Genomic DNA, 144,179 nt, shown 5'->3' with positions numbered 1-144,179 from the left:
CAGTCAGGATTCAAAGTCAGGTTGAATGACACCATATTCAACATTTCTGGCTGAATCATACTGCTTCTCAAGCATGAATTTTCTTATATCTTCTCCCCTCTTTCCCAACCCCACTTCACTGTACTTATGCCAACTACCTTCTAGAAAGCTCACATTTCACAATATTAAAGAAGGAATTTTTATTAGAAGATCAACAAGGGAGACTTGAATAAACAGAAATATACATAAAACATGAGTCACTAAAAGTCCAAGGTATGAGGGTTATTTCCAGACCCCCAATCCCTCCATCCCTCCCTCTTTCCTTTCCTCTGTCAGCCAATGGCACTGGTATTCAGTCCATCATTTTAGTAGACAAGATGAAAACCTGTCTTATCCTTCTTCCTTCTCTATTGTGCAAGATAGTGGAAAATCTTCTGAGAATGGCCTTTTCTTCCCTGGTTGTAACCATTGTCCTTTCTTCGCTGCTTCCCTCCCTCCCCCTTCAGCTTCTCCCAGGGACCATCCTCACCCATCCCTATACATACCTTGTGGTGGTTACATTTTATTTTCCTCACTCAATCAAGAGGGAAGAGAGATATTCCAATTTTCACTCCATTTTGTTTCATCATTCTTAGTTGCTTTGTTCAACCATGGACAAAAGACTGAGTGTTTTTATGAAACTTTGTCACCCATGCAATTAACTACCTATGCATTCTAATTTAGTATGAATTGTGACAAAACATTGTCCGCTAATCATTTCATTTTTAAGCATACATCAAGTTAATGAGTATGGGGCCCCACAGGACCTCATGGAAAATGTTAGGTTTAGAAAGGAGCTTAAAATTAATTTAATCTAGTGATCTCCAAATTAGAAACTGGCTCCTGGAAGGGTTATGGCATTGCCCCGTGGGCTTGTGGTCAATGAGGAAAGGGGGAAAGTGGGTCACAGACATCTTTCCCATGAGAGGTTAGGTTTGTCTCCAACTCAACTGTACCACCACGGGCAAGTACGTTAACCTTTCTGACCCTCGATTCCATATGTGCAAAATATGAATGATGATACCTATAATACTTATCTATAGAACATAAACTTATTGAGGGTAGGGACTTAAAAAATCATTGTATAAAATTCATGACACATAGTAGATGCTTAACAAATGCATGTTGGTGTTGGCACTTAGACAAGGCTGCTGTGAAGAAGGCTCTTTGTAATCCTTAAAATATTATGAAATGGATGATGGTGATGATTATGAATATGCCAACAAACTAGAAGGAAACCTCATTGCTTAGACCAGGCAGATAACTCAGATTAGAAGAGTGAATAAAATTTCAGAGGAAGAAAATTCCACAGCATAAATTTTATTATCCTTTATTCCTTTCTTTTCTATCAACAGTTGTACTTGAGTAACCTTGTTCTCAAGCCTGGAACATTTGCATAAGACTCGTCATTGGAAGAGAAGAATGAGAGGGTGGAATTGGCTTCTGATGGCATTCTAGTAAGAACCACTATTATTCATCTCCTTTCACTTGTGGAGAATATAGGACAGACTACAAGTCTACAAGCTTGAGTATTCTGCCCAGCTGACTCCAGAGAAAGGAAAAAGGCAGCATGCCTTTGTTTTGGCCTATAAGGTGAAAACTTTTAGTCTTTTCTCTAAATGTTGTATTTACCAGCCAGATGAAAAATAGAATCCAGTCCTTTACCTGGAATCAAGACACATAATTCAGCATTCATCTCTATTAGTAACTTTCTGTTTAAGCTTAGTCAAATCATTTAAGCTCACAGAGTCTCAGTTTCCTCATGTGTGACATGGAGATAGAGGGCAGAATGGGATAGTGGACAGAGATCTCATCTTGGAGTCCAGAAGACCTCAGCTGAAGTTCAGCCTCAAACACATAGGCACCGTATTCCTGGACAAGCCCCTTACCCTCTTACTGTCTCAGACAACTCTCTGAGGCTTGCAAAACACATGCTAATCTTCATTGGTAGAAAGAGTTTCCCCATGAAGAATTCTCCATGCAGATGGATGCTTTCCTATGCCCCCAAACAATGGACTGCTTATAATGTTGTTGCAAAGATCCATGGAATCATAGCACTTTTAAAGCCATAAATTACCATTTAAACATGATCTCTTTTTATTGTTAATACTTGTATTGAATTATTTTGTATCATAAAGTTTTATACAAATATGAGCTAGACTAGTTATAATACAGAAAACTATAAAGTATCATCAAACTATGACTATAATAATTATTATGAAACATTCTTTTATGTTTACTGATTGGTTATCTTATATTACAATATATTTATTGAACAATAATTATCTTTATTATGAAAATATATTTTATATATACATATACATATATATTTAAAGACAGTGATGGGCTAAGAATTCTTTCACCCATCCCATACTGGCAATCTATTTAGCCAATAAATTCAGTTTAACCTTAAATAAAATGTAACCATCTTTTCTTCCTCACATTGTTCTCATATGCAGTGGGAGCTAATCTATTGGGTTCTTCCTCCAAGCTTCCCTTCTGGTTATGCTTCTGAAAAAATAAGCTAGACTTCCCATTTTTCCTTCTATTTTCTCAAGGTCTTCTCTGTCCATTACTTTGCCCATGTTTCCTATGCTAGAGTGGCAAGTGTATTAAATTAGGAGTATGAAGACCTAGGCTCACATCTCCCCTCTACTGGTTGTGTAACTTTGGGTAAGTCACTTAATCTCTTGAACTTCTTGAGTTTGACATTTGTCAAATGGAAATGCTTATACTTGCACAGCCTGCCTTATGGCCGATTATAGGTGTTGAATGAAATGAGAGACCTAAAACCCTTTGGAGACTCTCTAAATGTAAGTTATTATGTCTTTTTTTTATTAATTTCTTCCTTACCAGAATACAAATATATGATTAGTTGTTTTTCAGTTTGTTTATCCAATTATCTTCTCCTTTTCTATAGTTATAGGACAACTCTAAATTTCTTTAGAGAGTTATCAAGAATTTGGATGAGACAGCAGTGGATGACTTTTCCTCCCAAGCTTCAGGTCTATTTATACCCTATCTTATCATCTCTAGTAGGTTTTCCCCTTTTATCATTTCCACTTTCTCACTTATCTTCAATCTCTCCCTTTAATCTAGTGGCTACTTCCCCACTACCTACATGTTCACATATCTTGTCATTAATTGAGATAGTAATTTTAAAGCACTTAGTGGAGTGCTGGCCATATAGCAGATACTTAATAAATAATCCTGTCAATCCTTCATTCCTTTCTCTTCCCTTCCCCTCCCCATCTTCAAAAACCCTGAATCTGTTCGTCCCCACTAACCATCATCCTGTACCTCTCCTCCCTTTTGTGGCCAAATGCCTTGACGAGGTTGTCCACAATAAATGCTCCCATTTCCTTTCCTCTCACTCTCTTCTTAATTCCCAACAATCTGGCTTCTGACCTCTTTCAAACTAGACTACTCTCTCCAAAGTTATTAATGATAACTTAATTGAAAAACATAATCGCCCTTTTCTGAATCCTTATCCTTCTTGACTTTTCTCCAGTCTTTAACACTATTGACCACTCTCTTCACCTTGGTACTGATTTGTCTCTAGGTTTTCATGACAATACGCTCTCCTGGTTCTTCTACTTTTCTGATCACTCCTTAGTCTCCTTTGAGATCTTCAACCAAGTCATACTTGGATGTGCCCCAGGGCTCTCTCCTGGGCCCTTTTCTCTTCTCCCTCTCTACTATCATCACATTAATTCCCCTGGATTCAGTTATCACCTCTATGTTGATGAGTCTCAAGTCTATTTATTCAGCCCTGACTTTTCTGCTGACCTCCAGTCTTGCATCTCCAACTGCCTTTCAAACATCTCAAACCAGAGGTCCAGTAGATACCTTAAACTGAACATGTCCAAAACCAGAATGCATTATTCTCCTTTAGCTCAAACTCTCCCTTCTTCCTAATTTCCCTGTTATTGTTGAGGGTACCATCATTCTCCCAGTTAACCAGGCTTGCACCCTAGATGTGACCTTCAATTTCTCACTCTCACCCCCCTATATCCAATCTGTTGCTAAGTCATGTCAATTTTACCTTTGTAACATGTCTTGAATATTCTCCCTTTTCTCCTCTGACATTGCCACCACCCTGATGCAATCCCTTATTACCTCACACCTGGAATAGTTCAGTAGCCTGCTGGTTAGCGTCTCTGCCACAAGTCTTCCCTCATTTCAATCTATCCTTTACCCAGCTGTCAAACTTACCTTCCTAAAGTACAGATCTGATTCCATCATCTCCTCTCCCTCACGCAATGCCATATTTCACTGCGTAAGCATTGCATCCTGTTATTTCAGCTGAAAAATTGGTTTATAACCTTTCATCACATAATCATCACATGGTATAATTCTATTCATCATGCTGCTTAAAAGGTAAACAGAGCACCAATGTATTCACCCGTGGTATATGGGTACCCATTTATCTCTCACGTGTTGCAAGTCATAAGCCTAGAATTCTCAGCACACCCGCATTGTCAGTATTCAATTTTAACATATATTCATGAGTATTCTATGCATCCTAGTCTTACACCAAAGATAGTTTAGTAAGAAATGATATTTAGAAACGTAAGAAATGAATTTTAAAAGCTTCACATAATGGTCATACCCCACTTCTTTGTAAAAAAAAAAATTACATAAAATCTGTGACAATTATGCAGTGAAATAGAGTAAACTCCAGTGATTCCCTATCACCTAAAACCCTCCTTTGATGTTCAAAGCCCTTCGAAACTTGCCCCCCTCTACCTTTCCAGTCTCTTCACACCCTGTCTCCCCTACCTAATCTGAGATCTAGTGACTGAACAAGAAACTCCATCTCTGCATTCTGTATTTTCAATGGCTGTCCCCCATACCTGGAATGTTTTTTCTTTTTACCTTGGCCTCTTGACTTTCCTAGATTCCTTCAAATCTTAGCTAAAATTAGACCTTCCATAAGAAGTCATCTCCATTAATGCAAGTGTCTGCTCTCTATTAAGTATTTCTAATTTATCCAACACATAACTTGCTTGCAATAGCTGTATGCACATTCTCTCCCATATTAGATTATCAATTCCTTAAATGAATGCAAGGGCTGTGTTTTGCCTTTCTTTGTTTTCTCACCTCTTAGTACAGTGCCTGGCAAACACTAGGCACTTGATAAATGTTTTCAAAGTGTCTGTATTTATCATAATTTCTTGAAATGGTAAAAGAATTTTATATTTTGATCCATGGAAGGAGGGATAGGATAAGAACTGGGGACATTGGATTGGTAATATCAGGACAATCTAACAAAAATAAAAGCATCAAGAAATACATGGTGGAGAGAGAGAAGGTAGGTTGGAGATAAAGATAGGGTCTGGGGGTGTCCCAACTAGAAAACACTTGGTTCATAACTCAATATTATTCATGGGAAGATAACATCCTGCCTGCTTTACTGCAGCATAATGGGACAGACAGTGATACATTTCAGGTAGAAACCAGTAGGAAAGTGAGGAGAGAGAAAAACAGAAGGGAAGATAGAAACACCCACGGGGATAAGGGTTGATTGAGTGAAAAAGCAGACTTTTTGTGCTGGGTAACAACACTTATTTACCCAAGGATGAACAAAACTAAAGAAAAACAAATAATTTTGGAAGAAGTTTGCAAAAAATCACACATCTGGAGTGCTCCGGAACACAGTCACGAAATCTATCGTGTGTTTTGTTTACCTGCCTCTTAGTGGAAAGAACCATGGAGCTGGAGTTGGAAAAATGCATGTCTGGAAAACGCCTGTGATGTTTATGAGCTGAATGATGCTGAAAGAGTCCCTTCACCTCTTGTGCATCATTTTTTCATCTGGTAGATGAGAGTAGTGATACTTGTATCTGTCTGTCAAGGTTGTTGTTAGGAAAGTGCTATGTTAATCTTAAGGTTTATCAAAATGAAAATTGGGCTATTTTTGCTCTCTCATGAGATATACTTTATAGCAAAAAGATCACAGAATCCTAGAGCAGTCATCTGCTCCAATCCCCTCATTTTACAGATAAGGAAACTGAGGCTCAGATAAGTTAAATATATTGCTCAAGGTTATACAGATAGTGAGTGAAATAGGAAGAATACATTCAGACTCTCAAAACCACAGGATTTGAAAGATGGAAGGTACCTCATAGTACAGTTGAAAGAATGCTGAACTTGGAAGTCTCAAGACCCAAGTTTGAATCTTTTCCTCTGTGACCTTGGGCAAATTGCTTAATTTCACTGGATCACTGTGATAGGTTCGGGCCTCTCTTGGAGCAGAGCTTCTACTCTTTTGCACTGGTCAAAAAAAAAAAAAAAAGCAACCTTGGAGAATTTTGCTCATTGAGCCAGGCTTTTTTTTTTGTTTATTTACAACAGCTAATTCCTGACTCGTATAAAGATGGAATTTCTTTACTCAGTTTTCTCAAAGGCCACATTGTATGTAACTTTGCTCATGATACAGACTACCAATGACTTTCCATTATCTCCTTTTCTTGTCATAACTCTGTAGCTGGAGTTTGATGTTTTTCAGTGGCTCCATCAAAAACAGCCCTTTTGCAAAGTAGGCAAAGTGCATCTGGCCACTCCTCCCATGCTTCCTACCTCTTTCTGTTCTTGTCCCTCTTTCCCCTTCCATTTCCCCTTTATACCTGATCCTGTATCTTATTCTAGCTTTCCGTTAGTTGCCAACTAATCTCAATAATCAAGGGCTTACTGATCACTAAGTAAATCTAGCTGCTGAAATGTGGGGTCTGAGTGACCTTGCCCAGGGATATTTATATTTCAGATGGGACTATTAAAGACAGAAAAAACTTGTGACTGAAACTAAAATAATCATAGGGTAGTCTAACTATAGATTTAGAATTAGAAGGAACCTCAGAGACTATTTAGTCACCCCCTTATTTTAAAGATAAAGAAACTGAGACCCAGGGGAATGAAGCTACTTGCCCACCATCACTCAGGTAATACGTATCAAATTCGTCCTTTCATTCGACATTTAGCACTCTTTCCACCTCAAAGAAAGGGACCTTGAGTGAGTAAACTGAATAAAGTGATGAATGAAGATTTGGTAACTTAGCTGTGAAAGGTGGTTAGTTTCTAACATGCTGTTCTTAAACTGGCTAACTTGTTTTTTGAATGTGTTGCTCGGTGCATTTCAGGATAGTTGGTTTCTTTTGTAATCCTACACATTTTATTTTATGCATTAAATACATTATTCTGAGAAGGGATCCATAGCTTAATCAGACTGCCAAAGGGGTCTAGAAAACAAAGAATCAAGAACACCTGAATCTGAATCTCTTTTGCCTCCTAGACCTCCTTTAAAATAACACCAGCAACAATGATGATGAGGATGATAATGTGGTGATGATGGATGATGATGATGGTGGTGGTATGATAAACCTGTCTTTCCTATACTTCCTGTCTTTCCTTCTCTTTAGCCTCCTTGTCCTGCCTTAGTAATAGGAAGTTATGAAAGCTAGGAAGTTATCATGACCCCTGACTTTCAGACTCTGGCAAAAGGGTCAGAAGATCATGAGATTGTAAAACTAAAGGACACTTGAACCTGGAGCTAATGCAATAACTTCCCATCTCTGAGACTCCCCGTTCCGACTTACAAGATGTCTAACCATTCTCCAAAGTATCTTCCAGCTCTAATTAATGAGTATTTCTCTACTGATTCAAATGACAACTTCTTGAAACCTGAGTAGATGTTCTATGAGCTTCTACCATCAGAATGATTCAACAGACAGTTGCTGGCCTTTTGATGATAAGCCTCCCCACACTTAGATTAGTTCTTAGAAGATAGGTTTACTGTCCATCACCAGGTCCATACTTGAAGCCTCTCCACTGGGAGGATTTGAAAGAATTTGTGCTCCATTGTCATAGTCTTTGAGAAGGCACTACTCTTATTCTATCATGAAGCATTGGGAGAAAGCATGAATGAATGAATGAAAAAAAGCATTTCTTAAGCCTCTCCTATGTGGGGAGCACTGTGCTAAGTTCTGATTATACAACAGGTTTAAGTTGGTTGTTTGTCCTTTGTTTAGGAAGAGAACCCAGTGACATCACAGGTGATGTCTTGACTTGAGGGTGAATTGGTTTTAAGTGAGGCAGAATTGCATGAAATCCTCAGCCTCACCCTCTCTTCCACACTCATCAAAGTCCAGTGGCAGGACAAAGGTCAAGATGACTGGCAATGGCCCAGGATACTTGACATCTTTGATGTCTGACCAAACTCTAAACACTCCACATACAGGTATCAGTATGATTCTTATAAAACGCTCTAAGAATATTTATATAGGCCTAGGAGTCCAGAGAACTAGAGAAATATTGATATATTTGTGCACATCCCCTGGTCATGACAGCAGTGGCCCAGTCCACCATAAAAAAGAATTTAAAAGGGTTTTATTTCAAAACCATCATTAAGATATAACAAAAAGTAATACCATAACACTTTCTACTTGCCCTCAGAAAACCCATGGTGCTCAAGAACAGAGAGAACAAAAACCAACCTTGTGGGTACCTATGTGGAGAATTTGGGGGCTGCTCAAATGGAAGGGATGAAAGTCACACCTGTTTGTTGACAGTAGGACAGTGGGGTTCATATGCTGCATCATACAAAGAATGTTGTTCTAGTTGAGATTTTCATTGGTTCCACAAAATTCTGTTAAAAATTATTTTAGCATGCAACTGGAAATTAATCTATAGAGGCAATGAAGTATAGAAATCTATTTTGCCCTAAAGGAAAATAGAGGAGAAGGGGGATAGAAAAAGGGTGGGTAATAGAAGGGAGGACAGACTGAAGGAAGGGATGGATGGGGTGCATGCTGTTTTGGGGGGTGGGGAGAGATGGGGAGAAAATTTTGAATTCAAATTCTTGTGGAAGTGATTAACATGGGTAACAATGCAAAGCACTTCCATAACAGTTATGTTGTAAAAGACTAACCACATTTCCCTCTGTCCTATCCTGCCCTTCATTTATTCCATTCTCTCCCTTGACCTGTCCTACAATAGTGTTTGTTTCTGATTATCTCTTTCCCCAATTTTCTGTCCCTTCTAGTATCTTCCCTCTCCTGTCCCCTTCCTCCTTGCCTTCCTGCAGGGTAATATACATTTCTACATCCAACTGAGTGTGTGTTATTTCCTTCTTAAGTCAAATCCCATGACAATAAGACTTGATTATTTCCATTCATCTCCCCCCTCTTTCCCTCTATCATAAAGGCTCTTTCTTCCCTCTTTTATGTGAGATGATTTGCTACATTCTCTCTTTCCCTTTCTCTTACTCCTAGTGCATTCCATTCAGCAGTAAATTTTATTTTTTTAGGTATTCTCCCTTCATATTCAGCTCACCCTGTGTCCTCTATGTCTACATATATGCATATATATACACACACACATATACACATACACCCATGTACATATACATAGCTACACATAAATAATGTACACATACATACATACCCATATACACCTATATATATGTATTCCCTCTAACTATCTTAATACTGAAAAAGGTCTCATGAGTTTCAAATAACATCTTTCCATGTAGGAATGTAAACAGTTCAACTTTAATGAGTTCCTTAAGGTTTCTCTTTCCTGTTTACCTTTTCATGTTTCTCTTGATTCTTGTATTTGAAAGTCAAATTTTCTATTTAGCTCTGGTCTTTTCAATAAGGATGCTTGGAAGTCCTTTATTTCATTGAAATTCCACTTTTTCCCCTGAAATGTTATATACTAAGTTTTGTTGGGTAAGTGATTCTTGGTTTTAATCCTATCTCCTTTGATCTCTGGAATATCATATTCCAAGCCCTTTGAGCTCTTAGTGTGGAAGCTGCTAAATTCGGTGTTATCCTGATTTTATTTCCACAATACTTGAATTGTTTCTTTCTGGTTGCTTGTAATATTTTCTCCTTGATCTGAAATTTGGCAATCTCTCAGGTAGATTGTGACTGGGTCAGAATATTGCTGTGACGTAGGAAATGATGAACTAGTTGATTGAGGAAAACATGGCAAGATTTGAACTTATGAAGGAAGATGCTATCCACCTTCAGAGAAACAGATGATAGGAGGAAATAAGCATAGGACAGTGTTACATATATGTGTATGTATGTGTATTTTTATAGATATATGTACATGTATACATACATACATGTACATGTATACATGTATACATGTACATACATACACACACATACATATATATATATATATAAAACCATACTTAATTGTAGTCTTCTTTGAGGTGGGGGGGAGGGAAAAAAATTAAAAGTATACGGCAAAGAACAAAAGAAAACCAAAGGAAGGAAAGGAAGCAAAGAAAAACTGGGTAGCTTTGAAAACAATGTGTAGTATTTATTATCTAGATTTTCCATTTATTATCTTATATTGAATCTACTCTTATGATCTGCTATGTACATGGAAATGTTTTTTCTTTCCTTTTTTTGTATATGTCTAAAAAATATTTTTAAAAAATCCATTTCACTTTCAAGTCAAAACATCTTCTTCCTGAGGTCATTGGTCCCCTTCAAGAATGAAAAATGAACAATACTATCCAAAATAGAGGAATAGAAAGTTGTGCAATGTACAGTGTAAATCAGGTACAGGTCAGATATTTAGTTTCTTCACAGAAAAGAAATCTTCAAACACTAGGACTGCATTTAGGGGATTGACTAAGAATAGTGCAGTTTACTTGAATGCTACATTGTCCCTGGCCAGCTAGGCTCCTCTTATCAATGATCATCTTCTCCAGTGTAGAAACTAGTCAGTCTCAACCAATGGACCCAGGACTTCTTAAGCTCGGAAGGTTACCTCCAAACCTGGACAGGTCCATCAAGAGGTTCACATTCAATCTCTTAGAACCAAGTGAAGGAAATATGAACCATCAGAGGCAGCCAGAGAAGCCCAGGCTCCAGCTTGCCTAGTTGAATCCCTTCCTACTAGTTGCCATGTGGGTGGGAGTAACATTCAAGTGTGAGGAAAGGGTGCTTGACAGCAAGTCCAGTGAAAAAGAACCACTGGGGAGAGTCAAAGAACTAGACTATCAAGGATAGAGCCATTCCCTTTTTAAATTTTTGAATTTTTAAAAATTTATTTTTAGTTTTCAACATTCACTTCCACAAGATTTTGAGTTCTAGATTTTCTCCCCATCTCTTCACTCCCCCCACCCCAAGACAATGTACATTCTGATTACCCCTTCCCCCATCTTCCCTCCCTTCTATTACCCTCACTTCCTTCTCTTATCTCCTTGTCACTCCTGTGTTTAAAAGATGGTCTGAGTCATCAGCTCTTTCTACCCAGTGGCCACAAAGTATATTGCTTGGTCATCCCAAAGGGTCTGAATCCTTTAATACTGAGTTATACATGGACAGCTCCAAGCAGCAGGGGTATTTGTTTTATCCTCAAGGCACCCAAGGGCTAAGCTAGTTTACATGATCTGTCAGGTTCCTAAAGGTCACACCCATTCAGCTCCCACTCATCCTTGTTGTATATAAAATAGGCAGATGCATATATGTAGAGCTGTTCAAATATCAAGACTCAGTTCATGATAGACACAGATAGATATGGTCTCAGATTCATCCTGTCTCCACAAGGACTCCTTTATGGAAGGACTAAGCTGGCCCTGCCAGCAGCCTAGTTGAGGGAAGGGCACATAGTGTCCAAGACCCCAGAAACTGACAATCTCTCTTCTAGTGATCAATAAGGGTTACAGGGCTAGAATTATATCTGTCTGCCACCCTCATTTCTAGTCTAGGAATACAAGCCTGGATTCACAAAGAAACCTAGCTGAAATCTACTTCAGACACTACAAAGCAAATAAAAAATAATTTTGAAAGGGCACATCAGTATAAGGGAATCAGAAAAGGTGTCTTGAAAAAGGTGGCCCTTGAGGCCCTACTTCAAGGGGAAGTAGGAGCTTGAAAATGTGGAGGTATAGAGGGAGAGCATCGCAGATATGAAGGAAAGCCTGTGTAAACACCATCAAGTCAACAAACATGTATTAAGCACCTACTGTGCTAAACACTGGGGATACAAAGAAAGACAGAAAGACAGAAAGACAGTCCCTGCTCTCAAGCTCACAGTCTAATTGGGGAGACAACAGGAGAAGAGGAGGAGAGAAATATTGTGTCTAGGGAATGGCAAGAAGATCTGTTTGGCTAAAATGAAAAGTATATGATGGGATACCATGACTGGGAGGAGGTAAGCCACTTGGGTCTCTACTTCCTGTGACTATGGGTCCTTATCTTCATCCCAGGCATTTTTTGCCCCACTGTCTTTATACTTTTTCCACACTACCCCTACTCAGACACTTCTGGAAAGATTGAGTCAATGGATTACCCTATAGTTTCACTCACCATCTCTGTGACTTCCCAGACTCTAACTCTCTTCCTAGGCTACCACTTTGTATATGTGTATATACATATATATATATATGTTATATATATATACACACACACACACACACACACACACATTATATATATATATATATATATATATATATATATATATACATATATACACATATATATTCCTCCCATCCAATTCAAATGTAAACTCCTTTTTCTAGTTTTTTAAATTGCATCTCCAAGGTGGGGAGGAGGGGTAAAAAGTTACATAATAATTTTATATTTAAAAAAAATAGCAAGTTGTACATACTAGATTTTCAGTTTTGTATACCATCATCTTTTTTTCTGTTCTACCATGTTATAGAAGTGCTTGTTTTATTTCTTAAGTAAAGAATAAAATAAATAATTTTTTAAAAAAAGAATATTAAAAAATAAATTGCAATTTTAAAAAATGTAAATTCCTAGAGGAAAAGAACTATTTCCCTTTGGTATTCATATCCATAGAATTTTGCATTGTGATTGGTATATAATTAGTGTTTAATAAATGCTTTTCATCTATTCATTCATCTAGTCCAACCTTATTTTTCAGGGGAGAATACTGAATGCCAGAGAGGTTGGGTGCCTTGTTCAGTATCAAATACTGGTAAATAACAGTCATGATCTGTGTTCAGGTTCTATGCTGTGAAGAGCTAAGTTTATCAAAAACAGTCCTTGCACACTGTGGCTGTTACTGTGTATAATGTTCTCCTGGTTCTGCTCCTTTCACTCAGCATCAGCAACAGTTCATATTGAGTCTTTCCAGGTTTTTCTGAAGTCCAACTTTTTGTCATTTCTTATAGTGCAATAGTATTCCATTACATATACAACTTCCTCAGTCATTCCCCCATTGATGGGCATTCCCTTGATTTCCAGTTCTTGGTTACCACAAAAAGAGATTTCATAAATATTTTTGTACATGTGGGACCTTTTCCTATTTTTATGATCGCTTTGGGATACAACCCTAGAAGCGGTATTGCTGAGTTAAGACACCAACTCTTTGTTACTCTATGATGGGTAAAGACATTATAGGCAGAAGGCTCTTGTGAGCATGCTGTGTTTTACTCTGGATAAGAGAAATTAATTTTATCTTTGGGACCATAACAGACACTTACTAAGTGCTAAATGTATCAAGTAATTTGAAATCATGATAGAAAGATAGGTTAAAGGCAGATTGAGACAAGATTTAAAAAGTCAAATGGAGATAATACCCTAAAGGCTGAAACTTCATGAGTAGAGTCAGATATAATGAGTTATATTATAGTTTTATTATATCTGACCATATTACAGGCAGAAATATCAGTAATAATAATAATAGCCAATATTAATATAGTGTTTTAAAGCAAAGTACTTGACATACAATAGCTCATTTGATCCTCACAACTGCAAGGTGAGTAGTACAGATATCATTCTCCCCACTTTAAACGCTCAGCAAGACTGAGGGGAGTATCCCTGGTCACAAAGCTAGTGAGTAGGATCCAAACCCAGGTGTTCCTACTAGGTCTGTATCTCAAACCAATAATAAAAAGGGAAGAGAACCCACATGTGTAATATTTATAGATGCTCTTTTTGTAGTGGCAAAGAATTGGAAATTGAGGGGATGCCATCAATTGGGGAATGGCTAAACAAGTTGTAGAATATGAATGTAATGGAATACTGTTGTGCTATAAGAAATGATGAGCAGGCAGATTTCAGAAAAATCTGGAAAGACTTGCATGAACTGATGCTGAGTGAAGTAAGCAGAATCAGGGAAACATTGTATACAGTTACAGCAACATTTGCAATGATCAACTATGATAGATTTGGCTCTTCTCAGCAATACAATGATCCAAGACAATTCCAAAAGACTCCTGATGGAAAATATCCACATCATGGGATTGTTTTCTTTTGGGAGTCCAGCTTCCCAGAAGCACTGAAAACATCTGAAGGGTGATTCACAATTGTGCTGCATCACATGGATTGTGATGCCTTCTAGCTCTGAGCCTATTAGTTGAAAACTATATATATACTGGGAGGTTGGTATTTTTCTTTAGGGGTTTGGTTATGAGAAGGACCTTTTGATTTGCTGGATGAGATTGTGAGGAGCGGTTTTCTTAAGAGCCCCCGACTACTCAGATGTTGTTTGTGCTCCCCCATCCAGTGGAATATGTAGGTAGTTGTAGTACTTTGTCAGATAGTTGGAGCCCTGTCTGTTGATCTTTATGCTAATTTCTCTGCTTGTATTTTCTCTGTTTGTATTTTCTCCAAGCTCAGGGTATTAACCTTTCCCCTGAACTAGCAAATGACATATATGTTTAATTAAAGAAGGATTGTTAACCCCTTTGAAGCTGTCTTTCTTTTATAAAGAAGATCAAAGAACTGTGCCAGCAGGCTGTCCTGGGTGTGCTAGGGTGCTTGCTAATACACAGCCAGAGAAAGAACTATGGAATCTATTAATGGCATACTTTTTTCACTTTTTTTGTTTTTTCTTTCTTGTGGTTTTTCCCTTTTATTTTGATTCTTCACATGACTAATATATTTAATATGACTGTACATGCATAATCTGTATCGGATCGTTTGCTGTCTTAGGGAAGAGGGTGGGGAGGGAGAGAGGGAGAAAAATCTGGAAATCAAAATCTTATAAAAGTGAATATAGAAAATTACCTTTACATGTAATTGGGAAAAAAATACTGTTAAGTGAAGGAAAAAGCCTTAGGTGTCCTTCCTGCTTCCCTCTATCCACTCTATCATGCTGCCTTCCATTCACCCCTACTTACCAGCTCAAGTCTCATTGGAGCATTGTTTGATTTTGATGGCTCAGAGTGAGCGTACATAGCAATTATTTCCATTTTGACCAGAAACCCTAAGGGTCTTCCCCTCCCAGAATGATTTTTTTTGACTAGGTAAAAGAAGCCATTTTTTGGCCTCATTTCTTACCTAGCCTTAATTACTGAATGGGTGCTGCCTCAGACAAATTGAGACCTGGGAAAGATATTAAAAAGGCCAAGTTCTCCCACTGCCTCTGGGGCCATCTCTAGTCATCCTGATCTATGTCTTGCCACTGGACCCAGATGTTTCTGGAGGACAGAGTGAGGCTGGTGATTTTGCGCAGCCCTGCCTCACTTAAGTCCAATTCACTTACAAGTCATCACCTTCCTTTTATGATTGGTCTTCAAGAATGAAGGGACAAACAAACACTTATCCATAGGAATATACATTCCTAGAGTTCATGTGTCTAAATATCCCCTATCCACATCTATCCAAATGATGAGACACATCACCATAAGCACAGATAATATTTGTATTCAGACACATGGGCATTTACTAGTGTGTGCACAGACCCAGGCAATGTCTCCACAAATACAGCTGCACATAGGAAAGACCTATAAACCTTTCCAAGGGAAAGGAGGATGGCAGGATCATCAGCCCAGTGCTTCTTTAATTTATTTTTATTTTTAATTTATGGAATAAAACAAGCATTTCTATAACATAGTGTGATAAAAAGATTATTGCACATAAAATTGCAAATCTCTTTGCTATTCCTTTAAAAATATAACAATGTTACCATATACATTTCTTCTTTTTTTTCCTCCAAACACAATTATCCATGGCTAACCTAACCTCATTTGGGATGAGAGATTTCCCTTCAGATCACCAAAAACCTTTGGGTTAATGTCCCTTGAGACTTTTGTAGCTCCCTTGATAGAAAGACAACAACCTTGACCTCCTCATTTTTAGTTTTCATTCCTAGAGTGAAGGAGACAGGAGGCGGCAGTAGAGATGGGGGAGAACCAGATTGTCTGTATTCCCTTTGTACAGTGGAAGGAGTTCTGGCTTTGGGGTCAGAGTACCTCGGGACAAATACTGGAGCTGTAGTGTCATCATCTTCCAGGTGAAGGGACCCCAGGCCCTTGTCTAGCCCATAGATGTATGATCCTATGAACTTAACCATAATTTGATAATAGATGTCTTTGTTTTCTCTCATCAGACAAAAGTTATTGTAGTTCACAATGTCCTTGGTCAGGTGTGTACCTGTGTCGGAGTATACACAGAAAGTTGGAATCAAAAAGAATTGCAGAGATCAATTCATCCTTGTTTAACAGAAGAGGAAACTGAGGCATAAATAGCTTAAGTGCCTCCCTTGGCAGGTAGTGAATTCTTCCTCCCTGAAGATCTTCCAGCAGAGGCTGGCTGAGCAGCTTTCAGGGATTCTATAGTGATGATACAGCTTCTTCATGATTCAAGGCCCAGCCCTCTATCCACTGCACCATCCAGCTGACTCTTATGAGGGTGACATAGGAAAGAGTTTTGAGAATGAAAATATATGACCAGGGGATGCTAAGGTAGATGCAACATACCTGAAGGGAGGGATAAAGATTTGAGCATTTGAAGGAACCATGGGTATATACATGAATGTGCATATTTTTAATTTTTAGTATACAAATGTACTGGAAAGAGACACACATAAAAAGCATAAGTCTTCCTTAATTGTTTGAAAGGTTTTGCTACTGTTTTTCTTTCCAATGGAAAAGATAGGGTCCAGTCTCAGATACTTACTAGCTGTGTGACTTTGGGCAACTCACTTAACCCTTGTGTGCCTCAGTTTCCTCATCTGTAAAATGGAGATGATAATAACACCTACTTCCCAGCATTGTTGTGAGGATCAAATGAGAAAATAGTTGTATAGGGTTTAGCACAATGCCTGGAACAAAATAAGTACTGTATAAATGCTAGATTTTATTAGGAGGTGGGAAAGGAGAAAAGATAAAAGCTTGCTAATTGAAAATAAAATAAAATTGTAGGTAACATATGCCTGGACTGTGCTTCAATGAACAAGCATTTCTTAATTGGCTGCTATCTCTCTGGATGAAAGGGCAAAAGAGAAACACCCAGGTGTGTTTGGAAGAGCTGTGATGAACGGTTGTATTTTGTACTGGCTCATTTTCCTCCTGATCATCCAATGACCATGAGACTGAGTTAGCCATCCTTCCCCACCTCCCCCAAGCAAAAGAGAATGCCCAGAAAACTTTGTCTTAGTATCACAGAAGGCACTTCAAAGACCATTCAGTTCAATCACTCATGGAAAAGATGAGGAAACAGAAGGTCAGGGAGATTGTCACTTGCCAAAGGTCCCCTATAGTAGAGCACGACTTTGGGACCCCAGATCTTTGACTCTAGAGCTTTGGCACTATTCTCCCAAATCAGCCCTGCAATGGAGGGTTCTAAGCATGGTGGGTCCAGAGAGTTGACTCCACCTTGGGAAAGCACTGAAGTCTATTTGATTTTTGATGGTTGGATTTTCAGGAAGCTAGTTCAGTTTTGAGATCTCACAAATTGTTTTGTGCTAAGAGAAGATTCCAGTTTTCTTCAAACTGCCTAAGAATATTCCTATGACCCTAGACACAGAATCCAGGAATATCAGGCTATTGCAACTCACTTCTCAGTTCCATCAAGACTTAAAAGAAGGTCACTCTTTACTGTGATAGTTTCATCTGGGAGACACCAGGATCTGGGAAGCCAGACAGTTTTCCAGGATACTGAACAATGTCAGGAACCACTCACAGAATGCTTCCTTTTTCTTTCCTTGATGTTTTCCTCTCTCTAGAAACCTTTACCCAGATCCCTTGGGATCATCTACCCCTCTGACTGCTGGACTTCAACTCTGTCAGCAGCTGCCACCTTCCAAAGCCTTCAGTGTCTTCCCTGATACCCACTGGCCCTGACCTAGAGTGGGGCCCCTACCAGCACGAGGGGCTCTATTTGTTCAATAACGCTTGGAAGCACAAGTGAGCTCTGTATTAAGGGGGCTGCCGGGTGCCACAGCCCTGGCGGCTGCAGGGGGGCTCCTTATCCCGGCAATGCTGAGCCAAGGGGACCGACCCCAAAGCACTAGCCACCAGCTTTGTTCCTCAAGCCTCTGGAGAGAACCTTTGATTTCATGGGGATGATTATTTTTATTCTTGCCCACTCAAGGATGAAGCCCAAGAAATGAGAGATTGCCCCTTTCAGAGTTGTCACAATGGGTCACCTCCAGCCAAGCCCACTGTTTTTGTTTTTTTGTAGTTTTTTTTTTTTTATTTCTGGGTTTGGTTGGGCCTCCCTTGGAAACCAATACTATACAACTTACTTAAAGAAAGGGTAAAGAGAGTGCATAAGAAAGTCAGACAGAGAGAAAAAGAAGGCGGGGATGGGGAGGGAGTTGGAAGGGGGTAAGCTGGAATTTATGTATTGTGGGGGGGTCAATGGGAAGGGGCACATTTAAGTCACAATCTTATTTGGATCAATTACATTCTGAGGTGACATTTTTAATCTTTTGGAAAGTCAAATTATCTCAAGTTCGACTTTTGGTGAAGCCTGAAGAATTGGGACTTTGGATGGAGGTTTGAGAGAAAGACACAACACACCCACACCCACACACAGACACACACACACACACACATGCTGAGAGAGGGGGAGAGAGGGGAGGGAGACTTTTATCCTAAAGTCATTGTAAATCCAAAGCAGGGTTTATCCTCCCCAGTTAAATGAGAAAGGGAAAAAAAATCAAGAATACCAACATTTGAGGTACAAAGACTGTCATGGACCAGTGGAAGTTTGCAAAATTATATGTAAATGACCGAAGTTTTTACTGAGGTGGCCTGTGCTTTTCCAAAGCTAATCCCAAAGAGAAAATCTACTTAGCAAAAGAGAGTTTTGTCTAATTTGGTTAACAGTTGAGAAGTGACAAAAATGCTGAATATATTAATAATTTATATTTCCAGGGTAACACTATATCTTTAATGCTTCGCTGCCGAGGGGAATTCAGATTGGCTTAGTACTCAACAGAAAAAAAAAACACCCTGAAAGGCCTTCTTCATATTCTGTATCCAGCACTGATGAAAATGAATGTTAGACATGTGTTTCCATAATAGGCACCATCCATTCTCCTGCTTCTGCATAATTTGTTTTGATCCCATATTGCTCAATGTATGTTTTCAGGGGAGGTTTCCTGCTTTATTCCTGCTTTAACTTTCTCCTTCCTCATTCTTTTCATAATTTGTTTACATCTTAGCTTCTATATAACAGCTACTACAAGGATGTCTGACATACAAGGCTTTTTCTGTTTGCAGATATGTGTGTGTATTTTAAAAGAAGATACACATTATACATTATACTTTTGACCCATTATAATGAAGATCTATTTTGCCTGTCTCTGCAGAATGGAGTTTGATGGTTTACAAATTGTGGGTCATCCCTTTCCATGACCTCAGTAAACAATCCAGGTCAACTTTCCCTTAAATCCTTCCCAGGGAAATGGAATAAGTTAATTTACTGTCCTTCAACTAAGCTGGGAGGGGCCCTTCAACTATTTGGTCTTCATGCCAAACAACATGCCCTGGAAAGTATACATTTATTATTTCATGGATATCAAGTGAAAGAAGTTTCTGATGACCTATAAAAAAATCTCAAAGAAAAGAATGGAAAAAAAAAATTAGTTTCTGCTCCACTTGTCAAAAAGACAAAAAGTCTCTGTCCCAGCACTGCAGAGTCAGTTTCCTCTTTCATTTTTGAAGATCTTGATTTTAACCTATTTTCTTTAATGGCTAAAACACGAGGTCAACGCTATTCGGAAGATCCCAATCTCTTAGAGATCCCTAGCAAACATCGAGACATCTAAAACTTTCCTAATCATAAGGCGGTATCTGGAGTGTGACTCAGGGATCAGATCCGAGAGATAAAGTCTTCCCTGGAGAGAAAAGCTGGCCCTGGAGCTCAGATTGTGGGCCTTGAGTTCCTGCTACCAACTCTACAGCTGGACTCATCCAAGGGCTTAGCCTTTCACGACCCTGCCCCGATTCCCCACAGCTGCCAGTCAGGATGAGAAAGATAAGGACTCTTGGTGCCCGCCCCTTTCGGTCCTGCTTATTGCTCATTTTCTCTGCATCTTTTTTCCTGCTACTCTATCTTCTCCCTTGGAGTAGAACTTTCTATCCCTATCGCAAAGAGCAAGACTGAGGCCTGAGAAGGTGAATACAGCTTGCTGACCAAGGACAGAGAAAAGGTGTGTGTGTGTGCCTTTGTTAGAGAAAAATCTACTCCGTTCTCTTGATGGACCCCTCATTTCATCAGCATAAAAACGCCCTAGTCATCACCAACAACAAAACAGTCCCTCCGCATCTTCTCATCCTGTGGGATTGTTGTCTAAATCTTTTCACAAATCTTCGAGTATCTAGCCAGCACCCCAGATTCCTTCCTTTGGTTATTTGAAATAGCTTGAAGCAGGGTGGTGGGACCTGCACCGTTGGGGAGGTGCCTGCGTCTCCTGTTCATGTGTGTGCACGTGTATGTATTTTGTATGTAAAAGACACCTGGGAAATAAGTCCCAGGGCGCTTGGGTATTTTGCAAACTTGAGTTTACCAGCACCTCTCCCCTTAATTTCCATTCCTCACCCCTCCCCCAAGGCATTGTGTATACATTGAGTTCAAGGTTGGGAAGCATCACAGGACTTTATTTTTGTTTCGGAGGATGTTACTTTGAAAAAGTATTTAGAGGGACTTGGGCGAGGCACGAAACATGGCGAAAACGGTGCTTCTTGGATCCAATGGACGCAGAAGGCGCGCACTGTTTTGGAGGTCTCGGTTCTGTGCGATTTTGTGAATGGCTAGAAGTGCTGAGGAAGCTGGGTGACTGCAGCTGGATTAGTTAATGATCGCTCCTCCCGGGGGCAGATTAGGAGGCTTGGGGCTCCTTGGATGCGATTCTATCCTGCTCAACTCTCCTTCCCTTCCTCTACCAAGGCCAATGCGCAGAGCGCTGGACATCGACTGAGGCGCAGCTGGCAGAGGGATTTCCCTGCCCAGACCCGCCTTCGGGAGGGGAGGAGCCCTGAGTGGGTGTCAGCCTGCACCCGCTGATGGAGCAATGAATGGCTTGTTCCCTCATCCTCCCTTCTAGCCCAAATAGCATCCTTTCCAATCTCCAAGCCCAAGCACTTCGACACCCCCTCATTGCATCCCAGGAGCAACCACAGCAGTCTACCCCTCACCCAACCCCCCAACAGCCTTCACCTTTATCCCGACCAAGTCCAGCTCACCACTACCTCCGAGAAGGCGCACGGCACGGGAGACGAAGGTAACAAATCGAAAAAACCTTCTCCCGGAACGTCTTTCTCAGAAATTATTTATTAGGGAGAGAAGGGAGGGAGGAAACCTTCAAAGGACAAACTATTCTTCTTCTCCCTCCCCTTCTGATTGTGTGCAATATATTTCCATCTGTACAATATACAGTGTTTCTCCTAACTGTGCCCAAGTCAGGGAATGAATCCGTAGGAGCACCGAGGTCTGGGCCTCGGGTGGGTTATAGCACTGGGGCGTGCTGAGGAGTGTGCAGGTGGTTTAAGGTGTTAGGGTGGGAGTGGCCGATCAAATTGAGATAATGACGATCCAGTCCCTGCACTGGGGCCAGGAATGGACTGTGCGGTTGAGTCGGGTTGGAGAGGGCCACCGGAGTGTTGGGCAGGTAGGGCAAGGTGGGACTGCGGGCAGGGCCGTGGGGCCAGGAGAAGGGGCCATGACTAGGCCCCTGGTGGAAGACCGAGGCTTCACTCGGGCTGTGTCCAGGGTACTCAGGGCCAGCTGGGTGAAGCTGGTAGGAGAAGTCTGTCTCGGGGAGGGAACCTAATGAAGGGAACACCGGCTCGGTGACCAGCCGCGCTTTGGACTGCAAGAAAGCCAGGATTCGCGCGTACTTTGTGTCCTTGGTCTCCATTCTCTCCACCGTAGTCAGATAGTGCACCAGGTTCTTCATGCACTCGTGGTAACCGTAATGGAAGTAGTTGGCGAATTCCGCTAAAAGTTCTGCTGGAGAGGCAAGAAAGAAGTGATAAAAAGCGAACGAGCAAAGATGAACTCCTCTCCCTCGACTTGTGGTTCTCTAGGCTCATAGGATCATAGACTTAGAGCTGGGAAGGGCCTTAGACGTCATGTTATCCAACCCCCTCATGACAGATGAGGAAACTGAGGCCCAGAGAGGTTAAGTGACTTACCCAAAGTCACAAAGGTGGCAGAGGCCACTCCCTCAGCTCTAGTGACTCTAAATCAGAGCTTTTGCCAAAACTTGATTTATCAAGCATTTATTTATTGTGCCCCCTGTGAGGAGGGCACAATCTTAGTATAGATAAGACCCTTTCTCAGCCCCCTTAGAGTTTATGGTCCATGAGTGATGATGGAGAGGGGAGGGGAAAATGATCTCCTGTGGTCATCACAAACAAATTTCACAAAGCCTCTCATTTTCTCGTCAAAGTTTCCATCCCAGTCATCCCAGCACCTAGTCTGAAATCCTCCCTACATCTAGGAAAGAGTAACAAACCGTCTACCTTTTCATTCACAAACGTAAACTACATGATTATCCATCACTCTGTCCCCCACTCTTTGATTGAGGGGAAAGAGAACTGAGGGACAAATTTGATGTCTGTGTGTGTGTGTGTGCGCGCGTGTGCGTGCGTGTGTTGTTTACCACAAGTATATAGGGGAGGATGTAGATTAAAAGAAGTATGCCCCACGCTCCACCAGGAATCAGACACTTAGGTCCTATCCTGAAAGTCACTGAGTGGTCTGCACCGTGTCCCACAAAGTTCTAGGTAACTCAGATGGGTGCCTACCTTTCTCTCTTCCCCGGGGGAAGTCAGCGGAGTGCAAGGCTCTCAGGTACTGTACCGTCATCTCCAAAATCTCTGCTTTCTCCAGCTTCCCCGAACTCTACAAAGAGAAGCAAATGGAGGGTCAGCCAAGGCCCGGGGTTGGGAAGGAGGCAGAAGAGAATAAAGGTCATGTAAGTCCAACCACCTGGTACTGGATGTGTATAGCTAGGAAAAAGTACCAGGTGGATCCTGCTCCCAAGAGCCTATGTGATACTTGGTGGGTCCTGACGGTCACCCCAGGACTGAAGGCTGGTGCTGCCGCACTTAGGACCACTTCCAGAGGGGCGAGATGACTCGGTCCTGGATTTGTGGCTCAGGGGCCCAGGCCCTTTAAAAGTCCCTTCTCTCACCTGGGTCTGGTTCGCTTGCTGTCCTTACCTGCTTCGCTAGAGCCATGGGCACCGTCTTGCCCAACTCATTTAAGCAGCGGTTGATCCGGTCCCTCCTCCGCTTTTCGATAACTTTATGGGAAACTGGGGTCCTCTGCAAAAAGAAAAAAAAAATTGGAGGGGCATGGTTTTGTATTTTCAGCCTCTGGCCCTCGGAAGTCAAGCAAGGAGAGGGCAGGGAAACAGAGAAATGAGAAGGCAGAGCCGGGTGTCATTTCTTCATTTCCCCCCAGTGTTCCAGATGTTCAATATATAAAAAGATGAAACTCTCCAAATGTTCAAAGAATTGTGAGCCTATGTGCCTTGGGACTGGAGAAGAGAGAGAACCACGATCACTTCCCATGAGTGAGTGGCTAGGGTTCCTGCCTCCTCTACCAAGTTCAGCCAAACTCCCATGCCTCCTGCTTGAGTTATCTCGAAATGAGGCCCAGTGTGCTGATGCTTGATTTCACTGCTGGGTCCCAGATTCTAGGTTTTTACCCCTCTAGTCGCACCCTCATACTCCAGGAGGGTTGCTCAAATACACTCTACGAGTCCAGACTGGGAGTAGCCTTTCACAAGAAGGCGAGGAACGTGCAAATCCAGACGCCTCCAACACCAGGGCGCAAGGACCGCTCTATGGAACTCCAACTCACTTTGCGTTCCTTCAGCTTGTCAGACATCCTTGGAAGAAACCTCCGGAAAGAAGTCACCCGCTCCTCCTTCCTCCTCGTGTGCTTTCTCAAGTGCTTCAGGTAGACTGCAGCCTCCCAACTTCGGAGGGGCTGCTTTATAAAGCGATCATTTAGGGGGAACTGAGTGCATTCATGGTTTGAATTATTCCATAGGATTAGAGGAGCTGCGTTTGGGGAATGTATGCATTAAAGATCAGTTTTAAAGAAGTAAAAAAAAAAAAAAAATTAGCAGCCAAGGGGGTGGGTTGGAAGGGGCAGATCAGCTTTGTTAATCCACGTGGCCCTTCAAAGGACACGTGATCTTGCCAAGGATAACATTTGCATGGCAACAGCCCGGGCGGGAAAAGGACGCATCAGACTGGAGCCTGTGTGCGTGTGCGTGTGCAAGCCGGGGCTCCAGCCGCCTCGGCTGCAGCCAGCGGAGCGCAGGGGCGCAGCAGCCGCCGGCACCGGGGGGCGGGTGCACTCACAAAACCCAGCTCCCTTCTTTAGTCCCACCGCCCTGGCTCACACGATCGCCTGTTTACAAATCCCAGCAAGCCGGCCAGCCAAGCGCCGAGTGCATTTTAAAGCCTGTCCAGAGTCATTAAAGTAATTAAGTAAGCCTTTAATAGGCTGTTCCGCCGAGTTCAAGGGAGAGCTCTTGGAGACGGAGTCGCCCCGTTTGTTCTCAGCCTTTTCTCACACGACTTGGTGACACGTCCATCGCTCTGCTTTTTGTTTACCCCGCTTTATTTGTCGGACACCCCGGCAGGTGTGGGGCTGGGGCTGGGGCTGGCACACGAGGCTCCCGGGCTGCCTCGCCCCTCCCGCTGCCCTTTGGCACGCGACGCTATCCCCCACCACCACCCCGCCACGTTTGTGGGTTTTTTTGTTTTGTTTTGTTCCTTCTCCCCCTTCGTCTCCCTCTTTGCAGTGGGAAGAAGCTCAATTTGTAGCCTATTATCCTGTACGAAAATGTCCATTGAAAAGTATGAATGGTTTCATTGGGCTAAATTTTAATAATGCCGGAGGGTGGGGGAGGAGAGAAAGGCTGGGGGGTGAAGGGGGGGCGACGCGAGGAAGAGCGGGGCCGAAAAGAAAAGGGGGAGTGCAGCTGGCCGGGGCAGGCATTATGCGTCGTCACCTGCGAGAGGGGGCGCCTACAGACCCCCTATTCATTTGCCTAATTTTGGTCAATTTAACAAACTTCAGGAGAAATGATTGTGGCTTTGTCAAGGAGGGTGAAGCCTTCTGATCGAATTAACAGCATGTTTTGATCCGGTAAATGTCATTAGAAAGGGAGAAACAATCGCGCTTAGAGTGCTCTGAGTAATGCGCCCAAGTGGAGACGCCAAAGCGCACAGCTCACAAAGGGAGCAAGTAACTGCCACAGGGAACTTTTGTACCCTCCCATCGCCCAAGTTTTGACACAAAAAGGCATTATTTCATACTTGAATACGTTTAATCCAACGATTGTCTATTTTCTGCAAACATATTTTCACAGCATTGTTAACTTTTTATGTTCCCCTTTCGCGGGCGCCTTTTCTCGACGTTTGGGGGCGGGAGAGCGCAGACACTTTGGGCATCAATATTTGTCACTGAAAAGGGCCCCGTGAAGTTAGGGAAGTTGATCTCTTTTTTATGGTTTTAGAGAGAGAAAATATCGGGGGAGGAGGAGGGAGGGGAGGAGAGGACAGAAATGAAGGAGGAAATTAACTGGACGGGCCGAAGTGAAGAGAGGGGGGCGGCTGTGGCAGCTGGGAAGCCGGCTCGACTGTGTCTTCTCTGCGCTTCTGCTGTCTGTGTAGCTCTGGGGTCTTGGGGTCTTGGGGTCCTTGCCCTCCCACCCCTCCCCCCACCCTTCTTCTGTACACTCCCCCAAAGTGCTCAGGCCGGGGGGGGGGGCAAGATTTCTCGCGGATGGAAACGATCAAATCGTGTTATAGTTTATGATTGCCGTCTCCAGTTTCTAATCCTTTCCATCTGGAAACTGCAGAGGCTTCCCTAGAAGTAGTTCTTTCCTCCCTTTCACACTCACGCTACCCCGCCCCTCATAAATAACTTTTACTTCGGGTTGCTCACAGAGGAGACCTAGTTCCTCTAAGACTCTAAGTCCTCTAAGTCCACCCTTTTGGAGGTTATTAGTTATCTTGGGTAGAGACAACGCTGTGCCACGTTTGGTAATGCAACTTCCCGGGCGCAGTGGCGGGTGCAAGGATGTGGGGACCTGCGTGGCCTTCAAGTATACGGTCAGATTGCCCAATGGTCCACCTGCTTCTGCCCCTCCCGGGTTGGGGGGGTGCTATTCAGTGTCCTGTACTGCATCCCCTCCCCCCTCCCGCCCACGCTGGGCTTATCTTCTTCCAATACATCTTCCAAAGATGTTTTCTTTTCTTTACGCCAGATTGGACACAAACTCACACCCTCCTGCAGGTTGTTCTGTCAGCAGGTTTGTTGATTTCACTATATTCACTCCCATACAATGGGATTAAAAACTAACCGTTATCATCCAAATTAACTAAACACTGAATGGCAAAGGGAGAACGCGCCCACGGCTCTCCCCCCTTTTTATTAGCTAGCGGAGATGGAGTTGATCCTCTTACTGTCGGTGTTAACCACCAGCTGCAGCGGCCAACTTTCCAAGCAAGCAAACAGTTTTATTTCCCAGGGTTTGTTCTCGGAACTTCAGCTGTGCGGCTGGGCCTTGGGTGCTGGGGCAAGTTGGATCAGTGTCCAAAAACTGGCCCAGGAGAGGAGGGGAAAGGAGCAGGTGAGCTGCCCCGAATTCCGGGACCGCGTAGAAATGGTTCCTCGTTTCCTCCTTACAGACGAGAAATGGGAGGGTTTCAGTCAGTCAACAAGCATTCTCCCATCTGATAACCTGCCTCGGTCCCTAGCCAGGAGGTGAAGGCCTTCCCAGCTCCCAGGGACACCTGCTCACCTCACTTAAGTCCTGTTAATGACATTCCTGAAGCACTTGACTTTTACTTGGGCGGAGGAAATGGCTCTTCTGTTTCAGGCACCATGTAGAATTTGAAATTTTCATGGGCCTGGAAAGGGGTGTGTTGGGGGTGGGGGGTAAGTGGAGGCAAGGGATGAATTTCAACATGTATTGTTATATCTTTGCTTTCCTCACGCTCCTCAATTGACCTCTTTTCCCTTGTAGGTTGCTGGAACAAAAAGAGTGGAAATGGATAATTTTTTTTTTTTTATAGAGAAACTCCTCTACCGATACAATTTTAATTTATAATCTTGGAGATAGAAGTGAGGTGGGGAATGTGGAGAGGGAGAAGGAGGGACAGAAAAGTTATAGGATCCTATAGATCAAGAAATGAATGAGATCTTAGAACTCATTGGATCAAATCTCTCATTTTTACGGTAATGAAACTGAGACCTAAAGATGTCTGTGACATGTCATGGACACAAAGATAATGTGCAAAGTGGAAGTTTGAACCCAGGGGTCCCTAGACTCTAAATTCAGATCTTTTTTTTTCTGTTGCATCAGGATGATTTAAGCTAAGTGGAACAGTGACCCTGGGCTTGAAGTCAGGAAGACCTGAGTTCAAATCTCACCCTGGCTCTTTCCGGTTGTGTGACCCTGGGCAAGTTACCTAATCCCTGTCTGCCTCAGTTTGCTTATCTGTAAAGTGGGGGATAATAACAGCACCTGAGGCAGCTAGGTGGCACAGTGGATAGAGAGCCAGACCTGAATCAGGAAGACTTATCTTCATGAGTTCAAATCTAGCCTCAGACACTTACTAGTTGTGTGACCCTGGGCAAGTCACTTAACCCAGTTTGCCTCAGTTTCTTCAACTGTAAAATGACTTGGAGAAGGAAATGGCAGGTCACTCCAGTATTTTTGCCAAGAAAATCCTTTAGTCACAAGAGTCAGAAATGACTGAAACAACTGAACATCAACCCAGCTTTTTTGTGAGGATCTGATGAGGTATTAATTATAAAGCACTTAGCACAGTGCCTGGCATGAAATAAGCATTATATAAATATTAGCAATTAGTTATTATTATTCCTCAAGGTCACACAGCAATTATGTGCCATAACTTAAATCAAGTCAACGTGCTTTTATTAAGCACCTACTAAGTGCCAGGTTCTATACTAAACCCTAAGGATAAAAAAAACCACCACAGCCTTTGGCCTCATTTAGCTTAGAATCTACTGGAATACCAGAGCTATGACTAGCAATTTTTTAGCCTGGGGCAAATGAGTTGGGGGAGAAGAGGGAACCCTGGATTTTGGAAAAAGATCATCTGCACTGTGCCCCCTGGGGGAATCTCACCATACAGTAACTTCACTTCTCAGCTCTTTATTCTTACTAATTAGTTACTAAGCTCAGTTCTTTAAATGGTATTGAAGTACTGCCATCAGGTTCTAAATTTTGGTTCCTGGGACAGACATCCTAGTTATGGATGGAGAATACACGGTATCATATCATTCAACAAATATACTGTAACTAGAGTCCACTATAGACTAGATCAATGGGATAGAAGTATGATATAGTAGAAGAAATATTGGATTTGGAGTCAGAAGACCTAAGGTAGAAGATCAGTTCTACTGCTCATAATCCCCACTGGACAGGTAACTTAATTTCACAGGACCTCAGGTTCTCAATCTGTATTCAGTCAACAAGCAAACATTAAACACCCACTATATGCATGGATACAAATACAAAAGTGTGACAGCTTCTCCCCGCAAAGTCTACTAAAGGAATATAATGTCTTCACTGATAAGTAATAATAATAATAGCTAGCATTTATATATTTTAAGACTTAAAAAGTGCTTTACAGTTCTCTCGTTTCATCCTCACAACAACTCTGTGAAGTAGGTGCTGGTTTTTATCCCCATTTTACAGATGAAGAAACTGAAGCAAAGTGTGGGTAAAGTGACCTGCCCAAGGTCACACAGCTAGAAAGTATCTGAGGCCAGATTTGAACTCCAGGTCCCGCACTTGATTTGCTAAGCCACCTTACACAGTGATTAAGGGTTGAGGGTGGGAAGGACCAGTAATTAGGAATAGTTTCTTGAAGAAAATGGCTCTTGAAGGGAACCTTGAGGGTTTTAGGAGTTCTGAGAGGTAGAATCAAGCAGGGAGAGTTTTCCAGGCAGAGGAAAAAGTCTGTAACAATGTGGAAGTGGAAGATGAAATGTTGTGGGGAGAGCGGTAGGAACAACTCACTTAGGCCAGGTTGTAGAATACAATGGCATATAGTATGAACCCCTTCTGGAAAGATGAACTGAAAGCTTCTTGTAAAAAAATTTGTATTTTATCCTAAAGTCAACAGGAAACCACTGATGTTTTAGAGGGGATGGAGGGAGAATGCCAGTCTTGTTAATATACAAGATCCCTTCCAGTTTTAAATCTCTTGTTTCTAAGTACATCTTCCTATGCTAAGTTGGAGGAAGGAAAGATTTTATGGAGTAGGAAGCATTTGAGCGGAGGTGTCAAACATATATTGCATGATGTAACACTCAGAGTTTAATCTGAACCAGATTAAAATGTAACTGGGAAATCTTTAACAAAATAAATTAAAATCCAATAGGACATAGATAATGTTAATATGTGGTTTTCTAAGTCAACATGCGGTTGGTAGGGGGCCTTATAAACAGTTTAGTGGTCCCTGTTTCTAAGTGAGTTGGACACTGTTGCCTTAGAGGATGAGTTGGATTTGAGAAGGTCCAGGGCAGTGGGGAGTGCAAGGAATTGTGAGGCATTCTAGACTTGGGGAAGGCAAAAGTAGGAAGGTGGGGCAGGGCTGGATGCATATAGGGCTGGCGAATAATTCAGTTTGGCAGGAGGGCAGCACACATGAGGCAGAGCTGTATGAGATAAGGCTGGATGGTGAGGAGGCTGCCAGGTTGGGGAAGGGGGAATGGCTTAAATGCCAGACTAGGGATTTTGTGCTTTATCTGAGAAGCAATAAGGAGCTGTGGAAGAGTTCTGAGCTGGAGAGGGCCTATATGATGCAGTGAAAGGAATCTTGTATTTGGAATCACACAAAACCTGGGTTCAAATACTGACTCTTATTATCTGTGCACCCTCAGGTGAGTTAATGTCTCTGGGCCTCAGTTTCCTTACCTGTAAAATGCTGTGGCTAGACTCACTAGAGGACCTTGAAAGTTTCTTTCAGCTCTAGGTCCATGGTCCTAAAAGAATGACACAAATAGATTTAGACATAAGGAAAAAAGTCAGTAAACCATGGTACAATGGGAAAAGTACTGATTTTGGAGACAGAGGGGCTAGGTTCAAACTTTACCTCTGAAATTTACTGCTGATTTGACCTTGGGCAAGTTGCAGTCTCCCAGGGCCCCAGTTTCCTCCTGTGTAAAATGGGGAGTTGTAATAAATGGCCTCTAAGATCTCTTTCCAGTGCTAGATTTGTGATTCTATAAATCAATCAATAAGCATTTATTTAGTGCCTACTGTGTGCTGGACACTGGGGACATAAATATGAAAATGAAACCAATTTCTGCCCTCAGGGAATTTACATTCTAACATGTCAGACAACAATATGACAATATTTAGAGAAGGAAAGACTTGAGATGGGGGAGAACAGATTAGAAGTTGTTAAAGTTCTGGAATACCAGGCATGAATGAATGAATGAATGAATGAATAGTCTTTATTAAGAGCTTATTATGTGCGAAGCACACAACAGAAAAGCAAAATAAAATAAATAACCCCTACTTTCAAGGAATTCACATATATAGGAGATTTCAGTTCCAGGTCCACAGCCAAGTAGATAGGATTGCATCTTCAACGTTGTTTCCATTGATAAAATCAATGTCTGCTCCTGATTTTGAACACTAGTCAGAGCCAAGGACTTTGGGGTCAAGAACGTTCTTTTCTGGGTTTTCGGTACCTGTGGCTGCTAAGATGCAGGGCCTTCAACACCTGCAGAAGGAGAGTTGGGGTTGAATCTCCCAGGAGTCTTTTCCTGGGATGATGGGTGCTGGGGATGGGTTGGTGACCTGGGGAGCAGGTTCACTGCCCTTCCCAGGACTTGGCCTTGAGGTCTTGGGCAGGCTCTATCAGGATCCGAGGGAACGTAGAGATTGAGATGACGGTAGTGACACAAGCCACCTCCCTTTTCTCCATGCTTCAGCTAGGCTGGCCTGCCTAGGGCATGATTGGTACTGTGCTCACCAATGAAGCATCAGTGCTTTGAATCTCTGAGTGAAGTAAATTGTGGTGGGCAGCTAGCTACCTCTCCCATTGGTCTCTGCTCCTCTTCTTGTCTTGATTCTCCCTCACTCTTGACCCCTGCCTTGTGAATCCCAAACTGCTTTCCTGATGAGCCCCTGGATTTGTTACCTTTTAGCATTTGGACATTCCAGCCTTGGATTTTGATATTTGCCATTTGGCTCTGTCCCCTTTCTGGCTCCCCTGGCTTTGAAATGGCCTGGGGTTGGTCAGGCTTTATTGCCAAGGCCTTGTTTACTCTCTCAAAGACAGCCCTGCTAATCTCCTGCTAATCCCCAAGCCTGGAGAATCCAACAGCCTCCCTTTTCAAACTCCTCTGAACCTGCGTTGGCCAAGCAAGCTACTGGAGTCGACTTGGGCATCTGGAGGTGGAGCTGGAGGTTTGGAATGTTACCAATGACACCAAGCCACAGAGAGGTGGGAATCATGACCTTGGCAAGATGAGAATGAAAAACATGAGAAGCTGTATAGCCAGTCTTCTGGTCTGCCAGCCATGCGTAACTTTACCACACTGGTTCACCAAGTGGCCAGAATTTCTTAGACAATCAAGAGTCTTCAGAAACTATGGGGACTTGCTATAAAACAAGACGCAATAAGGAAAGAAGATGTCTGTGATAAATCATTAGGCAATGAACTTGGTGGGCTCCCCCACCTCATGGGGAATGGTCCAATATCGGACAGTGTTGAACCATGCCTCCAACAGCTCTAGAAGAATTTTGCAGTATGACCTCAGCATCAAAGACTATGGATTTGTTAGCCACATTCTTGGCATGATTACAAACTGATTTCCATAATGATCTGGTCTATTCATAATTTTAGAAGATGTTTAAAAATGATTTATTGATGCTCCTTTTCTACATCACTGTCTCTTTCTCCATCCCAAATCCTGCCTCAAAACAATTAGTATAATCATGAAAAACAAGCCAACACATTGGGGATGTATGAAAATGCACTTAGGGGCCACCACATCATTGCATGCTTCCTTCTCCGTAAGTCCTCAACTTCAGTGCACTGATCTGAGTTCTGAAGGCTTTCCATCTTAATTTTTATGATTGGGCTCATTCTGTACATTGTTCCCCGGGTTCTGCTCCCATCATTCTGCATCAGTTCACATAGGTCTGTCTGGGAGACTCTGGATGAGCCATTTAGTCAAAAATAGCCCACTGCCAGATTTGATACAATACAAAAATTACAAATTGATTACAAACATAGTTACAAATACGGGAGAACAATGCATCTCTAAAGAAGAGCCAAGGAAACTTCTTCAGCTCTGTGGCATTCAGTTTCCTGCAAACTGGCTGTAACTATCAGGAGAAAGAAATAAACAATGCAGAGAATGCCAGGTGAATTGTAGGAATATAGCATAACATTAAGAGAGGTGATAAAACTGAGGGTGTGTGTGTGTGTGTGTGTGTGTGTGTGTGTGTGTGTGTGTGTGTGTGTGTGTGTGTGTGTGTGTGTGTGTTTGAATAGGCAGGGGCAGAGGAGGTTCAGACAGCAGGTGTAGCCAGTATACCTGAGTGCCGGGGTCTCCCTTCCATGACCAGGGTGTCTGAGGCCATCACATTTTAGCCAGAACAACCATGCAGCAGAGGTGGGGAACCTGCGGCCCTGAGGCCACATGTGGTTAGTCAAAGAGCCACTCTTAAGGACCTAGACGGCCACATGTGGCCTGGAGTTCCCCACCCCTGAACTAGGGTTTATACCATTGGTGTGTGTAAAACAAATTTCTTTAACAATACATTTGTAGAATTGTGCCGCCTGCCAATTGAGGGAAGAGGAAGAATTCCAGAGCAATTTGGAAACACTGAAAGCACTATTCAGCTCCCCAGTCTGATCCAGTCTGATCTCATCCTCCTGCTCACTCCTGCCGTTCAAATATTAGAAGGAAATAATTCAATTAGGTTGCTTTCGTCCAAACAGCAGACAAACTGTTGGGGTTAGGAGTGTTGGGCAGTCTCTCTTTGTTTCTGTGTATATGTTTTCCCCTGAATTCCCCTGGGGAATCTGGCATGGTGGGCTGCGTGACCATGTGGTGGAAGACCTTGGGCATGGAGAACAACTAGGAAATCTGACTGTGATGAATCTGTGTGACAAGATTATTGAAAAGCCAAATCCTTGACAACACTTTCTGAGTCATTCCCTCTGTCTTAGGGCATGCCTGGGTCAGAGGTCAGGAGACCCTGACGTTAATGACATAGGAAATTTAACAAGGCTGGACAAAGTGTGTAAGTGGGAGCGAAAGGCTGATGGCTATCATTTTAATTCTTACTAAGCAGGTAGTCCCAGATCTACACATGATCATTCATCTTCTGCCCCCAATGTCCGTAAACAGAATCCTAGCTCTACACAAGGCCCTTAGAGCTGCTTTTGCAGGGTCTTGGATTCAGAAGGAGATAAAAGGAAGAAATCATGAAAGTCAGCAACATTTGAAAGGAACTGATACCCACGCTGAACTGCAAGGAGGGCCAGTCTGCACCAGTGACTATCCTCTCCTCAAAAATTGCCTCCTTCCCCACCACTGCCTGAAATTTCTCATTTAATTTTGCCACAGTTCTCAACTCCACCAATTAATTATTTACTCAGGCTAAATAACATTATATCTTATGTCCACATTTAAATGAATCTAGGCTCAACAATTTAGAGCTAGAATGACCTTAGAGACCATAGAGTTTAACCCCTTCATTTAACAGATAAGGAAATTGAGGCATGTGGTGATTAAGTAACTTGCCCAAGGTCAAAGAGCTAGTGAGTCTGAGGCAGAATTTAAATCCATTTTTTCCTGACTCTAAATTCAGTGCCCAGGATAGTATTCTTTGTCCACTTGGAAAGTGACCACCATGAATATATCCCAGCTTATGTGCCAACCTCTGTCTACTATAAGCATTTGTGAAGCATTTGCCAGGCATCATGCCAAGTTCTTTCTACTATGCCAGATAAATCTGGGAAGGTCAGCTAGATAGTACAGTGGATAGAGTCCTGGGCCTGGAGTCAGGAAGACCTGAATTCAAATCCTGCCATAGACACTATCTGAGTGACCTTGGGCAAGTCACTTAATCTCTGCTTGCCTCAGTTTCCTCATCTGTAGATGGAGATAATAATAGCACTTCCCTCCCAAGGATTTTCTGAGGTACAAATGAGATGGCATTTGTAAGTGTTTGGCACGTAACACAAGTGCTATTATTGTTATTAATATTATTATCATTATCATTGTCAAGGAATATTTGCATGCTTCATCTCATAAGTGTAAGTAGTTTCTCTGCTAGTCTAAATTGTAATACCAACATGCCTCCTCATCCTGTGGGATTCTGGTCCATCCTAAATCAATCCAATGTACTGTAAGCCTTCCTTCGGTTCTTTTAATGCTTTTGGAAAAATCATTTATTTGACAAATGGCAACTTATGAAACCAAAAAGATCATGAAATGGCCCTTAGTCCAGGGTATGACCCTTTTTGACTTCTATAGGTCTTGCTGGCAGAGTGGCCAAAAATGGAGGCACAGAGGGTGCTAAACATCACGCAGATGTTTGGACTGGCTAGAAGTACCTTAAATAGCTTTTGGTATTTGACATGGGCAGGGTGGGGGGTGGCTAGGTGGAGCCATAGTGTATAAAGGGCCAGGCTTGAAGTCAGGAAGACTCATTTTCCTGAGTTCAAATCTGACTTTAGACACTTACTAGCTATGTAGCAAGTCACTTAACCCTGTTTGCCTCAGTTTCCTCATCTGCAAAATGAGCTCGAGAAGGAAATGGCAAACCATTCCAGTATCTTTGCCAAGAAAACCTCAAATGGGGTCATAAAGAGTCAGCCATGATGGATCAACAAAAACATTCTACATGTAAGCCTCTAATCTAGGGACCAACAAATCAGCATCCACCAGGAGAAGCAAAGCCATGTCAATATTCTTGTTCTTGATATCCATGCAAACAGAAAACAAAAGGAAGGTGTAGTTAGGTGGGGGAATGACTTAGAGGTTCTCCTTGGAGAAGCAAATACAGAAATTAGAATTGGTAGAGTTGGTTTGATCACGGATGCGAAGGTAACAAGAATCATCATGTCATGGGACACTTGGTCACTTCATATCACAGTGCCCATGATAGTACTCTTTGTCCATTTGGAAAGAGAACACCATGAAGATATTCCAACTTGTGTGCCAACCTCTGTCTACTATAAGCATTTGTGAAGTATTTGCCGGGCATGATGCCAAGCCCTAGGAATACAAGAATGAGGAGAAATTCAAAAAAGAAATTGTTAAAAGTCTCTAAATTAAATTAACATATACTTTAATAACCATACTTCAATGCAAAGGTTCATGGGAGAATGGGAAAAAATATACTGGCAAAAATGACTCAGAATAAAGAATGAAAGATACAGAAGGTCCAAGACTTATGGTCTATTCCAGAAGACTCATATCTATTTATCATGAAGGATTTCTTCCAGGAGAAAAAATGTAGATTCTGGGTATAACAAATACTGGATAATATCATGAAAATTAATTTGTCTGCATCAGGGGTGGGGACTCTGTGGCCTCAAGGCTTCATGTGGCCCTCTAGGTCCTCAAGTGTGGCCCTTTGACTGAATCCAAACTTCACGGAACAAATCCCCCTAATAAAAGGATTTATTTTGTAAAACTTGGACTCAGTCAAAAAGCTGCACCCAGGAATCTAGAAGGCCACATGAGGCCTGAGGCCACGGGCTCCCCACCCCTGGTCTACGTAATAATTATTGTTATAATTGCTTCCATGTACGGTACTTTAAGATTTACAATAAAGCTTTACCTGTATTATCTCATTAATCCATACAATAATCGTGTGAGGCAGGTATTGATATTATCGTGATATTACAGAGAAGAAGACAGGCTGAATGAGGTTGATTAACTTGTCCAGGGTCACACAGCCAGTAAATATGTGAAGTAGGATTAACTCAGGTCTTCCTGTCTCCAAGTCTGGATCCAGTGGATCCACTATGTCACCTACCTGCCTTCATCATGTATGTATGTGTATTTCACATACATATGTGAAACTGAACATTTCCATAGTGTTTTCCACAGACTATCAGCTTCAATTTGAAAAGGCTACAAGCCAAGACCAAAGTAGAGGGAGTGTTGGTGCATGATTTACTTTGCAGATGATTGTGCACTCAATGCACTCTCTGAAGCTGAGATGCAACAGAGCATGGATCAATTCTCTGCTGCCTGTGCTCATTTTGGCCTAATAATTGACAGCAAGAAAACACAGGTGCTCCATCAGCCACCACCACACCATCCATATATGAAACCATTGGTTACAACACATGGAGAAGTTTTGAATGCTGTGGATAAGTTCACTTACCTTGGTAGTGTACTTTTCCAGGGATGCACATTGACAATGAGGTTGATGCCTCCATTGTCAGAGCTAGCTCAGTGTTTGGGAGGCTCTGAAGAAAAGTTTGGGGGAGAAGAGGTATTAGACTGACTACCAAACTGAAGGTCTACAGAGCCATTCTGCTGACCTCATTGTTGTATGCCTGTGAAACATGGACAGTCTACCAGTGCCATGCCAGGCAACTGAACTGCTTTCATTTGAACTGTCTTAGGAAGATTCTGAGGATCACCTGGCAGGTACCAGACACTGAAGTCCTTGTTCAAGCTGAACTACCAAGCATTCAGACTATGCTCCAGAGAGCACAACTCTGATAGACTGGCCACATTGTTCGAATGCAAAATATACACTTGACAAAAAGACTATTTTATGGAGAACTCACATGGGGCAGGCCATCACAAGGTGGTCAGAAAAAACGATGCAAGGATACTCTCAAGGTCTTTCTCAAGAACTTTGGGTTTGACTGCGCAATATGGGACACACTGGGACAGGACTGCTCAGCATGGTGTGCCCACTCAGAAACGGTGTTGTGCTCTGTGAGCAAAGCAGAACTGAGACAGCACAAAGGAAACTTAGGATGCACAAATTTGGAGTATCCACCCCAAATATTCACACAGACTATCTGTGCCCAGTTTGTGGTAGAGCATTCTGAGCTTGTGTTGGTCTGATCAGCCATAGTCTGACACATTGAAACTTGACTCTAGAATAGGGATGTCATTTTGGTCCTCTTCGAGAATGAAGCACAACAACCAACCAACCAACCAACATATGTGAAATGAAATAATTGTCTACTGACCTGGAAATCATTCATGAATTAAGGTGTAGTCAAGTATATGGTGCAGCAGATAGAGCACTGGCCCTGGAGTCAGGAAGATGTAAGTTCAAATCCAGCCTCAGACATTTACTAGCTGTGTGACTCTGGACAATGAGTCCACTCTGTACCTCAGTTCCTCATCTGTAAAATGAGCTGGTGAAAGAAATGGTGAACCACTCCGGTGGTTGCCAAGAAAACACCTAAAATAGGGAGAGTTTGATTCGACTGAAGTGACTTAACAACATCATCAACAAAATATTGACTTGCAAAAACACAGATTGAAATCTGAACCCCAAATTATAAGGCTTAAAAAATGAAAAGATAGAGTATGCTATTAATATAGATCCAACCTATCGAGAGACACAACAGAAATAACTTTGTTTGATGACCTTGTTTTTCTTAATATTAAGTGACTGGGATATGTTTATCAAAGGTGCTTGCCACTGTTATAGAGGATATCCATTGCAGAGTTGAAAATGGAAAAGAGAATTCACTATCTTTGGATGTTCTGGTTTACCGGTGACATTTTACTGACCTCATGAAACCGAAGAAGTGTTCCAGTTTCTTAAATGAGGTCCATAATCTCTCTCTCTCTCTCTCTCTCACACACACACACACACACACACACACACACACACACATCACTCAATCAATCAGTTAATCAATCAGTCTAACTCTCCTCACTGGGAAAATCACTTTGAGAAATGCCTTCCATCTCTAGTGAGGGGGCAGATTCATCTGAACAAATATATCAGACAGCGAACACATGTAGATGATGAACTAGGCTCAGAATTACATTTCATTTGAGAAACTATATAATGCTTTTCATGATCCCAGCTTCTTGCTGAAACAAAAGGTGAACTTATTTAACATAGATATTCTTCCAGTGATGTTATATGATTCAAATTATGGCAGTTTCCAAGGTATCAAAATAGCAAGTTACTCAGAGGGTTGTGGAGATATATGGTGGGCATAAATTGCTATCACATATTATCCCAATGCATGAATGAAAAAAACCACTGTGCCCCAGTCGCTGTGCTAAATGCTTGGAAATACAAACACAAAAGTGACGGTTCCTGACTACAAAAAGCTAATATTCTAAGAAATAGAAATAAGGCATATTTTACAAGAGAAGCAAAATAAATGATGTCACTATAGAGATTTGTGACCAGAAAAAAAAAGGCATCTGACTTGTCGAGAAGCAAGAGTGAAAGACAGCAGATGGCCAACCCATGTGTTCCATTAGTAGCCACGTCGAATCAAGAAACATGGAGGAAGGTAGACCAAGTGGACCTCCATGGCTATGTTTTCAAGAGAATGTAGATAAGAATCATCCAGGATGAGAAAATGTGACTGGCTTATGATCCAAATTGTTGGAGAGAGCAACCCCATTGATATCACAGATCAATCATTTCACCCTTTGGGTCACCATTTCATTGCCTCTCTTTCTTGCTATTTGAATTACACTCACCTCTTTTTTCAGTCATATGTCTTTTTAATGATGCCTTTTATACCACTTTTCATACAGAATAATCATGGCTAATATGCTGCAGCTTATGTATATTTACCATGCATATTTCCCTTCCCATTTGTGTTACTGTCATTTTTATTCTTCTGAGGTGGTAGTTCAGTGTTTCTCAGCCTAATATCATTACTGGAAGAATAAAAAAAGGTTAGCTTTGGCAGCATTGAGCAGTTTGGAATAATACTGCATAGCTTCCCAAAGACAATCCATCTTGATAGGCTCATTTCTGTCAATTACCTATTACTATGAAGTGATTCAATCAGTTTGCATTCCTCCAAACAATTGACATCAGTGGTATTGAGAACACTGAAACATTTACTTGAGGAAATGTGTGGGGAAGGGACATTATTAGGGAGCATGGAATACTCTGGGAGGTCTAGGTTGGAGCACCCCAGTGGAGAGTCTATATTTGTTATTGATATTTGCCCTTCATTCTTGAAGAGGACCAGTCACATCAGAAGGGTGATGTCTTGACTTGAAAGTGAAATGGATTTAAGTGAGGCAGAGCTGTGCAAAGTCACCAGCCTCACTTTCTCCTCCAGCGCCATCTGTGTCGAGTGGCAAGTTATAGATCAGGATGACTAGAGATGACCCTTGATGCACTGGGATACCTTATCCTTGTTAAGCTAAGGTCTTTCCCAGGTCTTGGTTTATCTAAGGCAACACCCCTTCAGTGATTTAAGGTTAAGTAAGAAACAAGGCAAAAGATGGCCGAGTTTACCTATTTAAAAAAAAATCAAACTGGAAGGGGAAGACCCTCAGGGTTTCTGGCTGGAACAGAATTGCTATTTACTCTCACTCTGAGTCATCAAAACCCAACAATGAGAGCCTATAATAGCTAAAGCATGAAGGTCCTGGGAATGTAGGGAGAAGGTTATTAGGAATAATATTAAATTCAGTAAGCATTTACTGGTAAATGTCAGGTAGGGTACTAGATGCTGTGCATATAGACATAAACAAAATGATGTCTGCCTTCAAGGAGCTTATATTCTACATAGTGGTTCTCATGTAATGGTTCACAATGATGGTCCACAGGATTTGTGTTAAAAATCTTTAATGGAGTCCTAAGCAGTAAATAATTTTAAAGCATATTATGAGTAGTATATTAAATTACCTTGGAGATTCACAACACTTTTTTTGTCAGAAGGGGTTCAATGAGCAAAAAATGCTGGAAAGTGAAAGAGGGTTTTATGCATGGAGGTGGAAGACCACCAAAGACAAATTCTATGACTTTATCCTTCATAGGGATGAGAGGGGCTCTTTTCATCTTACTCTTATGCAGATCCTGAATCTTATTTAAGGACTTGAGATATTAGGGCTCTTAGGGTTTTAGAGAACATGTGCTTCAACTCCATCACTGGATAGACAGAGAATGGTAAGCATTGAAAGAAATATAGGACAAATAGTATGGCAAGCAGAGTGAGGAATTTACTTGAGCTGAAAGAATGGGAAGTCAGCAGCCATAGTTTATATCCCTGAGGAATGCTCAAGCCTCCCTTTTCTCTGGGGCTGCCGACAGTAAGGACATATAGGCAGAGTTTCTACTACTAATATTTTGAGACAAGTCCCAAAATGGTGTATTCATGGGGTCTAAATCTTAAGGTCTATGAACTGCGTGAGGTTACTTACTAAAGTCTGAAGACTGTTTCTTCACTGAATATTTTTAAGGATGTCCCTTTACAAATACACAATGTACAGTGATTCTATGGTTTATAGAGTATTTGTTAGCATAGAAAACTTGGGAAAAGAGGACTGGTGACTTGAATATTTAGACACTATTAGGTAAGGGTCATCTAAAGATACTGAAGCTATAATTTGCTTGAGCTTAAATGAGTGGTGTATTGAAGTCATACCAGCTCAAATAGGTGACCATAAAATTCAGCCTTATTAAACAAAGAAAACAGGAAAAAATAAATTCAATAACAATAATCCTCTGAAAACTGGAAGAGATCAGATAAATCACTGAGTCCATGAGATTGCAAGAAATGCCAGAGGAAAATAAAAAAACTGAAAAATTGTGAGATACATCAAAAATGACTGACCTGGAAAACATATCAAGGACACATAATTTGAGAATCATTGGATTTCATGAAAAATAAATAACATATTTAAAAAGTGCTTTAAGACTTGCCCCCACAACAACCCTTTGAGTACAAGGATCATTATTCCTATTTTATAGATGAAGAGACTGGGATTCAGAGAGGTTGGGACTTGTCCATGGACACCCAGCTTGTAATTTAGATTCAAACCCAGGTTTCCTAATGTCCAGTCTAGAGCTCTTTATTTCATTAGAGGTAATTTTTTTCCCCCAATCAATAAAGAAGCAAAGACTTGAGGTGTATAAACAGTTAACACTGAAAAAATACTTTTATGCTAGTTTATAAATTTTTTCTTCTGTTTTTTTCTTTCTAGAATTTGGAGAACTGCATTGGACTGACTTCATTTCAGCAATATTCAGGATTCCAGTGGACAAAGGACAAACACAATCCTGTGCATAGATGCAGCTGGCTGAATGCTAGCTGGGTAACTCACCTTCACCTCTCCTGTCTGCCTCCCCCTCCCCTTCCTTCTCCTCTCCAAGGGAAGGTAAACTTGGATGGTCAAAAGATGCCCAGTTGATTTGGGTTTTACTGACTCCTCTTCTCTTCTCTCCTCTCCTCTCCTCTCCCCTGTCCTGTCCTCTCCCCAAACCTTAAACCTACTGCACTCTGAAACTGGGACTCCTTTGGGCCCTGAGGGCTCCTCTGGAGCCTCCTAGCTTGAGAGTGATTATCAGTTGTGACTGTTGCTCTTTCCCACCCAGCCTGACGTCTTTCTTATTCTTGACCTCATTGAAGGGGCTGTGCCTTGGCTACTTCTTAAACAGGCTTATTCAATGAAGGGGTGTTGCCTCACCCTAAGTGAGTGCCTGCAAAGATGGTCTAAAGGGTCCAAGGTCTCCCAGTGCATCCTGGGTCATCTCCAGTCATCTTGAGGAATATTGGGTCTCTGGATTCAGATGGCTCTGGAGGAGAAGTGAAGCTGGTGACCTTCACAGCCTTCCCTCACTCAAAGTCAAGTGCAAGTCATGCCATCATTTCTCTAGGGTGGTTTGCCATTTGCCTCTCCGGTTCATTTTACAGATGAGGAAACTGAGGCAAACAGGGTGAAGTGACCTGCCCAGAGTCACACAACGAGTAAGTGTTTAAAGTTGGATTTGAACTCAGGAAAAGCAGTCTACCTAACTCCAGGTCTGGCAGTCTATTCACTATGCCACCTAACTGCCTAAATGATATTGGAATGGGAATAATGAGCCTAGCCATTTTGGATATGTTGTCCTAGCCAGCATTGGATACCAGCTTTGTCTCTTTTCTCTCTGGTATTTCAATTGTTGGAGGCTTCTCTTGATTTTGGAGTAATTTGAATGGCCTGTCTGGTCTTATGACAAGTCAGAAAAGATAAATGGAAAGAGGTATGGATGTTTTCCCTTTGCTTAAAAAAGACTAAATTGGAGGTGCTAACCATATGTGAGGTGGGGAAGAGGAAGACATATTGCCTGTATCCTGAGGATGGGAAGAGATAAATAGAATTCAGTTGCCCCATATCAACTTAGTGTGAGGTCTGGGACCTTATCCTTCAGAAAAGTCTGAAAAAAGTCTGCATAGCCACCCAAGGGGAAATTTCGTAGGCAGAAGAAAACTGTGGGCCTACCGAGAAAGCTGATGATCTTCTCATGGATATATTGACCCTGGTTATCTTACCAGTAGGAGCTGTAATACTTTCCTGAGGATGGGGAAAATGGATGAAATCAACACAAGTAGCACCAGACAATGCTGCTTCATTCACAAGAGCCAGAGACAGAGAAAGTGAGAGCATCATCACATGTATCACAGGCATTGTCAGAAGAGCATCAGTGGAGCTTCTGGACCGAGTGAAAGAGCTCCTGATTCAAATTTGGAACTTGGGAAGACTTGTATGAACCAATGCAGCCAAAGAATGAGGAATAATGAGGCAGAGTCAGATGTGGAGTATGGTACTGTGAGTCATGCGGATTATGTAGGTCCGGGGACTGCAGCTGGCTCTTTACAGAGCTGAGATTTTTCTCTCCTTGGTGTGACCTCAGCCTCAAGGTTGCACTAGACTTTTTTAAGTCTAGAAAAATGTCGTGGTCCTTGGGAAGATGGAGTTCACCACTGGGATGAATTTCCCAATCCCAGAGTAGTACTACATATTTGTAGGGGAGGTGGAACCTACCAGAAAAGAATATGTGTATATTTTTATTGTCAATGGGATTAAATACAAATTATTTCTCTGTTTTTCTCTTTGATATACTTATCTTATGTTTCATGCTTTAGTTACTTATAAGGGAACTGAGAACCCGAAGATAAGAACTGAAAACAACTCAGTCTCAGATGTTCCTGAGGTTACCTTGGGTTGAGGTATGGGCCAAAGAGATATACCTATTGAGAAGGACTTAAGATATGAACTTGATTCTATGTGATTCTAGAATTACTTTAGCAATATAAAAAAAATAAAGAAAATTTTTTTCAAAGCCCTTATATTTCATTATACAGGAAGAAAATCATGAAAAACAAGTCAACAGCTTGCTAAAGGAGACCCCAAAAAATGCTGAAGAAAATAACACTGAAAAAATAGACTAACCCAAATGGCAAGAGAGATCCAAAAAGCCAGTGAGGAGAAGAATGCCTTAAAAAGCAGAATTGGCCAGATGGAAAAAGAGATCCAAAAGTTCACTGAAGAAAATAATTCCTTAAAGATTAGAATGGAGAAGATGGAAGCAAATGACTTTATGAAAAATCAAGAAATTATAAAAGAAAACCAAAGGAGTGAAAAAATAGCAGACAATGTGAAATATCTCATTGGAAAAACAACTAACTTGAAAAATAGATCCAAGAGAGACAATTTAAAAATTACAGGACTACCTGATGGCCATGATAAAAAAAAAAGAGCCTAGACTGCATCTTGAAATTATCAAGGAAAACTGCCCTGATATTGTATAACCAGAGGGTAAAATAATTATTGAAAGAATCCACCAATCACCTCCTAAAGAGATCCAATAAGAAAAACTCCTAGGAATATTGTAGCCAAATTCCAGAGTTCCCAGGTCAAGGAGAAAATATTGCAAGCAGTCAGAAACAATTTGAGTATTGTGAAAATACAATCAGGATAACACAAGATCTAGCAGCTTTTACATTAAGGGATTGAAAGGTTTGGAATATGATATTCCAGAAGTCAAAGGAGCTAGGCTTAAAACCAAGAATCACCTACCCAGCAAAACTGAGTATAATACTTCAGGGGAAAAAAAATAATCATTCAATGAAATAGAGGAATTTCAGGCATTCTTGATGAAAAGACCAGAGCTGAATAGAAAATTTGACCTTCAGATACAGGAATCAAGAACAGCACAAAGAGGTAAACAGGAAAGAGAAATCATAGGGGACTTACTTAAGTTGAACTGTTTACATTCCCACATGGAAAGATATTTGTAACTCTTGAGACTTTTCTCAGTATTTGGGTAGTTGGAGGAATTATATACATATAAACAGAGGGCACAGGGTGAGTTAAATAGGAAGGGATGATATCTAAAAAATAAAATTAAAGGGTGATAGAGGAATATATTGGGAAGAGAAAGGGAGAAATGGAATGGGGCAAATGATCTCTCATAAAAGAGGCAAGAAAAAGCTTTTTCAATGGAGGGGAAAAGGGGGAGGTGGGAGGGAAAAAGTGAAGCTTACTCTCATCACATTTGGCTTAAAGAAGGAATAACATACACATTCAATTTGGTGTGAAAATCTATCTTACACTACAGGAAAGTAGGGGAGAAGGGGATAAGTGGGGTGTGGGGGAGATGATAGAAGGGAGGGCAAATGGGAGGAGGAGGTAATTAGAAGTAAGCACTTTTGGGGAGGGACAAGGTCAAAAGAGTATAGAATAAATGGGGGGAAGGATAGGATGGAGGGAAAATATAGTTAGTCTTTCATAACATGACTTTTATGGAAGTCTTTTGCATAACTACACATTTATAACCTATATTGAATTGCTTGCCTTCTCAGTGGGGATGGTGGGGAGGGAGGAAGAGAGAGAAGTTGGAACTCAAAGTTTTAAAAATGAATGTTAAAAATTGTTTTTACATGCAATTGGGAAATAAGAAGTACAGCTAATGGGGTATAGAAGTCTTTCTTGCCCTACAAGAAAATAGAGGAGATGAGGATAAGGAAAGGAAGCGGTATGATAGAAAGGAGGGCAGATTGGGAGAAGAGGTAATCAGAATGCACACTGTCTTGTGGTGGGGGGAGGGCAGAGAGGGGTAGAAAATTTGGAACTCAAAATCTTGTAGAAATGAATGTTGAAGACTAAAAATAAATAAATTTTAAAAATGAATTGATATTCATAATTTGTCATCTACTTTCATATTTTCTCAATCAATGAACAGTAATAATAGCATGATCCTTATTGTGCATGGGTCTGGGATCCTTTTGGATATTAAAATAAAGGAGTCCTCATATTCGAAAGAGTAGGGAATTACTGAACTAGAATATCAACCTTTTCTTCCTACTTTCTCTTTGACTTACTTGTTCATTCTTCTGTCTATTTCCTTACCTGAATTGGCCCTCCCGTATGAGATCTTAACTCCCTCACTAATATTCTGGCAGGGTTCACAGAATGTATAAGTTGCTGCTAATTTGAGTGCTGAGAATTTTGTTTTTGGAGTTGATGGGTGGAGGGACAGTCTTCATATTAGATCATAGCATTCATTTCACCTTGATGGTGAAGGTGATTAATTCATTCACCATTAGTTCCCAGACTTTCTTAAGTTAACTGGAATGCTTGAGAGGCTATGTTTGACTTATGGCTTCTACTTTAATTTCTAAGACAAGACATATTAGCAGTCAGAGACAATCTGCCTTTGAAATAGATGGCTAGTACGTCTGTGGGCATTTTACCTGGAAGGGCAGAAGTAGCTCCCTCGTTCAGTTCCTGGAATTTCCAGTTAGTTCTCAGACTGCAGTGTCTACTTCTGCAATTTTGTCAGAAATCTTCCTGAGATCATGGAGGATCATTCCTAAAAGAAGGAAAGAAGGATTTTCAGAAGTAATAATAATATAGGTAGCACTTTTATAGTGCTTTAAGGTTGGCAAAGTGATTTTATATGCCATCTCATTTCATTCTCATTTTATAAATGAGGAAACTGAGGTTGTAGATGGTGCACATTCAGGCACAGACCATCTCTACAATGCATGCAGGCCAGACTCCTATAATTATAGGATCCCTAAACAAGTATCAGAAGTATAGCTATTACATTCAACCTCAGTTAAGCCTCAGTTTCCTCATCTGTAAAATACAAGTGTTGAATGAGATGGCTTCTGAGTATCCTTCCAGCTCTAGTGTTATGATCCTACTCCCTTTAAAATATAATAGTTACAAATCATGCTATTTGTCTATGGAAATGGAAGGGTTTATGAAAACGATTCAGGATCAGATCACTGTCACCAGAAATAACAAAAAGTCTGTCCTTAACAAGTCTTTAGGCTGGCCTTTTCATCAGTGCAGATCATGAAACAAAATGGCAGAAATGACATCTCTTGGCAAGTTGTAAAAAAAAAAATTTATAATCAACTAGAAATCTAAGAAGACACTATCAGGTGGCTAGAATTGTATAACAGAAGTTTACTACCCCTTACAAATGAACAGACACAAACACCTTTTCTCCAATAGAAGCCTCTTATCTATCTTTTGGAATTCAATGAATAAAATATGCTGGATTTAGAGCATCACTATAGATAGAACTGTTGCATGTGAATATTCCTTGATCCATAAAATTTAAGAACCCCACTTTTAATAGATTTTGCCATACTGAATACTTATAATCTTCAAGGAATAGAGGATGAAAAGCCTTCAAAATTCTTTTCCTCATTAACTATTAACCAATCAGAGTTAATTGCAAGCTGTCAGGAACACCCACTCTTCCAAGGGCATATAAGCATCAATGGGCCTCTATGATCTGTCTTTCGTTCACAAGAGATAGCCAAATAACCATCTTTTTATTAATTATTATACTTAATATTATATAATTATTATAATTAATTGTTATAAGCCATAACTAATACAATGATTGATTACCCAGAAAAATACAGAGATCTAGCAGAGGAAGTCAAAATTTTTTTGGAATCTCATAAGATGTGTGTCATCCTCATCATCCTGTCTCCTATTGGAGTTGTCCTGGAGATCCCAATGCCTACATCCCAATGCTCTTATTAAGTTACAAAAAGCAATCATCTTACTGATCTGTACAACAGTCCAAAGAACATTAAATAGAAAAGTGTAATAGGGTAGTGTCTTGTTTCAGGATCATTACTATCTGAACCCCATAAAAACATAAGCAAATGAAATAATTAATAATAATGATAATAATGTCAAATATTCCTAATCCCCAAACCACTTGGAATAAAAAGCTTTCAAAATATAGAAAACCAGCAGGAGTAGTCAACACCTCATTATCCTCATTAGCCTTGTTATCTTATCTGCTACTGGAGATAACTTTAAAATGACTTTCAATGAGCTTGGAGAACGTTTCTACTCTAACATTTTCTTCAATTATAAAACAAATTGTTTTATCCACCTATGTAATAGTTCACAGAATAGTAAATATAATTATAGAAAGAACAGAGAGGCAGCCATGGTTTAATGGATGGAGTTTTGTTATAGTAGGTCAATGAAATGAATAAGATAGGTATTATTAACCCAATTTTACATGTGAGGAAGCTGATGTTCTGATGACAGACAGTCTTTTGCCTATTGAGTGGGAGAGAAGGGACTAGAGCTCATGGTTTTGGATGACATCTTTTCTACTCTTTGCATTATTTTGTGCTCTGGAAGGATCTCATTGGATCATACATTTTAGAGGGGAAAGGATCATGGAGGTCATCTAGCTCAACTCTCTTATTTTATAGAAGAGGAAATTGAGATCCAGGGAAAGTGTAAGTTATTTCTAGGCTACACAGGTACCCAGTAATTCTCTATGTTAAGCTGGCCTGGTATCATCCACCCATCTCACACAATTTCAGAGTTCCTTCTGTACAATACAAATACACGCACCACATGCGTTGTCTTTTTGCATTTCAGACACACAGGTTTGATAATAAGTTGATTTTTATGGTTAGATTTTTGAAAATATTTTGGGTAACATCAAAGATTGTTGAAAAGTTTTATTGATGTCTTTGGTTTTTACATTTCCTTCTCTCCTCACTCCAGTTGAACCCAACCTTGTGGCAAAGAAAAACAATTAAGCAAAATCATCCAGTACAGAAAACTTATCTGACAATGTACACAGTATTCTGCCTGAGTAGTCATCTACCTCTGTACCAGGAGAGAAGGTATGCTTCATTATTTCTTTTTCAGGACCTTTGTTGGTTTTACCATTAGCGAAAGATCCATTTAATGATTTTTTCCTGTTTCCATTGATGTAGTCATATATATTGTTCTCCTGGTTCCATTTATTTCACTTCAAATCAATTCATATAATTGTTCTCAAGTTTCTCTGGATCACTTATATTCCTCCTTTCTTTAATATCCTTCCTTTCTGTAATATTCCATTATGTTCACATAGCATTAATTTTTCCACTGCCATATATCATATGTGACATATTTGTCAGGGGGTGACTCAATGATACAGATGACATACTCTCCTATCTCTCACGTCACTGCCTCCAACTTATTTGCCAAAAATAAAACAAAAATCTCGCTCCATGTGCTGATAGAAAAGAGTCTACTTTGAAAAAAGGCAAATAAGAGATGAACTGTACTATAATTAAGCATTATTTAGTAACTGGAGGCCAAGAATAGTTAATAGCTGTGCTTGGAATAAAATATTTGATAGAACTGAATGGATTTGGGAATCGTCTGATGCCCTCTAATGGCTGACTGGAGATCAGTCCATTGGGGGAGCAGGCAGGGAAAAGATAAGATTACAGGATAGGTTCAGAGAAGGGTGAAATGAAATAGTATTGTGGGTCGTTGATCGAATGCTGACCCCTAGAGGACAACCTGTAATATACCAGATTCTCATCTACATTGGCCAGGCCCTTTACCGGATTTTTTTGTCTGGCAGGTGTCTGGTTCTTGGTGCCCTTGAGAAAGCCTTTGAGTCCAGGACATCATAGTTTCAGCTAATTTGTACCCATCAGCAACCATGTGGGACATATAATATATCCATATTCCCTTCCCCTGCCCCTGGCTTCTGTTTAGAGCTGGGCACAGTCTGTCCTTATTTATGTGTCAACACTGCCCTACTGAACAACTGTGTCCCCACCCAACTCCAGACAGTACAAGACTTGGAAGGGATCCGACAGCTGCCCAGTGCTCACATACTCCAATCTCTATGAGGCAAATGGCCAGTAGCAGCACCACACAAAATGTCCAGATAGGCCAACTCTGTATTTTTGTTCTTCCTGACATTTCCTTCTTTCGACTCCCCAAGAACTGGTTGCCCCAAACACTCCATTGCTGTATTCTGCCCGAGCCTGTTTATTCCACCTCTCTGCTCTAAAAGAGCAATTTTAATTAACTGATTAATTACATTAATTAATTAAATGAATAAAAATACCTTAGTTTAAGAACTTTTGACAAAATTTCCCATCCCTTTAGGTAGTTAAGCAGGCTTTTCATTAAACTGTATAATTATTTTGTAATAAAAATAATTGCTTTTATAGTTGTTCAGTCATGTCTGATTTTTTATGACCCCATTTGAGGTTTTCTTGGCAAAGATACTGGAGTGATTTGCCATTTCTTTCTCCAGCTCATTTTGTAGTTAAGGATTTGAGGCAGATAGGGTGAAGTGACTTGCCCAGAGTCACACAGCTAGGAAGTGTCTGAGGCCATATTTGAGCTAAGGCCTTCCTGACTCCAAGCCCAGCTCTTAATCCACTGACCACCTAGCTGCCTTTTATGCTCTTCTTTTTAGATTTGCTTCACACCCTCCCCACAGCTACCCTCCCCAGCCGCCTGATAAAAATTTTTTGGGTTGCCAGGCTTTTTCCCCCTGCTTATCAGAGACATCGCCTGTCACCTTAATCTTCCATTGAATCCTAGTATTAGCATCCTTGGGGCAAGGAGAAATTTCCTGTTCTTACCAGAGGACAGATGGCTGAACTCTACCTTAAGATCTTGGAGACCCAGTTATGAGATGCTAGAATAAAGGGGGGACAATAAACTATTGAGGCCAGATTCACTTAAAGGGCTTTCTACACTCTTCCCCAAAGTCGCATTTAGTTGGGGAAAGAAGGAAAGAATAAGACCTTTCCTTCTGGCAAAGGCCATGAACTCCCTCATTCTCTCCCACCTGGCTCCCCAAATACTTAGTTTGGCCATGTACAAAAATGGATTATTTTCATTTATATAGCACCATAGAATAACAGATATGGAACTTGAAGGGACCCCAAAAGACATCCTTTCCAATCTTCTCCCTTTTCCTCTTTTCTTTCCTTTCTTCCTTCTTTCTTTCCTTTCTTCCTTTCTCCTCCTTCTTGTCCTCCTCTTCATCCTTCTCCTCCTTCTCTTTCTTCTCCTCCTCCTCCTCCTTCTTCTTTCTTCTTCCTCTTCTTCAGATAAGGAAAGTGAAGCAAGTAAATGCTTGCCCAAAGTCACACAGATAATAGGCACCAGAAAGGAGATTTAAACTCCTATTTTACAAAAAGGACTGGTGAGATTGTGATTTGCTGGATACAATCTTTTTTTCTCAATGCATTGTCTTTTTATTTAGTTACTGAGATAACAGTTCTGTAATTTAGTTCTCTAAGAACTAATATACCCAATGACCAACAACTTCTTGTTACATCCCCAAATATATCTCAATCACTGTATGCTTTACATTTGTGATGATTTACATATTCTGTGATCTTTTAAACTTTATTTTACAAGGATTTCAAACTGCCCCAGGTTATGATATGTCTTCTATCAGGGTACTTAGGGGGAATAAAAAGGAATCAGATAGCTTGATTTTATATATTTATTCAGAAGGTAGTAAACCTTTGATAAAAATTAGAAGTGAATGTCCACAGGCAGTAATTTTTCATATCTAATTCTATCTTTTCAAAAGTTCAGTTTACATGGTAACTTTTATAATTGTGAGATTCCTTGTATATGCAGCTTTATGCATTCAGGTATTTTGCATGATATCTGATGTGATCATTAACAAAAGTTGTAATGAAATAGTAGTTATGATCATATCCCTCTTGCCATCAAAAAATAACTGGAATTTTCTGTTCCACACAGGGAGTTTTAAAATTGTCTGGAAGTAATTGTCCATCTTTAAGAAACTAGTCATCTTTGCCTTGATCATTAATATGTCCAACTGAGAATCTGGATAAGACTTCACAAAATGAGAAGCATCAAATGCCTTCTACTTACTGATTCTAAATATCCACTGAAGACCTCTCCTCCCCACCCCCACCGCCAACTTCAGAGAATTGGAAGAGAATGCTGACACAGGTTTGTATTTTCCAGGATTGTTCAGAGCACAAATCAGAGCTCCATGGCCTCCCCTAGAATGAACAAAAATAGATATCTTCTTTAGGTAAGCTGGAAAATTGGCATTTATCAGGTTGGGCAACTCATCTGTACATAAGAGTACATCTTATAGTTGGTTTTCCACGGTTCTTCAGTGGCATTCGTATAAAAACCAGCACCATTACCAGAGTCCCAGCTGTCATCTTCTCTTTTAATATTACAGCCATGTGGACTGATATCTGGTGCAATGACAATGAGGCCAGGTTCTTCTGCAGCATAGTGATAACCAGCTTTCGTGATAAAGTTTTGTTCTGTACAATTTAAACCAGACAGCCAGTCTGTCTGCTTTAACAAGACATTTTCCAGTTTCTGCCTTTGATGGTAAGTAGATTTCAAACTTCATTTTGCATTTTAGTTCTGCACTTTCATGTGTACAAACTTTCTAAAACCCCTCAAAGCACTTGTTGCTGGAAATCTGTTTCGAGGACATAGTTTCTTTGCTATTCAGGTACTACTCTTTTCCCACTCACCGACGCAAGGTGACTGACAGAAGGTTGATCCTAGGTTGGTATAGGCAGCGGTAGATGGCTGGGGATGGGGAGTGCTGGGGACCATCGTTAAGGCAGATTATTTATTACCACAGTTAAATGATACCAGCTCCACACAACTTTTCTTAGAGCATCTGTCTATGAGAAGAATATCTCTTAGAGTTCTAATAAGTAGTGATATCTAATATGGACAGAAATGGATCCCTGCACACTGCATATTCACATAGCAAATCATAAATTAACATTATCTATGTCATATTTATTTATGTTGTTAAACATTTCCCAATTATATTTTAATCTGGTTTGGGCTCACTCTGGAATCTTGCAGCCACAACAGTCTAGCTGAGGGCTGTGGTGTTTGGTATCTCTGTAGCAGAGAATGCCAGCATAGAATTAATGAAAAGAAAAGTCTTGCTGAAACTTCAATGAGCCATAGCAGATGCTACCATGCTGAGAAAACTTTGGCTCTGAAAGTAGCAATGGTTTCTATCTGTCATCCAGGGTCCAGCCTGGGTGAATTTAGAGCGACTCTGAACTAGGCAAAATTTCCCAAATATTTCAAGTAGACCAATATAACATATTGAAATTTTTGTTGGTAGCTACTCACAATTAGCTATACAACCCTGAACAAGTTACTCTCTCAGCATCACTTTCCTCATCTGTAAAATGGGGATAATAGTGCCTACTTTACAGGATTACTGCAAATGAGATTACTTGTGTAAAGTGCTTTTGGCACCTAAAAGTGCTATATATGCTAGCTATTGCTGTTAATATTATTATTATAATAATTATTTCCCATCCTACTCAGCTGACTTTCCCCAGGGAATTTTAGGTCATGAGATTTCTTCCTGTCCTTTTCCTTCAAATTCCATTCTGCCAGAATCTACGTGTGAGTGTGTGTGTGTTTGTGTACACTCAAGGACGCATGACATAAGGACACACTAGGATGCCTAGTTTCCTCTCCTTATTTAACATGAATCTTCTTCCTGACAAGATTTCCATCATTTCTATTTCAGTAACAAGTTCATTCTTCTCTGTCAAAATTTGGTCCAAAATAGCAGTTCCTGCTCACTACTCCCTCCACTTTTTGAAGAATGAAAATCTCATTAAAGCATATCAAGAATTAATCAGTCATTCTGCTTTTTTCTTGCACTGAGCTTCAAGCCAGGGTTGCTGTTTTTTGGGGGTTTTTGATATGAACTGTTATCTAGATACATACACCACCTACTTCCTGTACTTGTAGAGTTGAACTCAGTTCAAAGACAAGAGTGAAATGAAAACTTTCCTAAAAGGGAAAAAGTAAATATTTACAGAGGGATTTTGGAAAGGACAGTAGAATTGGTTCATGGCAAAACATCTTTTCATTTAGAGTCAGTTATTGCCTGAAATTTGCTCATGGGCTTGCCTTCCCCACTTTAACTGTCCATGGACTAGCTGACCTCACATAACCCAACAAGCCTTTCTAAAAGCTGTCATAATTCTGGTTCAAGGAGGATCATCCTTCAAATGAGAAACTATTTGTAAAGTGCTTAGGCTAATCCCTGGCCCATTGTTTCCAAAAAACATTCCTAGCCCTTTCCTCCCCCACCCCATCCACAAATTTCCTGTTTTCTCTGTCTCAAACTCAAACCCAGATATGTGCTCTAACATCAGAAAACTACCTCTCTTTCATTATCCAAGAATCTCATAACTTTGAACTTACCAATCAGTATGTCTGCTGCAACAACTAAGTTGAATTTTGTATTCCTTTGAACGCTCTGGCTTCCAGTCCACCATCTTCTGCAACTCCCATTTTACGTAGTATGCCACTTCTGTGAATTTTCCCAGTGATCATACTCTGTCCTTCCTTATTTCCCACTATATTATTTCATAAACTTTTCTTTATCTTCACCATCACCTCCCATCTCCCTATTTCTTCCTTTTCTTCCACTCTAGCACTCCTGTTCTAGCTTCGCTTTTCTCCCTCTACCATCTTGACCCTGTAGTTAAGCAGTTCAATGTCGTCCAGTGTCTTCCATGCTGGAATCCTTTGCTCCCTAAGGCTTCAGTCCTCCATACCCTTTTAGTCAAGGGTACATTTAGTCTGATGGGTATTTAACAACCGGTTCTCTTACAAAAATGTAATTGGGACATACTTTTAAGTTTAATCTGCATTGTTTAATCTTCCTTACGTTTGGACAATCAACAAAACAATAAACCAAGGTCTGTTTTATAGTGTTTGCTGATTTCTGAGGTATAAATGTTCACTCTGAAAATTTAACCATAGACTTGGCCCCTGCTTCAAGCAAGATCCAGCATACCCTGCTTCTAATCTTTAACCTTGGGTTCCCTAAACCAGGGGTGGGGAATCTGCTGCCTCGAGGCCACATGTTGCCCTCTAAATCCTCAAATACAGCCTCTGATTGAATCCAAACTTCACAGAACAAATCCCCTTAATAAAAGGATTTGTTCTGTAAAGCTTGGACTCAATCAAAAAGCCACACCCAAGGACCTAGGCGGCCCCATGTGGCCTCAAGGCTGCAGGTTCCCCACCCCTGCCGTAAATCATCTGCCTTCTCAGTTCATACTCCTGAAATGCTGAACACTCCTCTTACATGTCATTTCCAACAGAAAACCCTTTCTGATTCTCTGAATTATTCATGCTCTCTTCTCAAATGATCATGTATATACTTATCTATTCTTCTTAGGAAGTCATGTAACCAGGCAGAAGGGTTCCACTAAAAATTCATATCACCTCACTTGTCTACTGCACACACCATAGTAATCCTTTGCTCCATCTCTTACAGACTATATCACACTCCCCACAGTAGCTGTTCTAAACCTCAAGCCCCTATGCCACTCCCAAATGTCCCCTCTTAGGAAAAGACCTTTCTTCTTATTTTACTGAGAAAACTGAGTCTATCAGTTGTCCGTTCCTTTATCTGCTACCCCCCACCCCTCAAAATCTCCCTAGTCTTTACCCTTCCTCTCTTCTTCCACTCTTATCTCAGGGGATAATGTGGCCTTTCTCCATGTCAAAGCTAACCCCTAAACTTGTGTTGATTTTCAATTTTTGTTTTATTTTATTTTAATTAAACAGCATTTATTTTCTCTCTCTCCTGCCTACCCACTTTCCAATTGGGAAAAAAAAAATGCTTGTAAAGAATATGCATCATTGATCAAAACAAATTTCTGCATTGGCCTTGTTGAAACAGTATGTCTCATTCTGCATCATAAATCCCCCTTCCCTCTGTCAGAAAGTCAATAGTGTACTTCATCAATGTTCTGGAATCATGTGGTTGGTCATTAGGTTGATCGGAGTTTATGTTTTCAAAATGTGAAAAATAGTTTACTCTTGCATTTTAACTCAGTCTGTTCACAGACACATTATTTATTAACTGTACAATCATCTGCTTGGAGAGAGATTCTCACTGGCCAACTTCCTTCCGCTAAATCAAAAGGACACCCTATCCCCAAACCCCTCAAACAGTTCCCAATTCATATGTAGTATTTTTGACACAAAAGATGAAATTCCACAGCCATACTAAAATAAAGTACATAGTTTAGTTAGGGCTTTTAGGATTCTGAAACAAAAGTCCTATATTAATTTGGTCACACTCTTGGAAAAGATGATCTCTCCATTTATGTCTGGAATATCATTCCTTCTTGTCTTCAGGAACTTTTTCTGAGGATAAGTAGTTTTATGTCCAAGGCTTAATTCCTGGGCTGGTTCCTGGAAGAGGGAGGTTTGATGTCTAACCTCTTGTCCTGGAAGAGGTCAGGGAGGTGAAAGGCCTAGTGTCTGAAGCTCTGCTTCTGTTTGGGGTCCAGTCCTCAAATATAGCTTTACCTAGGACCTAGCTCAGTGGTAATAAAAAGCTGTAGGTTGTAGACAGAGTAGAAGGGGGCTTCTCAACCTAATTGTGGAGCAAGGGTGGAGTAAATATATCTGCTAATGCTGATCAACAGAGAGAGAAAACACCTTCACTCCTGCAAGGGAAGCTCTTATGAGCCTTATTCACTTCCTGCCCCTCACAGTTATTTTCTAGACCTGATTTCTTGGTGCTTCTTATAAACATGATCACATGTCTTAAAAAAACTTGACCCTGCCATCCTCTTAAGCTATTATGACATCAGGGGGCATTATTGCCAGTTCCTGGTCTCATTTATCAATTAGAAAGAAGCTGGTGTTACTCAAGCAAGCACTCCTTCTCATCTCTTATATGGACCACCCAACAAGAGTAGGTGATTTGGGACATTATCCCAGTTCTTTTTGCCTCTCTCACACTCTTATCTCATGGCTCTACCCTTTTGTGAGAGTTCTCACTTTTGTCTGGTTATGTGTTGGTGTAAATTATCCCATCAGATCATGGGGATTCCATCTGTCTTTAATATTCATTCTTTACTCCACTGTGTTTTCTGTAAAGGTCTTACAATGGCAGCTCTTTAATCAGATTACTAAAAATACGAGGAAAAGCAAGTAGAGGCAGGGTGATGGTGTAAATAGAAAGCTGAGTCAGGAAATCCTGGTTCAGGTTGTGCCTCTGACAAATTCTGGTGATCCTGGGAGAGTCACTTAAACTTTCAGTACCTTCAGGCAACTCTCTAAGACTGTAAATTGCAGAGATGGTGACCATATTCAGACAGGGAATTAGATATATTAATGAAACCACAGGTGCATTCCCTAACCCCAAAAGCAAATAATATCAAGGCACCCTGTGTGCATTCTTCAGTCCACAATTCCTTTCGATCTGCACCTTCTCTTAGCCCCTGGCAGCAGACAGACAAAAAGTTGTTCAAAGTTGAGAAGATCATAGTTTTCCCCAAGAATGACACAGTCAGACATTGATGCAAGTCTTTTCTCTCATTGAACCTACAGATAATATTGGATCAGTTTCTTATTGATGGAATATAAGAACTCATAGCTACCCACTGGTTTCTCCAAATGGTGGTGTCTGTGCACTGAATCACACTGCCTCTCAATGCATCTTGGCATGCAAAACTATGATGAAACTTTGATACACTGACAGGAGCCAAAGTATCTGCTTATTACACTAATATCCTATGTCTTTCTTCCCTTTCAGTGCTAAGCTCCTAGAGAGAGCCATCTACACTCAGCCTCTTTTTCCTCATCACCTATTCCCTCCACAAATAACTTTTTGCAGTCTGCCTTTCTATCCCACTGTTCTACTGAAGTCACTCTCAAAAGTTACAGATGATATCACAGAATCCCAGAATCTCTGAGTTGGAGGGGACATCACAGGTCATCTAACTCAACCTATGTTTGAAAAAGAATGTCTCATGGCAAGATTCCCGGAGTGGTCATTCATTTGAGGATGTTTTGTGAGAGAGAACCAATTATCCCCCAAATCAATCTGCTTCGCTTTCTTTTTGGATAACTTTAATTGTTAGGAAATTTCTTCTGACACCAAGCCAAAGTTTGCCTGTCTGCAACTTCCACGCATGACTTCTTGTTCTGTCTTTGAAGACCAAGCAAAATAAATCTAATCTGGATGAACCTCCTCTCTTCCTTTGCAGTATGATTAAAAATGAATTCAGTAGAAATTTTAGAATACATATATGTCCTAGTGGAACAAAAACCCCAGAGTTCATATTCTAGGGTCTTACCTCCTTTCTGTATTACAGGGAGTCATACATCAGCCATGGGTAATACATCATTATCAACAATCATTGTGAGCATCTAGAGATATGGTCCAACTGCACTGGGCCCCAGCAAATGTCTAGGGAAGACAAATACTTAGGACAAACAGCTCTGAGATTGAGTCTCATGCTCTATTAACAGAGCAAGTCAGATATCCAAAGTCCTTCTTAAATGATATAAAAGTGCTAAGGTGCTTAAAAATTATATTTGCCTTAGCCCTCTTCTTCTATATCTTCAAAGTCCTTGCTTTTCTCCAGATACTGAATTTCACTATCTAAGGGTAACTATTTAAATTTATATAGATAAGAACATGTTAAGACATTTCTTATTGCACCTGTGATGTTTCCTTTCTGGGCAACTCTGGACATGTCTCATAATCTCACCATGCTCTAGATATCTGTCTAAGACTATATGTTACATTGATAGAGGGAGTTTCCTCTCTCATGCTAGAGGAGAAAGGGATCCCCCAGTTGTGTGAGCATTGATCCCAGGAGAGTAGCAAAGCTTGGCATTCTGACTCTTTTGGCTTAGAACTTAAGACTGAAGAAAGCCCTGGACAGCTCTGCATGCAAAACCGAGCTTCCATAGATGATAACTTTGAAACCTCCAAATCATAACTCCTCCAGTTTGTAGGTCCTCCTGGATTGTTGTCCCACACCGGTATGGGAAGAAGGAAAAGGGAGAAGATATAACTTACTAACCCCAAATGGCTTCTTTCTTGTTTCCTCCCTTATTGTCTAACCTTTATCATTTGTTACTGCAGGTTATGTGGTCGATCATCAGTATTAGCTAGTGTCCAAGTATATACACAGAATTCAAGAGTTACAATGGACCTCAGAAGTCATTTAGTCCAATTTGCCCTCCAGAGGAATCTCCACTGTAACATACCTAAGAAGAGGTCATCCAGCCCTGCTTGAGGGCCTCCAAGGAGGGGGGGAGCTACCACTTCAAAGCAAACCATTACACTTTTGTACAACTCTAATTGTTAGGAAGATTTTTCCTGGCAACGAGCAAAGGTCAATACAGCACATTTCATTAAGGTTTGGAGAAAAAACCATAAGTCATGTGGAGTCATCGCTGAAAAGTAAGGTGGGTGATCAAGTTGGGTAGTGCTGCTTCTGGTGAAAAGCTGTCATGAGCCATGACTATGAAGTCAGTAATACTTAGCTGGTTTTCTCAGGGACTTAAGATATGAACAGGTTCTGAAAGCTCTTCATCTCCCTTCCTCCCATTCCCCTAGAGTCCCACACATTTGGCACAAGTAATGTTAAGTATGGAACTATGCCTTCATGAATGGGCCAGGATTCATACAGATGGTTGAATGGTGGGCATCAGCCTGAGGATCAGCCTCAGGCCTTTCCAGCATCAGATGTCTCAGCAGAGGAACAGAATAGCTACCAAAGACACAGTTCAGTATCTTCCAGCATTACTTGGAATTCCTCTTTATTAACTGAGGCATAAAAAATTGTGAAGCAATGAGCCAATATATATAACTTTGCAGTTTATTCTTATTTATAAACAATATACCCATTCTTAGTAGGCAATTTAAAATGCTACTATATCCCTAACCCTAAACAGTAACCCTCTAATTAACAAAGTTTATGAATCGACGTGTCGGTAAATGTGCTTTTTGAACACTTAAAAAAAAATGTGGGCAGCTAGGTGGTGCAGTGGATAGAGCACTAGCCCTAGAGTCAGGAGGACCTGAGTTCAAATTCATTCTCAGACTTACTAGCTGTGTGACCCTGGGCAAGTCACTTAATCCCAACTGCCTCCAAAAAACAAACAAAGTTCATAGGTTAGAGATTGATACCTTAAAATGACTTTGTCCAGACTAAGAGGAAACCTGGTCATTCAATGAGATTTCAACAGATTCTTAGAAAGGAATAGTAAAGTGATGGGGTGGGTGGAGTGCAAGGGAAAAATGGGAATTACCCAAAGGGTGAAACATTGTGAAAAGCAAGCAAGTCCGGTTCCCAGGCTAACTGAACTTGCCTGGCAAGGGTTTAACTCAATTACAAAACTGCCCGGCCCAGCCAAGGAAACAAGGCCAGAGAAGCTATGCAGGTAAGGTGAGGTGGTGTAAACCAATCCCCTCTTGATTCTCAAAGGAGTGAGTAGCAGTGCTCTCTGCGGAAGGCAAACCCAGTGCCAACCTTTTCTCTGACAGGGAAAGAAAGCCTGACCGCAGGCCTGGCACTTCTAAAGCAAATCTGTGTCACAAGACCTCACCCTAGCCCAATCAATACAAGGAGGAAGAGCTTTGGGTGACTCGGAACACCGTGAATTCATTGGTTCCATCCTGGTCATGCCACCTCAGTCCCTCCCCACTCCCAGCACCAGCTGCTGTGAGATCATGTCTCCAGGCTTAAACAGACTTCTCAAGGAGAAAAAGGGAGGATTTCTTACGCTGTTTGTTTACTGCTGACAAAAATGAAATCAGATCAAAGCTCAGCTCAAGTGTCAATTTGGATTCGACACCTTCCTGGATACCCCCACCTATGAATGTTCCCCCCTCCAGTTATCTCGTATCCATCTTGTATCAGACACTTACCAACTGTGATTTTGGGCAAGTCGCTTTACCCCGTTTTCCTCAGTTCCTCATCTGTCAAATGAGCTGGAGAAGGAAGCTTTGCCAAGAAAACCCCCCAAACCCCAAACTTACAGAGAGTCGGATAGTATTAAAACAAATAAGCAACAACAAAATCTTGTACATACATGTATATGTGCCAGTTGTCTCTCTCCCAACTAGATTGTAAAGTCCTCAAAGGCAAAAGCTCTTTTATTTTTGTTTTTGTATACTCAGTGTCTAGCACAGTATCTAGTGCAATGGATACATGCTCATTGACTGAATGCTAAAAATATTATTTTCTTCAGGTCAGGTTTAAAGAAAAAATATCAGGCTGAAGGGAACTTTCTACTTGTCTCTTGTTGCCTTAGAAACAGTCAATTTCCCACTGGTTATACTGAAGAGTAGGCTGATTCTTCAGGTAGACTGGCTAGTCTAGCCCCATGGTGCTAGAGTAGGAAAGGTCACTGGACTGAAAGTCAAGAGACCTGGTTTCTGGTTCCATGGCCTTGCACCAAGAATCACTTCTGCCTTTGGACTGCAGTTTTTTCCACAAAATTTGGGTCCCTTGTGGCTCTAAAGTCCTTTAATTCTAGAATTCCACCTTTAGTGTTCCCACTGTTTTCCATGGCTGCCTTTCTGTAACTCTGGCTTAAGCAGGTTAGAAAATATTCTGCAAAGACACTTTTGCAAAGCCCTGTGGGAAATCTAGATCCTACAGGCCAGAAGTAGTACAGGTGAGTGGAAAGAACGCTGGACCTGGGTCAAGTCTTGGCTACTCTTTTTACTACCTTTGTGACCTTGGGCAGATTACTTGACATCTGGTTCCTTCCAAAGGAAATGAGATAGTTGGACTAGAGCAGGTCTATGGTCCCTTTCAGCTCCAAATATTCCATGACTCTAAATAGGAAAGGTTCTTGGGGGAGGCTGGAGCTTCAACTGGTCCTGAAAGATGGAAAGAAATTAGAGATGTAGAGAGGAAGGAGGAGGGCATTCTGAACTAAGAATATAGGGTAATACCTGTGCCAAATAAGGGAAAGGAGCAAAAAGTGGCCAAATACTGGAGGTGACTGGTTGTCATTATGTCAAGGGCCCCACAGACCCAGAGAGAACAATGACTGATCTTATACCGACAGCCTGGGTATTCTCATTCCTCTTCTCCCACTAATCTTGGCAGTTTGGCTATGCTTTCCTACTCTTTGCCCCTCACTTCTCTTCATGCTCCTCTTCCAAATCTTGGCTTCCTTTGAAATTCTCTTATCACTCCTTATGTCCAAAGCACTAAGGTGGGATGAGAGCGAAAAAGCAAAACTGAAAATAACTCAGCACAAAACCAACATAAATGATCAGAGGTGTATTTAAGTCTCCCTTTCCATACCCATGTTGCTACCATCTTAGGGACCATCTGGCCCTCAATCCCCTTTCTCACCAGGACAAAGGTTTCTGGACTGCTTCAAGTCTCTCCCCACTCCAATCCACCCTCCACTCAGCAGCTACAGTGATTTCTTTAAGGGACAGGTCAAGGGGCAGCTAGGTGGCACAGTGACCAGAGCACCATCCCTGGAGTCAGAAGGACCTGAGTTCAAATCTGGCTTCAGACACTTGACATTAGCTGTGTAACCTTATGCAAGTCACTTAACCCTGATTGTCTCACTTCCTCCCTCCAAAAAAATAAAATACAGGTCTGACCATGTCATCCCTCCTCCTCGATAAACTCCAATGGCTCCCTATTCCCTCTAGGATCAAAGACAGAATCTTCAGTTTGGCATTTAAGGCTTTTCACAGTCTTTTCATCTCTCATTCCCTTCCTGTCACTCCACATCTTAGTTTGTGCTGGCCTATTTGGTTTCCCTCACACAGGGCATACCATGTCTGGCATTTAGTCTTTGCCTTGTCTGCCCTCCAGGCCTAGAATGCTCTTCCTCCTCGCCTGCCTCCTTCTATCTCTCTTGCTGCTTGGTGTTTTCTATGTACCTTGTATTTTTCTTGTAGTTGCATAGTTTTTTACATGTTGTCTCCACCACTAAAATGCAAACTCCTTGAGGTTAGGGGCAGGGTTTTTGCCTTTCTTTGTATCCACAGTGCCTAGTACATAGTAATCAATTAATAAATTCTTAATAAATAAATTCAAATAAGAACAAATAAAAACTAAGTAAAGTTGATTGACTGGCGACTATTCAATATGTTATGGGGATATTTCCTGAGTAAATCTGTTTCTTCTATGATCTCTGAGGGCAGAGACCCTTTCTGAACAGCTTTTCTAACCAGAGCAAGTGCCCTAAAGAGGAACTTTTCTAAAGTCCATTGTAAGGATATCCTGAATTTACTGCCTCATTCCTCTCAGATCAAGTCCATTGGAGAATGTTAGAATTGGAGGAGACCTTCTAAATCATCCCTCTAACAAATGTCTGGCCTTGCTGTGGTAAGGTGATTGATTATTCATACCCCTTGATGAAAACTTTCACAGTGTGTTGAGTTTTAATGTTCTTATATACAGTTTTATAGCTACTGTGCACACAGTAGGTACTTAATAAATGTTTATTGAATGGGCCTGAGATTAAAACACCTCCTTCTCTGGTGGACAGTTGCTTCTTTTCATCTTTCTCTGTTTTATTCATTTCATGTAATGTCTACCCCCTATATTCTACGACATCTAGTTATCTGGGACCTATTTCAGTTTTCTCACATACAAGATATGTGACCGTGGGCAAGTAATTTTGCTTATCTGGCCTCGGTTTGCCCATCCGTAAAGGGAAGGAATTAGATTAAACATCCCTATGGGTCCCTTTGGGTTCTAAAATTGTATGATTTATCCTCCTTAACCATCAACAACTCCGGCAGGTCAAAGGAGCGATTATCTAGGATTCTTGCTGGAGCATAAGCTAGAGGTGGACTTGCAAAGCTGGGGAGGTTACTTCCCCTTGACTATTTCACCTTTATCCCACATTAGTCCCCATTCTGGCAGGGTAACTGAGGGCAAATTCCAGTCCCCTTCTATTTTTAGATTCTCTCATTCCTCCAAGCTACTAGAATAGTATAGTCCTAAACACGGTCAATCCCATTTGAGAGCCAGAGAGGACCTCAGAGATAATTATCCATGTCCCCCTCCCCCTTATTATAGACACTGCTTGTGTGATGGAAGTTTAGCAGGATTTTAGAGCTGAAAGGGACCTTCAGGTGATCAACAGGTCCAAAGGTTCTTACTTTTGTGTGTGTGTGTCAAGGAACCCTCTGGCAGTCTGTTTTGAGCCCCATCTCAGAATAATGTTTTGTTTTGTTTTTAATACAAAATTGAAAGAAATACTAAATTTCAGTTACAAGTTAGTGAAAATAAAGATGTAATGCTTTTTCCTATCCAAGTTTACAGGCCTCTCAGAATCTATTCATATAAGGTGCCCATAAACCCCCAGGATAAGAATTCCAGACCTAGTCCAACCATTTTACACATTGGAAAACAGGCATTTTTGTTGTCCAACTTTCCATGACCCCTTTTGGGGTTTTCTTGGCAAAGATACTGGAGTGGTTTGCCATTTCCTTCTCTAGGAACTGAGGCAAACAGAGCCAAGTGACTTGCCTAGACTCACACAGCTAGTATCTAAGGCTGGATTGGAACTCGGGTCTTCCTGACGCCAGGCTCTGTGCTTTATCCACTGTGTCACCTGGCTGCCAATGGGGGCACACAGCAGATGAAATAACTTCCCTCAAATCACTGCTCATGCGCCAGTGCCAAAGCCAGAACTCAGATCACAGTCTTTAGCTGGAAGACACCATCTAGTTCAACATTTCACAGATGTAGAAATTGAGAGCTCACAACACGTCAGTGGCAAAGTCAGGACGGGGATCGTAGATCTAGAATGGGAACAGACTAGTTTTTCACCTCATTTTACAGATGAAGTCACTGCCCAAGGTGATACATGTAATAGTGGCAGTCAGGATTTGAGTTTATGTTCTCTTGACTCAAAATGATGATGGTGAGGAAGATGAGGAGAACCCCAATTATCCAATTATACATTATTGTTATAATACAAACAATAGTAATTAATAATATTTATATCTTAAGGCTTGCAAAACACTTTATATACATTAATTTGATTCTTACAACACCTCTGTGAAAGTAGGAGCTATTATTATCCCCATTTTACAGAAGGGAAAACTGAGGTTCATGGCGGGTAAGTGGTTTGACCATGATCATACATGGCAATTAAGTGTTCTTTCAACAGAACTGCTCTACTTCCCAGGTCTGTAGACTTCAAATACTCTTTGCTACCATCTCTTAGAACTCTTCCAGCACTTAGCCTCATATATAGTTACACCCCTAGTAACTTCAGGTTTGGGCAGCTTCATGGTGCAGTGAATGGAGCACTCAGCTTGGAATCAGGAAGACTCCTCTTCGTGAGTTCAAAGCTGGCTTCAAATACTTATTAGCTGTGTAAACCCCAGGCAAGTCACTTAACCCCGTTTGCCTCAGTTTCCCCATCTATGAGCTGGAGAAAGGAATGGTGAACCACTTCAGTATCTTTGCCAAGAAAACCCCAAATGGGGTCATGAAGAGTCAGACACAACTGAACCACAAAACTTCAAGTTTTCATAAGGATGGCTAAAGTACTCTGGCCACATAGGACTTTTCAAAAATAAACTCACAGTCCCAGCAGAGCACAAAGGGAATCTAATGCTGAATTCTCCAGGGGAGCCCTTTTAAAATGCCAGATAACAAAGTGATAAGGGGATAGTCTGTGTGACTGTTAAGATTTGCAAAAGTCTTCCATTTCAATGTGTCATCTTAGAGTCAGAATGGGAAGGAAAAACAGGGGTTTGGGGTCATTGTTGCACTTCAGGAGATTAGCCACTAGGCGTCCCTACTGGTCAACAGCTAGCCTTCACAATGCTCTAAGCCTGAATGCAGCAGATTATAAAAATTCATTTATTTTCTCTGAAGCTTCAGAGGACACATAGAATACTAAACTCATTTCATTTTGAATTTGATTCATTCTAGAATGGACAGATGGCTTTCTGAGTTTTCCAAGGGCAGAAATGGTCTTTTTTTAAGCAGCAGTATACTGCTGAGAGCTGTCATGTGAACTGAAGGGGAGAATATGTCAAGGTGCTCTGGCAGACTATAATTAGAATTAGTGGCACAGAAGTCAAATGAACTGCCAACACCCAGTTTTCATATTTTAAAAAATGGACAGTGAGTCAATAGAGAGGAGCACAGAACCTCTGAATTCAAATGTCCCCCGATCCTGATTAATCCACTCCTGAAAAGGAGTTCGCCTGTGACAAGACCCCCTAACTATAGATCACATAAGCTCTGGTGATGATCTGCAGTGAGGGGGAATTTATGAGCTCCCAAAGCTACCCCTTACACCTGGGGAAAACTCTGTTAGGAATTTGTTTCCCCTCCTAACTACAAACCTAAATTTGCCCCTGTGAAACTTCAGTTTATAGCTCTTGTGGGAGCAAACAGAAACATTTAATCCCTTTCCCTTGGCTCAACTTTAACCTTAAGCTCCAGGCCAAACATCCCAGGTTCCTTCATGTAATTTATATGGTATGCCCTGGAGGTCCTTTACCAATCACCCTTATTAGCCTCCTCTGGATACTTTTCAGTGTGGCCAGATGTCTTTCCTGATATGTGGCTCCCAGAATACACAGTATTTCAATTATGGCCTGCCCCAGACAGAGTTCACCTTTTCCTTTCTGGACTCTAATCTCTGATAAATGCGCAGAAAGATCACATTAGCTTTTTATACATCTTCTTTGTCACAGTAGTAGACTCACACGGATGAACTCCTATTAAAGGAACAATAATTGAACTGTGTACTTGATTATGCCTGCCAAAAAACCTCCCTCTAAACCAATGGATTTCTGGAAGATGGAGGAAGTCCTAGAGATTACCTATAATTTATGGGAGTGAAAAAGGAGCTCAGTTGATTTTGTGGTGTTCATGGGTGAACATGATATTCTATTTGTCCCTATTCTGGAACCAGAACAAAAAATCATTCAAAGAGCCATTTATTTAGACTAGAGATGGTGGCTGGAGGGGGTCTGGAGGACAGGAAGACTTTGGTCCTAGTTCCACCTTTAACACATACTGACTCTGACAAGGATAAGTGACTTTCAGTGCCCAAAGGCAATGCCCTTAGAACTGGTACGATATGCTTGGCACTTCCCCACAGGAATCACAGGTCCAGTTACAAAATCTCGAGCCTTGAGAGGGTAACCTAACTAGCCCCACAATCCTCAGCCATATCCCAGGCCTTCAGGTTGATAATCCACAAAGCTCATGCTTAGGAACTTAGAATACAAAATCTTTATTACACTATGAACAATTTTAATGCTATTTTGTTATTGTTGTTGTGTTATTTTCGTTGAGATCTATTCCCCCACCATCCTTACTCCCTGCTTATACAGTTGTCTGCTTACGTACTCTGATTCTGTGAGACAGCTTTCCTGACAAGTCTAAATTTGGTTTTGCAATTTCCATTCATTGTTCCTCCAATAAATCGACCCTCTCAACCAAGTTATCATTGTTGTTGTGCAGTCATTTTCAGTTGTGTTTAGCTATTCCTGACCCCCATCGGGGGTTTTCTTGGCATTCTCCAGCTCATTTGACAGATGAGGAAATGGAGGCACACAGGGTTAAGTGACTTGCCCAGGATCACACAGCTAGCAAGTGTCTGAGGTCACATTTGAACTTAAGTCTTTCTGATTTCAGACCTGGTGTTCTATCCACTGTACCACCTAGATAGCAATGCTATACTGCCCCTAGGCCCGAATTATCAATGAATTATGTCCTAGAAGTTCATATATGAAGTCAGTTGTTTGGAACTTGGAAGGAGATTTTCTATAGGAAGTTGGTTTAAATGTAAAACTCTCCCATAACACTGCCTTCCCCCCAAAAAAGGCCTATTTAATCCATAAAGTAGCCGGACTGTGTTATCACTTAAAAAGATTTGTTTGTGATTTCAGCAACAAAATATGTATACCCGTCACCGTTCTGGTGGACAACAAATTGAGCTAAATGTACTATGACTTTTCTAAATGTTATGATAGCCTATTGAAATAATTGTTTTCATAGCACTTGGTTATATAGCTTCAGCTTCCACCATTGGTTTGAGAAGAAAGTGCTAGGTGGAAGAGTGGACAGAATGGAGGTAGCCTTGGAGTAAAGATGCCTGTGCTACCAATGTGATACCCACACAAGCCGCTATGGATATGCAGGCGTATTTCCAGGGTAGATTCACAAAATAGAAACTCTGTTCCTCAAAGACAAAACCAAGACATTTATTCAAATAGCAGGAAGCCAGATCCATCACAGTAACAAAGAAATCTATACATGTTATCAATGCAGGGAGCATGACCATCCCAAGCCTTCCTTCTATCAGGCCTTCCCACAAATAAGCTCCTTTAGATAAAATTACCCCCTCTCTCACTCACACTAGCTGCTCTGCTCTGTCTCATTCTTTCTCAGCTCTGCCTCACTCTCCTTCTTCTCCCCTTTGGCAAGTTCCTCCCGCCATGGGCTTCATGTGACTCAAGCTGTGGTCTGGGCCAAAGCTCAGAGCAGGTCATATGGGCCTATTAAGGGGCAGGGAAGGTCTTCAAATTACCTTACAGTGCCCCAGATTCAAATTCTACCTTAGACATTTCCTCTCTGTGTGTCTCTGGAGAAACCATTTGCCCTTTCAGCCTCAATTGTAACTGGACTACACAAAAACGTATTATATACTTGTTGTGGTGTCCCAGCACAACCCAATTCTTATTTTAGTCTTTGTAAACTGATATGCTGTAAGATTCAGATCTTCTACAAGTCCAGAAGCCAATCATCTAAGGCAAGGTTAGGGAACCTGTGGCCCTCTAGGTCCTCAAGTATGGACCTTTGACTGAATCCAAACTTCACAAAACAAATCCCCTTAATAAATGGAGTTTGTTCTGTAAAGTTTGGATTCCAATGGCTGCACTTGAGGACCTTGGAGGTCACTTATGGCCTCCAGACTGCAGGTTCTCCAGTCTTACTCCAAAGCTTTCTTTAACTTTCTCCTGTTTTCTAACTCAAATGCCTGCCACTTGTATACTGAATCTGTCTCCTTGTTCACCCCAGATTCGCCATGTTTGTCCCCCAGGGCACCATAGTTCCTTTTCAGAGCAGGTTCCCAATTCAGGTTCATGATCTTCCTCTGCATTAATATCTCAAAATTTGAGTTTTATTCACATGTGAAATTCCTTTCTCTTCCACAGGAGATCTAGCCTGCAGGAAGACTTTGGTTTGGAGGGACAAATATATCTCCCAGTTTCTTTGCTGGCAAGTCCCATGTGCTTATTAAGGCTTCTATTTTCCTGCGTAACTACTTTTCTACAGCGGAATGTGTATGGGTGGGGGAGGGTTGTCAGTATAACTATTTTTTTTTAGGCACTTGGGGTTAAATGACTTGCCCAGGTTCACACAACTAGTAAGTGTCTGAGGCTGGATTTGAACTCAGATTCCCGTGACTCCAGGACTCAGTGCTCTTTCCACTGAGACAGCTGGCTGTTGCCTACCAGGAATTTTCAAAAGACCAAATAAATGGGTTCTTCCTGGCTTGGTCTCGCTATGAATTACATTATAGTCTTCCTACTTGTAAATTTCTTTTCAATTCTTTTATGTCTTTGGTTTTACCCTTAAGCCTAAATTTAGGTAACAGCACCCAAGCAATCAAAATCAGTTGCCCATGCACATTATCTTATCAACATGTACTTAATGTAATATTCAGCTGTCACTTTGTATCTATAGATTTAAGCTTGTCACTGATTGATCCTGAGAGAGGGCACTACCCAGAAGAGACTAAAACAAAACATAAAATAAGAGTTTGTAATTTTTTGTAAAAAGAAGTTCTTTTTAAATAAACAGGATTTAAAATATCAAAACTGAGAAAAATTTTAGTAAGAAGGCATGAATCTTAAAAATAAAATCTGAAAACTAAAAGGCCAAAACGGAGATTTCTTCCTCAAACATATAAAGAACTGTTGAACTAAAATTATATTCAAATCAGAAAAAAAGGAAAAAAATTAGGCTTAAAGTTCCAGATGTGCTTCCATTGATAACACATAATGTACTTAAAAAAAATGTTAAATGCCCTTGGTAGAATTTTTCTCACCTAGAAGTTCCCTATATCAATGAATTCATAGGTCCAGTTACCCCTATTAAAAAAAATATGTATTTTTTGTTGTAACTGCTATCATTTCCATAATGGTCCATGTCACATCAGACCTTAGGTCTGCATCATGTTGAAGGAACTAGGGGACGGACCTGCTGGAGAAGAGAAGACTGGGTGTGGGGAAACATCAAATATTTTCAGGGCTATTATATAGAGGAGGGATTACACTGGCAGCTAGGTGGCACCATAGTGTACAGAGCGGTAGCCTTGGAGTCAAGAAGACTCATCTTCCTGAGTTCAAATCTGGCCTCAGACACTTACTAGCTGTGTGACCTTGGGCAAGTCACTTAACCCTGTTTGCCTCCATTTCCTCATTTGTCAAATGAACTGCAGAAGGAAATAGCAAACCACTCCAAGAAAACCCCAAATGGGGGTCAGGAATAGTTAAACACAACTGAAAAGGACTGAACAACAACGATAGCTTGGTTGAGAGGGTAGATTTATTGTAGGAGCAATGCACAGAAATTGCAAAACCAAATTTAGACTTGTCAGGAAAGCTGTCTCACAGAATCAGAGCACACAAGTACACATCTACAAAAGCAGGGAGCAAGGTATGGTGGGGAGTGGATTATAGTTGAACCTCTCCTTCGTTTGAACTGGTCAAAAGAAGGAAGGCTACGCATACAAACACCCAAATTTCAATGCAGAAATACACTGCACTCAACAGGGAAATAGAATAAAAAGTGGAGAAGAGGGGAAAAGGAATTAAAGAGAGGATAGATGGGGGTGGGGTGGTGGAAGGGCTAGTCCTAAACTCAACAAACTCTATGGATGTAAAAAAGTATTTATAGCTTTTCATTTTTTGAGGTGGCAAAGAATGGGAATCTGAATAGAGTAGGGTATTAATTTGAAAATGGATGAATAGTTATGGTTATAAATATGATGGGATACTATTGGATTCTCTGATCTCTTAGCTTAATGACCAATCACAATTCCAGAGGAGTAATGGAGAGGCTTGCTATCTGCCTCATTATAGAGAAGTGAAGGGCTCAGAATGCAGATTGAAATAAAGATTTTTTTTTAGACATGACCAATATAGAAATCTGTTTTGATTGATTATTATATTTGTTGGTAATGATCTATTTTTTTGTGTATTCTCAACTGTGTGGGGAGGGAGAAGGCAGATTTTGGTTGATTAAAGTAAATAAAATATGTTTTAAAAAATAAAATAACTGAAGAATATATAAAATACTTGTGAGTGTACCAAGTAAGATATATAAAAGAACTCTATGGCTATAATTACAAAACAATCATTATAGATATAAAGACAGACCTAAATAAATAAAGGAATATCATGGGTAGGCTGGGAAAATACACTAAAAATAACAATAGTACCGAAATTAATTTACTTATTCAGTTCCATAACAAAAAAACTGCCAAAGGTTTACTGTAGAGAGGCTGAAAAAATAATAACAGAATTCATTTCAACAAAAATGCTGGGAAAACTGGAAAGATGTTTGGCAGATACTAGATTTAGAGCAATACCTCATACCATATAGCAACATACCAGTGTGTTCATCCTTCATTGACAAAGAAGACCATGCTATCACAGAAATGATGACATGACTTGCAGTTGACTTTGTTTAGAGTGAGGGAGGGCTGTTCAGGTCACCAGCCTCACTTCTCCTCCAGAGCCATCTGAATCCAGTGACCAGATATTCATCAGGATGACTGGAGATGACCCAGGATGAGGCAATTGGGGTTGAGTGACTTGCCCAAGGTCACCCAGCTAGTGAGTGTCAAGTGTCTGAGGTGAGATTTGAACTCAGGTCCTCCTGACTCCTGCACTGGTGCTCTACCCACTGCACCACCTAGCTGCCCCATATATAGCAAGATAAGCTTCAAATGGATGCATGACTTAGATATAAAAGGAGCCTTTGGAAATCTGATGATGCCTGTGAACTCCTCAAAATTGTAGGTTTTTTTATTACCTAAATTAAAATACACAGAATTACGAAGGAAATCTATCACATAGAAATATAATGATCAAAATTTAAAAAAAAATACAAAATTCACAGATCTCTAGGTTTCTTGCCTCTGACATTTACTAGCCATATGGGATCCTGGCCAAATTACTCTACCTCTCTAATTTTGGCCTAACAATTCACACCAAGAAAACACAGGTGCTCCATCAGCCACCATCACACCATCCATACGTGTAACCATTGGTTGAAGCTAATGGAGAAGTTTTGAATGCTGTGGATAAGTTCACTTACCTTGGTAGTGTACTTTCCCAGGATGTACACATTGATAATAACTTGATGCACACATTGCCAGAGCTAGCTCAGTGTTTGAAGGAAAGTGTGACAGAGAAGAGGTATTAGACTGATTACCAAACTGAAGGCCTACAGAGCCATTGGGCTGACCTCAGTGTTGTATGTCTGTGAAACATGGACAATCTACCAGTGCCATGCTAAGAAACTGAATTGCTTCCATTTGAACTGTCTTAGGAAGATCACCTTGCAGGATAAGGTACCAGACACTGAGGTCCTTGCTTGAGCTAAACTGCCAAGCATTCAAACTCTACTGCAGAGAACACAACTCCAATGGGTTGTCACACTGTTCAAATGTGAAAGATATGCTTACCAAAAAGAGTATTTTATGGAGAACTCACATGGGGCAACTGCTCACTTGGTGGTCAGAAGAAATGATACAAGGACACTCTTAAGATTTCTCTTAAGAACTTTGGAATTGATTGTGTGACATGGGAGACACGGGCACAGGACCGCTCAGCATGGTGTGCCCACATCAGGGAAGGTGCTGTGTTCTATGAGCAAAGCAGAACTGAAACAGCTCAAAGGAAACGGAAGATGCACACGTTTAGAGTACCCGCCCCAGATATTCACACAGACTATTTGTGCCCGACCTGTTAGAGCCTTTGGAGCTCGTATTGGTCTGCTCAGTCACAGTCCGATACACTGACACTTGACTCTAGCATAGTGATGTCATTTTGGGCTTCTGTTGAAGGACAACAACCACCCAATAATACATCTAATAATCACTACTCTACGGAAGTACTGTGAGGAAACTCTCCGTCAACTTTAAAGCATCATATTGAGTTGTTATTCTTTCTCCTTTTCACCTTAGTGAGACAAAATATTTCTCTGAGTCTGAAGAAGGAGGATGAGTGCTGAGCTGTGTGTTCTAAATAACCAATACTCTTCTAATGAGTGATGCTGCAACTCAATCTTGGGACTGTTAAAACTGCACTCAACTCCCTCACCCAAGTCAGGAAGGAAAAAAACCCAGTTTTTCCAGATAATTCCATATATATCCTGAATACAGAATAGAGCTCCAAAGCTAAGGGCATCAGACCAGCAAAGGGTTGCAATCATAGTAGGTATGTAACCTGCTATGTGGGTTAAAGGTTAAAATCATATCATCTATCCATGTTTTTCTGTAAGAATGTCAATTAGTTGAGTTAGAGTTAACCATTCACAGGGGACTAGAAGGTCAAGGTGGAAATGGGAGATGGAATCCTTGTTCCAATCTCTTTGTAGTAGATAGTAGAGATTAGGTTTGTTGGAGTCAATTACATTCACGCCAATCGCTAAAATGTTTACTGAAACCTACCACTATGTTCATAGCACTGTGTTCAAGGTAACCTGTCATGGTTTTAGGAACTAGACAGTGAAAATGGTCAGGATCAGAGGACAGAGTGTCTTAAGAGAGGAACAGCACAGTGTCACTGGATCCCAGTGTATATGAGGGTGATTAAGGTATAAGAAGACTGGAAAAGCAAGTGAAAGCCAGGTTATGAAGGGCTTTGCATGCCAAAGAGAGAGCTTTTTATTTTGTACTCTAAAATATTGTGTGTGTGTGTGTGTGTGTGTGTGTGTATGTTAGTGAGTGTGTATGGGGGGAGAGGAAGGGAGGGAGAGAGAAAGAGAGAGACAGAGAGACAGAGAGACAGAGACAGAGACATGGAAAGAGAGAGAGAGAGAGCGCATCATCTAAGGTGCATCAATGCTGACTCTGCCTTTCTGGGTCCAGAGCCAGGAACAACAGGCACACAGACACTTTTGTCTGGTTAACTTTCTATCAGGATGGTTAAAAATCTCTTGACTGCCCCTTCTGGAGTTACAGAGCATTTTGGCCCCAGTTAATTAATTAACTTAATTTAACTAATTAAGTTAATTAAAGGACTTCAGCTAGTCCAATCATTTCTGGAAACAGGACTCTGGACAACATCTTTGACAAGGGGCCATCCAGCTTCCACTTGGAGATTTCCCTTGGGAGGAAATTCACTACCCTGACCCCCTACCCCCACCCCAAAGGCAGTACATTTTACGTTACATCTAACTTCTTTTAATTTCTAAATGGCACAGTATGTAGAACACTGTATCTGGAGTTGGGAAGACAAATTCAAATCCAGCTTCAGATACTTAGCAGCGTGACCCTGGGCAAGTCATTTAGCCTCTGTTTGCCTAAGATTCCTCAATTGCAAAATCGGGATAATAACAGCACCTAGCTTGCAGGGTGGTTATAAGGATCAAATGAAATAATATTGGAAAAGTGCTTAGCATAGTGCCTGGTACACAGTAGGTACTATATAAGTGCTTATTCCTTTTTCCTTCCCTTTTCCCTTTTCCCTTCCCCTGTGGTCACAGAACTATTGAACATGATAGATGTGTCCAAGTCCAGTGCTTTATCCACTAAGCAATCCAATCTCTCTATAGGATTTTGATGCAATGCTAATAAAGCTGCCCCCAGCCCCAATATTCTAACTTCCTTATGGGTTCCACTGAACAGCAGCCACGTTGTGATTTAACCACACAATCTGGCTTTAATCACACCACTGCCCCCAGACTCAATACAGCCACTGCCCCTAGCTAATCACTGCCCCCAGATCCAATTCCCATATTTGAACAGGTGTGTTCTTGTATGCAACCACAACCACATCATCCATTTAGCCCAAGACAGGACCACAATACCTAAGTATCCATCTTGACCAGACAGGACCGCAATAGCTAGCCAATTAGAGGGCAGCATGACCAGAATGTTTAACCACTGAACCATAGAAGGGACCTCTCCCCTATTACCTGATCCTTTGACAAAGCCCTCTTGCCTTTTTAATATTCATGATTTCTGTTATGTAATCATGTCTTTACCTTATAAAAATCCATCCTCTTTCTCTGAAGTGGCTGGTTCCTCTTAGAATTTAGACCTCTCCATGAGAGGCATCAGTCTCAATAAATGTCTAAACTTGGAGGAGAAGTGGTCTGACTCTGAATTCTTTGAGCTGGTTCCAACACAACACATCATGGAATCCCAACAATTTTACATGTATCCCCACTAAAACTCATCTCGTTAGATTTGGCCAACTAACATAAATCCTGCCAATTATAACATACACATCCCAAGACCCAAGATCCAATCTGTTTATGGTTGATTGTAGAGATTAGGTCCATCAGTTTGATAAACCAGTTGTCTAAGCTGACTTGAGCTCCAATATTTTCCAGGAACAAGGTCATCAGGATTGTGAGATGGTTGTTAATTTTTTCATGAGCATTTATACCTTGGAATTTGGCAAACAAGGCGAATGAGGATTTGATTTGTTGTTTTGCTAATTGTCTAGATTTAAGATAGTGAGCTCTCTAACATTCTACGAATCTGTGGAATTCTCAGAAAGTGGAGATTTGCAGAAAAGCTTGGCCCTAGCTATGGCTTTGGCTTGAGTTCGAAAGCAGTCAAAGAAATTTTGCTTGCTTCAGAGAATCAAGCAAACAATCACATGTGATATTTCAATGGCACCCAGTACAATCCCCAGGCATACTCAATAAAAGTTAATAGTTTGCTAAAATTAGATTAACTCCTAAATTCAGTAAACATTTGATCTTACATGCTGAAAATAATGGAAATCTAGACTTTGCAGCATGCCTTTTTTCTCACTGAGAAACTTCCATTTTTCTGCTTAGAGACAAAACATATATTTTATGGACTCTTTTATTATGGGTGGACAGCTAGCTGGCACAGTGATAGAGTGCCAGGTCTGGAGTTAAGAATAGCCAGTTCAAATCTGGCCTCAGACACTTCCAAGCTACGTGACCCTGGACAACTCACTTAACCCTCTTTCCCTCAATTTCCTCTTCTGTGAAAAGAGCTAGAGAAGGAAATGGCAAACCACTTCAGTATCTTTGCCAAGAAAACCCCAAACGGGGTCACAAAGAGTGAGTCATGATTGAAACATTATTATATAGGAGCTCAAGAGACCTCCTACTCCATACTTGGGGAAAGAGATACAAGCTACTAGGATTCTGTCCAACTGAACAGAAGAGGAAGGATTTTTAAAAAGTATTTCTTTTTTTTTTAATTTAACTTTTAACATTCATTTTAACAAAATTTTGGGTTCCAAATTTTCTCCCCTTTTGTCCCCTCCCCCCACCCCAAAACACTGAACATTCTAATTGCCCCTATCACCAATCTGCTCTCTCTTCTATCATCCCCCTCTGCCCTTGTCCCCATCTTCTCTTTAGTCCTGTCGGGTCAAATAACTTTCTATACCCCTTTACCTGTATTTCTTATTTCCTAGTGGCAAGAACAGTACCCCACAGTTGTTCCTAAAACTTTGAGTTCCAACTTCTTTTCCTCCCTCCCTCCCCACCCCTTCCCTTTGGAAGGCAAGCAATTCAATATAGGCCAAATCTGTCTAGTTTTGCAAATGACTTCCATAATAGTCGTGTTGTATAAGACTAACTATATTTCCCTCCATCCTATCCTGCCCCCCATTGCTTCTATTCTCTCTTTTGATCCTGTCCCTCCCCATGAGTGTTGACCTCAAATTGCTCCCTCCTCCCCATGCCCTCCCTTCCATCATCCCCCCACCCTGCTTATCCCCTTATCCCCCACTTTCCTGTATTGTAAGATAGGTTTTCATACCAAAATGAGTGTGCATAAAAAGTATTTCAATAACCATCAGATATAGTGGGTTGGGAAGAATGAGGAATACACACCCCAAATCCTAACTTCAAGATTCATCTGAATCAAGTTACATGAATAGGTTTCTAATCATAAACTTGGAAACTATAAAAATTCAAGTTAGCAATTCACCAACCATTTATGAAGTTCAAGCCTATTATGTAGAAGGCCCAGTGCCAGGACTGACAAATACAAAAATAAAATATTACATTCTACTGAGTAGGTGGTAGAGGAATCAAATGTGAAGTATATATAATGTACTGTAAGTGTAAATTTGTGGGAGTAACACTTGCACTAGGGGAAGGAGGGGTGTTCAAGACAGTCTTTTTATAAGGACCTTATGCTGAGCCTTGAAGCCAGCAAGGGAATGAAAGCAGAGAAGGAGGTTAGGAAGGATACTAATAGAGGAATAGTTTGTACAAAAGCACACAGAGACAGAAGATTAGGATGGTTCCCCCCTCCTTCCCCCCACCCCCCATCACCAAGGAAGGCAGTGTGGCTGTAACCCAGGTCTTTAAATCAGTGTAATAATGTGATCTTAGCTGTGTGATCCTGGGCAAGTCTCTTAATTTCCGCTTAACTGTTATCATTTGTGAAATGGGTATAAAAAAGGCACTTATCTCACAAGATTGTTTGAGAATAAAATTAAACATTTGTGTAGCACTTTGCAAACTTTAACGTTCTGTAAAATTTCAGCTCTTTGATGATGATGATAATGATGTAATTTTGGGGAAATGGACAACCTCCAGATTATTAAGTCTATAGACAAAGTTTATTGAGTACCTATTAAGTGCAGGGCACTTACAAAGAAAGACAGAGGACAACTCTTGTCCTCAAGGAACTCCCAGCCTAAGAAGAGATTTAAATGGCAAACAGTGGAATTCATATTTTATCCTCCAGTACATAGGCAGCCCCAAAAGCTTCTTGAACAAGAGATGGCTAGATGTGTATTTTAGGAATGACAATGTGTCATTATTGTGCTTGTCCTTCCTTCTCGAAGAGGTCTGTGACATCAAGATGACGCCATGCCTTGCACTTGATTTTGTTTTGAGGCAGGGATGGCTGTGCAAGGTCACCAGCCTCACTTTCTCCCCCTGAGCCATCTGGGTGCAGTGGCCAGATATTCATCAGGATGACTGGAGATGACCCAGGATGTAATGGGAGGCACCATGCTAGGTGCTTTGCAAATATGACTTCATTTGATCCTCACCACAACCCTGGGAGGTGCATGCCATTATTAGGAGCATCTGTATGCACAGAGAAATTAGAAAGAAAAGAAAGTTTAGGGAGAAAATAATGACTATGGGGCAGAAAGTGGAACTAAACACAATGCAACCAAGCTGCTGAGCACTGGAGAGGAGGAGCTCCATGGAATCCCCTTTCTGTGGGGTGGAGCTTCCTGGAGCGCTTTCCCAATGGGAGGAGCATCCCAGACTCTTCTCCTTATCCTGTGGGAGGAGCTTCTTGGAGGGAGGAGCTTTCTGGAGCTCTTATTTTGTGGGAGGAGCTACTTGGACTCTCCTTCCTGTGGGAGGAGCTTCAAGGGGAGAAGCTTCTTAGAGGTGGAGCTTCCTAGAGCCCTTACCCTAGGGGAGGAACTTCCTAGACTCTGTTTCCTATCCTGTGGGAGGAGCTTCATGGAGGAGGAGCTTCTTAAAACTGTAGGGGAAGTTTCTTGGAGGCTTTTTTCATGTGGGAGGAGCTTCCTGTGAAGAAGCATTCTATAGGAGGAGCTTCCTGAGGGTGGAGCTTCATGGAGCCCTTAGCTTGCGGGAAAACCTTCTTAAGGGGAGGAGCTTCCTGGGGGAGGAGCTTCATGGAGGAGGAGCTTCTCGAAACTATCCTATAGGGGGAGTTTCTTGGAGACCTTTTCATGTGGGAGGAGCTTCCTGTGAAGAAGCATTCTATAGGAGGAGCTTCCTGGGGGTGGAGCTTCTTGGAGCCCTTATCTTGGGGTTGGGGGAGAGCTTCATATAGGGGGGCTTTCTGTCCAGGTGCAGATCTCTACTTCGACCCTTGAGAACTGAGGCCTGGCAGTGGTCAAGGACAAAACGTGGTCTTGGTGGATTTCAAGACCAACGTGGACCAGGCCTGCCGCCCCCTGGGGCCCTGAGCGCATTCTTGGAGGCGCTGCGGTCCAGGGAGTCCCAGACCCACGTGCTGGGTTGCCATCCTCTGCCTCCTTGTAGGGGTGGTCCAGGCTCCAGCAGGCCACCTTCCTCCTGCAGAAGTGTGATCTCCTTGCTTCCTTCCAGGGAATGGCGCTCAAAGCCTAGCCCAACTGATCGTCCTGGAGTGTGGGTTCCATCCTCAGCAGCCGCTCTCCCCGGGCATCCCCCAGGAACAGCAGGATCTCTGCCACCCAAGTTGGGAGCTCTCAGACCTACTGGAAGAATGGCACCCTTTGTCTGCTCCTGTTCCTCGTGGGCAGCCTCGTGGACTCAGCATCGCCCTTCCCAGGGAGAAACTCACTGTAGCACATCATACAAAAGCATTTAAATGACGTCAAATGCAGTATTAGCATATGGGCTGTGGATTTCAGTATAACAAAAATGCAGCTTAGTGTAACTAATGGGATTTGCCTAAGGATTTTTGTGCCTGATGTGTGTGGGTGTGAAGATATGCCCCCCACCCCATTTTTTTGAATGACTTAGAAAGTTAATGTTATGACTAAGGTGAAAATGTGTTTAATAGGAATGTATGTGTAGAACCTATATAAGACTGTATGCCATCTCAGGGAGGGAGGGGGAAAAAATCTAAGATGTATGGAAGTGATTGTAGAACAATGAAAACAAATAAAATAATTTAATTTTTAAAAAGTTTATGTTAAATACTAGTTCAAAGTTTGTTTTGCAGCTATAAACATTTAAACATTAATTCAAATGCTAAAAAAAAAAAAAGATCACCTCTATTTTGGACCTGCTGAGTTGGAGATGCCTAAGGGACATTTTGAAGTGATGTCCAACAGGCTAGTTGACCCTAGGACTGGGGTTTAGGGGGGAAATGTAGGGTTTGTATATTTGAGAGTTATTTGAGTACGCATGCTAATTGAATTTGCTGTAGCTGATGAGATTACCATGGAGGGGTGGGGAGAAGAGAAGACTCTGACTAGACACTGGAGGACACCCCTGCTCAAAGAGGAGCCATGATGATGAGATCATACAGGAGACTTGAGTCCTCAGAAAGGTAGGAGGGGTATCAAGAGATAACGGTATCACAGAAACCCAGAGAGAAGATATATTCTGGAAGAGGGGCTTTCAGTAGTGTCTGAGGTGGCATCAAGGTGGAAAAGGGTGAATCCTAAAATTTAATTATACTTTTTAAAAAATATGTAAACCATCTCCACATATTTTGTCTCTTTTCTTTATCTCAGCCTCTAAAGTAAGGTTGGCAAGTATTACACCTCTCACGTGCTGAGAAATTGAGATATTAGTGAGGTCAAGTAATTTGCTCAATGGTACACATTAGTTTTTAGCAAAGACAAGACTTGAACAGGGGCCATCTCACTCCCAGCCCAGGGCTTTTTTTTTTTAAACAACCAATTGTACTGCCATATAGGTTTGGTCATCAGCATTATCTTTGCATCCTAAAAATAGAATCCCAGTTGGACACTCCAGAAGTCATCTAATCTAACCATCTGATATTAACCCAACATGTACTTTTTACTTTCCGGTACAGACTGGAAAGACAAACAGGTCTATCTCTGACTCACTTTGTCATTCTGTCTCCGTGCCTTTGTTCATCCTGTGCTCCATCCCTAGGATGTTATCCTTGGTTCTTTTAGCCTGTTTGATTTTTCAACCATCCTAAAAGCCCAACTAAAATACCATCTTGTCCATGAAGGCTTCCCTGACCTTATCCCTTCCCCATTCTTAATGTCCTTATTCTTTAGAACTCACATAGCACTTTATTTTGCAACATTCTAATGCATTTATCATATATTATAGTTCTATGTATTCCTCATCCCTCAACTAGTCTATAGGCTAAGAAAGCTAAATGATGATCTATCTATACTTTGATATCTATCTGAAGGTTCTGGTTACAGTAGTCATTTAATAAATGTGTCTTGAACAAATAAACTTATATGTGAGCAGGATTGTATTCTTTAACATGAGTGAATGAGTAAACCATTTTATTAAGTGCTTATAAACACATAAGGGAAGTTAAGCACTAAAGATACAAATAGAGAAGTGAGAAGGTAACTAAAAAACCTAGCTTATATTCCAGCTCACTCTGTGACAGCTCTTCTAATTATTCCTTTTCTTGTTGAGCTATATGTTCTCTGAACTACTGCACTGAACATCTATATTATGCAATTTAGCACTTATCATATAACATCTTATATTGTTTACTAGTCATTGCTATGCCTTTCCGCATTGTAAGTTCATTGAGAGGCAAGGTCTGTGTCTTATACTACACTTTACCTCCTCTCAATGGTACATAACTGATGAATACTTGTCCATTCGTTGCACACAACTCTGTTCTAAACACAGATTCAGAGACTCGTGAAATTTGGGAGCTCAGAGGAATCTTAGAGATCACCTGGGTAAGTTCATTTTAAAGACAAGAAATCTGAGGCCTAGAGAGGCTAGGAGACATGCCCAAAGTCACAGAGCTAGTTAATAAATCCCAATCTGGAGCTTCCCCTTGTACCATATTGTCTAATTTTATCATTTATGACAATCAACATTTGCATAACTTCATACTGTTATGTTTCAGACAATTGAAAACAGTTGAAAAAGTCCTAAGCTGAACAGCTAAGTCTAGTTCAGCTTTCACATTTTGGCAAAGTAAATGGTTAAGTTCATTTAGTGGAATAAATAGTCTTAATGGTATATAATGAAAGCTAATGAAATAAGACAAACTCTTGTGAAAGCAGAAAAGAATTCTGGTTAGGGTTTACTAAATTAGAATTCAATCATGACTCAGAATGGAAAATTATCATCTAAAATCCTCTTTAACAGTTGTTAGAAGGAGCTCCTTCCATTTGGTTCAGGGGAGTCAAGCCTACCTATAAGATGCAGCAACAAACAAATGAAAGCAAGTAACAGAAACTTTGGGTGGCCATTTTGTCACCAAGATTGTATGTCCTTCATGTAGAGAAGGGAGAACTTTCTGAATGGATTCTTGATAGTGTGGTGACAGGGAAGATTGGTTAGCTGACCCGGGAGCTGTTTCTGGCCATGTTGGGTAGACAACGTAAGAACAGTGTGCTCGTATTTTATCATACCATGCCTTGGCATGATTATTGGCGACCTTTTACATTAGCACAGGAAACCAAAGAGAATGTTCTCTTGACTACATGGAATGAGACTCAGTTGAGAGAGACCTAGTCTTTCTGACTTTTACTTCAGCAGCAGTTTTCACAACAAAATTCCTAAAAGTCGTCACCTGCTCATTGTTTGAAAACCTCTAGTAATGGGAAATCTTCCACCTCCTGAGGTAGTTGATTCCATTTTTAAAACTTGCAAAATTTGATGTTATTAAAATTATTCAATTTAACTTGGAATTTGAAATAGAAGGTTTTATTCTGGAAGTGGAATGTGGGTTCTTAAAACTGGTGGTTTTTTTCCTCTGTATTCAGAAGTTCTAGACAGTATTCCTGTATTATTTCCTGCGTTATGTTGTTCAAGTTTCAGGTTTGTCATATTCTTCTAGGAGCCCTTTAATGCTCAAGTTGTCTCTTTGAATACTGTCTTAGAGGTTAGTCACTTTGGCTTGTGGGTCAGCAGTCCTGTTTTCTTTCAATAGTGTTGCTTTTTGTTTTTTGTCTTGGATTTTTATTGATTTCAATATTTTTGTATTCCAAATCTTTAAAGAAATTATCCATTGTGTTTCCCCAAATCTACTAACTGACTTTAATTTTTTTCATTGATACTTCCAAATTCTGACATATTCATTTCAGTTTATTATGAATTTCATTTTGCTTTTGAATCACTATGGAATTTCTTGTTATTCTATGCTCTTTGGGGAAATCCACAGGAGTCTTCATTTCCTTGCTTTGTTTTATATTACAATATTTGTTAAAAGAGCTTTATAATCTCTTAGAAGATTAGGAAAAAGGATGATTCTTTCTAATCTTTGGATCCTGACTGATGATTTATTTGTTCATGCTCTGTTTTTGTTACATTTTTTTTTGTCTCCTTGAAATTTTTGGTGTTTCAATCTTTTCCCCTAATATTAATTTAAGTTATTAATCATAATTATTAATTTATAATTAAATTATGTAATTTATATGTATAATATAATATATGTTGCATATTATATATGGTTATAATGCTATAATTAAAAATTATGAATAACAAATTATTATTAATTTAATTAAAGTCACTTTCTAATCCTCCTCCTTTTCTGGTGGTTGTAACACCAAAGTTGCATTACAAAGCTGTCTCAATCTCCTCCCATGTTAGGGGAAGTGGGCTTCAACTGCCATACTTAATCGGCCTACAAATGGACAACAATAGTTCCAACTGAGTTTGTAGGTCCAGTGTAACCATGGTGTTGGACCCTTACCACATTTTTTCTCCTTGGCACTCCTTTTATTTCTTAGGCTGGGCTCAGTCAATATCTACTACTTTTTGTGGAGAGTAGGGAGAGGAAGGTATTCTGAACTTGGTCTGAACTTTATAGCCTTGGAGGTCCTTAATCTGTACCCCACGTAGAAGTCAACACACCTTTATCCCCCCTTTCCTTCTCATGTGGTGGGGCATAGTTTTTCTCAGAGGAGAGAGAGGGCAGATGGGGCAGTCTCTGCAGCAGGAGGGTCCCCAGGCACAATCCTGCTGGTCATTTTGTATATCCCAGATATAGAAATATGAAGGGTGAACGAGGAGGTGCACTGAGTGAGCATTTTAAGGATTGGCATTCTTCAAGTCAACAAGCATTTATTAAGAGCTTGCTATGTATCAGACACTCAGCTTTTAAGAAGTTCAGTCTAATGGGAGAGACAATATGGAAGTATCCATACAAATAAGCTATATAGAGGATAAATTGGAGATAATTAACAGAAGGAAGACACTAGCATTAAGGGGGTTAGGAAAGGCTTCTTGCAGAAGGTGGGATTTTAGCTGGTACTTGAAGGAAGCCAGAGAAACATGGATGAGGAGATGAGGAAGGAGAACATTGGAGGTTGAGTGTCTTGTGTGAGGACAACCAGGAGGTCAGTGTCATTCCACTGCATAGTGTATGAAGGAAAATAAAGTGTAAGAAGATTGGAAAGGTCGGAGGGGGTCATGTTACAAAAGGCTTTGAACACTGGAGTATTTTATATTTGATTCTGTAGGTGACAGGGAGCCACTGGACTTTACAGAATGGGGAGGGAGGGTGACATGGTGAGACCTGAACTTTAGGAAGATCATTTTGACAGCTGAGTGGAGTAAGGACTGGAGAAGGGAGAGAATTAAGAGAAGGAAACCAAATAGAAAGCTATTGCAGTTATCCAGGTATGGTGTGATGAGGGCCTGTGCCACAGTGTGGCAGTGCCAGAGGAAAGAAAGGGGGCATGTACAAAAAATGTTGCAAAAGCAGAGATGACAGACCTTATCAACTGATTGGAGATGGGGGGGAGGGGTGAGAGACAGTAAGGAGCTGGGGTAGCAAATAAGTTGTAAGCCTGGGGAACTGAGAGATTGGTGGTATCTTCAACAATAATAGGATAGTTAAGGATTCCTGAGGAGAGGATTTGGGGGAAAAGAGAATGAAGGCACAGTGGATAGAGTGCCAGGTTTATTGACTGCATAACAGAAATATAGAGGGGTCAAAGGATATGTGCATTTTAGAAACTTTTGGGGAAAATTCCAAGTAACTTTCCAGAATACTTATACCAATTCATCTGTCTACCAACAGTGTGGTTAATTTGCCTGTTTTCCCATAGCCTTTCCAACATTTGTCATTTTCCTTTTTTGTCAGCATTGCCAATCTGATGATTATAAAATGGAATCTTGGAGTTTATTTAATTTGTAGTTCTCTGATTAATGATTTATAACATTTGTTTCTTATGACTAAATATCCTCTGACAGTTTATCAATTGGGGAATGGCTCTTATTCTCAAATATTTCATTTAATTCCTAACTTAGAAATGAAAATCTTTTAGAGAAGTTGCTAGAATAATTTTTCCTTAGCTACCTCCATTAGTTTTGTTTGTGCAATAACTTTTAAATTCTTTGTAATCAAAATTGCCTATTTTATCATTCTATGATGCTCTTTGTTCCTTGTTTGGTCATGAACTGATCTCTTATCTGTAGATTTGAAATTCAATTTCTTCCTTGCACCTCTAATTCATACTGCCATTTTTTTATGTCTAAGTCACAAACCCATTTGGAGTTCATCTTGGTATTGAACAGAAGTTTCAAAACTGGGGCCACTGGGCAACAACTGTAACAACTGAATCAGATTAAAATATAATGGGAAATATTTGACAAAGTAAATAAAAATATGGTAGAGCACAAATAATGTTGGTGTGTGGTTTTCTGAGTCAATATGTAACCTACAGAGATCCCCATTTTATATGAGTCCCCATTTTTATTTGAGTTTGACACCACTGGTATAGAGTATTTTCTGGCAGACTTCTTTGCAGTCTTCCTAATACTTTTTGTCAAATAGTGAGTTCTTACCCCAGGAACCTAGGTCTTTACATTTATCAAATACTAAGCTACTATGTTGATTTGCTTCTGTTTGTTGTAAAATTAATCTGTTCCTTTCTGTTTTTTACCCAAACCAGATTATTTTGATGATTATAGCTTTGTAGTATGGTTTAAGATCTGGTACTGCTAGGTCTCTTCTTTCTCATTTTTTTCCCATTATTTTCCTTGAGATTATTGACCTGTTCCTACAAGTGAGTTTTATTTTTTCTAGCTGTCTAAAGCAATCCTTTGGTAGTTTGATTGGTATCTCACTGTATAAATAAATTTAGATAGTTATGTCATTTTTATTACATTATTCAGCCTAACCACAAGCAATTACTATTTCTCCAATTCTTTAGGTCCATCTTGATTTCCATAAAATGATTTATATGTATATTCATAGTGTTCTTCTGTGTCCCATTTAATTCAGCCCTAAGTGGGAGGAGAAAGGAGAAAAATCTTCCAAAGTCAAGTCCATCAGCATTAATTAAGTGCCAGGCACTCTCTTAAGCACTGAGGAAACAGAGAAAGGCAAAAAATAAGTAGTTCCTACTATCAAGTAGCTCCAATTCAGCTAGCTGCTGTCCGTTTCCCTTTCTTAGGTAATGAACTGTCCACAACAGTTAGCACTGATCCTTTATCCATCCAACATCTGTCCTCATTCAAACAAGGGGCAAATATTAAAATTTTGGAATAGAAACTCATTCTCCCCTAGGAGAAGTAAGAGAAAAAAGATACAAGAGAACAAGGAGGGAGGAAGTCATCGTTTGTCTCAGCAGAATCAAACAGTGACCCTGTCTCTTCTATACAGGCAACCTTATAGCTTAGAATCTGATCTGTGACAGTGAGTTCAGGGACAAGCAGTACTTCCTTCAGATGGGGTGGGAGGGGGGAAAGAAAGACTGGAAACCACACATGTGACTACAGTGCAGCTGCTCAGTTAAAAAAAACTCCTGGTTGTTGGGACTTTGTCCAACCGCCTGTGCCCATGTACTTCTCCTTTTCTCAAAAGTGCCTGGCAAGCCACAGGGTTCAGTTCCAGCCCACAGAAAGTAACTTTGAATTGTGCAGTTTCTTTGTTAGAGATATACCTGGGGTTACCTAAGGAACAGTTGACAAACCAATGTGATGAGATTAGAGAGAGGGTGCTGGAGAGTAATAGGAAATAAGACGGGAAAGGTATGTGACCTCTCCATTTTGTGGAGGGCCTGACCAGAAGTACCAGGCAAAAAGCTTTATATTTAAAAGCATATTACTGGCTTGCTTCTTATTTTTAAATTATTTTGCTTCTGCATTGCTAAAAGCTAGGGGTTTGGGGTAGTATTTTTCTGTTTAATTGGTTTTGTTATTGGTTATTGTTTTCCATAACTTTAAAAAAAAGTATACGTCTTCTGCATTTGGGGTAGCTAAGTCTCCTGGAATGCACTATGGCAGGATGTGGGCATAATGGGCAGGTGCTGTCTGTCACACTGTATTGTAAGGCTTAGATGTGGAAATAGCTCCTTGTTTGTTAGAAGATAGGTGCACAGAAAGGAACCAAACACACAGTGTTCTTGACTTAGCAATACCATTGAATTACCATTGAAAAGACCTGCTGCCTGCTCTGAGGTGTCAGAGCTGTTGATGAGTGGTGGATAAAATGTTCAGGATGAGGGACAGTGCAAATACCGCTGTGTGTGTTTTCGGAAGCAGCAGAGCCTTCCAATATTCTGAAAAGATGTCCAGGATGTATTTAAATACCCAGATGTCCAGGGTGTTCTCACTCAGGTGAACTCTTACCCAGCTTGACCTTTCCACCAAAAAATTAAGAGCGTTCTTACCCCTGGCCTCACAGTGTCCTCCCATGGGTCAGATTACTGTCGTGTCTTATCCTATAGGTTTTGTGTCCCAGGATCTCTCTCCTCCCTGTCCTTCTGAAATACCTACCCATGAAATAATTTTGTCCTAAAAAGTTGATTTGAGGTACATTTTCTGTTACTTGCCATTGGCATGTTTTGTGAACCTTGCCTTGGGTGCCAAAGTTACTAGTTATGACTGTAACATTGCCTATGTTAGAAAAAGGGAAAATTCTTCTATTATATAGTATATTATATGCATATATGTATATAATATCTAATTATATATGTATACCAATTTTTATATTGTGTTTTTCTCACAATATTGAGATATTTTAAAGTACTTTTATTCCCATTTCACAGATGAGGAAAGAAGTTGGAGAGGTTAAATGTCATACAGCTATTAGGTGTCAGAGTGGAACTTCAAAACCAGGTTTCTGCCAGCTTCAAGTCTAGTGATTTTTGTACAATACCATAGTAATAGCCCTCTACTAATGACTTTGGGGTCATGGAAAATGCTGCCAACCTTCATATTAAATCCCTAATCACAAGCCAAGAGGAGAGTGTAAAAACCTTCAACTATATACTGAAGTTTAAAAAGTTACTGTATGAAAAGTGATTAAAGGAACTATGGTTATAATTACAGAATTGCTGAATTTCAGAGTTGGAGGAGACTTCAGGGGTCATCTTTCCTAATGATATTTAAAAAACTCCCTTCTGCAATATACCCAACAAGTGGTTGTCCAACATCTGTTAAACACCTTCAGGTTATCCGTTCTACTCTGGGATGGCTCGTATCATTAGCAAGTTTTTCCTTATATCATACCTAAATTGGCTTTTTCCCCTTCAAAATTCTGCCCATACATATATATATATATATATGTATACACGTATGCATATATAATCAACCAATCCTCATATAGCCTGATATCAAGGCCTTTCACCAGACCATATGCCCTTCTCTGGAAGCTCTCCAGATTACCAGTGATTCTAGTGTGTGAACCATGGCAGATTTGCTCAATTGCAACTGAACTGTTATTATTACAACAGCTGTCTGGAAACCAGGGTCAGATTCAAAGTTACTCCCAAGGGTTAAAACTAATCAAGGAAAAGGAAGGTCATAGTGCTAGAGTTTTGAAAAGAGATAAAAGTTAGACACATGGGCCCCCATGTGACAAGGCTAAAGGTTGGTGACCAGTGGGAGGGAAGGTCTGATGAAACAAGCTGGGCCTTTTAGACTATAGACAAGGAAGTTTTCAGTTCCTCTCTTTTACTACAACTGGGGAAGCTCAGAGGTCAATGAGCTCAGCCACTGAAATTATACCAAGGGAGGCCAATGTCAAGGTTTTCTAGTTTTCTCTTAACACTGTGGTCAGAATGGACATTTGAATGTGGAGTACATGCAAAGAAAGAACCAACTTTGGTTATGTCAAAAACTACAGCCTAAAGTGTAGATATCAGGACTTTGTTAAGAAGCTAAGGCAGAATGCTGCTTCAATTCATTATTGTGTAAGGGACCGAGCCATGGGCTAGAGTGAGCGAAAAGACTGAAACAGAGTCTGCAGTTGTTTGACAGCTTGTTTCAAGTCACTTATATTTGAGTCATTCTACAAACACATTTACTGTGAGTGTGAACTTCAGTAAGTAATTTAACTTATCTGGGACTATTTCCTCATCTGTAAAAGGATGGCATTAAACTAAATAGTCTCTCTAGTTTTCCTTCAACTTACTATCTGTGAGCCTATTAAAAAACTAATTTATAAACTTTTACAGTCACTTAAAGAACTAGACATTTGTGATTTGGCTAAAAAAAAGACTATTCATACCAGGTTAAATTATAAATTGACAAGGAAGACTTTTATTCTTTATCTCAATGTGCCCAGCCACTGGGGTATTCCTAGAATCTCTGCTTTAATTGGAACAAACTCAGGATTATCAAAGAGGTCTCTGGGTGTTGTTAGGATGGCAAACAGAAGCACAGTACCTGGAAACTCAGATAGTCCAATTTTTCTATGCCAGCTTTTAGGTGAGGACAGAAGGGAGGGTTGACAAGACACACAGAATTTCCCTGCAGCCTAGAATTGGAAGGCTGTTCCCTAAGCCATGTGCTTACTTACTGTATACTGATGGTTTTTGTTTTGGAGACTTCCTGTTACTCAAAGAACAAAAATTAATTTTAATAGTACTCTATTTTTTCCCCAAATATAGATCAAGAAAATTTTTAGCATTCATTTGAATTCCAAATTTTTTTCTCTCTCTCCCTCCCCTTCCCTCTTCCAAAAATGGTAGGCAATTTGATATACGTTATACATATGCTATCATGTAAAACATATTTGCATATTAGTCACAGTTATGAAAGAAGAAATATATCAGACAGAAAAAAACACAAAAAAGGATAAAGCAAGTGGAACAAAATTACTTTGATCTGCATTCAGAGTCTCTCAGTTCTTTATCTGGATGTGGATAGCATTTTCCTTCGTGAGTCCTTTGTTCTTGGCTTGGATCATTGTGTTACTGATAAGAACTGAGTCATTCATAATCGATCATCACACAATGTTACTGATACAGTGTACAATGTTTTCATGGTTCTGCTCATTTCACTTTGCATCAGTTCAAGTCTTTCGAGGCTATTTTTGACATCTGCTTGTTCATCATTTCTTAATGCACAATAATATTCCATTATATTCATATTCCATAATATAGTTTGAAATCTGGTATTGCTAGGACACCTTCCTTTGTGGGTTTTTTTTCATTAATTCCTTTGATATTTTTGACTTTGTGTTCTTCCAGATGAATTTTGTTTTTATTTTTTCTAGCTCTATCAAATAATTTTTTTGCTAATTTGGTATGGTACTGAATAAGTAAATTAGTTTAGACAGAATTGTCATTTTTGTTATATTGGCTTGGCCAACCATGAACAATTGATATTTTTCCAGTTGTTTAGATCTGACTTTATATGTGTGAAAAGTACTTTGTAATTGTGTTCATATGGGTTGGTCTTAGCAGGTAGACTCTCAAGTATTTTACGTTGTTTACAATTATTTTAAGTGGAATTTCTCTTCCTGTCTTTTGCTGATGGGCTTTGTTGGTCATACAAAGAAATGCTGATGATTTATATGGGTTTACATTATATCCTGTAACTTTGCTAAAGTTGTTAATTATTTCAAGTAGTTTTTTAGTTGATTTTCTAGGGTTCTCTAAGTATACCATCATATAATCTACAAAGAGTGAGAGCTTTGTTTCCTCATTGCTTGTTCTAATTCCTTCAAATTCTTTTTCCTCTCTTATTGCTATAGCTAACATTTCTAGTACTATATTGAATAATAGTGGTGGTAATGAGCAACCTTACTTTGCTCCTGATCTTATTGAGAAGGCTTCTAGCTGATTCCCATAACATATAATGCTTGCTAATGGTTTTAGATAGATACTTCTCATCATTTTAAGGAATGCTCCTTTTTTCCCTGTGCTCTCTAATGTTTTTAATAGGAATGGGGGCTATATTTTGTCCAAAGCTTTTTCTGCATTTGTTGAGGTACTTAAACTTTCTGTTGGTTTTGTTATTAATATTGTCTATTATGTTGATAGTTTTCCTAATGTTGAACCAACCCTGCATTCCTGGTATAAATCACTCCTGGTCATAGTGTATAATCCTTGTTATATAATACTGTAACCACCTTGCTAGTGTTTTGTTCAAAATTTTTGCATCAATATTCATTAGGGAAATTGGTCTATACTTTTCTTTCTGTTTTAACTCTTCCTGGTTTAGGTATCAGCACCATATTTGTGTCATAAAAAGAATTTGGTAGAACTCCACCTATTTTTACAAATAGTTTATATAGTATTGGAACTAATTGTTCTTTAAATGTTCCATTTAAATAGTTGACAAACCCATCTGGCCCTGGGGATTTTTTCTTAGGTAATTCATTGATGGCTTTTTCAATTTCTTTTTCTAAGATGGGGTTATTTAGGCATTCTATTTCCTGATCTGTTAATCTAGGTAATTGATATTTTTGTAAATATTCATCTATTTTGCTTAGATTGTCAGATTTATTTGCATATGACTGGGTAAAATATTTCCTAATGATTGCTTTAATTTCTTTTTCATTGATGGTGATTTTACCCTTTTCATTTTGGATACTAGATATTTGGTTTTCTTCTTCTTTTTAAATCAAATTAACCAATGCCTTATCTTATCAGTTTTTTCATAAAACCAACCCCAAGGTTTATTTATTTACTCAATGTTTTCTTTTTTAATTTTCAATCTTATTAATTTCACTTTTGATTTTCAGAATTTCCAATTTAGGGGTCAATTGGGGATTTTTAATTTATCTTTCCCTAGTGTCTTTAGTTACATGCCTAGTTCATTGATCTATTCTTTTTCTATTTTGTTGATGTAATAATTTAGAGAAATAAAATTTCCCCTATGTATTACTTTGGCTGCACCTCACCAATTCTGGTATGTTGTCATTCCCTTTAATGAACCTACTGATTATCTCTATGAATTTTTTTGGCCCACTTATTCTTTAGGGTTAGATTATTTAGCTTCCAATTAATTTTTAATTATGTTTCCACTACCCTTTGCTGAGTGTAATTTTTATTGCATTATGATCTGAAAAGAATACATTTAATATTTCTGCCTTTCTACTTTTGATTCTGAGTTTTTTTTGCCCTGACACACCTAATTTGTGCAGGTGTCATGTGCTGCTGAGAAAAAAGTATATTTCTTTCTGTTCCTATTCAGTTTCTCCAAAAGTCTGTCATATCTAACTTTTCTAATATTCTGCTTACCTACTTAGTTTCTTTCTTGTTTATTTTTTGGTTGGATTATCAAGTTCTGAGAGGAGACAGTTGAGGTCCCTCACTAGTATAGTTTTACTGTTGATTTCTTCCTATAACTCACTTAACTTCTCCTTTAAGAATTTGGATCCTATACCATTTGGTACATATATGTTTAGTGTTGTTACTTTATTGTCTATGGTACCTTTTTAGCATGACTTAGTATCCTTCCTCATCTCTTTTTGCTTGAGATCAGGTTTGCTACCCCTGCTTTTTTAACTTCAGCTGAAGCATCATAATAGATTATGTTCAGCCCCTTACCTTTACTCTCTCTGTGTCTCTTTGTTTCAAGTGTGTTTCCTGTAAACGAGATATTGTAGGATTCTGGTTTTTGATCCACTCTGCTATCTGCTTTTGTTTTATGGAAGAGTTCATCCTATTCACATTCTCAGTTATGATTACTAACTGTGTATTTCCCTCCATCCTATTTTTCCTCCTGCTTTTCCTCTCTCACACACTTTCCTTCCTCATCAGTGTTTTGCTTTTGTTTACCACCTCCCCCAATCTGCCCTCCCTTCTCTCAATCCTTCTTTCCCTCCTCCTTTTTTTACTGAATCTTCTCCCCTCATACTTTCCTATACTTATCCAGACAGATAGATTTTTATATTCAGCTGATTTTCTATATTATTCCCTCTTTGAACCAATACTGATGTGAATAAGGTTCAAAAGATGGGACAGTGTCCACCCTCCCATCTTCCTCTCCATTGTAGTAGGTCTTGCACACCTCTTCATGTAAAATAGTTTATCCCATTCTACTTCTCCCTCCTGTATCTAATGAAGTCCTCTTTCTCATCCCTTAATTATTTTTTATTTCACACCCTCAAATTCACCTTATACTCATACCTTCTTTTTTATGTGTGTATATATATATATATATATATATATATATTCCTTCTAGCTGTACTATTAGTGGTACAATTTTTAAAAATTATTAGTATCATTTTCCCATGTAGGGATGTAAACAGTTAGCTCTATCAAACCTCTTACAAAACTTAGACTTCTCCTAGGGTCTTTATATTAGAGATCAAATTTTTTGTTCAATTCTTGTCTCCTCTCTGTGAAAGCTCGAAATTCTTTTATTTCATTGAATGATCATTTTTCTCCTTGAAGTATATGCTTAATTTTACTGGGTAGGTGATTCTTGGTTGTAGTCCTAGCTCCTTTGCCTTCTGGAATATCACATTCCATGATCTCTGATCCTTTAGTGTTGCAACTGCCAAGTCCTATGTAATCCTGATTGTGGTTCCTTGATATATGAATTGTTCATTTCTGACCACTTGCAATATTTTTCCCTGATGTGATTGTTCTCAAATTTGCCTTTAATGTTCCTTGGAGTATTTATTTTGGGATCTCTTTCCTGAGGTGATTGGTGAATTCTTTCAATGCTCATTTTTTACTCTGGGAATTGGACATCAGGGAAGTTTTCTTTGATAATTTCTTGAAAGATGGTGTCCAAGGTTTTGTTGCAATTTTGGCTTTAAGGTAATCCAATGACTCTGACATTATCTCTCCTTGATCTGTTTTTCATGTCATTTGTTTTTCCCATGAGGTATTTTACATTTTCTTCTATTTTTCGATTCTTTTGAATTTGTTTAATTGATTTTTGAAGTCTCATAAAGTCTTTGGCTTCCACTTGCTCAGTTCTGACTTTTAGAAGTAACTTTTATACCTGCTTTCTTCAATTAGCTTTTGTACTTCCTTTTCCATTTGATGAATTACACTTTTTAAGGAATTGTTTTCTTCAGTGCATTTTTTTAATCTCCTTTTCTGTTTGACCAGATCTATTTTTGAAGTAGCTGTTTTCTTTTTTGAAGCTGTTGACTCTTTTTTCATGATTTTCTTACATGACACTCATTTCTTTTTCCAATTTTTCTTCTATCTCTTTTAAATGATTTTGAACTTCCTTTCTGAGCTCTTCCATGAGTTCTTTCTGGGCTTGAGACTGCTTCCTATTTTTCTTTGGGTGTTTTGACGTTGTTGTCCTCTTTTGAGTTTGTTTCTTGATCTTCTCTATCACTATAATAACTTTCTATGGTCAGATTTTTATTGTTGCTATTGTTTTACTCATCTTTTTTTGGTCTTTTTCCTTTCTTTGAAATTTGATCTCTGCTCCTGGGGTGGAAGGAACACTGTCTCAGGCTTCTTGTGCCTGGACTGCAGTCCCTGGCAGTTTACCTGGTGCTGCATTGATATTACTCTGAGGCCCATGGGGAACTCTTGTGTCTGGAGGAGGTCCTCCTCCTTCTTTTTTTAATCCCTTTGGGGGGATTAAAGTGGTATTGCTGGATCAAAGGGTATGCGCAATTTGATAGTTCTTTGAGCCCAGTTCTAAAATATTCTACATAATATTTTATTCTACATAATGGTTGAATCAGTTCATAACTCTACTATTCTAAGAACAGTGTGGAAGACATTGTTTGAGATTGGACTGACCGAAGGTACCACCTCAGTGAACCTTATTTCACAACCATTAGTAGCATAATTTGGAGACAGATAACATGGTGGGCAATGAGTTGGGCCTATAGTTAAGAAGACCTGAGTACAAATCCAGCCTAAGGCACTTACTAGCTGTGAGATCCTGGACAAGTCACTTAACCTCTGATTAGCTCAGTTTCCTTAACTGTAAAATGAAAATAATAATGACTCCAGGATTGTTGTGAGGATAAAAATGAGATATTTGCAAAGTGCTCTGCAACTGTTAAAACATTCCATAAATAAGATTAGCTATTTTTATATATTATCAAGAACACTGGGAGAATTAGAATATTTGTTCTCTACTGAACCCTGAATAAATGAATGAACTAAGAAGGGCTCAGTGTACCAGACCTCAGCTTCAAAATACCATGGATTACCAACTGGGCAGTCAGTGATTTTCAGTATTATATTTTAGCATAGCCTTGTAGCAGAGACATTTAAGGAGAAAACTGTGGTCATTTGCTCAGTGAGGTTTTACAGCAATAATCACTATTTATTAAGCACCCTTCAGTTATAAGATTCTGTGCTAAGTGCCAATAACAGAGATGAGAATGAAATGTTTCCTCTCCTTAGGGAGCTTATATTCATATAGGGACACAATACATGCAAGTATTTATGCTTCATTTAGGAGGTGCTACCTGAGCTATGCTTTGAAAGAAGCTAGGAATTCTGTCTAGTAGAAATGGAGAACCACAGTATTCTAGTTCAGAGCTTCTTAAACTTTTTCTGCTCAGCCTGAGAAATTTTTACATTACCCCAGGTATATGAGTATATATAATAGGTATACAAATCAAACATTTACCGATCATAAATCATAAAGAAATTTATTTTAAAACAATTATCTGGCATACCTATAATTTTACTATTTATTAAAGATAAAGTACATTTGCAAACTAATGGGATGGATATGCTTGTTTATTTTTGCACAAAAAATTAAACCTTGGTGGAGTATTTGATTCTTCAGGATGTAGAGCATCTTCGGTGTTTTTCAGAATTGATCAACACTTTGATTATAATTTTCAATTCTGAGAACACTATTTTGCATAAATTGGTAGTACAAAATAGCAGAAGTATGTTTGGGGACATTTCAGAAATTTTTGGAAATTCTGTCCTAATCACAAGCTAAAATTCATTTAATGATTTTATATGTACAGTAAACACACTACTTCGTAACATATGATAGTCTCCATCTGGCTGTGTTCATTGATGTTGTGTTCATTGCGTTCATTGACGATGTGATAGCATGTGCAGTGCAAAGTGTTTATGTCGTGTGTTCAGAACCAAAGTTGCAACGAAGTTACATAATGCATCATGGGCAAGTTCTGCCAGAAACACTTCAGATTCATTATTCATTTGATTTTGAATGAATTTTTGGTCATTGTGTGAAATCTTTTATTTTTTGCTATATTTTTCATGACCCCTATACTCAGTTACACAACCCCATATGGGATCACAACCCACAGTGTAAGAAGCACTATTCTAGAGAGAGGAGACTACCTGCATGAATGGAAATAATGTTAAAATCTGAAAAACAGGTGGGAGCCATATGGTGGAGAACTATTAAATACTGAGGATTTTGTTTCTTTCCCTGGAGGCAAGAGAGATTCCCTAAAGATTTTTGAGTAGAGGTATGATGTTGATTTGTATTTTAGGAACATCAATTTGACAGCTATAGGGAGGATGATTTGGAAAGGGGAGTAACGAAAAACAAGGAGAACTGAAAGTTTTTAAAAATCAATTTTTATTGATATTTTTTCTATTTCTTGAATTCCAATAGTTATCCTAAGTATCCTTCTCATTCCATCTCCTAGAGAGATAATCCCATATGACAAATTGTAATTTTGGGGGGAGAAAAAAATTACAACTGATTTATACATCGAAAAAGTCTGAAAACATGCATTGTGTAGCACCTGAAGATCTCCCACCTCCATGAAGGGGTAGGTCAAGGATGTCTTCTCATATCTCTTCATTTGAGTCCTGCTTGATCTTTATAATTTTGTTACATATGCTTTTGATTTTTTGGTGTGTAGTTCTATTTATGTTATTGTCATTACTGTGTATATTGTTCTCTTGACTGTGTTTACTTCATTCTGTATCAGTTCATATTGATCTTTTCATGCTTTTCTACATTCATCATTATTTATTACAGCACAGCAATATTTCATTACATTCATTTATCATAATTTGTTTAGCCATTGCCCAATCGAAGGGCATCGACTTTGTTTCCACCGCTTACTGTCCCAAAAAGTTAGGAGGCTTTTAGCATAGTGTAGGTAAGAAGTAGTAATGAGTATTGGAACTAGGGTAGAGGCTTTATTATTGCAGAGAAGGGGATGGATGTGGGAGATGTGGAAGTTCAGGTAACAAAATTTGGCAACTGATTAGAAATGGTGAATGAGGAAGATGGAAGAGTCAGGGATCACTCTAAGGCTAGAAATATGATTGACTAGAAAGCTTGTATTATCTTCAAGAAAAATAGGGAAAATTGGAGGAACAGTGAAAAATGTGAAATACTTTTCAAACTTTGTGTTATAGAAAAAGCAACGGGTGATAGAAGCTGCTTAAAGCCATCATCCTATTTATGTATTGTAGTAGGTTCAAGATGGGGCTTACACAAAGAGGTTTTGAGACTATGTACATAATCTGTTATTCCTGGTGTGAACAGACAATAGCTTATCAACCTATAGTAATAAGGAGTGTCATGTTAAAGCTATCAGACAGAAATGGATAGCTGTTCTGCCAGTTACAGGTTTGTAGGTCAGAAGCAACAACATGAATGTGGAAGCCAAATCCCATAGGCCTGATACATGCAAGCCAAATAAATCCAGTTGAGAAGGTGAGGCAATTTTGTAATTCAAACGAAGTAGGACCTCTGACACAGAAAATTGTGGCAGTCTGAAACTTCCCTCATGAAGTATATCTAACATATGTGTAAATAAACTATATAACGGTACACCAACCCTCCATACATAGGTCAAACAGAGATGCATGACAGCAGCATCATACAGAATATGAATTGTATTACTGGTCACAAGGATAGGTGTGATTATGAAAGAATCAGGTCTGGCTCACCTGAAGTCAAAAAATTGTCTTGAGAGTGGTAGAAAATGGAACTTATTAGCATTGAAGAGTAAGAGACCATACAAAGAGCCAGAACTCTTAGGCTATCTACTTATCAGTTGCCAGGCCAGGAAGATCTGAAATAGACCTTGGAGAACTCTTTCTTTCTCAGAATTCCTGCTTTGGGAACATCTGTCCTAATTGGTGATTGTCTCCGTTGCCCACTACATCAAGAACTGGCTGCAATCACACTTTACTCCCTGGCTAGCTCTTGACTCACTGTCATGCTACTTATCTCCATACCTTCTGCTATCCTTTCCCTCAAATGTGAGATCTCTAGTATATATTTATAATTGAACCAAGAATAATACAAGAGAATTTATATCCTACTTGTTAGTGTTTGAACAAAACTTTCAGCTACTCATTGGCTTAAATTGTGGAGCATAAAAGGATAGACAATATAGAGAGACTCATGAGTAGTATGTCATAAGACTGTGGTTAAAAAAATATAAGGTTTGTAGGTTTTACCATCCAGCCCTGGCTACATCATGGATGAACCCTGATAGGAACAAAGAGCCTTATGGTGCCCAGGATCACTCATGAGCTCCAGCTGAGAATTTGAGTCCTGCTATGCAATCTTGGTATCACTGATGAAAACAAGGTAGCTCATGGATTGAAACCTGTACCATATCAACTGATGTAGACAAGAAGGTCCACCAAGTTGTAGAATAGTATTGGAAAGAATCAAGAACCACATTAAGAGAGTACATTGCAGTTGCTTGCTTCCTGCAGGATAATTAGTGCATCCACTAGATGAAGAAAAATAGCAGAGCCAAGAAATCAGATGCATGAAAAGTCCTATCCATAGACTGCATCCAGATAACTGTCCCTGAAGGAGAACCTGATCTGGGACTGGCTTAGCAAGTATGGGCAAGTCACATTTCCTACAAGGGGATCAGGTTCTAAAGTCATCAAATGAAGGGTAAATCCTGTTCAGTCAAAAACTGTATGTTTAAGAGCAAGGGACCACCAGGGTCTCTTTACTTTTTTATTTTTATTTTTTTGTTTTTTAAAAATTATTGTTATTATTTTATTTGTTTTCAGTGTTCTACAATCATTTCCATATATCTTAGATTTTTTCCCGTCCCTCCTGCCTCTCTCTTCTACCTCCCCACTCCCTTCCTGAGACAGCATACAGTTTTATATAGGTTCTACACATACATTCCTACTAAATACATTTTCGCCTTAGTCATGTTGCATAGAAGAATTAAAATGAATGGAAGAAATCATAAAACAAACCAAAACATAATACAAAAGAAAATGATCTGCTTCATTTTGTGATCAAATTTCATAGTTCTTTCTCTGGATGTGGAAGGCATTTTGCCTTAAGAGATCATTGGGAATTTTTTAAGTCCTTGCATTGCAATGAAGTTCTAAGTCTACCAGAAAAATCCTCGTACGCTGTGGTTGTTACTGTGTACAAAGTTCTCCTGGTTCTGCTCCTTTCACTCAGCATCAGTTCATGTAAGTCTTTCCAGGACTCTCTGAAGTCTTCCTGTTCATCATTTCTTATAGCACAATAGTATTCCATTACATTCATATACCACAATTTATTCAGTCATTCCCCAATTGATGGGCATCCCCTTGATCAGGGTCTCTTTAAAAGAAGGGGTCTATATTAGACAGCAGGTGGATCTACAATGAAAACCGAATATAATTTCCCCCTCCCCCACAACACAGAGTTGTTTATTAGGAGAAGAGAACTTTTACTCAAATAGAAACCAAAAAAGAAAAACAGGTGGAGACTTAGCTGAAAGGGAAACTTATGATTAGTGGGAAAGTACTCTTAAAAGGACTTTACCCATAAATGTGATTTTATTGGAAGGTATCATTAGCACCCCTGCATTACTTTCTGGCTCCTGCTTAGGCAAGAGAAGACACGAGGAATTCCAATGGAACACAGCAGGGGCTTTCTAGCTGACCAGGAATGCGAGGAAATCCATGTAAAACTGCCCCTCTTCTCAGCTATACCAGCCTCAGAAGAATGAATAGACTGCTTTATGAGTACAATGAAGAAATTCTAGAATCACGTTCTGGGGTAAAATGTTCCCTCATGAGGGGCATTGGGAATGAAGACTGAGGAATAAGAGCTTAACCTCATCCATATCCCATTCCTGGACATATGATCCCAAATGATCAAGCCTTTGTAGGAGCAGAGCAGCAGTATAGCAATACAGTTTTCCCTGATGGTAGACACACTTGTCAAAAATTTTTCCATAGATAATAGACAAAAGTGTCAGGAGTGACAGCAAACTATGGTAGATGTATCCAAGTTATTTGGCCTTGGCTAATTCTCATAAGTCCTACCATATGGCTTCTTTATGGCATGAATTTAAACCTGAATAACTTTGGCCTGACCCGACTCCCTTTACTCCCCTCCTTCATTCTGCTCCATGGCTAGGAACTCTGGAACTGATCCTTAATATAACCTGCATCTATTTCCTGTAAAGCTCTCACTGTCTACCTCTTATCCCAGTTCTGATGGAGCTGACTGGACCCTTGTTCCTCTGTACTCAGCCATGTGTACTTCATTGAGTCTTTCCCTCTCCCTTCCCTATGGCAAAATGCAAGGTGGGTTCTACCATGCTGGAAAGGCTCTTGTTATGGTCCTAGAAACAGTGTCTATTTTCTGTGGACCAGGGTAGCTTATAGGTACAGAGATTCAGCACTGATAGACTGGCTGCTTGGTGATGAATCTTTTGGCCATGCCAACCTTGGAAACAGAAAAATGCAAAGTGGCCATCACTAATGTCTTCCCTCCCTCCTGCCCATCCCTACCCCTGCTCCCATGTATGCACATGCACTGCACATAAGCGCAAGCACACATGCACACACACACACGCACTCACACACACCTACTTTTGCAGCGACCTTGGAGGAGTAATGGGAAGGGAGGCAAAAAAGATTAATAATCACATAATTTTAGGTCAAATTTAACTTAGCTGTTGGTACTCGAAATGCGAAATTTTTGTACATTGTCTTGTGGGTGAGACATCCTGCTGGAGGAGCTAAATTCTTTTAATACTGGGAATTCTTGCTACAAAGAAAGCCAGAAGAAGAAAGGAAATTGCAGCTCAATGGATGGATGACTCACAGGTTCTCCTTGAAGATTCAAATAAAGCAGTTAGTTATCTATATTGTCGTTTTACACACACACACACACACACACACACACACACACACACACACATATATATATATCAATAAGAAACAACATTTCATAGGACATTTGAATGTCTTGTATTGCAGTGCTTCTGTGTATGGTCCAATATACGGATGTTACAAGGGATACTTGGTGAGATGAAGAAATTCGAGGAAGAACTCTGAAAGGCTATCCAAATGACAGCCACCAGAGGTTTTGATATTTAGTTACTTCAAGGGTGGAAATAAGTTAGTATAGCAAAAAATATGTTGTAAAATGGGTTCAGAAATTAAGAGTGAGAGAGAGCAAAATTTATAGGCTACCTCAAAAAAACCTTTTTGTCCATGGTATAGTGAATACTTTCTTTGAGATTTGAATTGGAAGGTATTGGATACACCAAGAACTATATAGCACAAAAATACTGAGACATTATTTATTTAGAGTAATAAAATTTTTAAAAAGAGTAATTTTATTTTTTCCCAATTACGTGTAAAGATAATGTTTAGCATCCATTTTTACAAGATTTTGAATTACAAATTTTTCTCTCTCTCTCCTCTCCCCTCTCCTTTTCCTAAAATGGTAAGCAATCTGATATAGGTATATGTGTGCCAATTATGTAAAACACATTTCCATATCACAGCTGTGAAAGAAGAAATAGATCAAAAGGGGAAAAAAAACAAAAAATACAAAAGTAGAATATTACTGTCTGAGACTGTAGAATGATGGAGTCTTTGCATGTGGGCTAAGTTTGATAGAGCATCTTTGATTTTCTCTCTGAGGAATCCTGAAGACAGCTGACAGGAGCTGAGCTCTTATGGGAGCATTGGGGGATGTAACCATAGGATGCAACACTTATGGTGGCCTTAGCCATAGGGAAGGGAGGAGGAAAGACCCCATGAAGTACACATGCTGAGTACAGGGGAGCAGAGATTCAGCCAGCTCTAGTAGAACTGGGACATGAAGTAGACAATGAGAGTTATATAAGAAGCAGATGTAGGTTATATTAGAGATCAGTTCCAGAGATCCTAGTCATGGGACAGAAGGGAAGGAAGGGTGCGGAAGAAGTAGAATCAGGGAAATGTCATAAGGGCTGAATACAGTAGAGCCAGAGAAGTTAGTACTTAGTGTGCAAATGGGAAAACACTGGGTGGCCAGAGGACCAGAGATGCTGGTGCAAAATGGATCAGCTGGGATGTTCCTAGATGGGTAGAAGGGAAACCTGAGGGAGGATGGTGGTCTGAGCTGAGCCGGGGCAGGCAGCAAGTGCCACAGCATCCCCTAGGGATGCACTGAGCTGCCAGAAATGGGACAGTATTGATGGTGGGGTAAAGTAGCAGCAGTAAGTGGAAGAGAGCAGGAAAACATTTCATAGGCAGCTGATAAAAGGTAAGGAATATGAGAGAAAGAGATGAGGCTGGAGTGCATTCTAAAAATGAGTGATTGCCTGTGTGGGTAGAACAAAGTATATGTAGGGATTGGAAAGGTAAGTTCAATCAAGCCTGTAAAGGCTTGACAGGTGTCAGCCAGAGGGGATTGTATTTAATCTTAACTGTCATAGCCAGCAACAACAAATTTTATTATTTTTACTTGGTGTAAGGAGGTATATCAGATGCTGGAAATGTAAAGACAAAAACTGAAATGGTCCCTTCCCTTCAAGGTTATATTCAAAATCCACTGAAAGCTTTTGAGAGCAGGGGATGTGATTAGGCCTGTGCCTTACAGAAAAGGATACTTTGGCAGCCTTGAAGGGGATGAATTGAGGAAGAGAGAGGCTAGAAGCAAGGTAACCAGATAGGAGGTTGTTATGGTTCAGGGAAGAGGTGGTGAGGGCCTAAACTAGGGTGATGGTCAAGTGGGGAGAGAGAAGGAAACATACATAAGTTGTATTCTGGATATAGAATCAACAAGACTTGGCAATTGATTGAAAAAAGAGGAGGGCATGGGTGGAAAGGAGTATGAGCCCAAGGTTACCAAACTATCAACAAAAATGAGAGGAGAGGGAAGAAGATAATGAGTTCTGTTTTAGGTATTTTGAATTTGGGATGTTGATGGAACAATCATGGTATGGCTAGCTAAGTGTTACCATTGTGAATCAAGTTCAGGAAAGAGAACAGGGCTCTTTCCCTTACAAATGTAACTAACAGGAACTGTCTAGCAGATCTTTTAGAAGGTGAAAGGCAGGTTGGGTCTTATGTGATAGGGCATGAAAATTTTAGCACTTTTTTCCTGACTGCAAGTGGCCTTGGATTTGATTCAATTTTTACCTTTCTCTCTCCCTGTTTTCAGAAGCTTTGGACTCTCTGTGCCAAATTTAGGATCTGAGGTTTTTAAAAAACAGAATTGCTGCTAGTTATCAGAGTAGTTGAATGGCAAAGCAGGGAGGAGGTGTGCGTGTGCGCATGTGTGTGTGTGTGTGTGTGTGTGCACGTGTGTATGTGTATGAAATAATGATGTTTTCCATGATTTGAGATTCTAATAAGCCTTTCCATAAGATGTTATAATATATAGCTATAGGTTATGATAAAATGTGGTGAATGATAGTCCCTTATTTGTTTATGTTGTACCTATAGTCAAATTTAATGCCCTTTTTTAATTCAGTTCTAATCTTCTTTGATCTCTCTGTAACTATAGTCTTTGACACTGACAGCCACTTTATCCCCCTTGAGTCTCTCATCTCTCTAGGTTTTAGTGACATGTCTTCATCCTACCTGCCTAATTGTTCCTTCTCAGTCTCGTTTGTTGGATCTTCATTCAAATCATATCTGCTCACCATCCCCTAAATACTCTGTCCTAGCCCCTCTTTTCTTCTTCTGCTCTAGGAATGGCAAATTATGACCTGCAGTCCAAATCCTGCTCTGCCAACTTTTGTATTGTGAGCTAGGATAGTTTTTTTTTTACATTTTAAAATAAAGTTTTATTATATATAATATATATTTATTTAAATATTTTATTTTTAATTTAATTTAATTTTAAACATTTATTTTTATTTCATTTAAATATTTAAAATATATATATATCTTATTGTATATAAAAAGTAATCAGCTCACTGGCTTTACAAAAACACAAGGAGGGCCTTAGTTTGCCAGCCCCTATTCTATATTTTTTCCATCAATGGTCTTTTCAGTTCCCATTGATTCAATTGTCATATTTATGCCGATGATTCCCAGATCTATTTAGTGATCCTTAAACTTTCTTCTGACCTCCAATCTTGCATCTCCAACTGCCTGTTGGCCATTTTGAACTGGATGTATGGCTTCTTGTTTTATCATTTGAAGGTTCATATTTTTGTTCATGGCTTTCAGGTTGTCCAGTGATTCTTAAATTATCTCTCCTTGATCTCTTTTCCAGGTCAATTGTTTTTCATATGACCTACCTTACATTTGTTTCTATTTTTTCAGCTTTTTGAGTTTATTTTAATATTTCTTGTTACATCATAAAGTCACTCATTTCTGTTTGACCCATCCTAATTTTCAAGGTTCCTGTTTCTTGGGTAAGGTTTTATGTTTCTTGTATTAAACCATTAATTTTCCTTTCAAGTCTTTCCACCAAAGTTCATTTCTTTTTTATTTTTTTCTTTAGAAATCTCATTTTACTTATAATTTTAATCATTTTTCGCCCTTAAGCTCTTGAATCATTCTGGCGGAAATAGGTTCAGATTTGATTGAATGAAGCACAGTGCTGCCTCACTTAAATCCAATTCACTTGCAAGTCAAAACACTTTCCTGATGTCACTTCGAAAATGAAGGATAAGCAACAGCTCTGTACCAGGCACCATACTAAGGAAAGGACATATGCTTTTTATGAGTTTTGCTTCTTATGTAACAGGGAAGGAAAGACATATTTCCACTAAATCTCCAGGCTTCAAAGACGTACCTGAGGGAAGTTTCCATGACTTTATTTCCAATGACACTATGTGCCTGTGGGTAAATCCAGGCTACTGGTTTGGATGAGCATGCATTTGGGAAAGGGAAATGCATGAAAGAGTGACTATGCTGGGTGGTGCCCTGGTGCCCAGAAACCCCCAGAATCATGGAGAGGCAGCTACCAAGAGGAGATAGCCAAGGCAGACTAGCCTGACCCTGGCAGACACAATCTTCAAGCAACTCTACCTGCCCCAAAGATTATTTTGTTATAATATTTGTTATTATTTTGTCTTATTTTGTTTCCAGAAAGAGAAAGAAAGTGACTTTTCCTACTTTTGGGAGCATAACTTTCAGAGTAGATCATTACCCATGCTGTTTGTTCAGAAATGAGAGCCTAATCTCTAGAATGTTTGTTGACATAATACCCAATTCCTTCGTTAGTTGCTTTATTCCGTAATAAATGTTTTACTTTCATTGTGCACATTCCTTGATGGTTTGTTTTCTAAAATGGTACATATTGAATTCAGATGATATTAAAGGTCCAAATGGTGCTAGTAGTAGGCTTATGCCAAATAAGGACCCATCTACCCACATACCCCACATTAAACTCACTTCTCACTAATCCAGAGTTGAATGTAACATAGGTATCCCGCACATACATGTATAATACATATACATGTATATACATATATAGCTATAACTGTGTTATAACATGTTATTTTACACATTTCATATGGCATGTCACTATATATGTGTGCATATATGTATGTATATACATATATGTATGTATAATGTATAAGGAGTGAAAGACATTCTAGGTCTGACTCCTGAGGAGTTTATATTAAGTAAATCCCACAAAACCTGAAAAACACAGACAGTCTAATTTAGGGTCAAGGTAGAGGAAACACTTGAACTGAGGGCTTTTCAAATGTGGAATGGGCTGCCACTTGAAGTAGTGGGCTTCTCATCACTAGAAGCATTCAACTGAGGTTGTATGACCACTCATTGGTGTTACTATAGAGGAAATTCTTGTTGAAATAGATGGCTTCTGAGGCTCCTTCCAACTCTGAGGTTCTGAGTCTATGATTTTTGTGAGTTTGACTAGTAAATTGGAGGAAAATTAATATTAATGGAAGAAAGTTTCCTAAAAGGAAATCTGAGGTTCATTTTAAAGGAAAGAGGACTATACTTTAGTTTGGGGAATAGGAAAGTGGTTATAACAAGCATTCATAAACACCCTCTCAAAGGTGAAGAGGTTGAGAGAAGGTAATGAGAGGCCAGCACGAGGGCTAAGTTGCCTGCTATGGAGAACATAGTCAGAAAGGAGAAGAGTGGGTACAGTCAAAATGGTGACCTTGGAAACAGTGGATGGAAGAAGACACTTCACTTGTTTTCAAGAGCAGTGGGTTATAATTTGAAAAGGTCAGTAATATGCTATAGTGCTATCATCAGAGTTGAGTCACTAGATGCCTGTGGTGATGAGATAATGAGAACTCACAAAGAGCTTCCTTCACAGCCGCCCTGAGAAGTGGGTGGTACAGATATTATTCTCATTTGACACATACTCTTAGAGAAATGATACTTGTAAGTATCTTGTCTTGGGACATGCACTTAGTTCTCCTGCCCCTCAATCTGGTGTTCTTTCAAGCATACTACAGTACTTCTACTGTGGATCAAGAAGCTTTAGAGTTCCTTTTCATGATGTTAATATCTATTCCCCTTGGAAGTTCAGAGGACTGTCGAAGGCTTGATCCTCCCACTGATCAGTATTGATCAAGGTTAATAGCAGAAGGACAATATAAGGCTCAGGGAATGAAGTCTTCACCACACTGGAGACCTGATGACTGGAAGATAAGAACAGCTGGCATATTTCTATGGTACTTTAAAGTTTGTAAAGTGCTTTAAATTTACTATGTCATTTGGACCTCAGCACATACCTGGTGGCAGTGTCACTGAACTCTGTCTTCATCAGACCTCAAGTCTTGCATTCAAGTCAAGTGTGGACACCACAGTTTAAGGGGAATGTTGAAAAACTGAAGAACATAGAGAGGAATGCAACTAGTATGGTGAAAGGCCTTGAGTTCATGTCACATGAGATGTAAATGAAAGTATTGAACATGTTTAGCTTGGAGAACAGAAGACTTGGTGGAGGGTGGAGGTCTATTGGAGGTCTTCAAGAAAAGGCACAACCACTTGTCATGTCTATTAAAGTGGGATTCTTTTCATGTATCAGTTGAACTAGTTTGGACACTGTAATGACTGAGGGGACAGACTGCTGGAGAAGAAAGGAGAGATAAAATCAAGGGTACAGTGTGGAGGGGTTCACCTCGTTTAAGAAGTGGTTCATTTCATTCTCAGAGACTAGAGGAAAGGAGAAGAGATTGTGGGGTGATGTCAGGGGATTTTGAGATGAAGAGAAGGTGAAAAGAGGAAACTCATAGAGAATACCCTCTATTTTCTCAACAAAGTTTGAGACAAGGACCTCTATTGAGAGGATGGAGAGAAGGAAAAACACAAGAAGTTTGAGGAGAGGAGCAGTTTGGAATAGCCCCTGGGGAGTGGATTAGAGAGTCACTGAGGGAAAGGACTTCTCTGCTGCCCATAAGGCCCATTTGATTAACTTAAATTGTGGCAGACGCAGTTTAGTTGAGGGATTGACTCTAGCATAATTTCAGTCTAGAACAGCGCCTTCAAATCCCATCATACCACCAACACTTGTGAGAAATATTTTGCACAGGCTTGGAGGAACAGATTAATAAATTGATATATACGGACACACCCAGAAAGAAAGTAAACATATCATCTTTCAACATCAGAAAGATCTGGTACTAGCAAGTGGAATTCTGCTTGAGCTTATCTCCAAGAACCTGCATAAAACTAGAAGCACGTGACAGCATGAAACTGAATGTCATTATTTCCCTGATCCATGATTTCCCAAGAATGGGTGCTCCCTCCAAACACAGAGACCACAGTCACTGCACCTCTGTACCTTGGTGGATGGAAGCTACTATGGTAAAAAATATTCATCATGCCATGGCCAATGTCTTGGAAGGAATGCCTCAGAAATTAGGTAGGCTGGTCCTCAAACAGCACACATACCACATCTTACCAAACCCATGCTAGAAGTCTTTCCAGTTTGGTAGGACATGCAGGAACTTGTGTTCAACTAACATAGTCTTCAATGACTCAAGGTCAAAGCTTGTGCCTCAAGCTCCCTGTGCAAATGTAGAGGAATTTGAGTACGTAACAGTGTATATTCTCTAAGGTTTTGGCAACATGCTTCTGAGTTTTACCGACCTGCTCTCCCCCGCACACTTTTGCACTTTGTTGCAAGGGATGACTTGTTCAGAAATGAAAGTGTTGCAAAAATAGAAGATAAAAATTTTAAATAAAAAATTAAAGGTCATCTCTAATGTCATAATATTTAAATGGATAATTTATTTGAATACTATAACTAATTTCTAGGCTTTTTGTTTCATACTCTTTTTGGGTGAGGCTCTACTTGCAGAGATCATGCTGATGTAGAATGGTAACACCATTTCCAGGCACAGAGCCCTGAGCGAGTTCCAGATCCACATGCTGGATGGCCAGCTGGTGCACAAGTAAGTGTCTCAGAACCAGGCCAAGCATCTGCAGCTTGGTCAAGTTTGAGGGCAATAAGCAGCAGTGCTTCCTCCTGAACTTCCTGCTGAGGCCATGTCAAGTGACCCAACATAGTGTGGAAGATGGCCACTGACTGCTTCTGTTTTCAAGAGGTTGTCTAGGCCAAAACATCCTGCCTTCCTTCTGCAGAGGTCCTGTTCATTCAAGAAGGACGGTGCACCCAGGAGGAGCTCAGACCAACTGATCTTCATGGAGTGTTTGTTAGATCCACAATAGCCACTTTCCCTGGGCTTTCCTTAGGAATGGAAGAATCTCTACTGAGTACCAGGAACTCAAGTTTGGAGCTCTCAGATCTTGGACCCATTGCAAGAATGGCATGCTTCTCCTGCTCTTGTAACTCTTCAGGGACAGCCTAGTTCACTCAGCATTATCACTGACTGGGAGAAGTTCTCTGTTGCTCCTGGTTAATAATTTGTTGTTATTCAGTCATTTCTGACTCTTTGTGACCTCCCTTGCAGTTTTCTTGGCAAAGATACTGGAGTGTTTTCCCATTTCCTTCTCCCTCTCATTTTACAGATGAGGAACTGAGGCCAACAGGGTTAAGTGACTTACCCAGAGGCACGCAGCTATTAAGTGTCTGAGGCCAGATTTGAACTCAAGAAGTTGCATTTTCCTGACATTGGAGCTGGCATTTTTTTTCTATTGCACCACCTGGTTGCTGATTAATAATACCAAAACATTTAAATGAATATGAATGTAGAATGCAGTTTCAGCATGGGCTTTGGATTTCAATGTAACAAAAATGCCATTTAGTTTAACTTGTTGGATTTTCTTAAGGAATTATATGCTGGAAGTATGTGTGTGAAAACATACTACCAATTTTTTTTTGAATGACTTAAAAATTTAATGTTGACCCCAGTTCAAAGGTTTAAGTTTGTTTTACAACTATAGATATTTAAATAAATGAATTCAATTACAAAAAAAAAAAAAAGATCTCTCTTTTGGATCTGTGGAGTTGGAGATGACAAAGAGACATATCCAGTAGTCAATACAGGACTGGGCCTCTGGAGAGGAAAGCACTTTTGTTCTGGGGAGATGGGAGGGGACAGGTCATCAGTGACAAGAAGATGATAAAGTATAGGAATGGCTGACTTAGCAGATGTGCTGAATGGGATGTGAAACTGAGGTGTGGTTTGGTGTTGAGGGCCATCCAGTAGATGCATAAATAAGCTAAGTGGGCTAGTTTGTATATGATCAGTTTTCAGAAGACTGGATTGGGCCTTAAGGTAGAAGCTCCAAAAATGGGTAGATTAACTTCTTAGGTACTCTGGCATGGATTCTAGAAGATCTGGATGTCATGGTCCAAGGGAAAGGAGCAACTTAAGCAGCATATACTAGATAGTAATAGAGCCTGGGATGGATGTCTGGATGAATGGATAGATGGGAAATTATTTCTAGATTTATTCAAGGTTAAAAAATGCTTACCCTTGTAAGTGACTTTGGGCACTTAATCTAGAACAACCCTGCCTAAGTTTTCTTACTGCTCTGGGCATTTATGTCATTATAGAGCTGGGAGAAAATTTTAAGATGCCAATTAGTACCATCTTCTGCCATCAAGAAAAAATTAAAGCAAAACCAATAAAAATTATTTTGTATTCTTATATTTTTGACATTTTTCAGAGAAATGCTTCATAATACCCTAAAAATAGAGGCCTGATCCTGTGATTTTTAAACCTTTGGACATCATGCAGTTGAAGTCTGTATTTTCTTTGAAGTTGGAGAACCAGTGTTTTAATCATCACCTTTTTTTCACATACTCCAGATTAGTTAAAAACTTCCTTCTCCCAGTATTTAACCACCCTCACCATCAAATGGTTCTTTCCTACAACTAAATCCTTGTTGCTAAAGTTTAAAGTGACATCTTTTTATTTGGTCAGTGAGTCAAACAGGAAAACTGGACACCATCTCCCTAAGGAGTAAATCATCTCTTCAGAGTAAATAATTCTGGTTCCTTTGATCTTCCTCTAAAAGCCTTTGAGGCATAATGAAATTCCTGCTCCTTTAAAGAGATGTGACTACCCTCTACATTCATATAAGACCATAACTATTCCTTTAAGAATTGAGTGTAGATGGGATACAAGCTAGTAGTGGAAAAGGGACAAGATGAAAGAGTATTATAATTCTAGTTTTCCTTATGAGTTCTGAAATTGTCTCATTTTTTGGTTTTCTACAAGAGTCTGAATTCAATAAATTAAGTAAACGTTTATGAAGCGCCAACTATGTGCCAAACACTGTACTAAGCACTGGGGATGCAAAAAGAGGTGAAAACCAGCCCCTGCCTTCAAGGGACATCTGAAGATTTTGTTGCCCAAGAAGACTACGCCATCAGAGAAATAAGGACATGACTTTGTACTTGGGGTTTTTGTTACATTGAAATCCACAACCTTGTTTCAAGCCTTAGCTGGTTCCCTATCCCAGCTCATTCCTCAACAAGTTTCTAAACCTTTCTTATCCCCTCCCTTCCCCTCCCCTCCCAAAAAACCCCAACAGAACCCCTTGTATTTATTTGGTCTATATTTTGTAAGTACTTACGTGTGTAAATATTATTTCTTCCATTGATTATAGCCTCCTTCAGGGGAAGAAATGTTTGATTTTTGTCTGTGTCCCAAGTACCTACTCGTTTAGAAAGAGATACTTAACCAGTCAGCCAACAAGCATTATGAAGTTCTTGCTTTGTGTTAGACGGTGCGCTAAGGTCTGAGGATACAAAGAAAGTCAAAAAAGAGGTCCTTGTCATTAACGAGCATACATTCTAAGTGAGGAAACATCATACAAATAACGATGTTCATACAAGATATATACTGTATCAATGAAAAGTATTTTTAGAGTGAAGAGACTGGGCTGGGCGAGAAGGGGGAAAGAGAAGTACTAGTGGAATTTGAACTGAATCTTAGAAGACTGAGGAAGTTAGTGCAAATGCACTGAGTTGGGAAATGGGACATTGCGTATGAGGAACTAAGTAGGTTGGTGCAACTGGATCATAGGATTCTCAAAGGGGAGTAAAGCATAAGATTGGGAAAGGAGGAAGGGACCAGATGGAAGGGCTTAAAATCCCAAACAGGATTCTATAGTAGGTCCTAGCGGCTCTAGGAAGACACTGGAGTTTATTATTGAGTTGGGGGGTAGGGGTGGGGAAGGGTCTGGAGGGATGACATAGACCTAAACTTTATGAAGATTATGTTGGTAGCTGACTGGAGGGTAGATTGAAATGTGGAGAGACTTGAGTCAGAGGTTGTTACAAATGTGTAAGGAAAGTGATGAGGGCCTACAGTGGTGGCAGTGGCAGTGTCAGAGGAGGCAAAGATAGAATGGGTAAAACTTGACAACAGATTTGGATACAAGGGACAAGTGCATGTGAGGGGCTGAGGATGACATCTAGGTGACGACCCAGAGCTTGTCAGCCTGGGAGACTGGGAGAATAGTAGTTTGATGGTGAGATTTTTATATGGAGGTTTCAGTATTTTTTCAATTTTTGTTTCATACTTGTTACAAAAAATTTGAGAGGCATCCTGATATAGTAGATAGAAAGCATAGCGTTGGAGTCAAGAAGCCCTGGGGTCAAGTTCTGCTTTTGACACTGACTATATTACTTATCCAGCACAAATAATTTAATCTCCCAGTGCCCCAGCTAACTCTGTAAGACTATAAGTTTCCGAACAATTGTGGATGGGCATTGGTAGAAGGAGGTTGGTTCTTCACTAGGAATTCATTATACCAATGAAATAACAGGTCTAGATCCCACTGCCTTCTTCTACCCACCCCTAACAAATTCTAAGTATTAGCCCAACTCTATGCATTTGGTTTGGCTATCTGCAGCAGCCTCTGAAGGGCAACAGGAGTTGGGGGGGGGGGGGGAATAACCTTGTCTGTTACAACCGAGAGTATCATAGATAATGTTTACATATCAATTTTCAAAGTTCTTTCACATATTATTTCATTTTATCCTTATAACAGTTCTGTAGGTGGTAATGCCAGTCTTTCAAATAAAGAGACATTTCATTGATGGGTTTTAAAGTATCCCAGGCTCAGATGTAAAAGGCCCACGTAGAGGGCCTCTACATTGATAAGAAAAACAGTATCCTGAATGGTTATACCAATATAAATAGAAACAACACCAAAAGTTAACAAAATTCAAGCCAAACGCAAAAGATGGTGCTAATATCGTACTGTTCAAGCTAAAGCACGCATCTTTCAATTCAACAAGCACTTATTAAGCACCTCCTGTGTTCTAGTCAATCCATCAGTATTTCTGAATATTTTATTTTTATTTCCAGCTATAGGTAAACATAATTTTTAACATGTGCTTTTTTTTAACTTTTATTTTATTTTAAACTTAAATATAAAATAAGAAAAGAGAAAGAAAAACGTTGCCATGTACGCAGCAGACCATGAGGGGATTCAATATAAAACAATAAATTTCCATTTCAGGAAAACCTATATAATAAATACTATACATTGTTTTCAAAGCTGCCCAGCTGTGCTTTGCTTCGTTGTAGGTTTTCTTTTGTTTTCTGCTGTGTACTTTTCACTTTACTTTTTCCCTCCCTGCCCAAAGAAGGCTACAATTAAACATATATATGTATGTATGTATATACATACATACATATATATGTATGTATATATGTACATATATTAATACATACATATATAGATTCTATAAGCATACACAAATATACATATATACACACATACACATGCAATATAAGACTGGATTATACTTATTTTCACTTATCTGAAGGTGGATAGCATCTTCCTTCATAAGTTCAAATCTTTCCCTTTTTTTCTGAATCAACCAGCTCATCATTTCCTGCACCACAGCATTTCCTCCAATCCAGTCACATACTGGGAGATTGTCTGTTAAAGCTTTTTCTCTCAACTTTCCACATTCCTTCTATTTTTGCCTTCATAAGTTTTATTTATATAAGATAATTCACTTCAACAATACTCTTACCTTATAATATAGTTTAAGGTGTGATACTACTGAACCTGCTTCCTTTACATCTTTTTACCTTTGGTTTCTTTCAAGTTCCTGACCTCTTGTTGTTCCAAATGAACTTTGTTATTGTTTTTTCTAACTCAGTAAGATAAATTTTTAGTAATTTAATTGGGATGGAATTACATAAATAGATTAGTTAGGTAAAATTGTCATTTAAAAAATTATATTGACTTTACCTACTTATGAACAATAAATATTAATTTAATTATTTAGATCTGACTATTTCTATAAAAAGTGTTTCATTTTTATGTTTTAGTTCCTGTGACTGGCACATGGTGCAGTTTCCCAATTTTTTTCTTTTGATCAAATCTATTTTAGCTTTAACTTTGTCTGAGATCATGATTACTACTCCTGCTTTTTCTTTTACATGATATATTTCTACTCCTGACTTTTATTTTACATTTATGTGTATCTCTCATTTTTATAGCACTTTCTGAAAACAACATCCTGTTGAATTCAAGTTTTTAACCTGCTCTGAGTTTCTATTTTATGGGTAAATTCATCCCATTCATATTCTATGCTATAATTACTTGTATATTTTTCTCCTTCCTGTTCTTCCTCACCCTATTCCTATCCCTCCTCACTCCTCTGCTTTATTTGTATCCACTACCTTACCCTCCTACCCACCTTAACCTACCCACCCCTCTAAGAGTCCCTCATCCTTTCTGCCCACCTTATCCCACTTGCCCTCTTATTTCTTTCTGGATTTAGAAGTCTTTTATATCTTTCTGGATATGTACGTTGTTCCCTCTTTAACTCTTTTCCAATCAGAGTAAAGTTTCAAAACTACCTGGCCTCCCCCCAATTTGCTTCTTCTGTATCAATTTTTCTTTCTTTGCCTCATTTGCATGAGATAATTGCTCCTTTTTATCCCTCCCTACACAGTTTTTTAAGAATCAATCCATCATTCTCAACTTAACCTAAGTCTTTCTTTCAAACTATTCAATAAAAATGACAGCTGAAAAAGAACTGATACTATTTTCATATACGAGAAGTAAACGATTTGACCTTATCGAGTCCCTTATAATTGGTCCTTAATGTTTATCTTATATTTTTCCTGGTTGTTATATGTTGAATTTTCCTCTAAGTTCTGCTGTTTTTGTCACAAATACCTGAAAGTCTTTCAGTTTGTTTCATCCATTTTTTTTCATTCAGGATTATATTTAACTTTGCTGACTATGTTACTATTGGTTGTAACCTCAGTTCTTCTGCCCTATGAAAAATAGTATTCCAAGTTGTACGGTCCTTCAATGTACTAGCTAACATTTGCTTTTTAAATTTTGAATACCAGATTCTCTACCTCTCTCCCCTCCTCCTTCCCAAGACAGTAAGCAATCTAATAAATTATGTGCAGTTATAAAAAAACTTTCCTGGCAGAGCCAAGATAGTGGACTAAAATCAGAGACCTGCTTGAGCTCTTCCCCCAGACCCCTGCAAATACCTGTAAAAAATAACTCTAAACAAACCCATAAAGAGCTGCAGAACCCATAAAGTGATGGAATGAGGCAAATCTCTAGCCCAGGACAGCCTGGAAGGTTGACAGGAAGCATCTGTCACACTGGGCTGGGAATGGACTGCAGTAAGACATGGACAACGGCAGCATAGACAGGACCAGGATAGGCCTCAGGGGACTGAATTGCTGGCAGCTGTGGCAGTTTCCAGACTTCTCAACCCACAAATGCCAAAGACAGGTCAGTGGGAAAACTCTGTGGGACCTGAGTTGGGGAGGGACATGATCCTGCTGGGGTTCAACACCAACCCCAGGGTGGAGGAGGAGGCAGCACTGGCAGTGGCAGCTTCCATAACTCTGAGCCCACAGATGGTGAGGGATTGAGCAGCTGATACAAAATACCTGAAGCCCAGGACAGTACATCCACCCCCACTGGAAGCAGAGTCCTACCTTGACAAAGAGTTAGAAAGTCAAGTATTTAGTTGGAAAGATGAGCAAACAGAGGAAAAAAGTCAGACTATAGAATCTTACTTTGGTGCAAAAGAAGATCAAAACATAAAACCAGAAGACAACAAAGTCAAAGCTCCTACATCCAAAGTCTCCAAGAAAAATATGACTTGGTCTCAGATCATAGAAGTGCTCAAAAAGGATTTTGAAAATCAAGTAAGAGAAGTAGAGGAAAAACTGGGATGAGAAATGAAAGTGACATAAGAAAATCATGAAAAACAAGTCAATAGCTTGCTAAAGGAGACCCCAAAAAATACTGAAGAAAATAACACTTTAGAAAATAGACTAACCAAAATGGCAAAAGAGATTCAAAAAGCCAAAAAGGAGAAGAATGCAGGATTGGCTAAATGGAAAGGGAGGTCCAAAAGCTCACTGAAGAAAATAATTCCTTCAAAATTAGGATGGAGCAAATGGAAGCTAATGACTTTATGAGAAATCAAGAAATTGTAAAACAAAACCAGAAGAATGAAAAAATAGAAGATAATGTAAAATATTTCATTGAAAGCCACTGACCTGAAAAATAGATCCAGGAGAGAGAATTTTAAAATTATTGGACTACCCTAAAGCCATGATCCACAAAAAAGAGCTTGGACATCATCTTTCAAGAAATTATAAAGAAAAACTTCTCTGATATTCTAGAACCAGAAGGTAAAATAGAAATTGAAAGAATCCACTGATCACCTCTGGAAAGAGATCTCAAAAAGAAAATTCCTAGGAATATTGTAGCCAAATTCCAGGGTTTCCAGGTCAAGGAGAAAATATTGCAAGCAGCCGTAAAGAAACAATTCAAGTATTGTGGAAGTACAATCAGGATAACACAAAATCTAGCAGCTTCTACATTAAGGAATCAGAGAGTTGGGATATGATATTCCAGATGTCAAAGGAGCTAAGATTAAAATCGAGAATCACCTACCCAACAAAACTAATTATCATACTCCATGGGGAAAATGGTCATTCAATGAAATAGAGGACTTTCAAGCACTCTTGTTGAAAAGACCAGAGCTGAATAGAAAATTTGATTTTCAGATACAAGAATCAAGAGAAGCATGAAAAGATAAACAGGAAAAAGAAATCATATGGGACTTATTAAAGTTGAATTGTTTACATTCCTAGAAGGAAAGATGATATTTGTAACTCATGAGAACCTTCTCAATATTAGGGAAGATGGAGGAAAGATAGATAGATAGATAGATAGATAGATAGATAGATAGATAGATAGATAGAAAGAAAGAAAGGAAGGAAGGAAGGAAGAAAGAAAATAGATAGATAGATAGATAGATAGATAGATAGATAGATAGATAGATAGATAGATAGATAGAGGGCACAGTGAGTTGAATATGAAAGGATGATATCCAAAAAATATAATTAAGGGATGAGAGATGAATATCTTGGGAGAAGGAGAAAGAGAGAGATAGAATGGGATAAATTATCTCACATAAAAGAGGCAAGAAAAAGGTTTCACAATAGAGGTGAAGAGCATGGAGGTGAGAGGGAATGAGTGAACCTTACTTACACTGGATTTGGCTTAAGGAAACTTAAGGCTTAAAACATATACACTCAGTTGGGTATCTTACTCTACAGAAAAGTAGGGGGAAAGGGGATAAGAGTGGGGCAATGATAGAAGGGAGGGCAGATTGGGGAAGGGGATAGTCAGAAGCAAGCACTTTTGAAAAGGGATAGGGTCAAAGTTGAAAATAAAATTAGTGGGTAGTGGGATAGGATGGAGGGAGATAAAGTTAGTCTTTCACAGCATGAGTATTGTGGAAGCGTTTGCATAACTACACATGTATAAACAATATTGAATTGCTTGCCTTCTCAATGAGGGTGGGTGGGGAGGGAAGAAGGGAAAGAATTTGGAACTCAAAGTTTTAAAAAGAAATGTTAAAAATTATTTTATACATGCAACTGGGAAAAAAGATATATAGGCCATGGGGTATAGAAATCTATCTTGCCCTTCTAAGAAAGTAAGGGAAAAGGGAATAATGGGGGGGAGGGAATAAAAGGGAGGGTAGACTGGAGAAGGGGTAATCAGAATGCATGCCATATTGGGGTGGGGTGAAAGGGAGAGATTTGGAGAAAACTTGGAACTCAAAATCTTGTGTAAATGAATGTTTAAAAATAAATCAATTAATTTAAGAAAAAATGACAAACAGGCAGACTTCAGAAAAACCTGGAAAGACTTACATGAACTGATGCTAAGTGAAATGAGCAGAGCCAGGAGAACATTATATGTAGTAACAACCACAGTGTGTGAGGACTGTTTTTGATAGACAGCCTGTTGAGGTTTGGGGTGTTTGGGACCCCAAAATACCGATGTACTGAGCCCTGTTCGAATGAATTTGACCCAAGCCTTCTTTCAGACAAAATAAAACAAAATTTATTAAAGATTCATCATATTGGGTTGACTCTTAGGGAGCTTAAGCATTTATAACTCTTGTATTAACAAGTAGGCCAGATACAATCTGAGCTAGATTGATTCTGAGCTAGATTGAATCTGAGCACCTTCATGGAGACAAGAAGGATCTTATATACAGAAAGACTATGGGAGAGTTCTTGGGGTGGTCTAGTAATCTGGGAGTTCCAGGGATGGTCTTGATGGGAATGGTCAGTAGCCTGGGGTGTCTAGAGGTCTTGAGGGGAATGACCAGTACCCTGTGATGAACAAAGATCAAATCTAGGGAGGATTTTGACGGGAGTGGCCGGTAGCCTAGAGGATGGGAATTTGATAGGATCAAGGGTGGGAAGTATAACAGAGATTTGGGAATAGGGATACTGAAAAGCTTTTGGGACTCAAGAGAATGCCAGATCAAGTGGGAAGATTCAAGGAGAGTTCAAGGAGGTTTCCAGAGTCTGTACCCCATCAAACATTTCACAGCAATGCAAGGACATAAAACATTTCCAAAGGACTCATGATGCAAAATACCATCCACATCCAGAGAAAACTATGGAGTTGGAACGCAGAATGTAGCAGACTAATTTCTCCTTTGTTATGTTTTGTTTTTCTCATGGTTTCTCCCATTTGTTTTAATTCTTCTATGCAGCATGACTAATATGAAAATGTGTTTAATAGGAATGCTTGTATAGAACCTATATAAGATTGCATGCCATCTTAGAGAGGGAGAAGTAGAAAATTCGGAAGTTGTGGAAGTGATTGTTGAAAATTGAAAACAAATAAATTAATAAATTGGAGTGGGGAGAGAAAAACATTCCCATATGAGTGGTGTTACAAAAGAAAACCCCAAGAATAATAAAATTTAAAAAATATGCTTCAATCTACATTCAGACTTTACCAGTTCTTTCTTTGGAGGGGGATATAGTTTTTCATCATGAGTCTTTTGGAATTGTTTTGGATCATTGTATCACTGAGAATAGCTAAATCATTCACAGCTGATCATGGTACAATATTGCTGTTACTAGGTACAGTGTTCTTCTGGATTCTGCTCACTTCATTTTGCATCAGTACATGTAAATCTTCCCAGGTTTTTCTGAAAGTATCCTGCTTATTTCTTTATATAGCACAATAGTATTCTATCATAATCATATACCATAACTTGTTCAGTCATTCCCCAGTTCACAGGTATCCCTTGAAACCATCAACATTTTCAAAGTGCCTGTCATGTGCCAGGAACTCAGCTTAAGAGCTGAGGATACAATGGAAGGCAAAAGACAATTCCTGCCCTCAAGGAGCTCCCAATCTAGGAGAGACAATATGCAAACAAATAGATACAAACAAGTTATATAAAAGATTAATGCTCATGAAAGGTTTTGAATGTCAAACAGAAAATCTTGTATTTGATCCTGGAGGTGATAGGGAGCCCCTGGAGTTTACTGAGTATGAGGTCACTTGGTAGCTGAATGAAAGAAGGATTGAAGTGCAGAGAGGCTGGAAGCCAAAATAAAGGGATTTAAAATAAAATAGGCAAAAATAACAAAAACATCTTTTTTTCTGTTAACAATAAGAAAGCTTTAAAAGTAGAAAGTGACAATTACCATCAGTTTCAATCATTTCCAGAGAGTGGTTTTGTGTACCGTTTTTAGAGAATGTACTTGATAGACGGTCCTGAGCTGTGAATCTTTTGTGTCCAAAACAAAGATTATCAAGTGACAGCTAGATCTGGAATCTGGGGATCTAAGTTTGAATCCTGGCTCTGTTACTTCCTGTCTGTGTGACCTTGGTTAAGTTCACTTCTTTGGACCTCAGTTTCCTCTTTCCTTCCTTCTTTGTTCTTCATCTTCCTGATTCCATCACCAGAATTTTTTAGATCACAATACTGACACAAATTAATGAATCTTTTTAAAATAAAATCACATTAATTTGAATTGCAATTGTCACTACCATCCTAACAAAAGGTCCAACTCAAGCCTCATTTGGTCATTGTTTGGGCCCTGATAGCTCAGAGTTAGTGTAAATAGCAATTGTTTCTGTTTTTGCCAGAAATGGAGAGGATCATCCCCTCCCAGGTTGATTTTTAATTTTATTGGGTAAAAGAGTCCATTCTTTGCCTCATTTTTTTTTTTTTTTTGGTATCTAGCATTAATCACTGAATAGGTGTTGCAGTCAGACAAACTGGGACCTGGGAAAGAACTTAGATTAGAAAGGCCAAGGTCACCCACTGCATCCGGGGTCATCTCTAACAGTTCTGATCTGTATCTTGCCACTGTACCCAGATGTCTCTGAAGGACAGAGGGAGGCTGGTGACTTTGGACAGCACTGCCTCACTTAAATCCAATTCTCTTGCAAGTTAAGACGTCATCCTCCTGATGTCATGGTCCTCTCTGAGAAAGAAGGAGAAACAACCTCAGTAGCATGTATCTACCTATTCATCATCTATTGATCACTGGGGGACTATCTTGGTGTGGCCTAAGGTAGCCTTCTATTGATTGTTTTCTCATTCTGCTATTTTCTTTCTGAATAGGAAATTGCCCTCACCTGGCTAAACCTGAGCCTTACTTTTGATACTCTGTGACTACATGATTGACTGTCAGATATGACTCATGCCTAGAATCAAACAGAGCTTATATATATGTGAGTTACAGTATATTTATAGTATATTTCAGACCAGCCTGTGCCCTTGAGGGGACAGGTCTTGGCACTGTTATAACTATGTCCCTCCTTTTCCTTTTACAGCATATTTCTATAATCAGGGCAAGTGACCACTAGAAGTTCTATAAGTACTGAAGCATGATAGATTCTCCTCTAGCCCCTTACCTTTATCTCACAGATTTTATAAAACATTCTTATACCAGGTACAGGGTTTAAGCATAGGAGGAAACAGCAATTGAAATTCTCTGAAGTTTTGGATTGGAGAACCAAATTTAAGAGTTTTACTAAGTTGTATTGTCTTGTTACTAGCAGATTTTGTCAGAGTTACGTAGGAACCTCTAAAAGTGACTTGGAATTGGAGAAGCAGAGTGCCCCTCCATGGCTGTCCTGAGAATGAAGTCTATCCCAGAATGTACAAGAGAAGGTATCCAGGCACTAGATAGCTATATGAGAACTCAAGATGTGATGATTAAATGGACGTTAGGAGTGGGTTACTATGATATAAGGAGACTTGATGTTAGGTATTAGTGATGATCATTACTGTATTGCTTTGGCCTGTTATTTCGTGGTGTATGTGTTTATGTTCAGGTTTTCTTGGTTACTTTGGTGACATGTAAATCTCCCTTCTCAGAAATGGACCATGTAAGCCTTCTAAGTAGTTTGTTCTCTTACCTGACTTACGTGAATCTGATTATGAATCTATGAAAACCCTCATAGATTTGGCTTATGAGTAAATGATTCATGGGGAGAGTGGGTTACCCACTCCCCCAAAAATCAAAAGAGGGAAAATTGAGGGAATTGAGGGGATTAAGATAGAAAGTGGTAGTGGGAACTGAGTGAACCACACTCAGTTCTGGAGCTAGCTCAATTTCCTTTTTATTCAATTATGGATCTAGTCCAATTTCTTCCCTGTGAGAAAACTTTGTTCAGTTGTGGGAATTGGGGGAAAACCTTATTGCATTATTTGAACGTAGCCTTGCATGACTGGGAAACTAAGCACCTCTCCCTGCTGTTTAGACACCTTAACCAACGACCTAAGTTATGCTGACCAGAAACTCAGTCAGACCCAAAGATTGATACAAAGAATTTCCTCAAAGTTGTACGTCTCAGACAACCCATATGTCCTATCTAAAAAAATAGCCCCATACTGATCAATCAGTTATTATTTCCATATTCCTTTTATTATTTACAGACACTTGAAGTGAGTGGGAAACCTCTTTTTCTGAATTCAGGGAACTTGCACTTGTTCACTCTCCTCCTTGCAACTTGGAAAGCCCCTAAGCTTTCATCCAATTAGATATCAGATTATGGTATTGTTTCCTTTTAATTAATTGTCCTTATTTGATTAATTATTTTAATGTATAAAAGTCTGTCTCCCCCTGTATTTGGGGTCCAGGTCTAAGCTTAGGAGATCTGGTCCCACTTTGTTGGGCAATTGTCATTCATTGCCTAATAAATCGATTTGGTCAGATGGTCAAATCTTCATTTCCTCAGTCATTTCATCTTTGACCCATCACACATGTGCATGTACATATAAAGTCTGGGCAAATCTTCTTGTGGAGGATTTTCAAAAAATTAGAGACAAGAACGAAGCAGGATAAGTAGCCATGTGAGGGGTTGTGATTTGTATCCAAGCATGGATCTGCCTAGGGAGCTCCTCATCAGGAACTGGGTGGTACCTCCTGTACAACTTAGTTTTAGAGAGGTGCCTAGACCACTGAGAGGTTCAGTGCCAAGGGTCATGTGGTCTATATGTATATGTGTTACAGACAAGACTTGAACCCATTTCTTCTGGCTTCAAGGCTATATTTTCTGATGTATTAAATAAAAACCTTATGTAACTGAATGTAATCACACTTACAGATAATGAGTTGAGACACTAATGGGTTAAATGAAGTGCCTAATTAAACCCAGATCTGTTGCCTCTCACCTTTGTGCCCTCTGTGTACTAAATGACTTACATCCCTAACCCCACATGAAGTACAGAGAGCTTCTCTGCCTGGTTTGTCGAGAGCAAAATCCACAGATCTGAGGACAGGGAGAAAGATGATAATTTGTGTCCATCTGGTTATCTCTTTCTTTCCTCCAGCACCCTTACATTTGACAGGTGATATTTAACAGTGTAAAGAGCCTTCATTTCTCAGGCTCTGCCCCTGCTTATGTCCCAACTGCTGTTTCCAATTATAAAATTCTTCCTCCTCTAACAGGTATTCTGTTCTACTTGCTTGGGAGGGAATGTGGTCAAGTAATTAGATAAGATGAGGCAAGAAGAGACTGGTTCCGTGTAGGTGGTGTCATTGCACAACTCCTCATGTGACCCAACGTAACTCTTTACCCTCTCTCTGTCTCAGCCGCTTGGTCATACTTTGTCCAGCTCTTAAGCAATCCATGTAAAAGAGCTTGAGATACATGAAGGAAAGAAGTTATTATAATAATACCATCACCTTACATCTGAGCTTGAATTCAGCAATGTGGTTGATTTCAATTTAGGTAGATCCCAGATTTCATTAATAATAATAAAAATGACTGTAGTTCTTTAAAGTTGCAAAGAGATTTACATATATAATATTTGATTTGATCCTCACAGCATGAGTTAGGTACTATTGTTCTACCTATTTTATAAGGGCAGCTAACTGGGTCAGGAGTCAGGAATACCTGAGTGCAAATCTGGTCTCAATATGTACTAATTGTGTGACCCTGAGCAAGTCATTTAACCTCTGTTTGCCTTAATGCACCGGAGCAGGAAATGGAAACCCCTTCAGTTTCTTTGCCAAGAAGGCTCTGTGGATGGTATAGTCCACTGGGGTCACAAAGAGTCAGACACAATTGAACAACAACAAATTATGTCTATTTTAAAGATGAGAAAACTGAAGCACTGGCTAAGTGACTTGCCCAGGGTCACGCAGTCAGTATGTATCTGAGGCAAGATTTTAATCCAGATCTTCTTGATTCCAAATCCTTTAAGATGTCTATCTGCTATGTGCATTGGAGTCCTTCTTCGGGTCTTTTTAGTATTTGAAAGATAATGATGCAGCACTCAGTCTGTCATCCTTCACTCTCAAGTCCTGACTAGCTTTCCTCCTTTTCTAGTCGTGGATGTCTTTGATGAAGCCTTTTAGACTACTACTTGGGTACAAATCATCAATTGTGACTCTTAACAGATTTTAGAAAAATGATCATTTTTCATTTCTTCTTGCTTAGATTATTGCAGTTGGCCTTCCCACCTCAAGCCTTTCTGCTCTAGCCCATCCTATACACTACCCCCAAAGTCATTTTCTTTAAACACAGATCTGACCATGTGACTCTAACTCCAGTTGCCTCCAGAAGAAAACATAAACTCCTCTATTCAGCTTTAACACCCTACAAAACCTGGCTCCAACCTCTTTCCAACCTCATTGGACAATACTTCCCCTCCCATACTCCATGATTCAGTCAAACTGGCCTTCTCTGTGTTCTTTTCACACGACACCCCATCTCCTTTTTCCATGACTTTCCATAGCCTGACATGGACTTGCTCCTTGCCTCCTCCTCAAAGAGTATCTCTCGGAGCTTCAGCATTGTCATCTTTATCAAGTCTTTGTGATCTCCCTTCCCAAACTGCTAGTGCCCTTCCTCCCAGACCCCATTGTATTTAACTATTTTGTATTTATTTGTATTTATTCACTTTGTACTTGACCTATATCTATCTATAATATATATAATACATATGTGTATACACACACATACATAAATACTTGTTGCCCTCCCTTTTAGAATATAAGGTCCTTGAAGATAGGAGTATTTTTGTATTCATAACCCTAGTGCCTAGCACGGTGCCTAGCATATCCATGGTCTTAATGAATGCCTATAATTCATTGAAGAAAGTACTTTTCGGACAGCCCGTATGTGTCATTTGGTTTTTTTACCCCCTCAGTTTTTTGTTTTTTTTTTATCGTGATCTGTGATTTCACTGTGAGTTCATTTCCCAGTGAGGAAATTCCACCCTATCAAGGCAGATCAACTTATGGTGTACAACTTTAACCTTGGAGACTTGTCTGGGCCCCTTAGAAGTGAAGTGACTCGCTCAGAATGTATCTGAATTTGACACAGCTGCTGGAAAGAACCATTTTGTTCTTCGATGTTAGAGGTGGAATAAAATAATTACTGCTTCATTATTCACTTTGACTGGGAAGAATTTTTACTTTCAGGATAAAAATCCAAAAGTGAAACAAAGCTTGTGGCTACCATACTAAACTTGTGAAACTACATGAGGGAGTAAAAAAAGAAAGGAAAAAAATTGTCTTTTTCCTTTTCTGAGGAGTTTCCATTATCTACTGTAGATTGCATTAGAAATGGAAAAGAATCCCATGTGAGATATGTCACCATGGAAATGTGTAGAGAATATAAGATGAACCCAAAGCACTGTACAGTTCATCATAGTCTTTCTATCCTTCCATCCATCCTGTGTCACCTAACAAACTTCTTCTGTACCCTCATCATGTGTCCCCCTTATTCTCTGAGTTCATCTTCTCTACTCTGGTTTCATATACCTCTGTTCCTAGCTTTGATGCTTTGATTTTCCACTTTAATGAATGAAGCAGGAGGGCAGAATGAGTAGGAAAGCATGGACAGCATGTGCCAGGCAAGTTAAATCTCCATCTTCCCTCAGACACTGATGAAGATAACTCAAGATGCAGAAAATTCAGGAGACAGGACAACGACTTATTCTTCTCAATGAAGAGTGGAGGTCAACTGCTCCATGAGTGGTCAGGACAAATGTTAATGGGTGGGGTGTAGGGGATGAAATAAGGCTTCGAGAGATATGGTGTTTCCAGAGTCTAAGGGTTCTGGAATTAGTAGTATTCCATTCTCCCCTCCCACTCCTAACACTCTCCCTACTTCCATCTTGAGTTCTGCAACTATTATTGAAGAGATCAATTACTGTGGAGAAATTGTTACCAACCAACACCAATCTCTGAGCCCCTGTTACCAATGGTCAAGTAAACCCCAAGAATCCCAGGAATAATAGTATCCATCAGATCACTGGTCTTGCTTCTGCACTCACATTCCCCATAACCATCATCTCAGGAAATCAATCCTTGTGAAAATTCAATCTAGCAACTGTTTTTGCAGATGCTGACACCCTTGTTTCCCTCAGCAGCCAGGGTTAGTAAAGACCCAGGAAAGAAAACTATCACCACCAAATTCCTTAGTACTGTCAAATAGTTCAACATCAGAGACATGTATCGCTTTAGCAGTAGAAAGGATACCAAGGAAGATGCTTTTACATCTGTTTTGCCAATCTACCTTAAGGATCATTGGACCTTTCCATCTGACTTGCAGCTAAAATCTTATATACGTACTGTCTAAGAGCCAGGGCTATCTTAGCTTTCTTTTTGAATTCCCAGTGCTTTGCATAAATAAACATTTAATAAATGCTTTTTCACTCACTTATTCATTATTTAGCCACCAACTTAAAAGTCATTTTTTCCTTGATTTTTGGCCATTCCCAGTTTTTGAAACTTCTAGCTTAAGTAAATAAGACTATCCAGTTTTTCACCTCTTCCTCTGAGTCTTCTGAGGGTCCCTAGAGAAAGCCATGATATTGAGCTGGTTTCACTCAAAAGAAATTAATTGTTAACACCTCAGCTGTGGTTTTCCTACTGTTCTTTTATCATAGACTCATAGGATCACAAAGCTTTCTCAGGAACCATCTAATCCAACTCTGATTTTAAAGATGAAGAAACTGAGAAGTTATGTGACTTCCCTAAGTCACACAAGTAAGTGGGAATAATCAGAAGTGGGCGTCGAGACCAGGTCATTTGACTCTAGAGTGCCAATGCCCTTTGTACAGTACTGTACTCTTGTTTATCTATCTTATCCCTTCCCCCACCCCACCCCCATGTGTCCCAAACATCTTCCTTCCTTCTCAAGCTAATTATGCCACCACTCTCCAGTCATATAGCAGTTGATGTATAGGGAAGGAGGTATCCACCCTCCTTGCTAAAGTAAATCTCTTTACCCATTTCTTCTAGCCTTCTCCAGCAGATTGCTCCAGAAAGCATCCCTTCTTTCCCCTGGTCCAGACATGTCCTTCTCTCCATTGGGTTTTACAAAATGTAGTTAAATCTCTTCAATCTTAAAAAAAGTTATTTCTTATTCCTCTAGTACATCCATCATACAGTACATACCCCACTTGTCTCTTCCATTTCACAGTTACACTTTAAGAAAACACTGAAGATTCTTACTGCCTGCACTATTGCACCATTCTCCTATCAAGTTTTTGGCTTTTACCCTGTCCTACCCTCTGCCAAGCCATCCCTCACACTGCTTTAAGTTTAGTTTCCTAATGCATATATTTGTTTACGTCCCTTCTTTGGTCAGCCTCCGGCAATGGCTTCCTATTGCATAATAAGTAAAATTTAGACTCCTAGACCTGGTATTCAAGGTCCTTCTCAATCTGTTATCAGCCTCTCTTTCTAGTCTTTGCTCACACTATTCCTTTCTGTATAGTATCCAGCCAAGCTGGACTAGTCACCATCTTCTATGGACATATTTTTCTTCCCCCATACTTTAGCTCATGTTCCTTCTATTCCTGGAATTCTCCCCTCCTCCCACCTCTGCCTTTGGGCCCTTGGGATTCTTAGCCATCCTTGAAAGTGTGAAATAAATTCTACTTCCTCCAGAAAGCCTTCTCTGATTCCTGCCTCCTTCAAATTGGCTATGATTTTCAGATACCACTTTGACTGACTCTCTCTTATGTAGTTACCATGTAATATTTTTACTATACTATGTACAATATGATGCTATGTATGATAAAAATATTATTATACAAACAAGGACTGGTTTCACTGATAAAGTGATGTTATGATCATTCCCATATTACTTATCATGTAATATTTTATGATAATACATAGTATAATATTAAACATAGCACAATTACATGATAAAATTATATATTACATAATTATGTATATTATGTAATATGTGTGTATGTATATATATATTTATATATAATAAAAATACTACCTGATAAGTACATTATACTATGAAAGAACCAATATGGTATAATGGATTGAGAGCTGGCCTCAGAGTGAGGAAGACCATATTTCAAGTCCCAGCTCTGACACCTCCTGACTGTGTGGCCCTGGGTGAGTCACTTAACCTCTTAGTGGCCCAGGCAACTCTCTAAGACTGTAACTACAGAGCACACTTGATGTGCATTGGTAGAGGGAATTCCTTTCTGAAAGTTCCCTGCGCCAATGAAATCTTTCAAAAAGAATAAAAACAAAGTTCAGAACTGAAACCATTGAAAAGAGAGAAAAAACCCCAAAATTGAATGTTACAGCACATATTCCCAGGTTGTAAATCCCACAAAGGCAGATAATGTGTTTCGTCTGAACCTTGCGTCTCCTCTACTTCTTGGTACCACTGAACTGTAAATAGTAAGTGCTTAATAAATCCTTTTTGAATTTGTTCAGTTGTATCCTAAACTTAAAGAGCAGACTCCTCTATTGGATAAATTACATAAATGTAGGGAACAAGGAAGGTTGGTTTCATCACTGGAGCAATGCTGTGGCCATTCTCAGAGACTTCCATTGTTACCGTTCCATTAGTAGTACCTAATGACAGAATATAATCATTTAACCAATGATAGTGTAAAGGTGCCAACCAAATGATAAAGACTGTGGAAATAAAGGCTGCAAAGGAAAATTCCACTATCTAATCTTTCTATCAGTTTTTAAGTCAATTAACTTCTTCAGCCCTTTCTTTTGCAAGACCAGATCGTATCCTATCTCCAAATGCTCCAGTGGACATAAATGCTACGTGGGCAAGAATGGTTATATAAATTCTGTATTTTTTAAAGAATAGTCTCTTTGTACCTTTGTATCATCTACCTTAGCCTGGAATGAGGAGTGTTTATTTGTTTAGTTCATAATAGCTCATCACAGAGGTAGGACCCGCTGGCATAGAATCAGCCACATTTTTAAGCTCCATGTTTGGCACTCTCTAGCTTGATAGATCTGGACACGAAACTTTTGTTTAAACAGCAGACTTGATACTCATCATCTACATGACCTCTGGCCTCCAATTCCTCAGTGAAATGGAGGCTTGGACAAGATGAGCTCTAAAATCCATCTCCAGCTCTTATAACCTATTATTCAAAGCTTTTCTTTCTTTCTTTCCAGGTCTGGTTGAGCACAAAGAACATTGTCCCTGGGGACATTGACCTCAGCTCCCTTGTCTTCTATCCTGAAGGATTAGGCTCTGTGCCCTTGAATGACTTCAGGTAATAAAAAAGTTCTTACTGGCACATTCCTCAAGGACAATGTCTCAGCATTCCCTATTGAATTCATGAAATTTGTTTCATGAAAGGGGACAGATGACAGATGGTCACCATCTGTATTGGGTTTACAATATGCTCATTGCTTAACACGTAGATTCTGTGGCTACTCTCCTTGTCACATTCTTATAACCATTTCAGACAGTGGGTAGAGGGTCCTATCAGTGCATTCTCTACCCATCTCTTCCACCTCTTCCTTAAATTGACCAGGGTCTATCCCTTGGAATTCATTCACCCTGACAAGGATGTTACATAAGTATGAAACGAACTGGACTCAGGAAAACCTGAGTTCAAATCTAGCCTCTGATATTTACTAGCTGTGTAATCCCATATAAGTCACTTGTCCTCTCTATGGCTCAGTTTTCTCATCTATAATATGGGATAATAATAGAACTTCAGTAGATAGAACCCTGAGCTTGGAGTCAGGAAGACCTGAATTCAAATCTGGCCCCAGATACCTACTAACTGTATGACCCTAGACAAATCACTTGACCTCTGTTTGCTTTAATCCACTGGAGAAGGAAGTGACAGACCACTCTGGTACCTTTGCTAAGAAAATCCTATGAACAGCATGGTCCATGAAGTCACGAAGAGTCAGACGCAGCTGAACATTGAATAACAACCACCATCACCTGAAGTTGCTGTGAGGATCAAATGAGTTCGCATATGTAAAGCACTTTAAAAACCTTAAGTAATATATAAGTACCAACCATTACTACTAATTAAATGGGTGATGTCCAGTATTTGAAAGTTCTGGCTGAATGTCACACTTTAAAGAGAACTGTAACACTCAGCTGTAATGTCTCCTTAAACTCGTTGTGGTTATCTTTTTAGAGAGAACCTATGACGGGCAGAACATTCATTGGGAAATAATCACTGTATCCAAACAATATGTATATATAAAAAGTTATAGTAAAAACATGAATACAAGAGGAAATTCCTTTCTGATTGCTGGTGGAGTGATGAAGTTATTCTTTCTTTGTAGAGTTGGAGAAGATGAGAGATGGAACAGAATGGGCCCCGCATATGTCACCAAGGAGCCTGGAGTGGAAGCTTGGCTTTGCCATACTGTTCTATTCAGTTCATTAAGCATCCATTAAGCACCTACTAAGTACTACGTAAGAGTTGTGAATATAAAAAGAGGCAAAAGGCAGTCTCTGCCTTCAAAGAGCTTACAGACTGATGGGGAGACAACAGGAAAGCAAATCTGGGCAAAGCAAGCTCTATGCAGGATAAATAAGAAATAACTAATAGAGGGAAGACACTGGAATTCAGAATTAATTATACCAACTTCTCCTCTTTACTTCTTCATGTGGTCTATAGATGATCGCCTCCTTCTAGGGGCAGCTAGGTGGTGCAGTGGATAGAGCACCAGTGCAGGAGTCAGGAGGACCAGAGTTCAAATCTCACCTCAGACACTTGACACTCACTAGCTGTGTGACCTTGGGCAAGTCACTTAACCCCAATTGCCTCATCCTGGGTCATCTCCAGTCCTCCTGATGAATATCTGGTCACTGGATTCAGATGGCTCTGGAGGAGAAGTGAGGCTGGTGAACTGCATAGCCCTCCCTCACTCAAAATAAAGTCAAGTGCAAGTCATGTCATCATTTCTCTGATGGCATGGTCTTCTTTGGCAACGAAGGATGAACACACACAAGATGATCTTCTTCTATTAGTGTGTTCCTGCCAGTGGAGACAGAAGTAGCTGGGTATGATAGGGCAAAGCACGAATGTTACAATGATAAACTGAGGGTCCTCTAAGGGATCCTTAATGTCTAAGCAAGTTGAATAAACTCATCTGTGGCTAAGAAAGGAGGGAGCCAAGTACAGAGGAAAGCGCACTACCTTTGGTGTTAGAGGCCTTTGCTTTCCTCTTTATTAACAGAATCCGCTTGGATTGGTTGCTTCATGAAAACAGCAGCAGTAGCAGTAATAACTAGCTTTCACAGAGCACTTTGCAAGTTTTATCTGATTTTATTCTCACAAGGATCTTAAGTGACAGTTACTGTTATTACATCCATTTTACAAATGAGGAAACCGAGACTAAGAAAGGCTAAATGACTTCCCCAGAATCCCGTAGCAAGTGAATGTCTGAGGCTGGATTGGAACTCAAGTCTTCCCGACTCCATTTCCACCTCATCACCTCGTTGCCAAATCTTCGAGGACTTGTTTCTTCACTTCTGAAGTAACAGGTGGACTAGATCGCCTCAAGATTCCCTTCCGGCTCGAAAATCTCTGACTCGCTAAGTAGTTTAAAGGCATTTTGACACCAGAGTGGCCTATGAAAGGCCAGGGATTATTTACAGCATAGGAATTGGGAGAATTAGAAGGAGAAATTCTAATCAAAGTCAGTGTATAAGAAAAAGGTTTATATTAATTCTTTAATGGCACCCATTATGAGCTAGGAGAAAGGTCTCTTGAGTTGATTTATCTTTAATTATTCTAAAAATAGCCTCTTTAGGTATTTTTGAAATGTGGCCATCAGGAATTAATGAGTGAATGTGGAAATGGTGAATATAGACTACCTTTTTTATAAATATATGTGTGTATATACATATATATATTCATCATCTCCAGATTCATCTTCTTCACTCTGAAATCTGTATCACAGTCACAGCACATGCCTTGTAGTTTGGCCCACACAACCCTTGCATCTTTTGTCACCTGGCCCACAGTATCCATGGCCACACCATAAAGGAGAGAGGAAAGAGCTCTTGAGAGAAATCTAAAAAGCAGAAATGGAAAGTGACAACCAATGTTGCAGCCAGCATCTTTTATCTTGTCTCCAAATGACAGACCAGTCGAAAGACTCTCCGTAGCTTGCTGCTAACAGCAGTAAGTGCCTGAGCATTTCCCACATTTCACCTTCCTTCCTCAAATTATTGCCCTACAGTTCCACCTGCCAAATCTAACCCCCTGGCCTTCCAAGTCCCTCACCCTCAGTCCATCGGGCTGCTTATCACCTCATGCCTGCACTATTGCAATAGCCTGCTGGTGGGGCTGCCTGCCTCAAGTCTCTCCTCACTCCTGCCTATCATCCACTCTGCTATCAAAAACATCTTTCTAAACCAAAAGTCTGACCAGCACACCCCTTCATTAAACTCCTATGACTCCAGGATCAAATATGAAATCCTCTGTGTGATGTTTAAAGTCTTTCATAACCTTTTAAATCTTCTTAACTAATAAATCACTTTCTGATGCAATGACATGGATGTTCTGGATCACTCTTCTACCTCCCAACATTTCAGACATTTTCACTGGCTGTACCTCATGCCTGGAAGATGTTCTCTTCTCACCTCTGCCTCCTGACTTTCCTGGGTTTTGCAAAGTCTCAGTTAAAATGCTACCTTCTGCAAGAAGCCTTCCCTTGCCCCCTACTTAATATGGATCTCTTCCCTCTAAGATAATCTCCAATTTACAATGTCTGTATCTTGTATCTAAATAGTTGTTTCTAGGTAGTCTCCCCCATTTGAATGTGAGCTCCTTGAGAACAAAGACTAGTTTTGCCCTTTTGAGTATCACCAGAATTCATCATAATGCCTAGCACATAGTAGTTCTTTAATAAATGCTTGTCCAATTGACTTGAAGATCAACCACCTTTAGCCTTCCATAGTATCTTATGGTGGGTATGACTCATAGTGTAGTATGACAAGAAGAATTCTTGTCTTTTAGGAAAGACATGGATTTTAATGGTGCCTCAAAACTTGCTTGCTGTGTGATCATGCGTTTCCTCATCTATAAATGGGGGTAATGTTATCTGATTCAGTATCTACTAGATTGATCATGAGAATCAAATGAGATCATGGAACTACACATTTATAACTGGAAGGAACCTTCTAAGTCTAATCCATCTTCCTCATTTTATGGGTCAGGAGAGGAAAGTTTAGGGAGCTTCAGTGGTATGGTCATGGTTCTACAGATAATGCTATATAAACTTCAAAGCTCTGGATCAATATCAGTAATTATTTATTTAGTGCTAGAGGGTCAGCTTTGGTCCAGTGACATTGGACAATGTCCTGAATGTCTTTTTTTCAGTCATTATGAAATATTTGTGTCTCTTTATCTGACCTTATTTAGGAGGTAGGTAGGGAGCTTTATCTGACCTTGTTTATGGGAGTGTATTGATAAACCCAGAGGGCATGCCATGGGTCACTGGCTGTACATCCTGAACTTTTTGGACTTTGTTAGTATGGCCAATAAATCTTATATTTCATATTAGTCTAGCCTATGAATTGTTCCTAAAGGTTGACTATATATTTAGTGTTTTCCTGCAAGTTGTGCCTTGACATCAAGCCAAAGTCAACAAGCACTTGTTAAGTGCCCACTGTGGGTCAGGCTCTGAGGTTTGCAGCACAAAGAAAGATCAAAAAATCTCTGCCTTTATGGAATTTACAGTCTGACAGGGGAGATCACATGTAAACAAACAGGTAGAAATGAGATCTACACAGGGTAATACAGTTGTTGGCTTGATGACCCTATAGATGACACCACTGATGAACCAAGAGGTAAACAATAGTACTTCACTGATAGTCTCACTGCAATTAATGGGACCTAAATGTCACTCAGATAAATCTATGGTCTTATTGTTCTAGGTGATCTTAGAAGTCTTTTAGCACAATGCCTTCAGTTTCCAGATGAGGAAACTAAGACCCACCCAAAAGTTAAATGACTTGCATGAGGTCACATAGCTAATAAATAGCAGAGGTAGATTCTGAACCCCAGACCTCCCTTTTATAAGGAAAAGATTGTTTTAGTGGCACTGTTGATACAACCTCCAAGACCTGTAGGAATAAAAAACAAAAGATATTTTTCAGAGATGTAATCAGATCAGTCTTGGTAGCATGTGCTTCTGAGAGGGGATTCCAGTATGCAGGTCAGGAGAGATGAGAAATGTGAAGTGATTACACTTCACAGAATTAGAAGACACCATACTTCTTTAAGAGAAGCATAGAATAAGCTAAAGGACCTGCCAAATGGATTTGAGGTCAATGCGGTTACCTCATTTGTTCACATATGACCCTGTTGGCCAATCTCCTGGACAAGGCTTTCAAGCCAGTTGGAGGATACAGCTACAGGGTAACCAGCTTCACATTGGGGAAGGGAGCTTCATCCTCCCATGGACAGTTAATGACATGTAAGAGCAACAACTAGGGGTCCTTTTTAAGGGAAAGAAAGAAAAGAAAAGCAGGGGATGAGAACCTCTGCCTAGTGTTCTGACACCATGGGAATTTGTCAGGCCTATTCCAAGGATGTAGGCTCATTCTCACATTATTCAACACACCAGGCAACTGGTATTTTTAAGTGCCTACCATATGCCTAAGAGCTAAGTGCTGGAGCTACACAACACAAGGAATTCACAATCTAACAGGGGAGACAACATGCAAATAGGTATGTAGAGTCAGGTTATATACAGAATAAATTGAAGATAATCCACAGAAGGAAAACACCAGCATTAAGATAGAATCAGGAAAGGCTTCTTGTGGAAGGTGGGACTAAATCTGATGCTTAAAAGAAACCAGAGAAGCTAGGAGGTGAAGACAAGAAGGGAGAGAGTTCCCAGCATGGGGGACAATCAGTGACAATTCCTGGAGAGGAGAAAATGGGGTCTCTTGTTTGTGGAACAGCCAGGAACTTGTGTTACTGGACTTCAGAGTAAGTGGGGGCAAGTGAGGTATAAGGATTTGAATGGTAGAAAGACATCAAGTTATAGAGGGTTTTAAAAGGCAAATTCTTAAAATTTCTTCTCGCAGGTAACAGGGAACGACTGGAGTTTAAGATGGGGTGTGACATGGTCAAACTTGTGCTTTAGGAAAGCAGCTGAGTGGAGAATGGCTTGAAGTGGGGAGAGACTTGGGGCAGAGAGATGAATCAGCAGGCTATTGCAGTGGTTCAGGCATGAGGTGTCAGAACCTCACAGACACCCAAACAAAAAGGGAAAATCATGCTGCAGTGTATACTTGTCTGTCTCATCTAGATCATGAACAAGAGGACATTCTCTGCAAGGCTGTTCCTCCTATTCAGTTGTTCTTGGGCAATTCATGGCCCAACAGCAGGATCCTGTTTAAGTGACAAAAAACCCAGAAATTTAGAGCTATTTCTTGGAGAGGAGGGGCTGGGTATTGTGATAATAGGCATACATGGTTAAATGTCTTACATTGTCTCTTGTCTCACAAGAAAACTCAGTACGGTATCCACAGAAGGCACTATTTCTGAGAGGTTTAAATTATCAAATAAAAATGCATTTGCTTCTCTTGGAAAATAATTTTTTTTTAATGCAACCCACACAGAAGCAGGAACAGAATCATAAATTGTCACAGCACTTTCTTTTGTTAAATAGCATTTTATTTTTTCCCCAATTACATGTCAAGACAATTTTTAGCATTCATTTTTACAAGAGTTTGAATTCCAAATTTTTCTTCCTCCCTCCTCTACCCTCTTCCAAAAGTGGTAGGCAATTTGATATAGGTTATACATGTGCTATCATGCGCAGCATATTTCCACATTAGGCACAGTTGTGAAAAAAAAATAGATCAAAAGGGAAAAAAACACAAAAAAGAATAAAATAAGTGAAAAAATTATGCTTTGATCTGAATTCAGACTCCATCAATTCTTTATCTGGATGTGGATAACATTTTCCTTCTTGAATCTTTTGTACATGTCTTGGATCATTGTGTTGTTGAGAAGAGCTGAGTCATTCGTAGCTGACTATCACACAGTGTTGCTGATATTGAGTACAATGTTTTCCTGGTTCTGCTCATTTCACTTTACATCAGTTCATACAAGTCTTTCTGGGTTTTTCTAAAATCTGCTTGTTCTTCATTTCTTACTGCATAGTAGTATTACATTACATTCATATGCCACAGCTTGTTCAACCATTCCACAATTGATGGGCATCCCCTCAATTTTCAATATTCTGCCACCCCAAAAAGGGCTGCTATAAATATTTTTACACATGTGGGTACTTTTTTAAAAGATCTCTTTGGCATAAAGACCTAGTAGTGGTATTACTAGATCAAAGGGTGTGCACAGTTTGGTTGCTCCTTAGGCATAGTTCCAAATGGCTCTCCAGAATGGTTGGATCACTTCACAACCCTACCAACAGTGCACTAGTGTCCTAATTTTTCCATATCCTCTCCAACATTTATCATTTTCCTTTTTTGTCGTATTAGCCAAGGTGTGAGGGTGGTACCTCAGAGCTGTTTTAATTTGCTCTTCTCTGATCAAAAGTGATTTAGAGGGGGCGGAGCCAAGATGGTGGAGTAGAAACACACAAATACGCTAGCTCCGAACCCACAGCCCATGAAATATCTGTAGTAAAGAGCCGCCAATAAATTCGGGAGCAGGAGAAGCCACATAATAGTGGAGCAGATAAGATTTCTGTTCCAGAGGGACCTGCAAACCTCTTGCAAAAGGTCCGTCGCACTGCGGACGTGGAGCCCAGCCCAGCCCTGCCCTGGCCCCAGCACTGAGAGGAACAGATCCGAGCAGACTTCAGGGACGGGATCTCCAGCGGCCGCGCGGGTCCCTCCACCCACAGGTGACAGGGGTCGGTGAGAAGGTGTCTTTGGTGGGTCGAGAGGGGAGTGGGGTGCCCCCATACTCAGGACCCCTCGGGAGGCAACAGCGGAGGCGGGAGCAGACCGGGACTCCCCAAGCAGGCAGGAGCCCGGATCCATTGTTGAAGGTCTCTGCATAAACCCCCTGAGGGAACTGAGCCCGTGAGGTGGCCCTGCCCCGACCTGAGCACCTGAACATAATCTCACACTGAACAGCAGCCCTGCCCCCGCCCAAAGCACTGAGGCTGAGAAGCAGCATTTGAGTCTCAGACCCCAAGCGCTGGCTGGGAGGATCTGGAGGCGAGGTGGGTGTGAGAAGAATATTCAGAGCTCAAGTCACTGGCTGGGAAAATGCCCAGAAAAGGGAAAACAACCAAGACTATAGAGGGTTACTTTCTTGGTGAGCAGGTTTCTCCTCCCCTCCTTTCTGATGAGGAAGAGCGGTGCTCACCATCAGGGGAAGACACGGAAGTCAGTGCTTCTACATCCCAGCCCACTCAATGGGATCAGTTCTGGGAAAAGGTCATAAAGAGCCCAAAAAATTTTCAAAATCATGTTAGAGAGGTGGAGGAAAAACTGGGAAGAGCAATAAAAGACTTGCAAGCAAAGTATGAACAACAAATCAGCACCCTGCTAAAGGAGACCCAAAAAAATGCAGAAGAAAATAACACCCTGAAAAATAGGCTAACTCAATTGGCAAAGGAGGTTCAAGAAGCCAATGAGGAGAAGAATGCTTTCAAAAGCAGAATTAGCCAAATGGAAAAGGAGATTCAAAAGCTCACTGAAGAAAATAGTTCTTTCAAAATTAGAATGGAACAGATGGAGGCTAATGACTTTATGAGAAACCAAGAAATCACAAAACAAAACCAAAAAAATGAAAAAATGGAAGATAATGTGAAATATCTCATTGGAAAAACAACTGACCTGGAAAATAGATCCAGGAGAGACAATTTAAAAATTACGGGCCTACCTGAAAGCCATGATCAAAAAAAGAGCCTAGACATCATCTTTCATGAAATTATCAAGGAAAACTGCCCTGAGATTCTAGAACCAGAAGGCAAAATAAATATTGAAAGAATCCACCCATCACCACCTGAAAGAGATCCAAAAAGAGAAACTCCTAGGAATATTGTGGCCAAATTCCAGAATTCCCAGGTCAAGGAGAAAATATTGCAAGCAGCTAAAAAGAAACAATTCAAGTACTGTGGAAATACAATCAGGATAACACAAGATCTAGCAGCTTCCACATTAAGGGATCGAAGGGCATGGAATAGGATATTCCAGAAGTCAAAGGAATTAGGACTAAAACCAAGAATCACCTACCCAGCAAAACTGAGTATAATACTTCAGGGGAAAAAATGGTCTTTCAATGAAATAGAGGACTTTCAAGCATTCTTGATGAAAAGACCAGAGCTGAAAAGAAAATTTGACTTTCAAACACAAGAATGAAGAGAAACATGAAAAGGTGAACAGCAAAGAGAAGTCATAAGGGACTTATAAAAGTTGAACTGTTTACATCCCTACATGGAAAGACAATATTAGTAACTCTTGAAACTATTCAGTATCTGGATACTTGGTGGGATTACACACACACACATGCACACGCACACACTCATAGAGACAGAGTGCGCAGAGTGAATTGAATAGGATGGGATCATAACTTAAAAAAAAAAAATGAAATCAAGCAGTGAGAGAGAAATATATGGGAGGAGAAAGGGAGAAATGGAATGGGGCAAATTATCTCTCATAAAAGAGGCAAGCAAAAGATTTTTTTTTTAGTTTGGGGAAAAAGAGGGGAGGTGAGAGAAAAACATGAAGTTTACTCTCATCACATTCCACTAAAGGAAGGAATAAAATGCACACTCATTTTGGTATGAAAACCTATCTTACAACACAGGAAGGTGGGGGACAAGGGGATAAACAGGGTGGGGGGGACGATGGAAGGGAGGGCATGGGGAGGAGGGTACAATTTGAGGTTGACACTCACAGGGAGGGACAGGATCAAAAGAGAGAATAGAAGTAATTGGAAGCAGGATAGGATGGAGGGAAATATAGTTAGTCTTATATAACACGACTATTATGGAAGTCATTTGCAAAACTACACAGATTTGGCCTATATTGAATTGCTTGCCTTCCAAAGGGAGGGGGAGGGGAGGAAGGGAGGAAAAGAAGTTGCAACTCAAAGTTTTAGGAGTAACTCTCAAGTACTGTTCTTGCCACTAGGAAATAAGAAATACAGGTAAAGGGGTATAGAAAGTTATTTGGCCCAACAAGACAGAGGAGAGGATGGAGACAAGGGCAGAGAGGAATGATGGAGAAGAGAGCGGAGTGGAGGTGGGGGCAATTAGAATGCTCGGTGTTTTGGGGTGGGGGGAGGGGACAAGGGGGGAGAAAATTTGGAGCCCAAAAATTCTGTGAAAATGAATGTTAAAAGTGAAATAAATAAATAAATAAATAAATAAATAGGAAAAAAAAGTGATTTAGAGCACTTCTTCATATGCCTACATATGGCTTTGATTTCTCTTTCTGAAAACTGCCTGTCCATATCCTTTGACCATTTTTCATTTGGGGAATGGCTTGTACTCTTATAAATTTGACACAGTTCTCTATATATTTGAGAAATGAGGTCTTTGTCAAAGACACTAGTTGTAAAGATTGTTTCCCACCTTTCTGCTTTCCTTCTAATCTTGGTTGCCTTGCTTTTGTTTCAGCAAAAGCTTTTTAATTTAGTATAATCAAAATTATCGATTTTACATTTTGTAATACTCTCTATCTCTTATTGGTTGTGAATCTGTAACTCACTTAACTTTTCCTTTAAGCATTTGAACGCTATACCACTTGGTGCATATATGTTTAATATTAATATTACTTAATTGTCTATGATACCTTTTAGCAAGATGTACTTTCCTTCCTTATGTCTTTCAATTAGGTTTATATTTACTTTTGCTTTGCTTGAGATCAGGATTCCTATCCCTTCTTTTTTACTTCAGCTGAGGCATAATAGATTCTGCTCCCACCCCTCTATGTGTCTTTCTGCTTCAAGTATGTTTCTTGTAAACAGCATATTGTAGGATTCTGGCTTTTGCTCATCTCTGCTATCTGCTTCCATTTTATGGGAGAGTTCATCCCATTCACATTTACAGTTATGATTACTAATCAAGTATTTCTTTCCAGCCTATTTTTTCCTCCCAGGGTAGCTAGGTGGTACAGTGGATAGAGCACCAGTGCAGGAGTGAGGAGGACCTGAGTTCAAATCTCACCTCAGACACTTGACACTCACTAGCTATGTGACCTTGGGCAAGTCACTTAATCCTAATTGCCTCATCCTGGGTCATCTCCAGTCATCCTGATGAATATCTGGTCACTGGATTCAGATGGCTCTGGAGGAGAAGTGAGGCTGATGAACTGCACAGCCCTCCCTCATGCAAAAGAAAAAGCCAAAGTCAAGTGCAAGTCATGTCATTATTTCTCTGATGGCATGGTCTTCTTTGGCAATGAAGGACAAACACACATTTTTCCTCCCATTTGTCCTCTGTCTCTTTTCATTTTTTCCCTTCTCCATAGTGTTTTGCTTTTGTCTACCACCTCCCTTGATATGCCCTTTTGACTGTCAGCCCCCAGGCCTTTACTTAATCTTCTCCCCTTCTACTTTCCTGTTAGGTAAGATAGATTTCTATATTCAAATATATTATTCCTTCTGAGCCAATACTGATGAGAGTAAAATTCAAGTGACACTCACTATTCACCTTCCCATCTTCCCCTCCTATGTAATAGATCTTTTGTGACTGTTCATATGAAGTAATTTACCCCATTCTACCTTTTCCTTCCTTCTGCACCCAATGTAGTCCTCTTTCTCATCCCTCAATGAATTTTTATGTCATTCCCTCAAATTCGCCTTATACATGTACCCTCTGTCTACATATATTTCTTCTAGCTGTACCATTAGAGGTACAATTTTTAAGAATTACAAATATCATCTTCTCATGTAGGGATATAAATAGTTCAACTCCATTGAATCCCTTATGTTTTCTTTCTCTTTTTTTCCATTTTTAAGCTTTTCTTGGGTCTCAATATTAGAGATCAAAGTTTTTGTTCAGTTCCGATCTTTCTTTTATGAAAACTTGAAATCCTTCTATTTCATTGAATGACCATTTTTTCCCTTGAAGTATCAGGCTTAATACTTCTTTGTTGTGATTCTTTGGTAGGTGATTCTTTATTGTAGTCCTAACTCTTTTGTCTTCCTGACTATCATTCTCCATGATCTCTGATCTATTAACGTTGTGGCTGCCAAGTCCTGTGTAATGCTGATTGTGGCTCTTTTCGGCCACTTGTAGTATTTTTTCCTTTAACTGATAGTTCTATAATTTGGCTATGATATTCCTTGGAGTTTTTATATTGGGATCTTTTTCCTGAGGGGATTGGTGTATTCTTTCCAATATCTATTTTACTTTCTGGCTCCAGGATATCAGGGCAATTTTCCTTGATAATTTCTGGAAAGATGCTGTATAGGTCCTTCTTTTGATTATGGCTTTCAAGTAGTCCAACGATTCTGACATTATTTCTCCTGGATCTGTTTTTCAGATCAATTGCTTTTCCAATTAGATTTTAAAATTTTTTTCTACTTTTTGATTCTTTTGAATTTGTTTGATTCTTGATGTCTTACAGAGTCATTGGCTTCCACTTGCCTAATTCTAACTTTTAAGAAGTTATTTTCCTCAGTTAGCTTTTGTACTCCCTTTTCTTTTTGGCCAATTCTACTTTTTAAACAGTTGTTTTCTCTTTTCACAATTCTCTTACATTACTCTCCTTTCTTTTCCCAATTTTTTTCTACCTCTTTTACATGATTTTTAAGCTCCTTTTTGAACTCTTCCATGAGTTCTCTCTGGGTTTGAGACCACTTCCCATTTTTTGGGGGGGTTTTGCCCATAGGTATTTTGACATTGTTGTCCTTTTTTGAGTTTGTGTCTTGATCTTCCCTGTTATTATAGCAACTTTCTATTGTTGTTGTTTTGTGCATCTTTTTTGCCTTTTCCCTTTGTTTTAAATTTGATCTCTGCTCTGGAGGTGGAAGGGGCTCTCTCTCTCAGGCTTCTTGTGCCATGGGCTACAGGCCCTGACTATTTACCTGGAGGCTCACAAGGAACCTTCGTATCTGGTGCTGCACTAAGGGAGTGGGGTGGGTATGGGTGCTGCTGATGAAAACCCCCACTCTGTACCCCAGCCCTGTAGGGCTCTGGAAGCTTACCTGATGTTGAGTCAGGGTTCTAGTTCTGGTGTCTGGCGTGTGCTGAAGCCACTGGGATGTTTCTGCATTTCCCTGGGCTACACTGATGCAAGGGACTGGAGGCTGCCTGTTTGCCTGGAGCTATGCTATGCTGAGGCACCAGTGGGCCCTGTGCTAGAGGCTGCCTGTTTGTTTAGGAATTTTTATGGTTGACTCTACCCTCTTGCCCAGGGCTATACTGAAGCACTACTAAAGTCTGCAACTTCCCCTGGCTATGCTGAGGCACCTGGGAGGTTCTGGTATTAGCATTTGCTTGTTGCACTGGGGGGTCAGGATCTCCCACTGGTTTGCTGAGGTGGGGCTTTCTGCTGAGTTTCTAGGATGCTTCCTGTCCTGGACTGTGTTCCCCTTTTACCAAAGTGAGACAGACCCTTTCTGCTGATCTCTTAAGTTTTTTTTCACTAAAAGGTTGTTTCACCCCATCTTTTTCCTGGTTCTGCTATACTAGAACTTTTTGGGGGTGCTATTTTATGGATGTTTGGAGGTGAATATGAGAGAACTACAGTAATTTATTACTTACTCTCCAATCTTGGTTCCCAGAATTCCAAGTATCCCAGCCCTTTCTTAAAGGGGAAGTATTTTATTCACATGCTGCATATTTAAAGATCATTCTCTTCCTTGAACAGAAATGGTGATGTCAAGCAGTGAAATTGCATTTTAATTAGATATTAGAATGAAAGGATAGAGTTGTTTTTTCTTCCTTCCTTCTTTCCTTTTTTTTCTTTTGCCCTTGTAAAACAATTATTGTGAACCTGACAACATCAACAAACATGAACATTTATTTATAAAAACAACAGGAAAAGAGAATATGCAAAACTGTGAACTTCTATTATGTACAGTAGAACTTGGATTTTTTAAAGTATATATTAAATTTGTCTCAGTACCAACACTGCCTTGCTTGTCCATATCCTCTTCTGAATTCGCTTATGTTCTCTTTTGTATATATTTTAAATGTTTTGTTGGTACTCTTTTCTCTCTTCCTTTTTTGGGTATCTCTTTAACTACCTTCTCTTTTTCATAATTCTCAAAAAAAAAAAAAAAACAACCCAATACCTGCTTTATAATAAATAAAAGTAGTCAAGCAAAACAAATCTGCACATTGGCTGCTATGTCTGAAGAGGTGTACCTCATTCTGCACCTCTAATCCATCACTTCTCTGCCAAGGTATGGGAAGAGTATTTCCTTATCAGTCTTCTAGAGGAGTGATTCATTACAGTATTGATCAAAGTTCTTAAGTCTTTCACAGTGCCCTAGAGTTTGGCACATTGCTTCACACATAATAGGTACTTAGTAAATGTTGTTGACTTGACTTGATTTTGCAATGTGGTCATTGTGTAAATTGTTCTGTTCATTTCACTCAGCATCAATTCATGCAGGTCTTCTCTAGTTTCTATAAATCCACCCCTTTTGTATTTCTTATGGAATGACAAATTTACATTTATATAATGAGCCATAATTTGTTCAACTCCAATTGATGGGCACCCACTTCATTTCCAGTTCTTTGAACCAACTATATTGCTATGAATATTTTTGTACATATGAACCTTTTGCCCTTTTCTTTAATCTCTTTATCATATGTAACTAGTACTGATATTTCTGGGCCAAAGAGTAAAGGTACAGTGTAGTGATTTTGGTGATAAAGTTTCACACTGTGTTCCATAGTGGTTGGATCAATTGATAGCTCCATTAGCAGTGTATTAGTAATGTCCCTTTCTACCCACACCCCATTCCAAAAAATGCCATTTTCCTTTTTTGTCACATTTACCAGTATAGTGAATGTAAGGTAGACCCTTAGAATTGTTTTAATTTGGTTGGTGATTTGGAGAACACTTTTTGCAAATTATTACTGATAGCTTACTTTTCTCCTTCTTTGAGGACTGTCTATTCATATCCTTTGACTATTTGACTTTTGGGAAGCATCCTTATTCTTATATATTTGTAACCATTCCTTGGATATCTTGATTATATATCAGGTATATTCTTTTCCATGCAAAGTTTCCATTTTTATTCATGTAAGCATTTAGAGATATAAAACTTCCCCAAGCACCACCTTCACTGCATCTCATACATTTTGGTATGCTGTTTCATTGTCATTCTTTTGGATGAAGCTATTGGTTGTTTCAGTGATTTGTTGTTTGACCCACTCATTCTTTGGAATGACATCATTTAGTTTCCAATTAATTTTTAGTCTATCTTTCCATGGCCCTTTATTACATATAATTTTTATTGCATCATGATCTGAAAAGGATACATTTAATATTTCTGTCTTTCTGCATTGGAATGTGAGGTTTTTATGTTCTAGTACATTGTCAGTTTTTATGTAGGTGCCATGTACTGCTAACATAAAGGTATATTCTTTTCTATTCCCATTCAGTTTTCTCCAGAAGTCTACCATATCTAACTTTTCTGAAATTCTATTCACCTCCTTAACTTCTTTCTTATTTATTTTGTGGTCACATTTATCTAGTTCAGAGAGGGGGAGGTTGAGGTCTCTCACTAGTATAGTTTTGCTATCTCTTTGTGTAACTCCCTTAACTTCTCCTCTAAGAATTTGGATGCTATACCTCTTGGTGCAAATATGTTTTATAATGATATTACTTCATTGTCTTTGGTGCCTTTTATCAGGATGTAGTTTCCTTCCTTATTCCTTTTAATTAGATTTATTTTTGCTTTTCCTTTATCTGAGGTCAGAATTGCCACCCCTGCTTATTTTACTTCAGTCAAAGCATAATATATTTTACTCTAGCCTTTTATCTTTAATCTGTGTGTATCCCTCTGTTTCAAATATGTTATAAGAAACATATTTATAAGAAAACAACATATTGTAGGATTATGCTTTTTAATCCATTCTGTTATCTGCTTCCATTTTATGGGACAGTTCATTCCATTTACATTCACAGTTATGATTGTTATCTGTGTCTCTCCATCCTATTTCCCCTCTGTTTATGCTTTTCTTTCCCCTTTCTCCCTTTCGCCCCTCACTAGAGTTTTCCTTTAGACCAATGCCTCTATCAATCTATCCTCCCTTCTATCAACCTCTTCCCTTTTCTTTCCCTTTCCCCAGATTCCTACACTTGAGTTATGTCATTCCCTC

General features: G+C 39.8%; 1 protein-coding gene, 1 long non-coding RNA gene and 1 pseudogene across 3 annotated transcripts; 1 reads left to right on the top strand and 2 right to left on the bottom strand.

Annotated features, from left to right (window-relative positions):
• Positions 1 to 21,503: 21,503 nt before the first annotated feature.
• Positions 21,504 to 24,326, bottom strand: HELT (helt bHLH transcription factor). 2 transcript variants are annotated; one of them, XM_072624457.1, is made up of 4 exons: positions 24,063 to 24,326; positions 23,417 to 23,521; positions 23,000 to 23,096; positions 21,504 to 22,196 (listed from the first exon to the last, which is right to left on the bottom strand). In XM_072624457.1, the coding sequence occupies exons 1-4, from the start codon at positions 24,087 to 24,089 to the stop codon at positions 21,697 to 21,699; spliced, it is 729 nt and encodes a 242-aa protein (XP_072480558.1). In that variant the 5' UTR covers positions 24,090 to 24,326; the 3' UTR covers positions 21,504 to 21,696. The 2 variants fall into 2 exon arrangements, with proteins under 2 accessions (XP_072480558.1, XP_072480557.1); XM_072624456.1 differs by having other exon boundaries at positions 21,504 to 22,199; positions 24,063 to 24,164.
• Positions 24,327 to 51,142: 26,816 nt separating this feature from the next.
• LOC140513583 (S-formylglutathione hydrolase pseudogene) lies at positions 51,143 to 51,990 on the bottom strand (annotated as a pseudogene).
• A 34,097-nt stretch (positions 51,991 to 86,087) lies between these two features.
• On the top strand, positions 86,088 to 135,242 carry LOC140513225 (uncharacterized). The gene is made up of 3 exons (XR_011970117.1): positions 86,088 to 86,170; positions 128,091 to 128,191; positions 129,231 to 135,242. It is a non-coding gene; the product is annotated as an uncharacterized lncRNA (long non-coding RNA).
• The last annotated feature ends 8,937 nt before the right edge of the window (positions 135,243 to 144,179 follow it).

This window comes from Notamacropus eugenii, chromosome 7, assembly GCF_028372415.1.
Source record: "Notamacropus eugenii isolate mMacEug1 chromosome 7, mMacEug1.pri_v2, whole genome shotgun sequence".
In the NCBI taxonomy this organism is placed as follows: Eukaryota; Metazoa; Chordata; class Mammalia; order Diprotodontia; family Macropodidae; genus Notamacropus; species Notamacropus eugenii.
This window is presented reverse-complemented; position numbering and strand designations above follow the sequence as displayed.

Coding starts and splice junctions, on each gene's coding strand:
- HELT (XM_072624456.1), bottom strand. CDS start 24,089: ATGTCTGACAAGCTGAAGGAACGCAAA. Junction 23,522..24,062: donor ACAAGCTGAAGGAACGCAAA/GTGAGTTGGAGT, acceptor TTCTTTTTGCAG/AGGACCCCAGTTTCCCATAA. Junction 23,097..23,416: donor CCATGGCTCTAGCGAAGCAG/GTAAGGACAGCA, acceptor TTCTCTTTGTAG/AGTTCGGGGAAGCTGGAGAA.